Source organism: Dromaius novaehollandiae, chromosome Z (genome assembly GCF_036370855.1).
Source record: "Dromaius novaehollandiae isolate bDroNov1 chromosome Z, bDroNov1.hap1, whole genome shotgun sequence".
Classification (NCBI taxonomy): domain Eukaryota; kingdom Metazoa; phylum Chordata; class Aves; order Casuariiformes; family Dromaiidae; genus Dromaius; species Dromaius novaehollandiae.
This window is the reverse complement of record NC_088132.1, coordinates 68,732,836-68,854,731: the sequence shown is the minus strand read 5'-3', so window position 1 is coordinate 68,854,731 and position 121,896 is coordinate 68,732,836. Positions and strand designations below refer to the sequence as shown.

The window sequence follows — 121,896 nt, the reverse complement described above, 5'->3', positions numbered from 1 at the left end:
GCCCATGAAAATAGTCATGGACTGGGACAGTGCTAGGTGCTACGTATTCCTTGACTGCAAAGCTATTGCAATGTAAATAGATGGTCATGCAACTATAGATAGACTTACGTTTCAAAAACATACAAAAGTAAGAAATTCATCTAAATGGTCCAAAGCCTAAGCACTAAGTAGAAAAAAGTTACTGAAACTACCCTGTGAAATGAAAGAAGAAGCAACTATTCACAGTCTTGTTGTTGCAGAGTAGACTGAACAGTAGCCACTCTAAACCAGGGCTCAGTCATCTGCGTAAGGCACCACAGGAGCCACGGAATTGCAGTCCTAGGAGGGAAACGAGTCCAGCTCTAACCTCTCTCTGTTTTGCACTGTGTAGGTTCAGTCTCTTTGCTTTTGTCACTGCCGGAGCCATGAACAATAAAAAAGCACAATCCTGTTTCCAAATGTAAGAAGATAAGGTCTTCTGGCTAAGGTATCTGAAAACATATGCTAAAAGGACAAGAATGGAGCTTGTACAAAAGCTACAGTTTTGTCCTGCTGTCATACTTCTTGCAAGAAGGCATTTCCTCAGTGTTAACTGATTTTAATAAGGTATAGTTACTAACAGTGACTTTACTAAAGGCAGGCCCCCAACACATACACATATTCTTTGCTAGTTGTATTCGGCCTCTCTTGTGTTTATTTGCATGTTCTGTTTGTGAGTAAATTATAGCATATTCTTACCTTGGGAGTTATTATAGCTAATGATGTACTTACACAAATTTAAATTACTATCTAAGCTATTAAAACAGCTAGCTGCAAGATCAAGACATACGTCTGGAAAGATAAAATATTCTTCAGAGTTCCCATATGAATTCTTTACACACTCTGGGCCTATTAAAGGGCTTAACTTGGTTTTAATCCTTTCTTACAAAGGTAAAAGACCACTAACAATGTTGCATAAATCAGTCATCAAACTGAACAGCACCATGAGGATATCAGTCAAAAGTGATTAAATATGTACAGAAGTGATCAAAGAGTATGAATCACATTATCAAGGAGGTTCATAGTTACTAAACCTGAAAAATCCCAAAGAGAAGCTCTGCCTTAGCTAAACTGGCTCTGAGGTTGCTAACCTCTGGGGAATGGACATGGACATCCCTGATGTGGATGGAGGAACGTGACCCAAGATCTAGGCATCTTCTTCAAGAAGGCAGGCTATGCCAACAGGATGCAGCATTTTAGAGTCACTGCTGAGTGATGCTGTGACATGAAGTATTTGGTTTTCTGAAGACTGTGTGAAATTGTACCAACTAGATGTAGTGTTTGACCAATTTTCAGATAGGAGAGCTGCTTTCCCATGAGGGCTTCACCTGGGCTCTGCTAGGATAAATTAATGGGAATTTCCCCATCTATAGCATTTTGGTGGTGTTACTGGAATGGATCAGATCTGGAAAATAATAAAAGACAAAAGAGAAAATAAGAAGGCATGGCATGGGGGAAAGGAGAAACCAGGTGCTATGTGGCAGGATCACATGAAAAACAGGCTAAAACTTGCATTCAGATCCTTAGGCTGATTTTCACTGTGAAAGTTGATGCACAACTGCAGAAGTGCAGACTGAAGATTTGTGATCAGAATTTAAGCTTGGCAATGCCAGCTTGAATCTAGAGCAAGTCTTCTGATTGAAACTGGGGACTGAGCTCTGGTCTAGGGTAACGGACACCAGCTTTGGGTTGGGATCTCTGAAAAGTCTTGTTCAGAGGAATGAAACTGTGACACAGAAGATAGGCAAAAGAGGAATGTTCTTCCAGTAAGTGCTTCCCACAACTTTATGCCAGCCCCAGTCAGCCTAGCCAAGCCTTGATTTATGTTTTAAAAACATTGAGCAGCTTCAAGAGCAGAGTGTGTCCCTGGAGGGGATTAGATGGGGTCAAGATAAAAATTCCTCCGCAATATTTAGCCTTTTGGGGGAAGGAAAAGCATAATAGCAAGGTAGAGTAAGAAGAGACATACGGAAGCAGACAGACTGACTGACTCCTTCAGCTGCTGAATTGAGTGGAAGTGCATTTTCCCCAGTAATTGCTGGATATCTGAGTGTTTCATCTAACATGAAGGTAAGACAATTGCTTACTTAAATTGTACTGATGAAGTAATTACACCAAGTGCAATGAAATATTAATTTATAGAGAGAAATACTTGTCTGCAAATGTAATTGGGCAGTATTGCAAGAAAGAAGAAAACTGAAATCCAACAGCTTGCACAAAGAAGCTGAGGAATTAGACCTTATTAGCCTGCCCCCCGTCCTTTATTTGTTGTGTAAAGATTGTAGAAAGTTAGAACAGCTGCACAATCTAAAGGAAAAAGCAGAAAAGCAAAGCAATCTTTTGCTTCTCTTTTTCAGGTGCTGCGGATTTTTCTCTTGCTGGAGGTTTCAGGTTTCATTCCCATTTTTTCCAGGTGATTATTTCTTTAGAAAACTATATACTGAAGACTGAGCATGTATAGTTTAACAGACAACTTCTCCTGGTGCATGACATGGGGTGGGGCTTAAAGAGGTCTTTAGATATGTTTTCTGGGAGAGAGAAGACACTGGTCTGTGTTGGCACTGCCACCGCCATAAATAGCAAGAAGAGTGAGGAATTACGGTGTCCATTATCTCCGCCCACACTGAACAAGCCAGAAGAGTCAGCTGCTGTTCAGGAGGCATGCACGCAGCGGCAGCACGTGAGCCACTGTGTGTTGCACACCTGCGACACGCTGCAAAGCACAGCGTAGCTTGCCCCCAGCTAGCCCTGGTCCCCCGTTATAGCCTGAGTGCCTCCCATTTGCAAACTCACTGTATGAGCGCTGCTGTGGGATGGTCTCTTGCACACACCATGACATGCACCAACTCTGACATCTACCTATGGGCCTTCAGGATGGTGTGAATGTGCCTAGTTTTTTCTGTTGTTCAGTGACTGGGAAGCCCAACTAGGAACTGATCTCATTCTTTTCACACTTGAAAAGCAAATCCCAGTGGTTTCAGAGGGCATCTGATCATGCACTGTATTTTTATTGAAGGTTTGTTTTTTGCTCTTTCAGAAAGGTTTGCACTAATGCTCATGTATGGAGACCCCTGACAATTTTCCCCTTTTGTTTTTTTAATAATGCAAAAAATACTACTGGAGCAGCCCTTCCCATCCAGTCCATTGCCGCTGGAATTCTTTTGGCCCGTGGTCCGAGTGTGATGGCTGTACTAAAAAACAGGTATAGACAGACACACTTTTTCTGCAATCATGACTTCACAAGCATATTCCAGTAATTAAGGAGCCACTATATCTTTTAAACCCCAAATTGGATGATTTTGTGTCTACAGCAGTGTAGTGTTCAATATAAAAAGTCAGAAGAGCCTGTTCTGGGGTGAGGAAGAAATGAAGAAAAAGGATAAGCAGAAGCACTTGAAGTGCCTCTTCCTAGCAGAATAAGAGGGTTACTGGGCTCTAGAGAAGGGAAACCCTCCACTGTCCCCTCTCTATGTTCCTTTCAAAGCTATGATATTCATGTCATGGAACAATTAATGCAGTTTTTATTTTGGTAATAGTTCCAAAAAGCTCTGTCAAACTGTTGCATAAACTGAGACAATTCCTCGGCTGCCACTGATTGATTTGTACCACCTCCATTGATTTTTCATTAGAGGAGTAATGTGCCAAGAAGAGAAAGCTTTGTTGCAAAATATTATCCCCAATAAAAACAAGTTGATGATTTTTACAGCGCAACTCTATATTCATGTTGAAGTTACTTTTGCTTTTGACTTTCCATCTTGTTTCCATTGATGTTGCATGAATTAGGAAGAAATTAATCCAAATTAAAGATCTGAGCTGAGAATGCATTTGAATCTTTCTGGAAACAAAAAGTAGCTCACAATGTTAGTTGTTAACATTTTCCTTTAGGATATTGTTTATGATGTTGAAAGATTTTAGCAAATCCATATCAAGCATGATTGGTCCTATTAAAAATATAAAACAAAATAGAAATTTGTCAGCAACTTCCTCGTGGTTTCAGAGTAGACTTTTCAACAAAGCAGCCAAGTTCAGGGCTCAGGCTAATGATCGTGTAGATAGAGTAGCTGTCTTTCTATTAGATTGTGAGCTTGTTGCCCTGTTGTGGTAGTATGAAGTATGGTTGTCCTCAGAACAAAATCAGTGAATGTTTCATCTCCTTACAGGAGAAGAGTGGTAGCAGTATCTTGACAGGAGTAAAGCATTTGGATTTCTAAGGTTTCCTTTGATTTGCATTCAGATTCGGAGACGGACAGTAGCAGTTTATGGCCAGTTTGGGGGAAATCCCTGCTCTGGGGATGCCTTTGAAACAAGACAATGCACTCCCACACGGGGATGCCCAACAGAGGATGGCTGTGGTGATCGGTTCAGGTGTTTTTCAGGTATCATTAAGATGTTTTTCATCATTTTCTAGTACTTAAAATTAAGAAGACCTTGTGATTCTTGAAATTTAGTCAACGGGCAGTTGCTTCCCAGAACCCTTGACCTACAGATACATTTGATTCAACAGGAAGTTTTCTTTTATTCAGCCTTGGCTATGCATGTTCTTAATTTCATCTGGGGTATCGCAAAGCTTTGCAAATAATATGCTGCAGTTCTTCTGAAATTTATCACAGAGCAACAGGATAAACATGTTTTGGTGCTATCAGAAAGACAATCACAATCACACAGGATGTGGTCAAAGGATGAAAATTCAGGAGGAACAGGAAATAAATTTAGAAGTCAACTGGTTTATTAATGTATTATAAGCCTTGAATGGCTGTGGTTCCCTCAAGTGTAGATATGCACTATTTATTTATGTCTACATCTACTCTTGTTTCACAAGCCGTCCTGGGCACAGACTGTTCACCATGGGATTGAGTGAGCTAATTAATGTGGTAATAATTGTGCATTTTTGTTTTGATTTAGGTCAGTGTATTAGCAGATCTCTTGTGTGCAATGGAGATCAGGATTGTGAGGAAGATGGTGCTGATGAAGATCGATGTGAAGAGAAGAGGACCGTATGTGATAATGATAAAACACCTCCAAATTCAGAACTTACAGGAACAGGGTAATGTTCTGTGCAAAGCTCATTAGTACTGATGCTAAATAAATTTACACTTTCGTTATACTTATGACCACTGGCTGTGTAGATAACACTTCCTGAGCTTCTAGTCAACTGCCCATATGGAAAAGAATGATTTTAATCTCCAGATGTCAGCACATTCTTATCCAAAGAATAGGTCCTTAGCTACCTACCCTAAATGAAAATCAGTTTTAGTGAGAGTAGATCTAGGTTTTATGATAATCTGAAGATGCCCTTTAACATGCAGCTGAACTACAAAACATGGCTTATAATGCAAAGTTGCACCTAACAGAAGGCAGTGATATATAAGCACAGAGAACAGCAAATTAAAACCGCTTTTCCACCGTAGCTGTATGTAACTGTACTACACTGATGTCAGCAGTACCACACAGTCTTTGTGGGGAGCAGTCTCCCTTCAGCTATGTGTATCTGACTTCTGCAGGCTTGAAAGGCTGCAAATTGCAAAAAAACCCAAGAATCAGCATGAGTTTAATTTTTGCACTTTTTTTGTTTTTGCTGAGGTTTCCTTTTACCCCTTCACCAAAGCAAAGCAGGCAGCCACCCAGCTATTTGGTACAACTGTCTCCATCATGCCAGTGGCTCAGTGCAGCCAGAATGTGCCTGTGAATTTGGCCTTTTGATTTGAAGCACAGAATAAAGCTTTCTATCTTTCATTCCTGATGTTTAAATACATTTATCTAAATGTGATATGTAAACCAATAACATATAATCATCAGTAGGAAAAAAGTCTAAAAATGCATAGCAGCAATTCTGGCCCTTTTGTTTATTGTTGCATTTAGTACTGTGAATCCATATGAATTTCTGTTTATGCATCCGATCTGTAGCTTTGCAAAATACTCGGGTTTCTTCAGCATAGTCATATCATTTGGGATGTTTCATGTTTTTCTTCTCGTAGCTTTGATGCCACTACTGGTGAGACTAAGGGAAGAGTGATTCATACGAGAAGCTTTGGAGGACAATGCAGAAAGGTGTTTAGTGGCGATGGGAGAGAATACTACAGGCTGAGTGAAAGCGTTCTCGCTTATACGTTCCAAGTATGTGTCCATTAACCACAGCTTTATCTTTAGAGTCTTGATTAAAACAGGTATAATGATGCGAAACAGGTAAGGTCTCTTGACAAGTAGGTTTCCTTAAACATAGATAAATGAAGCCTGTACCCTCTCTCCAGTCTGTTAGTTCCACTTGCAGCTCTTCCACCATGAACTGAGAGAAGGATCCCAGGCCACCAAACACAGCTGTCTCCTGAACACCTATCAAACAAACAACAGTAGCAAAAAGCTTCAGTGCAGCAGCAGTGTTGAGGGCCATATGCCACCACATGCTAAAGCTGTTTCAGTTAATCTCCACAGAGTATGGCATTTTATTTATTATTTTAAGATACTAACTGGTCAGTGTGTTGCTATAAAGGAAGCGAAAAGAATCATCATTTCCTGGATGTCATTTCTACTTCTCTCACAGTAAGACTGAATGCCAAGCCATCTCCTTAGCATGAGTAGCAACCTGAATCACCCTAAGAAATTTTTTGTGCACATGGCTTTGGGGTGCTTCATGGAGACCTTCCAGAGAGATTTTATATATTTATTTCTTATTTCAAGTCATATGCCTAAGAGATTTGGTTCTTCTCCCCCTTATCAAAAGCATGCTAAACAATCCTTAATGCATCATATTACTTTACTTTATATACATATATATACATATGTATATATATACACACACAAATAATACTCCTGTCAGCCAACTGATTCTTCCAGTGTTCACTTCTTTTAGTGTTTATGCATCATCTCAGATGGATTCGGCCTGAAGAGACCATAACATTTTTTGAATCAGGAAGTATTTGCTCTGCTCCATGTTATTGTTTTTAACATCCTTCATAAAACTCTTTCTATAGAATTTTATCTTCCATCTTCTAGGTTAAAATTCAGAATGATTTTAGTTATGAGTTTTTCAACAGTAGCTGGTCTTATATGAAGCACGCAGAGAGGTATGAAAAATCAAACAGCGGACACAGCTTTTCACAGAATAAAAATCTGCAAAACAGTCAAAAGGTATGTATAAAGTGTCAGTATGGCTTAGTATTTTGCATAAAGGTTCTGGTTATTATTTTTTGATTGTACTTTCATAGTGAGACACAAATATTTATTTTATCCAGATATTTTTGGCACACAGTCCATAAAAGAAAAATCTCATTAAACCTTTACAAAGACATCACTGATCTGGCTTATCAGTTAGGCTGAGTTTGCTGCTATTGTTGCTTTTTCCATTTCACCTCTTTATTAGTAATTTATTTATTTGCTAGCTGATTTTCTCCTATTTGAGAAAGAAAAACATCAGCTTCTTCTCATAATTGATTAAATTTTTCTATTTTCTTCTAACAGTTTAATGCACTTTTTAGTAATACATGTGTCAGAAACTTGGAGCGAAAGAATTCTGTAAAATAAAATTAGTTTTAATCACAGAATTATTTCATTTCCCACTAGTAGGAAATGAAGAAAGATAGCCAGTATCTTATGCAGCCAGTAAGCCACAGTGCTTACGCCTTTGCCTTTGGCTTATTTAAAAACAAGGGTTAAATAAATAATTTGAGAATAATGGTCAATTAAGAGGTAAAACCTTTATCTTAGAGTAAATAAAAGCAAGTAACAAGTGCATATACTTGACGTTCCCCAAGCTGACAGAAGACAAGCTCGTGTTACCACACTAACAATGATGTATGTTGAGATTTATCATAACAAAGTTCGAAAGCAGCACTGAGAAGCTGAGGTGACCATTCTTGTGTAGGTATATAGATTTTTAAAATTCAGCAGCATCCTCAAAGTGGCTAGAGCACCTTAACAAAGAAAGGCTCCTCTACAGAAATCAGGTGCAAAGAAAACCTCCCTAGTTCCTCCTTGTACTGCAACATTGCCAGTGATGGAAACCACCATTAGTGATACAGTGATATTAGTAACTAGTGATATTTTCATTACTCATCTGTCCTTATGCTAGTTTTCTGGTACACAGGAAGAAAAGAAAGATGATGCAGCAATTACAAATGAAAGCCCAAAAGATACTTCATATCTGCAGAATATTTTTTTCATTTTCACTGAGTTGCTTAGATGCAACTAATAACAAGACAGAGCTGTTGGTCAGTAGCTAATATAAGATGTATGTCATCTGGCTAGTAGAGAAATGGCTGCATGACTGATTTCTTTTCCTCCCATCAGAGTCAGCAGCTGATGGTTATTGAGAACAGTGTGGAAGTTGCTCAGTTTATTAACAACCGCCCAGACTTTCTCACTCTTGCGGAGCCATTCTGGAAGGAACTTGCCAACCTCCCTGTTGTCTATGATTACAACACCTACCGAAGATTTATCGAACATTTTGGGACTCATTTCTTACACTCTGGATCTCTGGGAGGACATTACAAAGTTATTTTTAAAATGGATACTGACAAAATGAAAGCAGAAGGTAGAGTACTAGATCATTTGTTACAAGAAACAAAGTGAAAAAACAAAGACATATTTCTTTGCATGTTCTCCAAGGTAATATGTAAAATCAAATAAGAGAGTCTGGTAGTTATTTCAGGACCTCATCAGGCTGAACTTGAATTCTAATTCCAGTTTGAATGTCACATAACCTTAAAGTTTAAAAGTTACTTGGATGGAGGTTGAGTAAAACTGTGAAGAGCAGAATAAATCACAAGTGAAGCAAACATCAAAGTGACATGTGGTGGTACTCAGTGGTGAGCAGTGCTGTAGGATTAGGGATTGCTGAGAAAAGTGATGAAAGGAACAATAAACTTTTGCCAGATACAGCCTCTGTCTCAGCCTCCGTCTACAGGCTTTAGCATCAGGTGGGCCTCCCGCCAGAACCTGCTTTTCAGCTGCCTCCTAATTCAAGCAGAAAATGTGGTGGTTCTCTTTCTAAAGCACCTTTCAAGTCAATGGGAAACTGAGAGGTTAATTCAAAATACACACTAACTTCCAGTGTACGGTATTGTTAATGCATCTATTTTCTGCAGGTCTGAGCATAACAGACATGTACAAGTGTACCACGTCAGGCTGGAACGCATTCATTGTAAAGAAGAAGAAAACAGAATGCTCCAAACTGGATGAACTGCTACGAACTTCTTCAGGTAAATGTTCAATAGTAGCTTGCACAGCTACCATGTATCCAGCTTTCGTGTCTTCCTAAATAACTGTCAAAACGAGGAGCAGGTGTTGACAGCTTTCCTGCGCTCTATTTTAACACAGGGAACCCAGACACCAAGTGCCCAGTTTAAAAGGCTCCCCAAGACCCAAACAGTGCCAGTGCTTTCCCAATAACTAATACTCTTCCAGACACCTTACAGCCAGAGATGCCAACTCAGCTGGAAAACTGGATATTGCTTATGTGCTGTACGTGTGGGACCTCTTGATGCAAGTACGCATGATTGATCTGTCTGGGACTGTAGAACCCATTTTCATCACTGTATCCAGGGCCTCCTTGAACAGGGCCTTTATGGAGCTGTATGTTATAAGCAAGTTTGGGTGTTGATCTGTTTGTGCAGTTAGTTTGTGTGACAGAAAGGAATAAATGGCTCTACAGGTGCCCACCAACTTAGTTATTACAGCTTGTTTTGCAGATGTTGGAGAGTTTTCACTGTGTGCAACTCTTTGCATCTTCTCTACAATGCATTTTTATCCTAAGCCAATATTTTTCTCTTTTAGGAAATACTGCTGCAGGTTTTGACACGGTATTACTACTGAGGACAGAGTAATCTCATAATTGCATTCTGCACTGATGCATCCTTTCATTACTTGCTAGTATAGTTTTTGCATGTATTGTTTCTATTCTCATTTGTAAATATACCAATGCTCATATTTTCTGTATTTCTCATCCTGAACCTACAGGAAGTAGTGGCAATAAGATTAAAGGAGACCCTTATGTAGAAGGAGGAAGCCCAGGTGCTGTTGCTGGCCTTAGTTATCTAGAGCTGAATAATCCTGCTGGGAACAGTCAGAGATACTCCTTTTGGGCCAGATCAGTGACAGACTATCCCAGAGTAATTAAACAAAAGGTAAGGCTATTTTCCTGAAACAGAGATGAGCAGATGGGATTACCTCAAGGGGAGAAGTGATTAAATTATAGAGGGTGATTAATCAGGCTGTAGTCAGCAATCATTTTGCGTTCAGATCACTTTATAAAAATAAAAAGATTTCACAGGAAGAAAGTTCTAGGAAGTGACTGGCTATATCACAAATCTAACCTTTGACTGGTAGATACCTGCAAGTCTTACAAACTTCTGGTGATTTTAGTGGAGTTCTGCTTAAGAACAGAGGGTAAGCTGGAGAGAGGCTAGATTTTAAATAGCCCATGTTCTGAATTACATGTTGGCAAGTCTGTGTAGCTTCCACTCAGCTTGCTGACCTCTGTGTATATCTTTTATACCGCTCCCTTTTCTCTGTGTGAGGAAGTTTGACATAACTGGAGATTCTGGAAGCCAGACGCCTGAAAGTTGGCACAAGAGTAATCACCGCTACTTTGTCCAAGTCCCCTTTGGGAACTGCTTAAATGCTGAAGCATAGTGTAAAAGCAGCAGAATTCCATCAGGGAGTTTTCAGTTAAATGTGAGAACATAAGACATAAAATCTGCCATGGGAATGCAAAATATTTGTGCTTATTGCTGTCTTTAATCACTGCTTAATGAAATGACATAATAGCTTATTTAAATGTCTAGCTTTTTAGACCGGAAATAGCTTGGTGATGACAGGTTATTGTACATTGGTGGACTAAGGTGTTATGGTACACCTTAATCTCAGCTGTGATCTCTTATCTCAAATATGTTTAAATACAACTAAGTTGCCAATAACTTTAAGAAACTTTGTTAAATAGAGCTGACTTTGCAGAAAAAAGCTAACGTTAAAAGCTATATTAAGGATAGAACAGTTTATCAGCACATTTTGTCATATAAGATAATTTGTGATGTATGTTCCTGAACATGAGTCTTGAAAGATGCCCTAACTAGTTTGTTAGCTAACTAAAATCTTATGTTAGTTTTTAATGTAAATTCTTCTTCTGTGTGTAGCTAACACCACTGTATGAGCTGGTAAAGGAAGTGCCCTGTTCCTCCGTCAAAAAGCATTACTTAAAACAAGCCATTGAAGAATATATGGCTGAAAATGATCCCTGCAAGTGTCGTCCTTGCCAGAATGGTGGTGAGCCAGCTGTGGAAGGAACTCGGTGCGTGTGTTACTGCAAGCCTTACACCTTTGGAGCAGCTTGTGAACTGGGGACTCTCGTGCAAGATCAGCCAGGTCAGTACTTGTTTAAGCTTGTGAGAGTTTAAAAGTGGCACTCTCCTGTTTCCAGGGTCTGTTTATCCTGCTGCACAGACTGAATGAGCAGCTGATGTTGTCTCTGCTTAGCATGTACAAACAGTACTTTACAAAGAACTGTTTTTATAATTATTGTTAATTTTTTTATAATTATTGTTAAATACAGTGGACAATACTAACCACTCATAGTGCAGCCCTCCATAAATAAATATATAAACTAAAAGAAAAGGTGTTCTTTAGTTTCACAGGTGATTTTGTCCCTTTCCACCCACAAGCAGGGAAATTCATATACTAATGGGCCAGAGTCACTTTTGCCAAACTAGGGTGCATACACTCTCACAATTAAGTTCCGAGTGCCACTGACTTGCTGCACTTCACACATCAGTCAAAGAGCAAAGTCAGCCAAGTTCTGAACTGGGAAATTGCCATATATATACTCCTCAAGCCAGAAGAAATTGCAGATTCTCTTCAAATATGCAACTCACACATGACTGGTATCCCGCTGGGCACAAAATTAAGGAAAGGGGATTGACTGGTTGAACTGGGGATCAGCTCAACCCTTAGTACTAAGACTTATACTTGTCCAGAAGCCGAAGCCCCACTGAAATCAGACAGACAAACTTACAGGTGTCTTTGTGAGGCTGGGCAGGATGGGTAGGGGAACAGAGATCATTACAATGTGGAATTCTCTGTAAGGTCATAGTTTTTGAATTAGCTTGGAATAGTACTTGCCTTTTTTTAGGACAAAAAGCCTTAATGTGAAGTGGTTTCGAATGTTACGTAGGTGTCATTGATGGACACTGGAGCTGCTGGTCTTCCTGGAGTCCTTGTTCAGGGGGAAGGAAATCAAGGAGTCGAACCTGCAACAACCCCCCACCACAGGGTGGTGGAAAGGCATGCATAGGAGAACAGCGTGAAAGCAGACCCTGTGAAGATGAGGAGTTGCAACATTTTCGGTAAGCAGAAAAGAAACTTTTGGAGCACAAATACAGGAAGATTTAAAAATTTAATTCAAAAGAATGCACAGTTTTTTGTACTTAGGGAGAATGTCACTGACTGACCCTCCAGCTTTCATATTTAAGCTGAAACAAAATGAAACCCAGGAACTGAATCTGATATGAGATGAACTAGAAAATGGGATAAAAGTCAGTAAACTTGACACCATTCTATTTAGTACTCTCTTTTTCAAATATCCTGGTGGTGCCTGATTTAAATATAACTGTGATGTAAATCATGTAATGGTCTTGAAAATGAACTTCATTGAGAAGTATACCATTTTGGAAAGAAGAGTGGCTAAACAAATTCAAAATTAGTAGTACTTTGTTTGCTTTATAGCTTCATTGAACCACACTGCTTTGATGTGTCCGTAACTCCTACAGAATTCTGTTCACCTCCTCCTCTCTTGGAAAATGGATTTGTTCAAGTAAGTTATTTCTATTACTTTATTATCTTCTCTATCCCTACCTGCAATGTCACAACTGAAGTTAATATAGAGATTGACTTGAAACTGTATTTGTCTTGATAAGTTTAGTATTGATAAGTTCAGTATCAAAGCTACTGTATAGCAGCTTTCTCAGCATTGTCTCCTTGCTTAAGTTTACAAGTTAGCCAAGACTTTACACATTAAAACACACACACACACACACACACACACAAACAAAATGAAATCTTTGCTTTTCTGCACCATGGAACCTACAGAGATAAGAAATCTTGTCCTACACCCTATACACATAGTTAAAACATTTCTGTGCCACATGTATTACAAATTAAAGTACAGAAAGCCAAAGAGAAACAGAGCACAGAGAGTAAATTGTCCAAGGCCATTCATCAATTCCATAGCAAAATGATAAACAGATTTTAGGACTTTTGACTTTCCATCCTGTGACTAACCATTGCACTTTCTTGTTCCTTGGTGGTACTATGATGAAGCAAGTTATTTTGGTGACTGTATTACAAAGTTCAGTCTATTTAACAAGGGATACTAAATTTCTCAGGGTATGGATTATGCCTTCTCTGTGCTGAGGCTGTCTAGGGTCTTCCTGGTCAATAAAATAAATATGAGGATTAGTTAAAAATCCATGAGATATCTCTGCACAACTGAGCTTGAGGCATGATCCAAATTTTTTTCCTGTATTTTTTGTAATCAATGGATCTTTCCCATATTGATATACTTAGTTCACAAACTAAAGGTAGAATCCTGCAATTTGTGGAATATTCTCAGTTTTTTATAAGATCTCTCCTTAGAACAGAGGGGAATATAAAATGAGAAAAGATCTGTGTCTTCAAGGCCAGCTCTCCTAAGTGACCATATCACACTAAGAATGCATAAGGTTACAACATGCCATCCTAAGAATTAGCAAAGCAATATACTCTCCAGTACTCCCACTGGAAGGCTGTTCAAGAGCTTAATTCACTAACGTTTAATAACAGCTGTATTTGTAGTAGATTTCTATGCTGGCAGAAGAGCGCCATTCCATTTCTGGTATATAACACTGTCAGAGCTCTGTCACAAGGTGCACTCAACTCTAACCCTCATTTTGCTATGTAAAGTTAACTAGAATCCTCTGTATTCTACCAACTTTTCCTCAATATCTTTTCCATTTTGAGCACACTGGCTCTCTATAGACAGTGAGAATTGCCCACAATATTCCAGACACTCCCACTGGTTCCTTGTAGAATGACATTAATACTTCACACTGTTCTAAACTGCTGCATCCCAAGATCACACCCCAAGATCAAAAGGAGTTTGAAACTGCTGGTCATTCTTAGAATATATATTCAAAATTCCTCCTATTTCTTTTCTTTCAGAATGCTGAAAACTTATACGCTGTTGGGAAAAGCATTGTTTACACTTGCAGAGATGGATATTCTCTTGTTGGTGATCCTGTTGCTAAGTGTGGCAGTAATTTACAGTGGCAAGCTGGAGAGAGATATTGCCAGAGTATGTCTAACTGATTCTAATTATGAAATACTTCATTCCCAAATTCTAGTGAAACTTTTCTCCATGTCTGCTTTCTAAAAATAAGGAGGAAAGAAATACACTCCTGTATTTTCCCAGTTCCCTAGACAGAATCAGGTTTAAATTGACTTTCTTTTCTCTGCATCTAGATATTGTTATACTGAAATAGAAAAATATCCATAAACTCTGGTTGTAAAGAAGGCAGGAAGTGAAACAAAAGCCCAGCACATCTGGTCAAACCTGTATATTATATGTAGAAAGAGTTTTATTTTATTTAGAGCAAGGTTTGTATCCATTTGGGTTATAAGCCAGAATCACAAAGACTCATGATCAGTAAGTCCTATAATCTCTGTCAAAGGAGTAGCAATGTTCTTGTATTTATATTAGGACTGAGATTCTCTGTAGTTCTCCATAATCCTTCTAAACTGGCAGTAAATTGCAGCATATACCATTCTTATATATTATGTTATCCCTGATTAATGCTCCATAGGAAGAAGTGCACTCTTCAAGATCGTGGACAATACTCTGGGGTGTGGGAGGAATTACTTTCTGTGGGAACAACCTTTGTTGCACAATTCAGTCTTCTGGCTATGGCCAGGAACCATTGGGATAAGCCTACGTCGCTTTCTGGCCAAACTGAGTGAAAGGTCCAGTGGCAGCTCTGGGCAACCGCAGAGTTCTCAAATAACTGTCTCATCGTAGGAGCTTAACTCCCAGGATCAGTTTACAGCTTGGATGATCTCTCCCCTTCACTCTTTTCCTCTAACCCAGTTAGTAACCATTAGGGTATTTTCTCCCTCAAGTTTTATTTGTAGATCAGCTTGGAGTGCAATCAGTGAGACCTGGGAGTTTTCAGGTCTGTTGTTCAGCACCCTCCTTTCCTCCTTCCAACCAGAATTTATTGTCAATAAATGCTAGCCCACATTGTCTGAGTACCATCTCTTTGTGTATCAGTACACAGTCCTCGGGGTCCTGTATGTGTGACCTGTCCCTACTAGGATGTTAGTTATCAGCGCAAACCCTTAGCAGAAGCATAGGTTATAAGAACAGAGAATTTCTGTTCAAGTTAGGGCCAGATCTGCAGGCAATAGGAGGAGATATTGTCACTCTCTCCTTGGTATTGCACATACACTTGGCTGGAGTGATGAGTTAATATTCTTCACTAACATGATTGGCATATCTCTAGAGGAAAAAATGCTAATATTTCCATTCAGGTTTTTTAGGAATTTGAGAGAAGATAAAATATGTGACTGCTTTCTGCAATCCACTAATTCACCATGGCTATCTCAAATGCTTCATTCCTTAGAAACCGCTTGTCTCCTACCTGCCTTCAAAGGGGGGTTGCAAGGAGAGCCGTGGAAACCTTTATATGAGATCGGTGAGAGAGTGACCCTGTCCTGTCCGCATGGCATGCACTTAGAAGGGGCAGGCTCCATTCTGTGTGAGCCCAGTCTCAAGTGGTCTCCTGACATGACAACCATCCAGTGCAAGAGCCCAGGTAAGCCACTGCAGTCCTCTGAATGCAGTGCAAGCGTTTCTTTCCTGTACAGACTACGGCTGATAGAGATATAATATAGACAGAACTATAGCTAATATAGTGATAGAGAAGCTATGTCTATATCAACAACACAAAGTATAGAAGACATGAATGTATGCTTCACCATGGGCCAAGATAACTGACCAGCTTCTGCAAGCTGTTCAAACAAGATGCCTTAAGACATTTCTTTTGAGGTTTCCTTCCAGCTTGTTGCTTCCCATTCCCATATAGATATTAAGCATTATCACCAGCAATATTTTAAGAGATTGTCTAAGATATATGCTGCCTATTCTGCCTCCCAAATACACTCCACTTTCCACCCATGCTGTGTAACACCACCACCATGTGAACTGCACCATAGAGACATAACTTCTCTGGAAGTCATCTGGAGCCTACTCAGCGCACCAAGACCTCGTGTGGCAAAGAAAGGCTGGGGCTGGATGACTCCTTTTGCTCATTTGACAGTCACATAGCTAATGTGGAGTAAATCTGTGGGAACTGAAGGACAGGGGGATATGGATCTTGAAGCTCATGGTAACAGCTGCTAAAGCTCTGGGTTTTGATACTGGCAGGCACTGTCAGAGAGAAGCAGGCTATACCATAAAAAGCTTAGTCTCAGTTCATCTTTTCCAGCTGTGGAGGGCAGACAAGACTTTTTCTTGTGTATTCCTACAATGCTGGCTAGCGACGTACAAGTATCCAAAGAGCTCGCTACTTCAAGCCAGCCACGTCCTTACCCGACATCCCAGATGTTCTCATATCCCTCCTCAGAACCTTGCTTGGAGAAAACTAACAGCCACTGCTGTTCCCCAGGGAGAAGACCAGGCTTGTTTCCTGCATTTTGTGTCTATCTTCTCCTTATTATCAGCAAACTGCTGTGGCCCATAGTCACCCAGTCTCAGAAAAAAGGCAGGTGAAAATCAGGCTTGGATGTCAAAGATCAGCACCCTGTAAGATTACCAACCTCGGTCACCTGCAATTTCTGGCCACCATATCATATCCATGTGTACAGCAAGCATGAGGATTTCAGAAGGAATAATATACCTGTAAATAAAATAGCTCATAGTTGCTAACGTACAAAAGCACTAGTGCTACAGAACTACTGTTGCTAGTTGCCTCGCTCCTTAGGCTTAGCCTTAGTGACTGATTTTCCTCAGTTTTTGTTACATCATGTATTCAAACGCCAGTAATGACTAGAACTGGTCTTGAACGCTTCCATCTTTAGAAACAAATTGTGTCTTGCTGTATGGGAGTATTAGTACATTAGTACAACAGAAAGAACAACAGTTAAAAATTAGAAGGAATATGAGATAAAAATGGACAAAAATAATAAAAAATATATACATGCAGGGACACAATGGCACACATCTATTTGGCCTTACTGAAATAAGGTGGGATGAAAGTGTTTAGTCAGTAACTGTGTTGATAACAGGCAACTACAGAGGACAGGTACAACCAGCAGCCCCAGACCTGGAAACAACGTAGCAATTTTTGGTGGAAATGTCCCCTCTGCAGGCAGACAAGGCTATGCCTGGTGTTTGTATTGCAAAGCACTACAACTCTATGTTTTTCCTTCTCTGTCAATTTTTGCCTATCTGTTTTGCTTGGCAAGTCTTAATCCATGATGGAGATTTATTTTAAAAATGTCACAGTGTTCAGGGGTATTAAACTTTCAAGTTGAAGCAGAATACTACAGACACCTAATCTAACACACAAATCAGGATAAACCTTTCTCAAAAAATGTGGCTGTATGGATTTAACAAAGTCTTGCTATTACTTGTTACAGAAATCTCTGGAGGAATGTTTAGCAAAGGCCTATTTCATTTCAAAGCTTAGAATATAATGCAGCAGCCAAAGAGCAACACGGGCAATTGCGAAAGTTCCCCAAGAATCATCATTACTTTTATTTTTGAAGTTAGCTCATATTAAAGACTATGTGCTGGAACTTCTTGTTTTCATTACCATCAGTGAATATAGATATTAAGATTCGCTATTTCTACGTGGGGTTTTGGAGTCGCAGCTTTTCTAGTCACAGCAGTGAAGCTATTAACTCTGAAACCTAATGATAAAGCTGTTGCCAACATTTGCTAGCTATGATTCAGCACTGTTAAGTTTAGCAGAAACAGACAGCCACTGCAGAACTGGAATGAATATTTAGGCTTGAACACAGTATGTGTCTACTTCAATCTTACTCTTAGCCCATGGATAAATTACTGCTCAGTGACTCTGGAAAGTGTATTATATCTTTTTAATACTGCAGATTCCTTACATGAAGTAGTTACTTTTAATGAACTTGTAGAATGTGATTTATGTCACAGTTATATAATTCAGTGCCTTTTAAGCTCAACTGATAGGATGATTTCAGAGTAGCCCTTTAGCAGCCTTTGCTTTTCTGACCATTAATAGTGTTGTCTGTGTTCTTCTCCTTCAGCACCCCGTGTGGAACCAGAAGTGACAGAGCCTAAATGTCAGCCATGGGAGAAAGTGCAGCAGTCACAGTGTGTGTGCAAAATGCCCTATGAGTGTGGGTAAGTTCAGGCTGAATTTGGCAATGACTTTCTCACTTTATTCAAGACCAATTACATTTCTTAAGTCTTCAGTCCATGACAGATTAGAAAGCTTTACTCATATGAGAAGGAGGCATAGTGCTTTGTTTGCTTTGCAGCTCAATCAATGTCCTGCTCATCACTTACCTGCCTTGTCAGAGCTGTCAGTGGGTATTAGCAGTGATGGAATTTGGTTAGATGACAGAAGGTGAAGGGATAATTTCAGCTCCACTTGATCTGTGAAATAGATGAAAAAAGATAAAATGATATTTTGAAGATTTAGAAAATGGAGGAAGAATTAGAACAGAGACCCTTGGGACTTAGACCATCAAAGCAATAAGCTAGTGAAATAAAGCAGATTTCTTTTCCCTGCTGAGAAACTGGAGAGTTGTGAAAGGTACAATAATCTAATCTCCTATTTATGCAGCAGTCTGGAGAGACCAGTCCTCTGCAGACCACTCATGTCACCTTTTATGACCTCCTAACTTGCAGAACAGTTTATTGTTTCTTATTTACTTAGTGATCTAAGCCTACATGCTGTGATAAATAAAGCAGAATAAACATGGCATTGATGGCACCCACTCACTGAGTTCTTTGCTAACTTTTGAGGGAACAGACCGTAAATGAAAAGTAACAAGAAGAGACCCAAGACCACCTGGCACTGATGGCCAGACGTTCCAAAGAGCTCAGCAGCAGAACTTCTCAGTGGAATATGTACTACATGTATCAGACAGGTAGTTACAAGAGTGCCCTGCATAGTGACTGTGGTGCTAAGCCAAAATTAGCACACCTTGAACATCTGAAAATTAAAACTGGTGAGCTTAGTTCAGGTTTTGTAGTTCCATGGGGCATTTTCCTAGGATTTCAGACCATTGTCTTGCATCCATGCTTTGGGAAGATAAAGGCCAGGTTTGTAACAACCCCACTAATACTCTCCCTATCCTTAGACACCTAAATATTTTAAATAGTATAGACCTACTCTTTTTGTTTCAATACTCTACTCGTTAAAGTGAGGCAACAACCCCTCCTCTATTTCATGGATTCTTTGAGGTCAATTACATAGAAGATGATGAGGCTCCACAATGCTAGGGAAGCCTCTGTGCAGAGTCAGGATAGCTTTGGAAGTTAAATAAATTACATTCAATTATGCATTTAGACTTCAGTTATAATTAATCTGCTGCCTGCCTGTTTATATTTTTTTAATTATGTTCAAAATGGCAGGAAGATAGAGAACAGTCGTTGTTACCTGATGCCATCTTTTCACTCTGTCTTGAAATAACACTCTAATAATAGAAGGATAAATCATCACCTGTCTAAGCAGACTAATCTGCTAGCCTATTGAGGTTGTAGGACTGAAGGATGTAACCTGATCTCAGTCCTTCCTCTGAGAGTGGAAGTAACCTGGTTTGCTTTGCTGTGATGGTGACTCCCAACAGCAGCCACTGGTCAGAACAGTTCATAAGGAATGCAGAAATGCCATGGTTTCAGACCCATCATCGGTCTTTTCAATTTCCAAGAGACAAGCAACAGAGACTTCCAGGGACGGCACAAGAACCCCACAACAGGCTGGTGCAGGGTAATTTGTCCCTCATGACGTGGCACCTTAGACTATATCTATCCTAATAAATTACAGACAGGGAACATTCCTGGGCACTGGCACTGCTAAATTGCTAGAACATTTGCTAGCAGAGTTTTGGCAAGGGCTAACTCCTACATGATTTCCAGGCACAGTTCAGGAGTCATTACGGTCAAGGACTATAGGCAGTTTGATGTGGTCCCCCTGTTCTGAGGGCAAAGAGAGTTTAACAGTATGGATACCAGCTATTCCGTGGAAAATTGCCCTCGTGCAAGGAATGGTTCAGAGGACAGTTAGTCTTTAGCTGTTGGAGGCTAAGGTTTCATCTATATTAATACACTATCTCTACAATGAAGAATGAGATTTAATATCTTTTCAAAAGTACCCCCTTTCTGCTCCCCACATTTATTTATGTAGCATCTCTGTTTCTTAAGAGTTTTTGGCCTGTGTTATATTAAAATTTATGGTCTTGGATATAATCTTAAGAAGTTAAAATCATCTCCAGCTTGTTGAATTTCTCATTTTTTAGTTTCACTGAAAGTTGCCTGGCTCATATAGTAGGTGAAAGAGAGAAAAGATATTTGCTGACTTACATGTGCTATTTCATTTCTCATATTATGTGCTTTTGTAAAGGCTTGTTCTTAGTCAAGCCTTCTTTTTCAGGTAAAAGGTGCAGAATTTTTCAAATTCCTTCCACATAAGGACTCTTTGCCTTTAATTATTTGTATTCCACTGTTCTGATCCTCCTATCCCTGTAATATCCTTTCTCAGCAATGAGTGCAAGTTATTAATTTCTCTTATGAGTATAGAGTATCCATCCTTTTCCTCATGCATCTGAACATGCTTATTTCCATTGGCTTTCTGACCTGGGTCCAGCTGACCCAGTCTCAGCGAGCTTGAGGGACAGCATCGTAGCTAGAGATTGGCAACAGGAATGTGTACTCCCTACATTTCTTTCCCAGCAATAGCCTTCCCTGTGGTGAACTTTAGGCAGCTGATTAAAGCAGCCTCCCTCCCCTCTGCTGGGTGTTGCTGAAGTGGTGCAAAGCAAAGAGATTAGTGCATTTGTGCCTGGCCTAGTCTTTTCAGGTAAATTAAACTGCCTTGTATACAATTTTTTGTCCTTAAGACTCAGATGTTGAGATTTATTATTCTCAGGCAAAGAAAGCTTCTGAACCATAACATACTAAACAACTTAACTATAGATTAGATGCTTCCTTTGGATCACAGTTTGTTTTTCTGAATCTAAGCTGATATTTAAAAATAAAGTGTTTCTTACACTTCTGTTCGAAGAGATAGGTTTCACATTATAAATCAGTGCACTCCTATCTCATAGGCTGCACAGCCAAACAAGCAAACAATACAGACATATAGCCTTCCTTTATTAACTGCTTGGAGCTATGTAACTTTTGGGCTGTTCTCTTTTTAGGCCTCAGAGTAAGAGGGTTAAGTTCATTCTTTATGTTAACCGAAGAGCATTTAGAAAAATTCAGGCAACAAAAAGTTGCTAGGGATTTCATGGCTGGTAGTTTGACTAAGCGCAACAGTTAATGGACTGGTGAGCAAGTGAAGGTGTTAACATGTGTAGAAGTTATAATACAATTAATAATCCTTAAATGTACATTCAGTTGCAGGTAGGTGCAACAGTCAAAGTTTTCAGAATCAGCTGGTGAATTATGTGCCAAATTTGAGAGACCATAAAGGAACACTAAGCTACATATAGTTAAACTTTCTGTAAATCCGGCTCTTTTAAGAAGCTTCAAAATCATCTCTCAAATAATCATTCCCAGAGGTTGGAGCAGGCACTTTTCATCAGTGCCTTATTTATAGATTGTATCAAAAAACATTTCCTAATTTTCTCTCAAAAAAAAAAAATCTACCTCAACACTTCGTGAGTAGTCGAACAAGCCCGGTGTCAGTACTTTCTTACCAGAACTTCCCTCTTCAAATTCCTCTTCCCTACTCTCACAAGCCGCTTTCCCAGCAGCTGTAACCCTCCCCGTCAGGCAGCCTCGCTCGGCTCGTGAGGCCCCTTCGGCCACTCCTGGTCAGCCTCTCTGCTGCACCAAACACTAGTTTTTCCTGGGTTGACCCTAAAATCAACTCATTTTGGATGTTTCTACATAAGTACTTGTGAGCTCCTCTAACTGAGAAATAAGCCTTTGGAGCTGTATTCCAAAGCTCTTTGTACCTTGAGAGTGACTCTCCGCTGTCTTGTATCCTGCGTAGTAATTTCCCCGTGGGTGTAAAATGCTGCCAGGAGAGCATGTGAATGACCTACTCTGAGTAGGCAGTATTTTTATTCACTTCACACAGATGTCGCCAATTGCGTGAAGTAAAAGTAAAGAAGCTTGAGTTTTGAGATTAAAATCCAGAAATAATGGAAGGTCTTTTTTTCCCCCTCCTACATCTACAGCACGAAACAACGAATTACAATACCTTCCTAGAACTGTCCCTGAAGCAAATACCGTTCAAGGTTGTCCAGGAATCATTATTATTGCTTTTATAAGCTAATTTTTGTGGGTGTTAGCACAATATCTGAATTTCAAGAAATAAACAAGTAAATCCCCTGCATAAATAGAGCATTTTTTTGATAAAACTTCTGTGGAGATTTTGTATTTGTATTTCCAGAAATTTCTCTTGTCTCTGATGTTGGATCATAACTTTTTATTTGGTAAAAGCTGAAACTTTTAAAGGAGAGGAGGGAATAAAGATGTTAACTATAGTCTCGTCTCTTATAATTAATAATTGTGATATAATAATACATGTGCCAATGTGCCTATATCATTATATGTATGTAAAACCATATGTTTGTGTGTATGTACATATATGTATAATGTATAATATAGTATGTATAGGATGTATAATAGTATAGTATAGTAGAGAATAACTGAGGTCTGAACTCTTAACTGATGAAGTCTAGATCTCACTGCCACTGAGATCAATGGCAAAATATCCAATAATATCCTTGAGCTTCAAAGGGGACAGATTCTGGTTTTGTTGAGGTGTAGCATCCTGTGGAAAGGAAGAAGTCTGATTTATTCATAGGTCTAAGTCCCAAGTTCCCTTGCTGCACCTTCAGGATGAACCTCACTGAATGGGAAAAACTGAATGGGACCCTGAATGTTTTCCATTCCCTCAGCTCGTTTTAAGAGGTACCAAGAAAAAGTACATTTAAATAGCGCTATCCCTGCTTTTTTTTTTCAGTCCTTCCCTGGACATCTGTGCTACAGATCAAAGAACCAAGAGAAACACACTTTTAACTGTTTGCAAGATGCATGCATTGGAGTGCATGGGCAGAAAATATTCTCTTACTAATCTAGAAAACTGCAAAATACCTCAGGCAGCTGAAAAATCTTGTGGATCATGCCGTTCATGGGAAAACTGTGATGGTAAGAGATTCTTCACAATCACGAATAACAAAATGAAATCTTTATCCCTACTTACACATTAGCTGTAGTTCTGTCCTTACATAGCAACTCCTGATCCTCCCAGAAGCATCAGGCACATAGGAACTGCCAAGCTGGTTCAAACCATGGATCCAGTATTTGGTGTACGAAAGCTCCGGCCATGGAAAATAAAACCATTCAGGAGACTGTAGCAGAATAAACTGTCTATAGGAAAAGCTTATTCCCAGTCCCCATTAAGTGGGCTACTGTATTTGAGGTTTGTCTGGAAGTTTTGGGTGAAACACTTGCCCTATCCTTTTTTCATTATAACTACCTGTTTTAAATTTCTTGACACAGTAACTGTGGAAGGCTTCACTACCCATAGCAATATCAAATCCTTTCCTGAATCTTGCTGAGCATTTTCCCCAGTGGTATCTTATGGCAAGGAATTAAATGTCTTGTTCTATACTGTCTAGAAAAGGCACTTACTTTTGTTTGTACTTCATTGCATATCCCCAGTTTCTCACATTATGAGCAACGGTGAGCGAATATTCCCTCAGAGTAAATAGTCTCAGTCTTGTGCAATCTGTCTTCAATGGAAGCTTTTCTATTCCCTGATCTAATTTCCCTGAGTGTCCTCCAGTACATTGCATTTAATGGAGGGTGGCCAGAAATGGAAAGATACAGGAATAAATTAGGTTTTCAGAAGTGCTGCAGATAGAAGGTACAGTTATTAACATATTTTGAAAATAAATAAGATTACTTGATAGGAGTTTGTATATTTTGCCTAACAGATTGGAATATGCAAAAATAATAACAAAAAGTTGTCAAAATTGGTTGAAGCTTTGGCAGATACAAATGCTGGCAAAAGTTAAACATACAACACCAAAACAAGGGCACAGTTACAAAAAATAAAACTCAAATGGGAACCTTATTCTTATCTGATTATTTAGCTGTTGTCACTGATACACCTATGCCTATTTATTCATAGGAAAGGGTTATTTGATCTTAATGAAAATGCCCATATGTAAATAAAAAGACAAGTTTTAACTGTTTGCATGATCAGGGTGTGACCAGAATTTGTTACTTTCTAAGGACAAACTTCTCATCTTACATGTTATCTAGAGTCTGGAGCAACAGATGTGATAACTGGTGCTACCAGATTTGAAGCAGTAGCATCAGAGATGTATTCAAGACCTATATCTCAGGTATCTTCAGAAAGCTTTTCCCACAAAAGCAAACAACTTCTCAAATTTGGAGAAGCCCCTGTAGCTGCGTTGGATTCCGGTGACAGCGGAGCGCCACTTTGTTGCACTTCTAGTTTTTCCATTGAACCTGAGTATCAGTTAATGTTACTTCTGGTTAGGAAAAGTGCCCTCCACAAATCGCTCGATTACTCCTATAGTTTTGCTAGAAATATATTAGTCTGTTTTTCATTAAATGAGTGAATACCCTCCTTGTGAGTTTATCCCATCCTGAGTGTTTTTTCCTCTCTGTTTTCGCTTAGCTCAATCCAACAGCTGTGTTTGCCGTGAAGATGGGCAGTGCGAGGAGGGAGGCGTTCAGGTTTGTGCTGAAGTAAGCGGATCTGCTGTTCGTCAGACCATGACTGAATGCGAGATTGGGCTTCGCAAGTGCCGGGGGGAGACTGTCACCCTTGTCAGCATAAGGCCCTGTGACGTTCAGAGCAAATAAGATATGTTACGGTTCATTTTGCTTTTTGCCATGAGATATGTCAAAATGTGTCAACAGTTGGGCAGTAATATACTTCAAATCTTGCTCTATCACGTATAAGCTCTGCCATGAAGTCCACCCCCACTGATGAGGCTATGCTCATTGGCTCTGAATCAGGGCTCTTCATTAGGCAGAGCTACACTCACCACTACCACTCACAAAAGGGCTCTTAGCTAGACTCTAACTTAGCATTGGCAAGTTTACTTCGCATCTCCCTCAGAATTAAAAACCATTCCTGAACTGCAACCACCAAGCTAGTATTTATAGTGATATATTACAGTGTCTAACACTTGTAAATATATTTTTCATAAAACCACACAAACATACATATGCACTGATTAGATTTAGATTCCAGGAAAAGAATAAGCTTTACAAAATAAGACATATAATTCTTCTCTTTTTAATAGAGTAACTTCTTCCTACTTTGCCATATTCAGTTGAGCACAAAGTATGGACAACATTGAACCTGTCACCCTGCCAGAAGCCTTTAAAGGTCAAACAAGGTGCATTAATAGTAAAGTCAGCTTGAAATAATGAAAAGAATTCTTACACTCATGGCTTCTTGCACACAGAACCGCTTCATGAAAACCTGCCATTTTATATTGTTATCACCATCATCAAGAGCTAAATTTGTAAGCAAGGACAACTCAGTTGCATGTCATATGCATTTGTGTTTGGTCCAAGCACCAGTCTGCTTACAGACCATTGTACATGGAAGTCTTCAACCATAGCAAAACTTTCTAAAAGTGAGCTATTAGGGGGAGTGTGTCCTCACAGAAATGGAGAATCTCTGCATACTGACCCCTGGAGATACCTTTGGACAATCTCCTAAGATTGTTCCTAAACAAAAGGGGTCTCTTGTACCCCTTTCCTTACACAGCTAAGCATGATATTATCTAGTACAGCCAAACAGTGACATCTTGCTCACATACAATGCATCTTGCAAGTCAGTTCAGGTACTTGGTTTGGAAAGCTGATCTCCTCCTGACTATTCTCAGATGCCGCTAAGGACAACTGGCTGGATATCAAGTAAGAGGGTGGATGATAAAGCAAATACAGTACAATCAGCAAGAAACTTGTATATTTTTAAAGTAACAAATTTTCTTTCTTGTTATTAAGAAATGTCTACCAGATAAAATCTGTTTGTTGGTTTCCATGTTTGTACCTGTAGCTTCCTCACATAAACCCTACTGTCAGCATGGCAGGCTTTGTTTTCTGTGGCACTGACAATGAGAATTAAGCCAGAATTGAAATCAATCTGCTTTCCCTTGGCAGACTCCCTGCCCTGGAGGCAACTATGCTGGTGGGAGAGGTTGCCACTGCCACCTCACCCTTGGCTATTTGTCAGCACCCCGCACACCCACAGAAGCACCTGTGCTGGCAGATGGCAGGGAGGGTAGCAGACAGTAATGGCACGTGTCAAGCAGGTAGGGTATGTTGATATGGTTGAATCCTAGACAGAAGCTGAGAAATTACAAGAAGTCAAGGACCCTTCCTCTTGCCCCAAAGTGCTTTCGTGGTAACAGAGGAAAAGCTTTATACTCAATCAGCCAATACAAAGAGTAAATAGAGAATCAGGCAATGGAGATATGACATAGCAAAGTCATGTGCAACAGTGATATGAAATATTGGCTGATAAGGTTATAGCAATATAAATGAAAATAAAAGGAAGTATAAAAATAAGGAAAGGGGAGACTTAAAATAATGAGTAAAGGTGATTTCAGAGACCTCTAATATGGGAAGTAAGTGTTGAGGCACAATTCTCACCTAGCTCACAAAATTTTCAAAAAGGGCATCACTTGTTGCTCCCTAATATAAGATATCCTAGCCTACAGAGATAATTGCATATCGTTACACCATCTTAGCCAAAATAACTTAAAATTATGTTCATTCAACTTTGCTGCACCATTGTGCCTTGGGCTTGAGGGTTTCAGAAGAAAAGTTTGGCAAAAGAGGATTCCTGGGAATGCCAATGTCCACAGCTTTTTCATCCTTCACAATAAACCAGGATATTTGGCTTTTCTTTTGTGGAAATGTTTTGTTTTTGTCCATAAAACTTCGAACTTTTAAGCACATTTGCCCTGAACACATCCAATTCTTTCGTACCTGCTGCCAGCAAACATTACAGTAATAGAGTGACTATGACAAGCACTCCTTGAAAAAGGAATCTGAGTGTCAGATAAATTGAGTTGAAAAGCAATTATTCATTTACTGCCATTGTCCATACTAGAAAGCTAAGTGGTGCACTGATCATGATTATGTTCCTCCAGCCCAGATTTGGGCACAATGGTTCAGCTCAGCCTGAGCTTCAGATTCCAAATAGCAGAGCAGACTCCAAACAACATTTTAAAATATATAATAAAGAAAGAATAAAAAGGTCATTCTACTATGTCAAAGAAAGTCAAGAAAAATAATAAAAAACAACTCCACAGCTATATCATCAACAGGAATAGGAACAAAATTCAAATGAATTGTTTCAGGTATAATTTACACATGGGGGGGCTAGCACAGGAACTCTTTATCTGCCATTCTCACTAGATTTTGTATAAAATCAGGTGTAACAGCAAGCACCCAGAGCTTCTACATGAGCTCTGCCTTGGCTCCCTCAGCCCTTCCACAGCCTCTGCGGCACCCCTGCTTCTCTACCCTGCGAGACCACCTAGCTCTGACCCTGCATTCATATGCAAGGTTTAAAAGCCCACATACAGAGAGTATGATCAGGAAGTCCTGTAACCCAAATTATCCTAAAAGAAGCCTGCAGTCCTCTGCTGCCTGCAGTCCACGTGCTTTGGAGCCTTAAAGGAGGGGCTCTGGGGAACATGTGCAGTGAGCCTTTCTTCTGCCTCTTCAGACAGTGTCCCAGAGACAAACAGGAATCCTCTGCCTGCATTTTTACCCTTCCTTTCAGTGTCATCAGCCCACACAACAGTATTGACCCCCCTGGGACCCACTGTAGCACTAGAGGACACTACTCCACCAGGCAACAGCAGGTGATACTGAGCTGGCAGTGCACCCACCCCACCATGCCATGTCCACACGGGGCTTCTGCTGGCAGGGCTTCCTGTTCCCAGCACTCGCTGTAGCCCAGCTGTCCTTGTTCAGATTGAGTGAGATGATAGCCCGTATGACCTGTTTGGGTCCAAATTTTGCTTGCTTTTTGATCTCAGCTGCTTCAAGCTTTGGAGCAAGCTTTTGATCCTGAAGCTACTGAAACCAATGGAATAAACCCTAGAGACTTGAGAAAAACAGGACTGTGTCCCTACGCTTCATAGCTTAGACTTTCTTTAGCAAAGCCCAACACAGCCTCAGTCTTGCTCCTCCCAACAGCAGAAATTTCAAGCTTGAAAGCAAGTTAAGTTTCCTTGTGAGAAAGAGAAAGTTTAATCTGAGTGCCCACTGTTCCATTCTGTTAAACATATGAGATCCTGTGCCTGGCTAAGATAATAAATGAATCTAAGTTGTTGGGTTTAGGTTTTCATTCAGCTCAATTAATTTATTTGCCAGTTTTCCTTTAAGTTAGGGTTCCTGTATATCAAGGTAGCCACCAATGTAGCTTTCTCTGAAGGACTACTAAAAAGATAAACGTTTAAAATGTATGTTTGGTATTGTGAAGGAAGAAAATCATTTCACTGCAGAAGTAATTCTGCAAAAAGTGTTGCTGGCTTTCTCTAAGCAGAATATTCTTTTGGATATTGCAGCTCTGAATTTCACTCGGAGTTCAGCCTTCTATACTTAGGAACACTTGTATTAACCAGGACAAATTTTATGCTAGAAACATGCCATTCTCCCATACTGAGCACTCCCATACAAACACGCCTCTTCATTAACATGTGTTTAGTGTTAATTTCAAATGAGCGTGACAGCTATTAATACTTCATACCTCTACAGTGCTTTTCACCTAAGATCCCAAAGCACTTGCCAAATACCTGTCAATTAATCTTCAAAGTCTGAATCAACCCCCTGGATCCCAACACCCCCCAAACTTTGTAAAATCAGTGGGGTGAATGTTTGGGTTTAGTTCAGTTCTGAATCCTATTGCTATAGCTGGCCTTTTGCTCTGCTACAAACTGACCTAAGCCTTCAGATCAGAAATGTCATAAATCTGAAAGTATTCAAAAGAAAAATGTGGATGCTGGAGCTAATCTCCATTCAGGAAATCCAAGCGAAGCCATAACTAAACATAATGAGACACTTTCTGGTATTACCAATGTGCGGAAGCCTCGGTAATGGGACATGACAGCTGTTTAGCAGCTCACAGACACACAACAAAAACGTGGGGTGAGAAAGGAAGAATTTCATATTGATAGAAATAGTGTCAGGGTAATTCAGTGTTCAGAATTAGCTTAGCTGAGTTTGAATTAGGGCATTTTGCTCTAATAAACATAAAGTAGCATACCTTACCAGCATCATTACCCAATCAGCGGATCAGTTGCATATTAGGTTGCTCAGTCAAGATTTCTCTTTTCAGTTTCCAAGCGAACGTGTTATTTCTTGGTAATAGTAGTGCACCAAAGGCTGTATCCTAGATCAGGACCCTACTGTGTGGTGTGCTGCATGGATGCACAGTGAAAGACAGCCCCAGACAGTTTATAGTTTAAATAGAGAACATAAATAAAAAGTGACAGAAAAGGATGGCTTTTACCCTAATTTCACAAGTAACAGCCAAAGGACTGGAGGTTTATGATTTGCACAAAGTTAGAAATCAGCCTGTGCAATAGACAGGAGAACCCTTTTCTGAACTCAGCCCTCAGATATGAGGGTATCCTTATTCCTTTTTGACAAGATTATCCATAGATACAGGGACTTTTAAGTATATCAATGCAAACATTAACAGCGATGAATTCTGAACTAATAAATGAAAGGATTTACACTAGGCACCTGACTGCAAGGACCATGAGACCTTTATCCTCTATAGAACCTACCAGCACTTTTTGTTCTTGAGAAAACTGCAGTTTTTTGCAGCCTGCTGACAAACCAAAATAAGTGGAATAAAGAACAAATAAATTTATTTTGTTATTTGCTCTGAATTGTTTGTTTGGGAGTAGCATATTTGAAGGGCTGTTGAAAGTTTGCCCCTTGCTTACTCCCAGCTTACTTGCCTGCAGTTTATAGCCTTTTCCTCAGAGCAGCTGGCGTGATATGTGAGTTGACAATGATCCCGCTGGGTAGCAATAGTCTCCATACCCTGCTGGAGGCAAGATAAAATCATGTGAAATTTTTCTGATAAATAGCAGAGAAATAATGGTGACTCAGTGATTCATGTCTTCAAACATAGAGAAACAGAAAACTTCCACAGGACCTCAAGAAATCCTGCTTAAGAAACAATTATCTCAATATATCAGCAAATACAAATCTCCAAGCCCATAAAATAAATTAGTCTGAGATAAGACAGACGAAATATTAATGAAGGCTTCATTTCAAATATTTCATCTAATCCCTTGGATCTCACCGTTTATCTGACATAGCTAAGCCTTCTCAGGGCACCTTTGTCTCTGCTTTTTCTTTCTAATTACCCACTCCATCTTTCCCTTCCTCCTCCTCATCCCAGCCAGCTCCTTCCCCGCCATGCACCCTCTCTCTCCCACCCGCCGGCCCAGTGGAATTCCACACAGGTCTGCAGGCGGCTCTTTGTGCTCGACCCCTCAGTCCTTTCCCTGCTGAACTTCTGCCACATACTGTTTTCAGTCTTGTATTTGCCCGGATCAGAAAGTACTTCAGTTCTATCATCTTTCATGAAACTCCAAGGACATTTTACAGCATTTTAGAAGCAGACATTACAGCATCTTTTTTAAACCTGTCTAAAGCTGCTAGACAGAGAAAAGCATGATGGGTAGGTGGAAGTTTTATTTGAAGCAGTATGACTATTTAATGAAGGAGAATCAGGTTCATCTAGGATCAGTGGCCAGGAGGACAAGCTCTCCAATCACTCCTGTATCCCTATAGCATGCACATCTGCTGGTAGCACTTTGGCCCTTCGAGTTCAGAAAAACTGCTAATGGCTGTTTTCCATCCCTTCACCATACCACTGCTGCCTTAAACTAATAAATGACTGCAAGACATTCTCTTTTGGTGAGAAAGCAAAGTGAGATAATTTAGCATCAGAAGAAAAAAAAATAAAGAAGGGGGCTGTAGTTCCACAGACACAATCAGTTTTACAAAATTGCCTGGCAGAGATTGGCACGACCTTCTGTTTCACGTGGACTAAATGACCATATGCTGCTTCTGGGCAAGTGTTTGCCCTATCACCACATGCCAGGACATCGGGGAGGAATCGGATATAGTCTCATCAGAGCTTTGGGCAGTTGAACTGCTACACAACATATGTGGCTAGATAGTGCTGCCAAGAGACTCTAAATCCTGTTACACCTTTACACCAAGAGTGTAGCCAAAGTTAGGGGCCTTCCAAGGCCAGGAGAAGTCAGTGACAGAAGGCAGATGGATTCACAGTGTCAGCTTGCTATTTACAGACCAGGCTCACAAAGCCCTTTCCCCCAAAACAGAGCAGAAATAGAGAGCAGCAGGCTACTTAAGGGGCAGGCAACAGGAGCTGGGCTCTTTTAAACTACTAAGAGCCTCTTTCTTCTGCCTTGCTTTCACATTCCCCAGGCTATGAGGCCAGATCCAGTAAGCCCTGTAGTGCATAGATGTTCTAAGAGGAAACATCTTAATGCTCATGCAGTATAATAAATATTTGCTCCTGTTTCCAATGAAATGAGCTCCTCCAGGAATGTGTAAAGGGACCAAGTTTCATATATTGTGTGAAGAATATGAGGGAGAAAATAACAGCAAGCTGATAAAGTTTTGTAGATGACATTCAGCTACAGTAAAAAAACAAAACAAAACAAAACACAAGCTGTAAGAAGTTGCTGGGAGACAGAAACCTATTGGGAAATTGAGCGATGCTGCGGCAGATGAAATTTAACTCGTATTGAGGCAAGGTAAACTTGTTACCCATACTGATGAGCTGGACTCAGGATCGTCTGAGGCCAGTGGCTTAGAAGATATCATCACAAGCTGCTCAGTAAACATGATTGCCTGATGCAGAGCAGCAGGTGCAGAGACAGAGCGGAGGGCCTTTTAACAAAACAACAGTGCTGAGAAAAATTCCTCCCAGTTAAAACTATTTGAAAAACAGTACCTGCATGTGAACTGAAGTTCACAACCCCAACCTGATTTTCCAGGCATTTATTTCTCTGTGTAGATTCTCTGATTATTAAGAACAAGTCTACTCTGCATCCTTTCCCTCAGAGAAGACACAGAAAAGACCTCCCTCCTCTACCCGGCTGGCTATTTTCATAAAAGATATTGAAGAATCAAACCTGTGAGACCTCTAGCTTTCAATTACATGTGTTTAAAAACTGGCCAGCAGGTTCAAACACTATTGAAGAGACAACACAGGTATTCAGATGCCTGTCCAAATGGCACTGTGACAGGGCCCTTTCTGAAAATGGCAAAGCTGAAAGAGGAGGAAGGAAGCAAAGCTGGGAAGGCTACAACAAGACTGTTACAGAGCAGTTGTGGTCCTAGAGGCTGGTTAAGCATAAGAGGAGGAGGTGGGTTAGGATGAGGAAGGAGTTCAACAGGAAGATTCACAAGATTGTCTCTTGAACCTCAACTGGTGTAACACAGTGTATTTCCAGGCAGGACAGATAAGTAGCTAGCAGAAGCTTAGAAAAGAACAAAGCTCTTCTAATGTACCTTTTCCTAACCTGGGAACAGCAAATGAATGTCTGAAGAATGACAGCTGCTTTGTCTTCCTACACAGTAGATGGGAAGAGCTTCCGAATTCACTTCCAGATGGGAGTCTCCCTGCATGTAAAAAATCTGAGGCAAATGGGCCAAAGTGTCTGGAGACTTTTTTCAGATTTTCTCCAAAAATTGTCCTTTCTTTTTCCCTCCCATTCTGTTGATGTCTTCCTTAGATATTTGTGGTCAAGCAAGCTTCCACTAGCCCACCCCTTTGCTCATAGGGCTTAATTTGCTGTTGTCTTTGCAAGTTCATAACCTGATGAAACAAGCTTGCAATTTCCTTGGAGACAAATCTTTAAACCTGAGGATTTTGCCCATTGTTCTCCAACCCGGAAAGCTGTTGCACAGCTTCTTTCTTCATTCTTTCTCCAGCCCCAGTGGAAGCATAATGAATAACCTCCTGCTCTGGTCTTGTCACAACCTAAAGCCATTGCATTACCACATTCATAATGTTATTACAGATCAGCTCCATTTCCATCACACTGTGGCTCCACCGCATTGCGCACTATGATAAGCCATGACTCTAAGTAATAGCAGAGCCATTACCACATACGACAGGAGGTGCAGGGATAAAATCTGCAATTGATTTCTTTCTTTACTGCAAAAGACATAAGAGATTTCTCTGAACAGCAAAAGGAGGGTGCTGGCACCACAAGGACCCAGAATGCTCTTCTAGTCCAGCTCTGAGCCCCAGAGCACCTAACGTCTCCAATCTCTGCACGGCTCTCCTGTGTGTGCTCCTCAGGCAACCATTTTCATGTCTTGTGGTCAGGGTCCAGTGGGCAGAGTCCTGCCCCAAGACAGGCAGGAGAGAGCTATCAGCTTGCTCTGGCATTACTGCAAATGGATTTTTTGTTGTATTTAAACCTCTGAGAACAGTATTAAATGTGAATATACAGAATAAATTTCAGCAAGAGGGAAACTGTGACACATGGCTGCAAATATTGCTTTTGAACAGGGTGATAATTTAACCTGACTAGATCGCAAGCTTCTGGTAAAACAAAATCATATTTTTATGTTTTATTGTTGACAGCTATTACACTAATACTCTAAGTGATACTAGTTTTAGTTCTCTGAATAATTTCACAAAATGTGTGATACTAACTGACCTTGCTTATGTTATGGCCTCTATTGATAGAAAGACAACCAGTGTGCCTACTTCTGTAAACACAAGCAATATTCTTGAATTTTGAGAACTGTTACTCAGCTGATCAAATATTATATTGAGAAGGGATATACAAGCACTGTTAAGATGTAAGCAGGTTACAGTACTCTTTACTTGTGCAATTAGTCCAGGCATACGTAGTGGTTTTAGCAAAGCCTGCCTCAAATCCTCTACAAGTAGACTTCACAAGTGTAATTTTCTAAGACCAAGACACTAAGGCTGGAATTTCTTGACCACGAATGAGATAATTTTGATAATCTTCCTAAACTCAGGATCGCTGTTTTTATTTTAGCACATACCATTTCTTCCAGTGTACATTTACTGGATATTGTCTTTCTGCATGAAGCTCCCACCAAGATGCAATAAGGCTGGTTTCAATCCTTTGGACACTCGCTGAGCAAGAGGAAGAAGCATTGTGACTCTGAATGGAAATATCTGGGGGACTATCTACAGAATAGTAGGAGTTTAAAAATGGGGGGAAAAAAGAATAAACTGGATTCTGTGGCAGCTCATGAATAAAATACCTTTCTAAAATGGGCAAATCCCCCAAGGATAGCCTCAGGCTGTGTATATCTGCTCTCCCGGGCACAAGATAACCTGATCTGGGGACCATCTATAGCTGTGCTAGGGTAATACAGTGGCTGAGCTAATAAGCCCTGAGGGGATCAGGATGGATTAGCTTGAGCACAGGGCAGCGCTTTGGGACTGCAGCCAGCATTTAGGCAGAACAGGAGTAGCACAGAGCAGAGCCATGGCCAGCCGTGACAGCCACAACTGCATCTGGCAAAGGACTGATTCCTCATAGCTGTTATACTGCTGCAGAGACAGACATTTCTCAATAGCCACAAGTCTTGTTGATTTTAGAAATAGGGGACATATATCAAAAGGCTAAAAGATAAGCCAAAGCCCTGCCACTGAATTCTTACCCACAGGGACAAGACCAGTGAAGTCTTCAGCAAAGTCTGTCGTGCACACTCACATACGCAGGCTAGCTGAAACCTAAACAGCAGCTCCAATATCCACAGCTACATCAGTGATGAAAGCATACAGCAGCGCTGGCCAGTGTTAAAGCACTTTTAGACCCTCCAGTAAATGTGTGTTTTTGCACAAATGTGTGGACACACACGCACATGCCCACGCCATTAAGGAATGCAGCTGCTACCCAGCTTTTTCTTGGCAGAGCTCTGTGCATGGTGTCAGCCAAGAAAAATTTCACATTTACAGGAAAACCCACGGCTGTTCTCACCCTGTTACACAGTAAATCAGTGTTGCACAATGAATGTTGACACAATAATTCTCAGAGGAATTTCACAGACAAAACAACCATGTATTCAGGGCTGCTAACAAAATAAGCCTGGATTTTACATATATCTACTCAGAAATGATTCCCTAGCAAACTAAACCAAAAATATGAGTATCACAAATCATCTTATATCACCATATATTGTACTTTGCAGGTTTAACTTAGAGGATCTGAAAGAAAACAGAGTATTGCATGGAGTTTCAGCCAATATTTAAGAGAGATCTTAGTTGCTCAAAACTTGCCAACCCCACTAAGGTCCCAGATGACTGAAGCATTACTGTTAAGTTTCATTTATACTTCAAAACCTGGAACACTTCTCTGACCCTGAACACTGACCCTTTGGGCTGTTGTCTGTCCCCAGTGCATGCTAAAGAGTTTCAAAACAGATATGGGTGTGCAATAAAGTAAACTTGAGCTAGGAATCCCTGGGAAAGAGCAAATAACCAGTGTTTATAGCAGTAATCAAAACAGGCCAGGCCTCATCTTATGGCCCTAAGGGCAAAGGGGTATTGGGCAGTTCACATCCAGCCAGCTAACCCTCCCACCCCAAAACCCTCCAAAAAAGAGTGGCTTTCTTTGTCCTGCTGGAAACAGTCCTTGGCCCATGCTAACTGTTGAATTGCGCCCCAATGTTGCTTGGGGAAGGACTCGCTAGCACAGACCAAAAACTATGTTAATAAATCAACAGGAGAAAAAATCACGTGCCCTTTCCTCAAGCCCATCCCTATTGACAGATATTGTGAAGTTACAGACCAGCTGCCTTGCTGCACAGCATCTGAACGCCTTTCTGAAATATAGGTAAATGGGATTTACCCTTTCCTCAACCCACCTCATCAGTTTTAATCCCCGCAAGTGGTTTTTAACACCTGGGCCACAATCTGACCAGAGGCAGAGGTCTCCAAGCTGACATTTGATAGGTCCCACTTGCTTGTTAGGGGCCCCAAATCCCCAGCTGAGGCAGTTACCTACAATCACTTTTATGCAATAGCTTTCATATTTGATTTACCTGAAAAGTAAGATATAACCATGGGAAAATTAAGGGCCTCTTACCAGTTAGGCTATTTACATGATGCTCATAGGGGGATCCAGTGAGGGCACGCAAGGGGAGACCAGTGCTACTGTTTTAGCAGATTCTGGCCAGCAGGGACTGGCAGAGGGAGACAGCCCCTGGTAACCAGGTTTTTTTCTGCACAAGGGAAATACTAAAAGGCTGCACTTGCTTACACATTTCCCTGTCCTAACTAGCTCCTTGATTCTTTACCTTGCTGTCAGGACACTCTGCACAGGTCGGCAGCTCCCGGAGCCGGTGTCAGAGGCTCATGGGGCAGGGCCGGGCCTGGCCGCAGTGCCCGTCCCCCCACCCTGAGGGCGCTGGGGGCCCCCAGCCCCGGGCACCACCGCGGGGACAGGGTCGGGGGGCCCGTGGCTGGGCTGGAGCCAGCACCGCTGCCCAGGGTGGCAGGGACAGGGAGGCCTGGGGGTGCCCACAGGGCCAGATGCACAAGATGCCTCCTATGCTTATAAAGTAACTAACTGATTTGGTTTGTCACCTAAATACTCTGCTGGGTGAAGACTCTTCTGCCTTGAAAGCTTTAGGAGCAACAATTTCCAGAGAGAAAACAGCAATCTGAGCGTACCTGCCCTTGATAATTTCCTGGTTACTCTGAAGCCCGTTGGTGTCAGATTGAGGACTTCTTGACTCCCAGCATAGGGCACAAGGGGGATCGGGGCAGGGGGGCAATCAGGCTTCTTCTAAACAGCAACGTGTTAACACCATTTTTCTTCTGCTCTGTTCATTCTGTTACTGGAGGTCTTTGACCAGCTGGACCACAGCCCCCATGGGCAACATTCACCATAGCTCCCCAGCTGCTTTGTCCGGCAGCATGAAATGCACTAAAATAACCCCATCCACAGTTTGATGGTGGCTGACTGTATCAAATAAAGATATATTCATTGTATTCCACCCACGGATGATTAATGCTCTGCTCATATCAACTGTTTCTGATTCATAGGGCATGCGATGTTAAGGCAACACCAGCACCTCTTTTAGTGCTCAACAGCATTTTGGGAACCAGGCCTCTAACCTTGCGTTGTTACAGCTTATCACAGCTTTGGCTCTTCTGGGATCTAGCACAAAACACTTCCAAATATTCCTAAAAAGGACCAATATAGATAGCTCTAATCTAAAAGACAAACAATTCACTGCTGGAAAATAAACAAATAAGCATTAGGAGCATATACATGTGGGTGTGTGTGTATATACACACACACACACACATATATATATATATATCCATTTGTCTGTGTGTGTTTATATACACATGTATCCAGTTTTAAAAAGAGAATATGTAGGATTTATTTCACCCAGCTTTAAACATCTGTAGCATAACTAGTTATATCTGGCCTAGCCACCCCAAGCTCCCTTCATAGTCAACAGACAAAGACAGGCATCTTTAGGGCATGGCGCATCTGACCCAATTTAAAATATCTAACCAAAAAGGCAAAAATCACATCCCCAAGGGGCTTTTTCTCTCCTCCACTGATTAAAGGGTAAGCAAAGATGATTAGTTTGGACACAGACATATACTTTTAAGTGAATCTCACTCCTAAAACCCAAGAAAGCAAGATCAGCGTACCCAAACCCCTCCACATCACGAATCTTCGCACCGATCCCCAAGAGCCTTCCCAGTATGCACACGCAGAAGCCAAGAGCACTCTGGGAGCTGGTTGAAGGACCCCTTTATAGTCAAATTGACCCCTCTGACCAGAGGCTTGTTAAATCTAGTTACATTTTAGCTGATCAGAAGTGTCACTTTTACTGTCCTTATACACGTAACTCCATAAGCAGAGTTGTGTCAGCTCTGCTGCACATATTTGAAGCATCTGTTTCTGGAGCACAGCGACTAGCAGAGGCCTACCGCTCAGTGATGTCCTGGTGATCAGAAAATGTGATGGACCTCTTCCTCCAAATAAAACAAACTGAATCCACGAAACTGGAGCTATCATAAATGCCACTAACGAAGCTGCTACTCGAGATTCGTCCCTGAGTGCAAGCTCATGAGCACAACCAAAGCAGCAGTGAGCTCAGAAGGAATCTGACCAGTACAACTTCCTAATACGATCTCCAGTTTATCACTCACTGTGAAAGCAGCACCGATGAAAACATTGGTACTCCTAGCCACCCTACTATTCGCTTGCTGCATAAAGTGACTTTGCATGAACATGCATCTGGCATATGCATCTAATAGTCACAATATACTTTGCACTGAACTGTTAAGTTAAGAGATATTTACCTCCCACGTAACAGTTGAAATAAAAGCCAGGACTTAAACATTTAATACAAGATGTTCTCTTGTAGCTGGAACAAGAAAACAGCAACTGCAACAATTATGCAATGGTCTGTTGGTAAATATTTGGCTGTTACTTTTGAACCCTACCCTACCTTCCATCCAGTCAAGGGGACTCTGGATTTCCCCTTTATGAAGTAGCATAAAGATAAATATTTTAACAGACACTTTATCTATATTCGATTCTCTTCTATATTTGGTCAAATACTGCATTCTACTTTACAATTGCAATGACTATTTATACAGAAGCCCAGAACACTAGCAGCTAATTGTCCAGCAGTTGTATCATGTCTCAGCTGTCAGGTTGTGGCAAATGCGTTCTATGTACACTCCACACATTGTCATAACAGAGAAAAAGTTAGAAATGCTGGGATGCTGTACTGAACTGTTTGCATCAGTGAAAAGGCTCATTATATTCATTTTGAATAATGCCTCTTCTCTCTGACATTAAAAATAAACAGATGAGATTTTTCTGTGCGTTGGAGAAGCTGCCTTACTGAGAAAGCTGTCCTTTGAGAATCGGTACAGTCCTTGTGACCCTGGTTACCCTGACAGATTCAGTTCAGGTGTTCCTTCATCTCCTCCAATTATAATTTATGACCTTAGGCAATGATCCATCAAACCAGACATTACTTGGAGCTTACAATGGTAAAGGCAAGCAGGCATTTCCTGCCACCGATGAACAGGAAAACTATCATTACCTAATGGAAATTATCACAGTAGAAGAGGAGAGCTCATTCAAGAAAAAAATATATATGTGGGAAGAAACATTAAAAAGTCAAACTCTTTGAGGCAATGTTTGGAGACCCCTGTGATACAAGCACAGCAACAAATTCTAAATCATTGCAAGTATGGTCCTGACTCTACTGAAACCAACAGTAAAACATCCACTAATTTCAGCAAGTGGAAGATTTCATCTGGATTCAGTTTACTGGTGAACCACGATCATCCTTGTTAGTGAGCGGCAGATGATGTATTCCCTCTGCACCTTAATGCTCAACTGTAAAAATGGAGACTTCAGGAGTTACCCCCCCATCAGGAAAAGACAACAGCGCAAGTCTTAACGTGAATGCTCATAAAGCACACAACCTCTCTGAGAAAAGAGGCACTAGAGAAACAGGGGCAGCAAGTGAATTCTCAGCTGCCTTTTACTTATTACAAAATAACTTCATCTGGCAATATGTCATGGTGAAAAGTGCGGGAGAAAAAAAAATCCTCACATCACAACAAAAATTGCTAGACAGTAACACCAGATTCAGAGTCCCATAATGAAAAGCTAGTATTAAGGTTGGAAGGTCAGGAACACGAAATCTTAACCACTTGCTGAGGTCACAGAAGGCATACACAACCATTCTGAATGATTATTCCCCTTGGAAATGTGACCAGCAAGAAGGAATAAGGGTATTAAAAAACAGAAGCTGGGGATAATCAAATCTGCAACCCTCCCCCAGACAATCACCAGCCTATTAATACGAATCTTCAGTTGGAGGAAAGTAGCAGAGACTTACAAGGGCAAACTACTCAGTTGTTTATTTCAATCATTTTTACTATACATTTTAAGCAGGAAAACACAATGCTTTGGTCTGTTCAGCAGGAGAATTCATCGCTTTTTTTTCCTTAAGCTCCACCCAGTCAAGACTAGCTGTTCCCGATTTGGGGAGCTCAGCAACACCCCAAATGTAGGGGTCTGATACCTCCTTGGAGGTGAAATTACCATTCCACCTCCAGCCCCACAGCCTGCTCCCAAATGACTCTGCTCAGCCCCTGGCCAGGTGTGATGGTTATACATAGCACAGGTTATTCACAGACAGACAGCTGTCATGATTTTTTTTTCCCCTAATCGTCATTGTTCTGTTGACTCGTAGCATAAGAAAGTGACCTTTAGATTTCTTCACCTTCTTGGGAGGCAAGTTTCTAATCCTCAAGTTTTGTAAATCCTGCGCCTACGACTCAAAACTGTCAAACAAACCCAGAACGCAAACAGTTCCCCCCTTCAGTTACTCTGATTAAAAGTCTCATGGTTTTGAAGGCCTCCCTCATGATGACGATGTATTTGCAGTTGGCAGTACTGCGTACCGCTCCCTGAGTTTGTACCGCGAGTGCCCATGCAGCTAGCTGCCTTCATGACCACGTGCCAAATCTTTCTACCTGGCTGCTACACTGGGAGCACAGCCAGAGAGGCGAAAAGGGTGCAGAGCAGTCAGAAGTGAAGGGACGGAGCAGCAAATGACTGAGGAAAGAAAAAGTTTCATCCAGCATCTGGGGAAACCAGAGGCAGAGCTCCCCTTCCTCTCCCCCCTCCTCCCTCTGCACGTGCACAGAGTTGCTGGCAGTGGGAGCAATCCCCAAACCCCACCCACCAGCTCATTTTCAGACAAAAAAAGAAGCCCATTCCCACCCTCCTCCCAGAAATCCGGTAAGTTAGCTCGGGTTTTTTTCCCCATCCTTTGTTTTTGATCCATTTGTGCTTTCACTGAGTTTTCCTCAGGGTCAGTCAGCCCGTGCACAGTGGGGAGATCAGAGTGGCAGCCACACGAGCTGCTGGGTTACCCCAGGCAGCTCCCTGGACTCAGCACCTCCGTTTTCACACCAGCACACTTCATGGCTGCTAGCGTGCAATGGCTGACTGTCCTCCTCCTCCCGGTCAACCCCATTTGGATGCAGTGAAGCTGGCTGTCTTCTTTGGGGCACTGGTAAGGCAGCAGGCAGGAGCACCGGGTCTGCGTCTCTGAAAGAACGTGTTGGAGTTTTAGCTGCAAACGCCATGAATAAACACATGCATTTTATAATTTCACAACATTTCAAAATCAACAGGGAAAAATGCCGTTGCAGGTTCATGATACATTAGTTAAGAGAGCCTAGCGTGCACGCAGAGGTCTCTGGGTATTAGAAATAGAGACAAAAGAAGCTTTAAATATCCGTTTTTGCAGCACTAGCCCATACAAGAGCAGAAATGAAATTTCTAACTATTTTCATCCACTGGCTTTCCCCGACCTTTACTCTAAACAAAAAGTTACTAACTTGACTTTTTGTTCCCAATTATCCTTACACACAATGTTGCTGTGAAATGGAGTCTTAAGGTTAGTACTGTATCAGGTTCTATTTCATTAAACCTCCTTTTGTGAATGCTAAGCTACCTGCTGCTGGCCTTGGTAAAGCTCAATACTGCCTGTTATTTCATTACCCATTTCTGGTCTAATCAGATTCTGACTTTTTAGATTCCTTCCCAGAAATTTCCTAGGCAGGAAACTGAGTTTCTGCCTTCCCTTTCTTAAAACACATGAAAGTGTGTTTTTCCATCAGCTTTACTGCAGTACCATGTGAAAGCAGCTTATTCTGCCCCTGTGTTAATATCAACCACTCATTCTCAGGAATACCAAAACCTCCATTTGCTAAATGTTTATGCTTGTGGGAAAAAGGACTTTTGTGAAGGTGAGGAGGAAAGTTCAATTCAAACCTCCTGAGTACCACAATGAAATCTTATTTAACTCTTGCTTGCGCTCTCCTTTTGGCTTGCTGAACAGCACTCTTGTAAGCCTTTCAGAGAAGAACACCAAACAGCCGGCATGGGATCCAACTTCAAGCCACCTCCGCAGTGGGAACGCACCTAGGCTGCTTTAGGGCTCTGGAGTAAATAAGCCCAAGGCCTTTCTAAACTATAATCACCTTCCCAAGGCTCCTGCATACTGCATTGCCTGAGGTGCAGACTTCGTCCTGCCCTCTTCTTCAGCCCCACGCAGGAGCAATACCTCATGTGATAGCTTTACAGGCATCTACTTCAAACCCTACACTGCACAAATCATCCTGAATCTGCAAAATCAAGTTTTACAATGGCTGCACATCATGAGTGCCTTTTGATTTGTCACAAATAGACAAGTATGATAAGGATCGTATTTGTCTCTGAAAGCAAGTAGAGGATTGAGTACGGCTGCCACTCAGCCCTTTCCTGGCAAGCATGTGACGGGAGCCAGCACCTCATACATTTACAGGAAAACCCACTGCTCTTATCAGCCATTTACACAGTAAATAGCCAAGTTGCACAACAGTGTTTATAATATAATCCTCTTAGGGATTTCACCAAACAGCTTAGTTCATTAAAACTCTTAATGAACACAGTTTTCACATATGGGTATTTGCAAAATTTACCATTAAAATCCCATTAAGCTTGATGGCCCCTGTCTTGCTTTTTAAGTAGTACCATGATTTAATTTCATAATTTAATTATATGCTATTGAGGGTGTAGGCCAGATTAACTCCTGGAGTACAAAACTAGTGGCTATAGTATCCTCACAAGAAATGGGACATAACATTGTGGAGTAGGTTTCTGTGGTTGAAGATTTAAATATTAATTCTCCTAAAATCACAAGTTCCCTTAATCTTCAAGTTCCTTTTGTGCCTTGACTACTAATGAGTGGCAGCTCTATGCCACTTCTGCCTAAGGCAGAAGGCACATATGCGAGTGCAACACACGGTAGGAGGGACAAAGGACTGACCACACTTCCATGCTCTTCTCAACACAAATTGCTCAGAGGATACAGACCACAATGTCTGTAAATCCCATTCTTAGAGCAATGACGCAGCCAGCATGTTTTATTTTCAGTGCCTAAACCCTGGATAAATCACAGCATTCAGAAGTCATACCTGCACAATCTTCCCAGTCATAGCAGGTGTCGTAGCCACACGGCACTTTCTTCAGGCTGTTTGTAGAGAGCTTTGCCCTTTCAATAGCCCAGTCTTGGTTGGCATCACTACGGCAAGGGCCAGCATGCAAGAAATGAAATGACTGCTCTTGGAGGCAATTTTCAGCTAAGTACTCACAGCTGGGCTTCGTCATGGTCTGTTCTGAAGCAACGTGTAGCACACAGATGTCTTCTGAGTAGTGGCTGCCCCAGGAAAAAAAGGAAAATTATTTTAGCAGACCATGGAACAAGTCCATGTTTCTAAACACTCTGCTGGTGTAGGATGAAGAGCAACAGCAAAACCATGGCCAGACTGGATATATATCCTAAGAACTGAGATGGTCTCAGCTACTGAACCATCTGGACCTTGGGAAGCCTCTGACAGCTCAGCATGGTCCCTGTGAGATAAGGAAGTTTTATTCCCATCCAGCAGATGAGAAGTGAAGGGCATGCCTACAAAACAAAATGGAAGGAGAGCTCCATGCATGCTGTTACCTCCAGAAAGCATAGTAAACTAGCACAGGCCCTGGGGGTGGTTTAGCTGAGTTAATGCAGCACTGTTGCCATGAATGTAAGTTTGCCTCTGAGGCATAACTAGTTTGGGACCAATGGCAGGCAGACACGGCTATGCTGCTGAGAGTTCCTTTCTGTATTACTCCTGGTTCCCAAGTGGATTCGTTCTCTGCGTGTGCAGGCATTTCCAGACAGTATCACACTGTGGAGCTTGATCATTTTGCAGAGAGAGTGAGCAATACCAGTTCACCTAGGTTAGGCTTCTAAGGGTGAAGTTTATATCCTTAGTTATCAAAACCCCTCTAGTTAACATAGGATTCAACCTATGTATTTGTGACAAGGTCTGTCACCCTCTGAACATATTCTCTCTCTACTCAAGGGCTCTTGTGGGAGCATAGATACCTGGTTAATCGGGGGCTGACATGAGCGAGATGAAGCCTATGCCAAGGGACTGTTCGTGGTCACACGAGAGCCCTGTGGTGGGATGTGCATTGCTCTCAGCTCTACAACAGTCCAGCCAGTATTTGGTCTGTGTTCATCTTTCCCATCCCAAGCACCAGGACAGCACTCTGACTTGCACGACACCTCCACCCTTGCCAGCTATTTACTAAAAATCCTCCAGGAACAGAGGAACACTATTTGCTGGAAGGCTCAAAGGCCAGGTCATGTTCCATGAAGAGACGGTACGTCCAAGTCTTGTGTACTTTTATTTGCTCTGGAGACTGAAACATACACATGTATTTTCTGCAGCATATTCACCTGAAAAAGGGTAGTTTCAAACACATGGAGTAGAGCAGAAGTGGTGACAGAGAAAACTGAGAAACTGGAGGAAAAAGGGGGGAAAAGGAAGAGTAGGCATCTCCAGCAGCAGATGGAGATGTAGATTAGAGAGATGTGATGTGCTGTTTGGTTAATGTCATTTTTCATCATTCATAGGCTATAAATGGGGCTGTAATTTTGATATAATAGCATAGCTGGCTAGTATCTGAACATACGCCAATAATCCTGAAGTTTTTGTCACTTCTGTTACTCTTCCTGTTTTGTGTTCACAATGGACTAACAATCTACCACCAGAGAAACTATGACTTTTCTTTTTTCTAGTGAAAGTACTTAACTTACCCACAGTCTTCTTCTGGAGACATACAAACACACTGAGATCCAACCTGTTTTTGTCCTGGATTGCAAATACCTCTAATCTTAGTTTGCTCATCTGAAACAAAAAAGTCAGAGTTGCTGGAATGAGTAACAAATGGAACATAATTACCTTAGTCTTCTGCTGTAAAACTAAAACCTAAAATGGATTCATTTCAATTTATCCCAGTTTTCTGTCTTCAAAAGCCCCATGGCTGGGATTCCACAAGGATGTATCAGTCTCTACAGAAGTCACTGGAAAAGCCTGTACAAGCTGAAGTTTCAACCATATGCATTCTCCTACTTTGCTTTCATAAAGCCTTGTTAATACAGCTCTTAAAAAAAAAAAATCTATTTCACAACTTCATAGTCAGCATATTGTACAGTACAGCTTGCCCCAAAATTATGAACTTAATGCAGAAGTTTGTGGCTGAATTTATATGGCACTGTGGTAGGCATAAAGTAAAACCAAAATTAATGATCAGTTGCTCTATGTCTTAAAAATCAGTCATCTGCCTCCCAGTCCTACCTAGCTAAAGTAAACACAGCATGACTGTGTTGTGGATCCCAGCAGCAGAGAAACAATACTACACCTGCAGGAATACTAACCTTTTTCACATGTAATAGATCTCGAAATAGATGGTATCCAGGACAGGTCTTTCCCACAAGTATACTTTGTTTGACCAGTGACTACAGACCCAGCTTGGCAGCTTAACTTGATAGTTTCACCAATATTGTACTGTTGTTTAAATGGGGAAATCATGACACTGTAAGAGGTTGGTGGCCTGAGGCATACTGAAGCTGCAATAAAGAAGAAAAAAAATAAGATTCTTGTTGTTTTCATGGTGCAGGAACATTTACAGCAAGTCGTAATGCTGCAGCTGAAGAGCCATATAGTCACAATAATGCTGAACACTTCTGACTGACATTTAAAACCAATAAATATTTATCGTAATTAAGTCTAGAAATTTTCAATGCACTGTCATGTCAATACATTCTGTAAAATATTTTTCTATCAATAACTAAATAATTACTTGTTTCTAATGTATGCTAGTATGACTAATTTAATTTTACAATATGTTAAAAATAATAAGACTGGCATTCACAGCATATTTTTAAGTTGTTTTTGTAAATGAAGCTATTAACAAGACAAAGTGAATGGCAATAGAAAGCTCATAAACATGTTCAAGAAAATATTCATTTTATCATGAATTTCAAGTTAATTAAACTACACTGAGTTCTAGCAAACTATTGGAGTCTTTCCTGTTGGTAACCCAGGTCAGTTCTGCTCCTTAATTTTGATTTGGACTATAACTATATCAGGGTATTAATCTATTGTGTAGATTTTGAGAGCAATCTGGAGGGGTTAGAGATGCATCTTCCATTTAATATAAAAAGTGGGAGTCAAGTTCCTCCCAGAATGCTTTCTTCAGGGTAACTATCATCAACTTAAAGATGATATAGATAAGTCTGGAAACAAAAGATGAATCCTTCTGTTGAAGATACTGAAAACTAAACTGGAGAAGGACCTGGTGAAATCCATCTCAGAGTTTTCTAAAGCGCTGAGCGTTGCAATATCCTTACAGAATATGTAATAGCTACATTCCTGAAAGAGGAAACTGAACTGAAAGAAGAAAAATCTGGTCACTCAGTAGGTTTTTGTCATCTCTAATGTGAATGCATGAGATGCCCTCTTAAAATAGTGTCTTTTCAGGTACCACTACAGATTCTTTTATTAAAGCCTATATTTTGTTCTATTTTGTTATTTTTATTCCTCTTTCATTTTGTCATTGAGCCAAACTACTCTTCTGTTTCTTACGTTCACATTCAATGTGTTGCTGTGTCCAGGTTTGATCTGGCAGACACCTAAGGAACTGATAGCCACTGAGGACATGACCAGTCATGCAGGCAATTTCAGCTTCCTCTCCCACAGCATACTCGTTCTTCTCATTCTACAGAAAAAAATTAAATCTGTGGTAATTGTAAATCACATTCAGAATGGTTTTAAAAAAGAAAATGAATGAAGGTAGTGAAAAAATAAAATTTCTATTAACCAAGTGAAAAATTTAATACAACATTATCTTAGATTCAGAGATCCATTATTACTGAAGACTAACATGAAACATGGGTTTCTAATTATCTAGAAAAACATTTCCACTTTACAGATGAAAGCACTCTTTTGCAAGTGGTGTTATACTTCCAATATTCAGGTGAAATCAGAAGAAGCAAATATTTGTGAATGTGACCTATTTCTGTATACCTAGCAAAGAGGTTGTAAAAGTTTCCATCTCTGCAACTCTCCCACACTCTTTCCTTCCATGTCACTCACCCATTTTTCATGCTCACCCTGATAAAGCCATTTTCTGGTGGGTCTGGCCTGAAGCATCCAGACTTAGGTTCACCAATCAAGATCTCACCCTCTCTCCTTGCTTCATCATCATTTATACAAGGAGCCCCTCTGAAAAGTAAGAATTTTCTGTTAAGGATGTATATTAAATAGTGGTGTCACCAAACTTAGACAATGGTAGAAGTTCAGAAGCTTCACACAGTAATGATGAGAATTTTTTACCCACTCCAAAAAGTAGCTAAAAACACCCAAAACCAAAACAAAAAAACACCCTTAATTCTATTAAATAAGGGATGATGGAAAAGGTCGAAAGTAGCAAGTGTTGATAGGAGGGAGATTGTTAAGAAAGCTAGTAAAGTGATGGATACAGAGCCACAATTTTTATTGACATAACTTATGAAGAATTTTCTTATCAAGTTAGGAAAAAAAAGAGGTGAAGAAGAACTGCAGATGGAGGGACTGTCTAAGGGGTGACAGTGTCTAAGTACTTTGACAGGTACTGAGGGTCCACACGATTTGGTTGGGTTTTAGGGAGCATAGTCAAAACCCTACTCTTGCTGTCAGGCAATGGTTAAAGAAGGCCGATTTCTGTGAATGTGGAGCTGTACAGCCTGTGGCATCTAATCAAGAAAGAAGAATGACAGGAGACACAGAGTCCATTGTTTTTCAGACACTCCCAAAATGAATCTATTTGAGTCATTATAGCAGAGATGATGAAAATTCTGCCTCACCAGATTTTGCTCTGAGTTCTGACAGAAAAACTGAACCTGTACAAAGATGTGCTCTTGAAGACGCAAAAAACTGAGCCCAGTTTTGGGTTGGAGTTATGATTTCAAGCTGGAACCGTAAGACATTCATACATCACATCTATCCAAAGTACGAACATGAAAAGCTGAGTCGTTTCAGTGGAATTCTCTCTGAGGCTTTGAATTCAAACCCAAATGTCAAAGAGAAGAGGACATGATATTAAATCCTGTAGCTCAAAAAAAGGGAATTGTAAAATCCCATGAAGTGGGCGAGTTTTCTAAGGCTTCAGACAAGAAGCTATGCAAAGTAGAGTAAAACCTATGTAGACATATGTCAGAAGAGAATTCATTATGTATTTTCTAGGAATAAACAACAAATAAACCCAAACGCAAACTAAATTGCAAAGATTTTCAGAAATTTCCTTCTCTCATCCGCCACAACAGAAGTTCAGACAGGAGAGTTGGCTCTGCTATTTCTCCTTGATAGTCACCAAGCCTCTCTGGAGGGCTCTTTAATTCTACCCCACAACCATGGAGATCTTTACATCTACTATTTTCATACCTGTCCATGAATACAGACACATAACAGTCCTCCTCCTCTTCCTGTTCACCCTCACAGGGCTTCCCTCCATTCACTGGGGCAGGATTATTACACTTTCGGGTCCTTTTTCTCTTGAAGGAAGCATCACATGAACTCCATTCAGACCAGCAACCCCAGCGGCCATCTACAGCAACTGAAAGAAATAAAAAACTCATCTTTTAATAAATCTGCACCATTCATTGTATTTCTCTTGATCCATATACAAGAGGAATGGTGGGAAATTAATAACAGTTTGCAGAGGATTTACAATTGTAACTGTTAAGGGAGTAGATTGTATCCAGAGTGTGCAGTTTTCCAAAGAGATGGTCAGCCAAATTCAAACTGCTTTAGGAGAGCCTGAATATACCTTCCTTTCCGATTTCAGCTGCAAGTCACATTCAAACCCAGAAGCAGTCTATTTTCTACTTCTATTGCAGGAATAGATGTTCTCAGTTTTCATGATGCTGTCAGCCATTTTTGATAACTCATAAAACACTGCACTATCAAATTAAATTTTGGTCTCTAACAGTAAGTCTAAAACCCAAATCTACTTCCCATGCAAACTAAACTAAAACACCACTGTCTTTCTTACCCCTGAAGTATTTTGTCTATGTTACCATGAATCATTATATAAGAATTTTTAACTTGCACAATATTTCTTCTCTGCACGCAATACACTTTTTGCATTCATCTATTCATTTTTATATCTTCAGTTGTTTCTTTTGAAATATTTCTTTATCAGTCAGATAATGTGGCCTTTATTTGCCTGAAACGTTTTCACTTCCTTCCCCTTCTGATCTGCTGTTTTCCATATGTATGGTAGTGCTGCTGAAATTTTTAATTTCGTTAAAAAACTGCAGTTGCAATTGTATGCAAGTGTTCTTTAAATTCTTCAGAACACTCATTACATGTCCCCTCTCTTTAAGACATACTAAACTGAGTTTTCCTTCCACCTCCTAATCGACAGTTTTTATATCCATTAGCCATTTTGTCTTGCCATAATAGTCCATAGTGAAAAACCAAGACATGGGTTTCTTTCCATTTTGAACTCAGTTATCTTCGATCTCAGCTTCATCCTCATTGATTTCTTTCTATCTTTTCTGGCTAAGGAATTTTTTACCATGTCTTATAATTTATTTTACAAGTCAAGACTATTCAGTTTGATTTCTTTTTAATTCTGCCTTTATCCTTATGCTTTCTGACCATCACCTTTGTATAAGAAGTGCCATGTGTTTACTAAGGGTAGGCCAGGCATATCTTTGATCAACAAAATTGCTAGGGGGGTATGCAGTAAAAGATATGACATCGATATAACATATCATGAGTGTTTTGGAGAAGCATGATAAGAACATAAAAATGCCATATTAAGTTAGATGAAGAGTATATCTGTTCGGACATTGAGGGTGACCATCAGGATACCTAGGGAGGATTATAAGAACAGATAGGGCATGCTGCAATGCTTCCCTAGAGAGCCTTACAAAACTGCAAGACACTGGGGCCAGGGACTTCCTGGACCCAAAGTAGTGACCTTGCTTTTAATAGCCCTTGTTAGACTTCTCTGTTGACATGTCCATTTGGCCTTTGAGACCACACACACCTTTAATGCGCACAATATTCTGTAGCAAGGAATCCCACAACGTAACAACACTTCCTGCTGAAAACCATGTCTCCTCCTTTGTTTTGGACTTGCCACCTTCCAGCTTTGTATTCTTACATTGCAAGATGCTGAAAAATAAGTCCCTATGCGCAAGTCATCATTTTAGACAGCTTCATCATGTCTTACCTCAGTTACTTGTTTTTAAGTTAGAAGAGTTGTAGTTTAAACATAGTGCAGTAAAACTAGTTTTGTTATGTGAAAGAAGATTAGGATTAGTAAAAATAATATAATGAGGAAGGTGTTCATTAAAGGAAAGATTAAAACTGACTGTGCTGAAAGGGATTTATTGGGATGTGGGTGGGTTATTAATCAGCATTGCAGGGATTAAGAAAAAAGTGGATAAATTCACCTGGTAATATATATGAAAAATGAGAAAGTGTTATATTGCCCAAGTCCAAAGCAGATAAATCCCTTTCACTATATTAAACCAAGACTATCGCTACTCCTAGAGCTCCGTAGGGTTGTGACCCACTCTGCCTGCACCCCCCAAGCTGGTTGGGGGCCAGCCCTTCCCACCTGGCTGATGCTGCCTGGCCAGCAAAGACTTCCAAAGACTTAGAGGGAAAATGCACACACTAATGCTTATCCTAATATCTGGCTAAATCCCAGTTATCTACTGTGTGTGTTATCCTATAAATAACAGCTTCTGAGCTGCGCATATCCTGCTTGCAGAATGAGCACCGTGAAAGGTGTATGAACAGAGTGGCCCAAAAGGGGCAGTGATGGGCTGTGTTTTAGGACTAACCCTTTATTTAACATTTTCAGAAAAAGTCGCAGCTCCAGAAATAAGAGCTTGGTATCAAAGTCTTCCAATGACTCAGAGTTTGGAAAATTGGGATACCACCATTAAATATCTAATGAAACAGAGACCTGATGTAATAGAAATGGGTTGAAACACAACAGTTCAAAATGCAGGACTAAGCACCACTACATTGAGAATAATATTTTTTGATACATATTGGAAACTTATGATTTGGAAATAACATTGTGGAGAAAGGGTCAGGTATTAGTTAATTACAGGAAACACTAGTATAGGGTCATAATCACTCTGTTTTCCTTTTTAATCAAATTTCAGACTTCTGTTCTAGAGAAAAACATAGAGAATTTAATCGTCAAATGATCCAGAAAAGCAACACTTATCAGCTTTTCCACGGCATCGGAATTTGTGACCACAGCCCACTACACATTCAACATCAGAAGAACCATATCTGCGTCGTGACAGCGTTACCCCAAATACCTGATTTGTAATCCGGCGTTCGCATCTCGCAGTTGTTCCCGTAGGTGCCGGCCTGGCACAGGCAGAGGCACTCCGTCCCGGAAAGCACGGGCCTGCCGTTGTTGGGGCACGGGGCACACTGGCAGGGGTCGAACCTGCCCGCGTACTCTCTAAGGGCTCTCCTGAGGTTGCGACGCCTGGTCGCTGCGCACGGCACGTTCTTCACCAGATCCACGATGGGTGACACCTGAAAGATAACCACCCAGTAAAGAATTACTGGGACGTAGCAGTGTCCTGCTGGGGATATCTGTGAGACAACAGTTGTTAGGTCAATTTTAAAGGCACCAGCACATACACATCAAGCTATATCATAAATGAGTCAGGAATATTGCCATATAGAAAGTTATATATGCTTGAAAGGCACCTGACACCTCTGTATATCTAGATTATCCCATTTATATTATTTCTATTTGCTCTGCTTAGGGCTCAGGAAGCCAGTGGCAAAACTCGCCGAGGGGATATTACATCTAAAAATCCAGGACACCGTGCAGGGGATGCTTATACCCAGTCACTGCGTGCGTGAAGACACCCCCACACTGCCTTCAATGCGTCAGCAGCTACAAGGGGAGGGAGATCACAGCACACTGCTTTTGGGCAGGTTTTGCAGTTTTCCCTGAGCTCTCTGCTGCGGTTGCTGAGCCGCTGCAGTGCCAGCCAGGGGCCGGGCAGTTCAGGGCACTCACATCAGCACCGGCACGTGCTGCATTAAATAAACGGGAGTAATGCTATGGGACTGCCATTTCATTTCAGTTTAGTTATGTACCAAACCTTGTAAAGTAGGCCTGATGAGGGAGAGTGCTCAGGAAAAAAAACATGTTCTTGTTTACTGTGCAATGCTTTTCTGCGAAGTAACTAGCCCCTGCCCATACCTGAGCTCCAGTTGAATTGCTGCCATAGTATTTCACTCATATCCCTCCCTCTTGATGCAAACCTGGTGTGGCTTTATAAGCTGAGACACATAAAATGTAGTTCTAATAAATATTTTGCATGTTGTTTTATATTGTGCTTGCATATTTGTAATTCATATTGTCACATTCAGCACGATCCTGATTTAAAAGACGGAAAACATCCAAAGAGCTCTCTAGAGAACAGCTAATTGTCGAGTGCTCTACTAGCTCAATATTTTTTGCTCTTCTCTTACCTCGAAGTCAACCACCACAGGATTGTCCTTTGTTGATTCCAGCCAGTTTGTGAAGACAGTGTGTTCTGGAAAAGCCCCCTTTTTCTCCCAGGCAAGAGCTGCAGCATATTCTGACCTTCCACCTTTTACCAAAGACACCGATCGTTCAGCTGATTGCAGAATGGAACCTGAAAGATTTCATTGAAGAATTGTCAAACAGATAAAGGCCTCCACAGACAGTGAATATAACAACAGAATTATTATTAAAAAAAGAGAGAGAGAGAGACAGAGAGAGAATTTAAAAGAATATATTAAGCTTAATTTTATGAAAGTAGCCTCTGAAGAATGAAGCCTAAACCAAAAAAAAAAAAAAAAATCCCCGCTGTTATATTTAGCAGTCTGTCACAGTCTTCCAAAGAAAAGTGCATAATAGCCTCAGAGATATTCAGATCTACACAACAGACTTATGGAAGATGCAAGGCATACAACAGGCTCCACTAGAAGAAGGATGCTCTGCAAGACAGGAGCTTTAGTCCCTACATTAAACATCTGAGTGACTGGAACTGATCATAAAATGAGGGTGAAACATATAGCACAGGTGATCAAATCCCTGTTTTTTTGATGCAGAATACATGACTCCTGCCATTCTTGGAGAAAATTACCCTCCTGCAGCTACTGCAGCTCCTGAGCAGCGTTCTTGCTGCACCTGGGTTTCTGCTTGGCCCATGAAGAAGGGAGGAGAAGGGCAGGGCCGTGTTATCGCTGCCAGACTCTCACTAGCCCCGAGCTGTCCTCAGCGAGGATGCGGACTCTGTCACTGTTGGGTGCTGCAGACTGCACCCACTTCCCACTTTAACCATGGGCTGCCCCAGAGCTGAGGCCAAGGGAGGCGTTTGTCAGATCCATGACTGCCAGGAAGACACAGCACCACTGCGGATCCCCTCAGACTGTGGGATCTCCCTCAGACACTCAATCCTCTAACGATGGCACTCCAGAGCAGAGAAAAAGCACTCCCAGATCGTATTTCTTTTGCAAGTGATAAGATGTTTCTGACACTTGCTTCAGAGAGAAATACTGGCTCCCCTGAAATTGGGGGGAGCTGCACCTTTCCTACAGCAGAACTAGGATTTTACCCTGGGCACCTAGCTGAGGGAATCCCTCATAGTAAATGACAGAGCGTGGGCCTCATTCTCGTCACGGTCACCTTCGTGTTTCACAGTCATTCTGTTTGTAGTGCATCTGGTACTGACTTTCTTTCTCTTCCTGAAAAAGACACGCTTAGTGGTTTCTGTTCGGACACACTCTGTTGATTCATCCACTGTCAGACCTAGAAATACCACAAAGCAACAGCTGAATCACTATAAACTTGTTATGTGATGGTACCATGCCCTCAGGCTCCCCACATCGACACAAGACACTGCAGATCTCGCTGCACCCTGGTTTCTTTCTGACCTCTGCACCGAGTTTAAGCTCCTCACCCTCCACTCCCCACTGCCAGCCCCTCCTTTTATTCCTCATCTTCTGGTCCCATTGGCTCTACCCATGTCCAGCTTCTCCCAGATTCCTCCTCCTGTTCCTGTTGGGGTGGGTATTCTTCCCATGCCATTTCTCCAGTGGTGTCTAACACCCCCTCTTGCCACCAGCACCCCATGGAACAGCCCTTGTCCTTCAGTCTAGTCACACTTGTCTGGGACACGAAGGTGCAGAGGTCAGCAGGGGTGGCAATAGCAAACTGCCATTCCTTGCAGCAAGGGGCTTGGAAAGAGGCTGCTCCTCCCAGAGCAGTAAAGATAGATTTTAGTACATCAGCTTTTTAAAAATCTATGTATATGTATACATAGATTTTATATTTACATACTAATATATTTATATACTAATGCTGTATGTATATATATACACACTATATATATATGTGTATATAAAAATATGTTTAGATGTTTATATCAGTTTTTATGTCACACAGTCATTCCCTCAGCAGTGCCACCAGCTGGTCTAAGAGGAGACTTCACTGCTGCAGGCTTCCACTTCCTCAGGTACAAACGGCATTAGACAGTCATGCTTACCAGCCCCTCTCATACCCTTACGAGTTACAATGGTAGCATTAAGAATCACTGCTTTTAACCTCAGATTTCCACTTCTGTGGTATTCGTTTTTCATTTTGACAATCTGGCTGCCGTGGGATTAGTCTCAGAATCATTTCTAACCATACCAACAGCTTTAACGACTGTAGCCCAGAAGATACCACTTAAACCTCTTATCAGGCTTCAGTTCTACTGTGGCCTATGTTTGACTGGAATATCTTTTCCAGGTGGCACTTGGTCTTGATCTGAAGATATTAAGAAGCGTCTCTGAACATTTCCCACTGGAGCACGTTAGCTCTCCATCCTTGGCACTTCCCCTACTCTCCCAGCTCCATCCTGCCGTCCTGACCAGTTGCTCCTTCCAGCTCTGCTGAGCCCCAGCCAGCCTGCACACCAAAATCCCAGGGCTATGCTACCCTCCCTGGACAGCAGGGCACAGACGACAGGTCTGGATCTACTTGTTCACCTGTGCCACTTCCCCCATCCCTCCACCAAGGCTGTAACACATCTCACAGGGACTTAACACCAGGACCATAATCATCCAGTACTCTAATGTTGACCAAGTAAGGATACTCTTGGACTTTTGAAAAGAAAACAGTCTGGAACAAAAAATTCCTCTTGCTCTAGCTTTAGGCAGTGTGGGTAATTCCTCTGTCTAAGTTTAAAGGATTTTTTTAATGTTAATTTGGAGAACTTACTGGGTGGTGTAAGGCCTGAAAATAGACAGTGATTTTGTCTTAACAAAACCATAGGAAAAGGTGGTAAGTGAATCATGACTTCTTGCTAAAGGTTACATACCTGAGTTTTTCAGCTCCTCCGAGCTGTACTGGTAAAGAATGTCATAGGAACCACCCATCCTCCCGGAGGTGTAATAATGAGTGCCAAAGTCATCAAATATTCTGCTGTATAAAGCATAGTTGTACTCCAGGGGCAGGTGATTAAGTGCTTTTAGAAAGACATCTGAGAGTTGCAGATTTGACTCTTTCATTGTGAAGTTTGCAACAGAAATAACTTTATGGACTCTAATAAAGTTGGAATTCTGGAAATAAAAAAAAAAGAGGGAGTGAGCACTTTCATAGGTACTTAATTGCAGAAAGTAGAGGGGCTGAGAGTATGAGCTGAGCCATATTGCAAGGACTGGTTAACCCTGTGTATCACACTGCTTTAACCATGAGTAAACTGGCACAAACTAGCCCTTGAGTTTACAAGAGCCCTGTTAGTTTGTATAGGATAATACTCCATTACTTTGTGGGAGTATATAGGATTCCAACAAAAATTAAGACTCCATAAGCACCAAAGAGAAAGCAAAATAATTTCTGCCATGAGAAATATAGCAGCAATAAGACAAAAGCCAGGAGGAAAGGGTTCAGCATATAAGCATAGTCATCAGCAGGCTGTTTACAACTAATCCTATGAGTTTGGATACTAGCTCACTGTCATAAGTCTCACAACTTATTTATCAGTGTGCTAAAACTAAAATTGCAGGGGAAAGGATCTCATTCAGTTTACATGTCAGGCTTTTAACAGGCAGGGTTTCAGGAAGGACGTGAAGAAAAAAAAAAGCAAAGTAGTTAGGTTCAGAAACCGGAAACATCTCTTACATTTAGAAAAATCTCATATTTTTGAGACAGCTGGCTCTACTCTGCTTGTATCTTCTAAGCCAAGTGGGCTCAGAGACAAGAATGTACCTAGATAGGAGTTTCCCTCTAAGGACAAATTTTAACCCGGGTCACCTGATTACTAAGTCATTGGCTATTTACAGCACATTTCTGGGATTTCATGACAACTGTGCTCAAAACAAACACACATCCAAGAAAGCTTCCCGATGAAAGTTTCGTGGAAATGAACATTTCCCTTAGTAGTTTTGGGTTTAAGCAAACAAGAAGCTACCATTCTACCAAAAATAATTTACCAGTTCTACAAAAGAACAACTTAATTTGTGTATAAGTATCTCCACAGGAATCAAATTAAATAGGTTTTCAATGGCTGGAAGTTTACTATAGTTGACTTCAGACCAGAAATAATGGACTGTTTAAGTCAAGTTACTTAACCAGCAGGACAAGTTAGCAAGCCTTGGAGGCCTCTGTCACAGAAATCCTTAAAATTAAGACTGACACTTTTGTGAAAGATGAATTCCAATCATACTACAGCTCCTGGGTTTCCAGTAGGCCTTAGTTTTGGTCAGTCCTATGGCCTCTGCTATGCAGAAATGCAGACTAAATAACTGATCCTTTACTGCCATTAAACTAAAAATACATGAATCTTATATTCCTCAGTATCATCTGCATTAAAGGGGCAGAATCTTATGGGAAAAAAGGCTCTCTGTTCTCAGAAACTTTTCTCTGGATGTGTTATTTCTGAAATTATCTTTGTGATCAACCACATCTTGGCACCTGTATGACTCCAATATCACAAGGTGAAAGTTGGTTAGTAAATCAGAAGAAGTTCATGTGGTTTAATTCCCAATACACACAGATCTATAACACATTCTTGAGAGAACTTCATTTATTTTGGGAGTTGTGTTTGCCACTGTTCCTCCCACAGCACTCTATGTTCTTACCCATAACTGAGACTGGGAAAGGACCGATTTATCTGATTTAAAAATCTCAAATCTATGTCAAACCTAAACTTTTGTAAGTGGAATAATCCTATGATTTCCATACTAAAACAGAGAAGTATGTCACGTGTCACAAGCAGGAACATGCTGGGGTATCAGGAGAGGAACTTCTTTATGGGTAATTCTAGTGATTTTGTAAAATACAAACCAGGTAATTTGGGGGTGGGAGGTTGTTTTGTTTTGTTTTTTTCTTCATGACGTGATCAGCAGTACCAAGAGCTCTGTTCTCTGAAATGAGCAGATGAAAACTGAAAGGAAGAAATTGGAGGTGACATTTAATTACCTTTTCATATGAGGCTTTAATGGCTTTCTTGAAGGAGGAAGTTGATGTGACTTGTGTCCGTTTCTTTTTTGAGAATAAAAATGGGATCCCAGAAGTTCTTTTGCCGCTGTGAGTGGATGAACTGCTTCTAGCATCACTATCACTCAGAGGAGTTAAATCATTGTAGAAATCCGATGCTACGTCATCCTCTTCATCTATTACCTGGAGATTCAATAAATGAAAGTGTGTTTGCCCAAATAATAAACTGAAACAGACCAACCTTTTAAGCAATGACTTCTTGAATTTTTCCTGGGAGAAACTTGCCTGAATATTTGAGACATGGCAGTAAGCTAAGAAGTCATTCTTAACACAAAAGATGAGTTTGTGAAACAGGTTAATAGGTGAGATGAATATGAGAAGTAGACTTACTAACATGCAGTTATATAAGAGAAAAAAAAGAATAAGTGTGTATTCTTTCTAAAATTTTGCCACCTGAAGATTAGGAGTAATTTTTCAATACACTTTTCAAAGACCTTTCGTCTACATCACAACTACCTTTGTTAGCTGCACTAGGAGAGAGTCCCAGTCCCACAGCTTCTATATTGTGCAAGGCATAGAGCATGGCATTTTCTGTCCTTTCTTCCCAATTCCCCTGCTAAAGGAATGAACAGATTGATCCAGACTGGAGTCTTAGACCATACTTGCAGCGTGGGTACCCATACTGCACGATGGACTAGGGACAGGTAGAGAAAAACAGGGAGTAAGCCAGCCTGATATCCTTGGTAAGCCTCAGTGGTGCTGTCGGGCACAGCACGAGCACCCAAACAAATTTAGCATCAACTCAGAAGTGATTGAACTCGGGTAAATTCGCCCTGAAGAAATACCAGAGATGACGACTTTGTATGTTAAAAGATAGAGATGAACTCCTAGAAGTATCTGAGACAAACTTTTCTGCAGACTAACATCAAGAAATTAAATCACATAGCTTTGGAGAAACTTGGGCAAACTTAAGTTTGTTTCTTCCATTAAATATTCCTGAGCATGGTAATTTTTGAATCTCATTGACCAAACCTACAGGTTACAAACAAATCAAGTACAGTTTCCAGAGAACACATTAATGTGCCCTTTGCTCAGCTGCCCCTTTTAAATTCATGCTAAAAAATGCTTGCAGCGCTGGTGGCAAAAATCAACAGCGCAGATTTCATCTGTTACCTGAGCCTTTTTTGTGTTCTGCGTCTCTTCTCTACCAATGCCCTATTTGCTGCAGTGAGGGCCTGCCAGCGTGTGTGCAGCCAGATGCTGCATCCTAGCCATAGCATTCAAATTATTTTCTGAAGTCACCATCTAAATCAGTGATTCTCAGATTTTTGGGAAAGATAGAAGTGAGGATCTTTTAATCCTTGGCCTGTCCTGCAAGACTCCTTGCCAGACCATGTATTTCTCCTCCTCCCTCCCACACTCTGCCTCTGCCTGCTCTCCTCACCGATGACTGGAGGGGCTGGGGCAGGAAACAGGAGGGACCGAGAGGGCTCAGGAAGTTGTTTCTCAAGCTGGTGGATGACTAGAAGAGAGCTGGGAGAGCTGTTGGTGCTAGGAGGATACAACAGCGATGCTGAAATGAACTTTGGAAGTGAATGAGGCTCTAGCTGGATTACTTTGGGGACAGGAGCAGGACCTTGGCACTAGGTCACAGAGACACTGCCACAGCCACAAGGCATCAGGGGAGAAGCCCAGATCAACTGTCTTGTGTAGCGTATTTGCAGTGAGTAAACGTGAACTGGAAAGAGATGAGTGGAGTCACCAAGCCCAGCTCAGTTTATCCCATTTCCACATATTACCTGAAACATGTTGGGGCCTCACCAGGTTGAAAAGTGCTGTCCTAAACGCACATCACTGCTTAAGACTTGTGCACATAACTTGGACTGATTATGACAAGGGGTTTTCAGCTAAAAGTCAGTGCTTGAGAGTACCTGAAAGCTGACAGCCTCCAAATTTGCAGGAACACGATATAGTATCCTCGTCTCATTGCGCTTCACTGTTGTGCATTGTCCTCCATTGAATGAGTTGCCAAGAACTTCCCCTCGACTCTCTCCTGCCAGGATGTGAAATCTAACAGAAAAGTAACATCCAGAGTTTAAAAAATTCCCAGAAAGATATATAAACTTGGATCATTTAAGTGGTATATAGCAGCATTGAGGATACTGTAAGTTTGAACCAACAAAGGATATGAGCATTAAGGTAAAGTTACTGCTTTGAAAAAATCTTCTCTACAAGAACTCCTAATTCATGCTAAGTTTGCCTAAGAAAATAACATACCCAAGCTGTATTACCAAACCTGTTTCCTACTTTCCATCACTGCCCTCTAGACAATCACACACAAAGTAAGCATAAGATTCTCTAGTCAATCATTCTTATTTAAGCAGAGACAACTAAAAATGGCCTGGGAAAATGAGTGGCTCTCCATTCATATCATGGATGATGTTTCCAGAGTACACTGAAGTCATTCAAAAATACAAGACCACTTGGAGCTGGCATCCCATGTTTAGGTGTTAAACTGCTTAAATTAGCAGTCTGAAAGAGATGGTGGTTGGTATTAAGATGTGAAAAAATTCACAGATCATGCATAATCAGACATCTTTAGAGGAACATCCTCCAAGCTTCTGAAATGTTTTGGCATAACTGAACCAGCAATTGCTGATATGTGATATACTGGGTGCTGTGAGGGCAGTCAAGGTCCTCCAGACAGCAGTGCTCTCTGACAGCTCTTTCTGTTGTAGCAAGTACAGCTAGCAGTACAGAAGGGAGCCTAAGCCTGGAAGATGGAGCGGGCAAGTTCTAGCCTGATTAATGGCATTCTTATTATCTCTTGTTAATTCTAATTTGAGAGGTTATCCAGTTTAATGGAATACTTTCACATGTTAATATGGAGATTATCTTATTTATGCAAGTTAGTGAGATAAAATTTCATCATATCAATGAAAAATGCAAACAAAGCTGACGTACCCACTACCTATTAAATGCACACTTGGGATGCTCTCATACTTTCTGTTACACACTGTTTTTTTCTTCCCACAATTTCTTTCATCTGAGTTGTCCCCACAGTCATTTTCTCCATTGCATTCCAGTTTTTTTGCAATACAACGACCTGCAAGGAAACAGCATCAAGAAGCTTTATGTAAAAGCTTATTATGTCTGAATGCAAAAAAAAAAAAAAAAAGAAAAAAAAAGGCAGTCTCTTCCCCTAGTAAAGGTGTGAATTTGTCCAAGGAATTAACAGCAAGGCAAAATCCTGCCTTGATTGTTCTAGTAGGAAACAGTTGTTTCAACTCTACTTATTTGCCTTGCTTGGAAGCCATAATGACTTAATTTAAGGTTGAGCAAACAGGTATGTGGATAAGGTTATTTTGTATTTAATCAGGTATATTTAAATAGAAGCAAACAAGAAATTTCCACAAGAGGGCTTACAAATTTAATAAAAACAGTGCAAGTTTGGACTCTGACAGATTGAAACTCAAGTCCAGTAAACTTTCTCCTTGCCTCTTTCCCTCAAGTTTGTACATGAGATATACAAGATCCCGATCACCTGAGCCTCAATAAACAAACAATATCTTTAATCTTTTGATTATCTAATAATTTATTAACTATGTAATGAAGACTCTCATTACCACTTTCACACTGGAATTTATTCTTGCAATCAACTTCCACTATGTTGCAGAGTTTAGTTGGGAAGCATGGGCGGGAATCCACCAGCAGCTCAGTACAGGCCTGACCCCCAAACTGTGATGGGCGAAGGAGTGACCGGACACGAAACTGAGAGGAAGAAGAGATGGAAACAGGGTTCTTTATGTATATTTAGAGCCACATGCCTCTGTGCTGCTGAAGATTTGTTGGAGCCATAGCCCTGAAGGAAGTCATCAGATATTCTTGACCTTAGGTCCTGTCATGCCCTCATCCCAGGTGAAGCAGGCAGGGAACTAAAATCCAAGACAAATCACTTCAGATATTTTTCACCCTACTTCAAGGGCTTACCAGTGAAATCTGTCTTCACACAACTGAATTCTCCTTCTTCAAGAAAGATTTTTCCCCACATAACAGTTTCCTTGCAGACTTCCTTCACTGTAGATGGACCCCAAGTCAAACAATGAAGGAGGACTCTACTAAAACCAGTGCAACTGGGTAACTATTAAGTGTGAGTGCTGGGTAATTATTAAAAGTGGGTGCAGAGGAGCAACACAAGACCATCTGTGAACTTTTGGACTCAACATTTCCTTGTACTCCATTTGAGCTCCTTAACACAGTTAATACATTCTTTGTGCTAAGCTTCAACCTGCTCATCTCCTCCCATTCATTAGGGGCTTGCTTATAGTGATGTTCACATTTGCCTTGGAAGTCACATCCTCTGTTCTCATGGCTGTTAGTATTTATAAGGATCACAAGCAACAGTTTTGAGGGAAAATGGACTGCAGTCTACAAGAGCACTTTTTTGCTTGAAACAAACACGCTGCATCAATATTTAAAGTCAATAAGAATGGAACAATGTTTTATATACAGACGCCTAGGCAAAAAACCCGGTACTTGAACAAGAGGCTACAAAGAATTCAGTTTAGTTGAGAGCAATGTCCCCTTTCAGCTCTTACAGTTTATTTGCCATCTCCTGCTGTCTTTCTCTGCTCTGCTCTCATCATGCTCTCCATCCCAGTTGTAGGACAAGACCCCACAGGGCAGTTAGCATATCTCACACCTAGTTCTAACAGCTTCTTCACAGATTTCTACACCATGCTGGTCTCATCCTGCACAGGCAGAATCACAAATAAGTCTATCGTAAGTCTAAAGATATGCTACCTAGCATGTAGTCAGGCATGGATTTCTGAAGCTGTGTGGGACCTTCAGAGGGAGAGCTGTAGGCTGTGTCTGCACAGACAGTGGAAGATGATCTCATGATCAGGCTCAAGCTGAGACCCACCAGCCATGTAACCACTATAAACAACCTGCACTCCACTAACCTGCAATCTCATATCTACCAGGTCTTGATTTTGTTAGGTCAAACCGACTTGCACCTGCTCTTTCACCTCTCCCCTCTCTGCCAGAGAAGGTATCCAGGTGGTAAAGGCCTTGCACACTGGAAGTAGCCGATCAGTTCCCATCAGTCCCACAACTAACTCCTAACTCTACTGTCAGTCAATAGACACAGGCCCAAGAGGAGAAAACATCACCCAGACACTGGATCCCAGAAGGATTTTCTTCCACAAATATTAAGCACATCCACTTCACTTTTGCGTAAGCCGTGAAGGGTAGGGAAACGGTGTTCTGGATTTCTTCACAGCAGTCTCAAACTGATCCTGAGTATCAGTGTAAAATGTAGCCTGAGCACTCCTATCCAGTGCCGATTAGCATTTGCCATTAACTCTTTTCAATGGATAATTTGATCCTATTACTTTTCTTGTCTTTAGGATCTATAAAAACACTGTGGATTAGTCATAAAGATCCTGCGACTTTCTCCTACTTAAACAGACATCCAAACTCTATGGTTTAATTTATCCTCTATGTGGAAAACTCATTTATAATAATGACAGTGGCACTTTTCAAGTAAGTTCTCATAAATGGCTTTACGCTACTAAATTGCTCCTTTCTGTTTTGATCTCCTTATTTTAACTTGTTCCCTCCAGCTCCTACTGTTATGATAATTTATAACCAATTTCCCTTGTTAACTTAAACTGTCATTTTGCAGATCAATTTCCATAAAATTGAATGTCTGAAATGAAGGTAACTCTTTAGTATCATTTGTTACATCCATATAAGAAATTTTCAACCTACTTGTTTTTTAACACATGGGTCACATTCTGACCAAGGGCCAAAGTCTCCGAGCTGACAGTTGATAGGACACACTTGCTGATTACATGCACGAGATTCCTGCTTTGTGCATAGCTGGTCACAGAAGTTTTGCATATAATATTCATCCATTCTTATTTGCCTAAAAAATTTAATTGAAAAAGTTACACTAGAAAGGGAGCATAGACAGACTGTAGATAGATGTCCTCTAACTGTGGGTGAAGGCTAAAGATAATGACTTGAACCCAATCAAAAAACCCTTAGAGTAATAACAGGAAGCTGTGAAATGTTGATTGAAAGAAAAATCCAAGCATATCCAAAGTTTACAGAGCAAGAAACTTGATTTTGATCCATCTCACTTCGAATGGCCCAAAGGATGGCTATGGAAAGAGAGCCAAGATGGAAAGAGGGGAATTCTGGTCAATATAGAATATGCCACTGAATTGCATCTAGTTTCGTGATGCTGAACATTCAGTTGAGTTTAACTGTCATTGAAAACTAGTCCTACAGGGAGGAGCTTTCTGTGGGCTTGCCGTGCCATAGCTTACACCTCCCACGGCATTGCTCTGCATTGGGCAGACTTCCTCGAAGGGGGCTTTGAGCCCCAGCCCCACCCCGTCACCATTTGCTCACATGGACTGGCTGCTCAAGTGCATGCGGCTGGCAAGGGCAATTTAGGATGAGGTTGTTCTGTCCTCACTATGTGCATTGGCAGAAGCAGGTTCATTTGGAGGCACTGCAATGCGTAACCTCAAAATTTTTTAAACCTTACCATTAAAAAAAGAAACTATTCACCCACGGAACACTTGGATATGGCAATTTGTCTTTTTCAGTGTGTTACGGAAGCAATTGCTTCAGAGACAGCCGCTCCTCCCCAAAAGCGGTATTTTCTCAGAAGACAGTTAGAAACATCAAAATAAAAATAGAGAGGTAATTTGGCCCTACCTGTGCCTTGTCTGTGTTCCATAATTGCAGGTTTGTGAACAGCTGGACCACGATCCCCAGGGATAATGTTCACAGTAGCACCCCTGGCTGCTCTCAATCGCCAGGCCCAGCAGGATGAAGTGTACTAAAATAGTCTTGTCTATACTGAAGGTGTTCATCTACAGCAAATGGACAGGTAACACAAAAGCACACGAACTGGAGCACTCACAGTTGTGCCCATGTTACAGTAATACACCTGTTTTGATTTTGAAAGTCTATAAAGCTGATTCACAATACAAAGTCACTAACCAATGTACCTGGAAAGTGGCAATAATGCATGAGGTGCATCAACAATTTAGTTGATACTTTAAGGACCAGTCATAGAAATCACAATGGCTGTTTTTGCCACTTATTTGTCCAGAGTACTGGTCATGATCGCATGTTATTCCCATTTAAGAAATGGCTTATAAAGCCTTTTGAATATGTGACAAAGATTTGCTATTGCCCGTATCTTTCTAAAGGCATTTCTAAATATATTTTCTAGGAATGGGAGTAAAAGCATGAGCCAGTTGCTTCTAAACAACATACCAAAATAACCACAGAAACTCAAGACTGGCCAGGCCCAATCTATTACACCTGAGTGCTTTTTACACAATAATTCATCAATGAACAAGCTTCTCTAAGAGGGATTTTTAAGTATAATCAACACCAAAAGACTGGTAAAACTAAATGCAGAGAAATCAACTACCTTACCAATGAACCAAGAAGAGAACAGGTATTAGATCTTTTCCCTTACCTGGAGTTCCTGGCGCCAACGATGCCGACTTAGAAAACAGATTCTATAGAATTCTCTGTTAGTTTAATTCCTTCATGGAACATAGACAGAAATTCTCATCTGTCAGGAGATCTCCAACCAATGAGTGTCTGAAGTGTATTAATAGCCTTAAAAATGTTAAGTGCACAATAGAGATGATTTGGACCTTCTAAAGAGAAAAAAACCACACTTACTCTTGATGCCTGTATGCCTTGAAACCAACAAAAAAAAAGCTGCCTTATCAGCTTACTGTAAGACTGTTGATTACAAGGGCAACTTTGCGGACTGGTGTGACCTCAGTGCAGTCTGCAGCTGCCTCTTAAAAGTCTGGGAGGTTTTGTTTGATTTGGTTATCCGTTAATGAAAGGCAGACCTGGTCTGATGACAGAAACGTTGAGAAGCACCACTGAAGAGACCTTCAGCCACAGACCTTTTCTAGTGAATTGTCTTGGAATGTCTCTCCATATAAATGTAGATTTGGAAATAAGGAAATATGCCATTCGTGCAACATGAGCAGACAGAAGAAAATACCTGCACTACTGCAGGTGTCCTTGCACTGCCCAGTGGAGCTGTAGAATCACGCTGCTCTCAGTGTGAAGGCAGAAGAGTGAGACTCCATTAAGCTGGCACACGTTCATAATTCACTACTGTTCGTAAAGACCACTAGGAAACAGCACAGGAGACAGAGCTAAGGCCAGGGTAAAATACTTATTATGTACCCTCTCTTAGGAGAGAAAGTGGGGAACTGAGAGAAAGCAAAAACGCAAATATGTTTCATGTTGTTTAAAGCTCTTGCTTTTCACCTCACTAACATCACCTCTGGGCCTGTTGTGGTTCTGGGGAAGCTCAGCCTCAAGTGGCATTTGGCCTGTAGATGAGAGCTGCAGAGTGCCTCTGCCCTGCAATGGAGACACCACCCCAAGGCAGAGGTGAAGGGATAAAAGTTAAAATGGAAAGCGTGAGAATGTGCCCACGCAAAATAGACACAGCAATGAAAAGCACAGAGGAAGTCATTTCCCCTAGAAATAAGCACAGTCTCATACAGAACCCAAAACACCCCAAACACCATTCTCCCACCCAGTGCATCCCACCCAGAGGGCAATGCTGCATCAGACCCCCCTTCACTCCAGCAGACTGACAGGAACGTGTCAAGATGTCAGAGCCCTCAAAACATACTTCCCAGTTTGTTGGAACTGAAGGTCACATACCTCCCTCCTTGAAAAGAAAAACAACTCAGAGCTTCCTGAAGCACAGCTTTATTTTCTTGTTGCCCTTGCAGCCTTTTTCATTCTGAGCCTAGCCAAAGAAGTGTTGTTACACAACTTGAGGACACAATTAGCAAACCCATGTTCTGCCAGTTCCTTATTACACTGTATACATTTGTCATAAGAAATCAAAATAATTGTCACTCTGGCTCCACGGTTGCTGCTGGATGGGATTTGTAAAGTTGCATGGAAAATACTGGCTTCTGCCTTTCAGAGAGCATGTCCTAGCTCTCAGTGCTTCCTGTTCATTACTGACAGCCCTATGGCACAGGGGTGACCCGCAGCTTCTCCCAAGCTTGTTGAAACAAACCCAAGCCATGAGTTGCAGGTCAGTGTTTCCTGCAGTAAAATGCTGATGGCTAAACTCTTCCAGCTGAGAAACTGCTTTTACACTTTCTTAATAGGAAAATGAGGTGCCATTCAAAAAGCTCATAAGTTTTAAAATAATTACAAAGAAAGGGGACTTTGCAGTCTACAAGCAGTCCGTGTGATTCATTATCGCAGAACAAGCTATTAGACAACCACCATGGTTAGCATTAATAAAAGCATTAGATGGTGACTGATACTAGTAGACTTCAAACCAAAATCAGGGCTTTAAGAAAGCATGGGTTGCATGCTACAGCCTTAAATGTGGGTTTACACGAGCTTCAGTTCAATCGGTTGCCTGAAGCTGGTGGGCCACAGCAGCAAAGAGCACAGCTTGGGCTAACTTTCCAGCAAAGCTATACTCCACTGTCGGCATGCCCCAGGAGGCTGCCAGCTCATCTGCAAGTAGACAAGCTGATCAGAGGAATGAAGGGTCTGGACCAGGACCACACTTGTAGTTGAAGCCATCGGTGAAAAGAGCTTCTCCCAAGCATCACAGCTCACCTCATGCCATTAGAGGACTGTTCTCAACAACATATTTCTCAGTTCCTTGTAAGCTCTGTCTAAAGGATGTGCTTGAAGCAATCTCACCCTTTTCTGCCCTGGCTAGAGATCAGCACTCACAAATTCAGATGATCCTTAAAGTATGATGTGTTAAGGCATCCAAATGGCAAGCAATACCCTAATGTTAACAATTCACTTCCCATTCACTTTCTGCCCTTGCAGTCAGGCACTCACAAGGTATCTTCATGGCTTCTTAAAAGTATAAGAAATTAAATACATATAAAATCTGTTTAGAGAAACATACGCTTAGAAATACAGCCAGCAACAAGGTAGGTGGTGGTTCATGCAAACAAAGCAGCCTTCTGGAACTGAGTTTCACACGGAAAAGCATTAGCATTAAAAGATGCTCCTCCTTTGGACTGCAGTCCTGCCTGCTTTTACACACACATGACGCTGTGCCTTACTAAGCCTCTGGTCTGGAGCACTGGTCCTGCATTCCCAAGAGGCCAAAGCACTATCACCGGATTCAAATTGGGAGCAACCCAGAGATGCCTGTGTGTAGAAGCACATCATTTTACAGCATTTTTTAGAAGTCAGGAGTGGGAACATCACATGTCCATGGCCTCAGTTTAATTATTTCTATAAGAATCATCTCTCCAGCAAAACAAACATAACAATCCTTCATCTCTGTTGCAGTGGTTTTATAAAAGATCATTTGTCAAAGAAAGGGGAAATGTTATCTCACAGGGTGCCAAGAAGTCCAGTGAGTATTTTGCCTGAGCTCATCGTGTTTCTGGCTGAGTTTCACAAGATCATGCCTGAATCTCACTTCATCTGTTTCAGATATCTAATTCGTCTACTGAGAAAAGACATGTTATCCCCCCATGTCAACTTCTAATCCTCACTGAGCGCAGCCTAAGTTCTTGCCTCAGGGCTATGCTCAAGAGAAAAACCTTAAAACTGTGAAGTCAAAAGAGCAGAAGGAAGGGAGCAAACTCCAAAATGTCTTTTGGGAGGTAGCAAGACTCAAGTCAGATTCAGCTTCAACTTAAATTACATCCCCTCATGCCCTTCAAATCTTCTAGGCTCCGAGATACTGAGAACTGATAGGAAGATTCGTTCTGTCCTATAATTTTCACAATCTTTTCTTATTTAGTTGACAGTTACCACATATGTCCAATTCTTTGGATGATGAACAGCAACAGTTTATTGAACAACTGCCCAGACATTTCACACAGATCATGCACACCTGGCTTGAGCTGTCTGCTTTCACATTCACTGTAGAGAAAGTCTGGAGTTTTAAGAGCATAAACTGACACCATTCACTAGACATTTTTTCCTCAAAATCTTCCTGAAAATAGACAAAAGAAATCTCTTATCCCTACATGGCAGGTTAAAATTTAATATCGGTCTGGACTGGGGGGAAAACAGGCTTCAATAATTCAGGGAGCTTTTTCTCCTCTTTAAATTTTTATCACCCTATGTGCCCCCAATGAGAAGAGATATTGAAACAAACAAACTGAAAAATGAAGGCACCTGTAAGCACGAAGGGCCATCAGAGTGTCTTCAATATTGAACTGTTTTGACATATCCTATGGCAATAAAAAAAAGTGAACCATAAAATGTTTCCTTCATCCATCACAGGGTGCCCCGATGACAAGCGTGACATTATCCTCCAGCATCAAGGCAGTTGGCCTTGCCTGCAGTGGGACCAGTCACTTATGCTTTCTTCACTTGAAAACCCGCACTGCTTCCTGCTTCCTAGTCCCTGGTTCTACTGCTGCTCTTAGAGAGGTCTCAGGTTTAAGAGCAGATGCAGAGGGGGTGGGAGGAGGTGCTATACCAGCACAGAGTGCTGCAAACCACAGCATTTGCAGGAGACAGCTTCTGCTCAAGGATCCTAACATTGGATTCAGATTTTATACTGCAGGATTTAGGAGCACTAAATTCTAACTGCCGTCTTGGGCTACTTTGTAGAGGGTTGAACAGTCAGGCCTTCTCTCTCCTATTTTATGAGTTTGCTGCTCCTTGTTCTTAATTAAGAAGCCATAAGTATTTGATGCATCTGTTAGTAATCGCTGGAATAATATCCCCACAGATTTGTGATTGCACATCTTTATTTAACCTGTGAAATTCACCTGCAAGTCAGTAAATTCTTTGTTCGAAAGATCAATCCCTGTGTCTCCACAAACAGAACAGTTTCACACCAGATAGTTCTGTGTCTCTGGGTTTTGATCTTGAAACAAAATAATAACTACCCTTTCTGCACACACCAGCTGGAAGGAGAAGTGTTCCCATAAGAAAGCTCCCACCTCTCGGGGCTGGGGTACCAGGCAGCGCTCGGGTCTCCGCTGGGATCAGAGAGGTGGCACTGCCAGAGCAAATGGCACCAGACAAGTGCTCACGTAACTGGCCTTCAGCCTCTCCTTGTTATTGAATAAGTTCTGCCAAGCTCCAGCTGTTTCTTGGGGCTACCATGAGCCCTGCTAAAAGCAGAAGTGCTTTCACAATTCTGGTGCCTGCTGTCTCTGGCTTAGAAAGGTGTTAAATACATGCTACAAGTTAGAGACTTGCCTTTCCACTTCCCTGAAGTTAGGAGGGGCTCACTGGGCCACGGGAGTGGGACAAACATTTACACAACCTCTTAAAAAGGAGCTGAAAAGAAGCTGTGGTGCTTGACCTATGAAGCAATCTTCACTTCAGTAGGGAAACAATGACTCCTGACCCTCCACGGAGGTGCAAGCAAGGCGAGAGGAGTGCTTCGACCTGGGATTCCAGCAGGGAAGCTGGGGCAACTGGCAAAGAGGCTGCTCAGTGGTTGCAAAGCAAAACTGGTCACCTCCTCAGAAGATACTGTATGCTTTCAGGCAGCTTTGCTCAGGTCAATACACAATTTGAGGGGTTTAGCTTCAAGGAGAAGATTCATCAGTTGCACGATCAGCCAAGGGTGGAGAGACAAGGAAAAAGATTTTCCAGCTCTTCCCTCATTTTCATGCTTTCAGACCACTATTTTATCATTTCCTCATTCCACAAATGAACTAGAATTTATATTACAATCTTTCACCTTTAGAAGCATAATTTGATTTTATTCCCACTAATGCTCAGGGACTGCTCTGCAAACTGAAGCATAAACACAGGATCACTTGAATACAACTACAGCACAGCAAGAGTCCCCGAGAGCAGCAAAAGCACCCCCTCTGCCAGAGGCCAAAATGCTTAGAAATAGATTCTATATTCCACACAACAGAAGAGCAAGAGCCTAGGGAATCTAAAATTCCAGCTTTTCTGAATTTGTAGGACATTCAACCAGCAAAGGAGAGGACAAGGAACCAACCAGAAATATTATGTACTTGCAATCATTCAGTACACAGCTGCCTCACCTCCTTTCCATGGACGGATGTAAAGTCTTCCACCGCTTGCATAACTCAGTGCTTGCCAGACCTTTCTTTCACCAAGGAAGAAGGATCCACCATCTGGATGAAGAGGGTCTGAGCCCATCTCAGGAAAAAGTTGCACATCCTACACTGTGTGAGATGAAAGCACTCAGGACCCCTCTAGCACAGCAGCAAAGAACCTACTCTAGGGAGGACTGCAGGACCTATGCAAAAGGAAGCAGGCAAGAAAGCACCTAATGCTAATGCTAGTTAGTGATGAGGGTACACAGCTGGAAGGACTATGGATGAGCTGGGGCTCAAGACCCACTTCTTGCATCAGAGTAGCACTGGATTTCTCCCAAAACTCTTAGATGAACTGGACTTTACCTTGTAACATTTCCCAGAATAAACAAAACCTACCACTAAGCAGTGGTCAAGCAAGCGATTTATTTACTTGTTTTCCTGGTTAACACTTCATAGGTACTAATAAGATGGCAGAATTATCAGTAGCCAGCAAAACACACTCTGATCATTACTTTCATAAGAGAACAATTGAAATGTTTGTCAAAATTTTAATGGAAGCTGTATCTGCATTTGCTTCTCCTACAAGAAGTGACAGTACTTTTGGACTTCTAGCAAACAGTAGGATAAACATAGTTGTGAAGCACAGTACTTTTGTGTAGCATAGTTTAGTGGATATTTCAGACAAAAGACAAAGGAAAATACCTGTTATTTCACATAACGAATACCCCTGCAGCTATATCAATGCTTGGTGCAGATGGAGGTACTGTGAGTAGCTGTCAGCACACCTAAAGTTCAGGAGACAGCAGCCTGTGTCACAGCTGATCAGCCTTTCCCCAGTATTTACCAGGGCAGCCTCTGCACGGCCACAGGAGACCATGAGGAAAAGCCTTGGACTGAAGCAGAGACCTCCTGTCTCAGCAAAGACTGACACAGTATTCCCACAGCAGCTTCATGTCTCCCCAGTGTCCCTTCTAACCAGATAAAATCCTGTTCAAGCAAAGTGCCTCTCTGTGCAGGCTTTCGTATGGGATTGGGGTTCTCCGGGTGAACACACTTCCGTACAGGGGTCACAGGCTGTGTTCACACCATGTAGGACCAACGGTGCCCGTAGCTGGCAATGGCAATTGCAGGAGGAAAGGAAGGAGCTGAATATTTTCTTCCTGTTTATTATCTGACCCCAGTAGAATAATGCTACCTTGTGCCTAATTGGGGATGCTTGATTTAATTAACTTCTATAAAGTATTTAAAATGAAAGAAGTTGGAGAAAAGCTTTTTTATGACTAATCTGTCAGTAGCAGAAAAATAGGCAAACTGGAAATAACACTGTGTGCTTAGATATAATTAAACTTACCATCAGTATGCTTAGATCTAATTAAAAACCTTTTTTTTTTCTTATTCTTTCAGTTATTCTTTCAGGCATCACAACGCAGAATTTGTGAATAAACTTACATTCCAGCAGATTATTCCCCACTGAAGCCAATGTTTGCAGTCTGATTTATAACTCTGTTCCCCCACCTCTTCTTTACTACCGATATACCAGTGCTTCTCTAACCTTTAAGTGCTGTGTTCACATGGCACAAGCTCCTTTAAAATAAAAAATGTCTGTAAATACTAAATCAGTGTTGGCAAAACATTTCTCGCTATAGCATCCCCCTGCCTTGACCCCAAATAATGAATTCTGGAAGAATTGGTACAGCTGGGCTGTTTGATTGAAAGCTTTTGGATGGGACTTAAAAGCTCTGTGAAAACTGTCCTGTTTAACAAAAACAGCTAAGTCTCCTTCAAGTACTTTCTCATCCTCATCCTCATCTGTAATTAAAGACCACCAGTAACTTCAAAGAAATGATGAAGCTTCCATTTGTCTTTAGAAACTCAGCAGATCTTCTCTTGTGTGCTGCAAAGTTGTGGTTATACCCTCCTGTACTAATTTGTGCTGACTATTTGAGGTTTTCCCTGTAGTACGGACTATATTCTTAGCTGATTCGAACACATCTAACACCTGCCCATTGATATTTGGCAGTATCAGTTTAAAAGTGTCAAATCTATTCCAGCTACCAATGTGGATTATTTTATTTATCATTTCATAGGCATTTTGCTTTGCATTAGCAACAAAGAATTTTGCCAAGTAGGAGTATAGGCCTGGAAGACATTTCCTTGGTCCTGCTGCTAGAAGTACCTAAATTATGGTTAATTTATCAGGTTTAATATTATAACCTAGTGTGTTTATTCCTGCTCCTAGTGGAACACGGCTCTAAAACTCACTGTGTTGATAGCTATAAAAGCTATTTTACCTTTATTTCTGGCCAGCTTAGTTCCACTTGTTATGCCAATATTAAACTTTTGCTTAAATTGTTGTTTTTAATTTCTGGGGTATTTCAAAGTGACAAGAAATGGCACAGTTCCCCCTGTTTTGGACAAGCTAAGCCCTTTCACTTGCCTTTCCATTGCCCCTCATACTAAACTTCACAGCCCTTCCTCCCTTTTTTTTTCCTAAATAGAAGCAATCAGAACTTGGCCAGATGTGTCATCGGTACCTTGTATGCCTTCTAATTTCTATGTGAAATTCCTTGCCAGATAGATAAAGCATAGGTCTTTGCCATTTCTACCTGGCACTGCTAACTGACCCATTCTGCAGTGAAGTGACATACCTGCTTCTCTTTCAAGCTCAGGAGCCCCCGACTGAGGCAGACACACATGCCTGTAGCCCAAAGCTCATGATCCTGGAGGAGCTCCCTACTGGGTTCCCACTCTGCTTGGGGAGAAGCTCTGGACAGATTTGCACGTTGGAAATCAGAGGCACAAACCTGAATTTTTTGCAGACATCTTGCTGTTGGGTAGCCTTCATTTTTAAAAGTTTATTCCTTTTGGGAGAAACAAGCACCTCATTAGCCTTCCATCATCTCTGAAACAGGAGAAAGAGGAGGATTTGTGGGTGCTGTCACTGACACAGGAGGAGCAGAGAAACCCACAGAGATTCTGATAAGAAAAAGTAAAGTAAGAGCAGGACCAGAAAAAGTCTGGGCTTTCACAGGATCCCTAACAGGGCCTGTATGAGATGTGTGGGTTGCAGGAACAAATGCACATGCCTCTCCCCGTCAAGCAGGAGACACTCTTCAGGGACCCGGGGCACGGGTCTCTCGGCAGCTGCTCCTGCCTGTAGATCCCTCAGGGCCCTGGGGCCGGGGCGCCTGGTGGGCACGCGGCGCTTGTCCCACGGGGTGTGAGCAGCCTGACAGCGCAGACAGAGCCCACACTGCTGGTACCCAGCCAGGCAAAGCCGGCCCCCGGAGCATTTACCCTGGTTGGCATCGAGAGGCTGGACTCCCTCCTGAGGGTGTCTTGGCAGTTCGCACCTTTGGGTCTCTGTGTGATGAGCTGCCAACTGTTGACGGCCGAAAGGGAGTGGGGAGCTGGGTAGGAGCTAAACCCCACCAGGCACCGCGCACCGAGCGCCCGCCCCGGCACAAGGAGCTGCGGCGATGTTAACCCGCCGAGACTTACCTTAGCGCCCAGCTGAAGAAAACAGCGCTTCCCAGCACATCGCTCTGGGCCAGGGAGATGAAGTGGCATTTGAACAGTTGCCTTTCTTGCTCCATGAAAGATAAAACAACCTGCCAGCTGGCATAAATGGCAACCTATAGGCAGCAAAATATCCCCCATCCCTTTAACTGCTTTCCTCCAGCAGTGTTTTCACAGAAGCTGTCAGGAAACATCTTCCATCACTAAACTTCCTTCTGCCTGGTGCAGAAAGGCTCAGGGGCAGCTGCTACCACGGTAGACTGGGAGGATGCCTGAGGTTAGTCTGTGCCCCCTCAGCCACTAGCTTTTCTTTCTTCCTCTCCGCTGTTCCCTCTATCCTCCAGTACAATTAGTTCACACTGAAAGAACACAATTGTTTAGAAAAAAATCCTTGCAGAATATGTGAAATATGGTGGCACTTGCCTTCAGATGTGGTGCACTGCAATGAGACTGCTGACTTAAAACAGGGTCTTCAGAGACTGACCAGCATTTCACAATTCATGATGTTGACATGGGGTTTACATATGCTTTCCTTGAAAATACTCTAAAAATGCAGAATGCATTTGAAATCCAGACAGATTGTTTGCATGCCAAGTTTTGATTTAATTTCAGTTGAGGTCCTGCATAACTAAGATTCAGTAATAAAACTTTTTGGTTTGAGGCTTATGTCGCGGCCCGAAAGGAGTCGTTCAGGACGACCTCCCTCCCCTTGGGGCCAAACGACCAAGTTCGTGATGCCCTTGGACTGAATTAAGGTGAAACGACACCAGCCAACCGGTTTTAAGATTTATTAACACAAAGATAAGGCATGTGGTCAAATAGGATAATTCAATGGCGAATACTGCAACTAGCTAGACAAAACAGATCTTACCAACATTCAACAAAAGAGAGGGGGAAAGAGAGAGAGAGAGAGAGAGAGAGAGAGAGAAAGATATCACCACCCGTGGATCCAGCGGCGTCCTGCTGGTCCTCTTCCTTTGGGAGTCTCGGCAGTGGGGGGGCTCCCGTCTGGTGGTAGGTGGGTCCTCTTCACCCTGGGTGTAAGTTTTGGTGGTGCGCGTGCAGTAATTACAACTCGAGTTGGGTCCGACCCTAGGTTAGCTCGGAATGACACACGTGCAGTGGTTACAGCTCGAGCTGGGTACCTCCAAAGAGGGACCCTGAACAAAGAGATCCCTGGGCAATTATAGCTTTTTCAAATTAAGTTTCCCACCCCCCCACGTGGTAGTTCAGACCAATAGTAATTTTTGAGTCTGGGGTCTCCTGCTCCTTATTGGATCTCATCGTTGTTCCTAGGCAGGCTGTTTCTTTTCTCCCTTATCTTTTCTGTTGCAGTTTCTGCCGACAGGTGTGTCTTCCATCCTATAGGTGTGTCTTCCTTCCTCGGGTCCCACCATCATCTCTCAAGGTCTTGACAAAGAGGTGGTAACTCCAGCAATTAGCACTGTTTCAGCAGTGCACAGGAATGCAAATTGCTGGTAACTCCCTTATCGTTCCCGCCTGCACCAGCTCTGGGGCCCTTTCTCACCAAACTAGGGAGTGCGGCCTAAGGCTTCAGCAAATTTAGCCACTCATGCCAAGCAAGTTTTATAGAAGTTGTGCTAAAAACGGATCCCAAAGTCTCTGCCCGACTGTGGTCTCGTTCAGTGCAGGCTCGGTGTGTCCCGGGTGGTCGCAGGGAGACCATCTCGGGGGTCGCAGCAGCCCAGTCCTGTTTCCGCCAGGGACAGATGGCTTGTTCGGGGTTATGGCCTGCCCGCACCCCATGCACCAAGAAATGTTTAAGGCAAAAAATTCATTCATCTGTCCGCCACAGCTTACGAGAAAGGTAACAGCTCCTGTCAGTACAGAGCAGCAGTATCAAAAAGTCTAAATGTGATATCATTACACTGGCAGAGATCTTTGTGTGCTTTTTCAACGATTAATACAATAGAAATATGTTTCCATGCTTACTCTGTCATAACTTGAGCTTTACTTTCAGTGAGGCAAAAGGAGGAAAAGCAACTGCTGCTCCTCCAATTCCAAATTACATCAGTTTGGACAGGAAACGTGGAGTCCTTAAGAAGAAGCCATTTTGCTGTGAAAGGCTGCAAAAGGTAGGATAGTAGAGAGAGGATACGAGAGGATACTGCTGAAATTATATTAAACTATATTATATATTAGTTAGTCATTATATGGTTAATTGAAAGTGATTCTTATGAATCTTCCTCTGATAAATCTTTCACTAATTCTGCTAAGCATTCCTAAGTAGAATTGTTATCTGATATCACATTTCATGTATTCTTTTTGAGATAATCTGTCTTTTCTGGGACAGACTCTGAGCTGTTGCATCCATATCAGTTCAGAGCAGAAGTTCTGGAATTATTAGAGTTTTAAGATCACGCAATGTCTACAGAGGGTCAGTACAACATGGAAACTTGCTGCCACGTTGCCCACGCCAGGGCAGCAGAAACACTGACCTGCTGAGAGGTAGCTTTTTATTCTAGCCCTGTCTGAACAACAAGAAAATTGCAATCTAAACAGCCACATTAGCTTTGCAGCACAAGTATGTCTGCCTAATGTCTGCCTTGGAGTTAGCTAGATAATTTGCTAAATCATTGTATGTTCCAGAATAGAGCAATGGTTTCTGGAAAACCTAGTGTTCATTTTTAGATAAATGAAGTAATTGCAGCAGAAAACAAAATCTGTCCTATAAGGTTGAGAAATGCTACCTAAACTGGCTTAAAGAAGACTGTGCTCCCAGACGTATGTACCTCACTTTGCTCAGGCATAAGGCAGCTCCAAACTAGGCCAGCATAACCTACAAACCACTGGGAGAGATGAGTTTGTTGCAATGGATGAGTTTTTAAGCCAGAAGGGGTCTTATTAACCTTTTGCATAACAGAGACTAATGAACCCCAGCCAATACTATTGCACTAGGTTTGCGTTTCTCTAAAAGCTATATACGTATTTTATTTGTTTATATATATATATTATATAAATACATACATACACATATTTAAAAGATACCAAATCTTGATTTACAGTTTCTACCAGCTTCTCCTTTTTCCCTTTGTTTGGCTATATAGACATAAATCCCACTGTGTGCTGTGGAAACCCATTGGCTTTAGGGGTTTTACGCTGGAGGAGATGCACGATATAGATTTATCAGTGCAAATGCGGTCAACATCAGCAGGGGTTTGCACATTATCTGAGGGTCAGAGCGATTCCCACATCACAGCTGGCAGTGCCACAGTGCCAAAGCGCTGGATGAGGGCAGAGGAGACTTTTTTGGTTTAACTGCTGCTGCTCAAGCACAGTAGGGTTGCACTTCTGCTGCACATGCTCTCTCTGCACTAGGGAGAAGTGATGCTTGGCTGGCGTACAGTGATTTTACAGACAGGAGAACTCTTGTAGCCGTAGGTTTTCTTCCACTCTCAGCCACTTCTGTCTGGTAAAGCTCAGCCCAAGGGAGAGTTTGGGTTTTATCAAAAGTCCTTTTGGCCTGTCCTTTGTCACTGGCCTGGGGACATTTATAGGGAGGGAGCCACTGACCACAGCATGTGAGCAATGCCCTGCTGGCAACCTCATAGGTCTTTGCAGAAAATGGATCCAAGGGGATGGTTTTTAAGAACAGAAATACTCTCCGTGCCTCTGTGTGCGTGCCTGTCTGCCTGACCGTGTTGGTGCCTCACTTTCTGCCTGATATAGAATGAGAAAAGAAATGGGAGTCTCAAATTTCATCTTCTTTAGAAAAGTTTATGTATTAAGTTAATACTAAGGAGAGAAATAAACCAAAGCTTGGAAAGAAAAAGGCTTTTCTTTGCTGGTGTGTACCTTTTTCACGTCATAAAGGCATGCACTACATAAACCTTCAGTCCTCCAAGCACTGATAGGAATGAATGACTTTATGCCCCAAAGCAGATTCTCTGAGGGATTTAAATCTCTAGAAATGATTAAATATGACGTTGTCTAATCATTAGCAAAATTCTTGTAGTATTACCGTAGGCAAGCTTCACCACTAGGGAGCACCAACGGACAGAGTATTTTAGAGATTTCCTGTGTTGACGTTAAAACGCAAGTACAAAAGAACAGTATTGAAGCCATTTGACACTGACACAATAAACATTTAAAGTTGTAATTTTTAAAAATTGCTACTGAGAAAGTAGGTGAGCCAGGAGTAGTAGGGCAAGAGATCTTAATTTATTTGATCACTAGTCAAGATCTGTAAGTTGATACCAATCAAGAGCTGTGCTGAATCATCTCTGCAACTGGTGGCTATTCTTTTTTCCAGTTTCCATAGGATTGGTATCTTTATCGCAATCAAAAAAGACAAATACCAGGCACTGAAGGAGTCTTTCTCCACTGGCTATGAACCATCTAGGTCAAATCTGAAGTACATTACAGAGCTGAGAGAACAAACATCTTGTTTTTTTCTGTGGCAGATCAGGATTAGAGGTTCCTGACAGTGTTTAAAACTGTGTCAGAGTCAAACAGAGAAAATTCAGAGCTATAGGTCAAATCCCAGTGTATACAGCCAAATTGACTGTCCAGAGATAGTAGCTAACACTTCACCCAATACACCTTCATTCACCTTCCTCTTGCCAGCAGCATGGCTATATATCCTCTTTACCCTCTCTTTCTATCTGAATTGGACATGGAACATCAGCTTTGTTATCATATCTATGCACAATGGGTTGACATTAAGGACATCGTCAGACTCAGCTGTGAAACTTTTCAGGCATTCTGGTTTTAGCTGTGTATATCCCCATCAGCCTGGCCTCACAAGGGCTTTCGGGAGCCTAAAGGCATTGAGATGAATGCCAGGCTCAGGTGGATACAACCTCAACTCCTAAATGGCTTTGTGATTACACACCAAAGTGTATAATAAACTTATCATTAATGTAAGATTTCACATCTCATCTTCAGCTTTTAATCATAGAAAATGGAATTAGCCTTGATTATTCAGTAGCTCAGGACCCACTCAAGTTACAGCTCTTCCCATTCATTATTTTCCCTGCCAGCCAGGACATGACAGCTGAAATGTGCCATCCTTTGGAAAGCAGCTTCTTGCATGCCTCACTCTGGTTCCCGCAGTGTAGAGGAGCTGATTGCAGAGCAGTTCACCACTACAGGGGCTTCCAGGGCCTTTCTTCTGCAGCTGAATCCACGATTGCAAGTAAATTCTCCAAGCTAACATAAACATGCAGCAGCCGTCAAAAGACAGAAGTTGTAAGCATCTACAGAACTGATTAAGTGGATGATGGTATATTGAGCAGTCTTCTGCTGGCACGAAGATTAGCACTTGCTCGCTTGCAATTCTAATGGGCACCAGGGCAACAGGCAGTCCCACTGCTGCTCTTGGCACACCATCCCTGTGAGCGTCCTCCACGTACAGCACTGTGTGCAAGCTGGGAGAAAACACTAGTGATCTTGCAGTGGGAATGGCAGGTAAACACTGCTAGATATAGAGGCTGCCTTAAGGTATACAGACCTTGAAGAGAATAACAGTAAGGTTCAGCTTGGCCTTCTCTGTAAATTATAAGCAGAATTCACAGTTGCCAATTTATGCAAACCCTTTTGGTTATTATATGGAAACTAAACAGCCTTCATCCAGCTCAGCATGGTAGCCCAGTTCCAGCTGGATTAAGATTCCCCCACAATGGCAGGCTATTTCACATCTTGTTCTTCCCAATTGTCCTATTACTGCAATAAATGTGCTCTTCACATGAAGAAAAGGGATAATGGAATTTAATAGGAAAGGTCCTGTTCACTTGTGCATTGCAATGACAATGAAGGAGACATGTGCAGAGGGATTGCTTTTGCATTGCAGCACTGCTAGGCTGGGCAGACACATCAGTCCCCTCGCTGGGCACTCCTCAGCTCACCGTGCCACCATGTGTTTGGGGGCAACGGGAAAGGGAGCAAGAAGTGAGGCAGCTGAGACAAGTTAAACTGAGACCAAGCAGGAGCATATGTGAAGTAGGCTTGTACCTCTGCAAAGCTAGACAGGAGGACTCATACAGAGGGCTAAAATCTTGAGAGTTGCTGACCATTGTATATGGGTCGAAAAATGTAGCACATAAATAATACTCACTGCAGATAGAAGCTGCTTCAACAAATGAGAGTGAAAAGCAAGTGTGTGCAAGGGCAAGCTTACCTCTGCTCATTTAGACTCATGTCCTGAAATATCCATGTATGTACTAGCAGACCAGCCTGCAGTGAAGCTGAGCATCAGCTACCAGCATCCAAAAACAGTCAGCCTACTCCAAAGAAAGGCTTGAACGAATTCTCCTGGACCTTTCTGAGGTCACGGACTCCCTTTCCCTGCCCTTTCCCTTTTCCCTTTTTGGGCTCAGCTCTCCCTGCAGAAGCGCGTGGCCTGTTCAGGCCACCCCATGCCCCGGCCCCAGCAGCAGGAGCTGCCCTGGAGGCAGGCGGGCACTCAGGGACATCCCTGGTGAGGGGACACCAGCTCCAGTGGGACAGAGTGATGTTTGCATGAGTGCTCTTCACCCTTTCTGCTACAGAAGCCCCAGCACTGCTGAACTTGCAATTCTGGAAAGACATGAGAGAGCATCAGGCAGCCTTAACTTTGTGCTAATGAACTTGGTCATGACTGTATCACTATAAAATGGTTTTAACACCATTCAGCTCAGCTGAATTATTTTTGATTCATGCTGGTATAAGTGGGAAATTCTGAACTTAAATGTGTTTGCCGTGATTGACAGGCTCATGGGGTTATCTTAAGATATCCTACTATCTACCTAAGACACCTGTTAAAAACAAGTTTTCAGTTTGCAGTAGTCAATTCTTTAGAGGTTTAATGAGTTTAACGATCATCCCAGTAAGCCTGTGCCCATTTTACAAAAATAAACCCAGAGGACAGACAGTCAATTAAGGCAGGTTTTTGCCCCTTAAGCTGGTCCCACTGTAGACAAAAGATGATTTATTTTGTACCTGTTCTATAGATAAATAGGAGACTTGAGGTGCTCCTATAATTACTAATGTTCCCTCTTCTGGAAGCAGTGGCTATTTTCATGCCACAGCCCAATAAAGGAAATGCAAGAGGCATCTGTGCTTTGTTTATAGCTCCATTAGCCTTTCTTGAACTGTAAATTACTTGGCAGCAGCTGAGAAAGAAGGGAAAGGCAAGGCTGAATGCCAGAGGAAAAGTCTGAACTTCGCAGCCAATTCAAGTCTTTCAGATTTCACTACCTAAAGCCATAGTTCTTTGAATGGTTAGTCCTTATAATTATAAAACTCATTAGTGGAAGTCAACACATTTAGTACATGTTTAATTGTAGCAGAGTGTATGGTAAAATATTAGAAGTGCTTTATAAGATTTTAGTTATGACCATTTTCCGTGGCAGTCTTTACCAACCAGTACACCTTGTCCCTTTCTTATTCTTCATCAATTAGTAAACAAAAGAGGCAAGAGAAAAATGGTTTTAGAGCCTGTCAGGAACACTTGAAATTTTCTGAGGGTAAGGGGAGCTAAGAACAATAAATTCATGCACTTTCCTCCCACTTCCAGCCACCTGGTTTATGCACAATGACAGCATTAGGAAGAAAACATAAAGGAGGTAGCCTGCAAGGCGCAGTGGCAAGAAACACAGTGCCATAATGGCATCTGGAACATTATAAGTAGCATAGATGTGAGTAATTGCATTAATTCCCTTTAATTACAATCTGTGACCTGAAACAGGCTGCTTCCAAGAAACATGACACACCAGCAATCAAGACAGATTTAGAAAGTAACTTGAACAAGTGTATGGTTAGATCTTTATAATTACATCCACAGGTGGAATGACAGACGTGTATGAGGATTTGTGTCCTTGTTCTACAAGTCACCCACAATTGAAGTAGCAGGACAGGTAGCAGCTCCTTCATCACACAAGGAATCCTATAAAAAGCATTCCCAGAGGAAGGGTGAGTATGGAAACAATACTTTGCTCTCCTTCTGCCGACTGACTAAACATCATCTCCATCTTCTGCAATTAATGTCTTCACTTTTATGGAAAAGCTTTAGAGACTGCAGGTTACACCATAGCTTCTGCTGGGTCACAGGAAGGCAGGCAGAACCATTGTCACCGTGGGCATGATAAGCATGGTACCCTGGGAGGTGTTCGAACCTAAGAATACACCTAAATGCCCAAAATAGCATCCACACAGCCCTGCCAGGAGCTGACTCCGGATTTCTCTAACTGTGCTGCCCAGGTGAACACACACCACCATGAAAGGCAGGCAGACTCCTGAGATGGCTCCACTGATGGAGCTGAGATGACTATTTCTTTGTCATCCCCCTCCATTCCCACTCCACAGTGAGATGGAGGTTGCGGTGTTGCTGTACCATTTGTACACAGCTCACCTGCAATTATGGGAACTGTCCTCTTCTCCATGACTCAGAATGTTTTATTCATGATCCATTTGCAGTAAGACAAAGCACAGGGGACTCTGATGGTGCTGAAGCTCTTTTGCATGCTGATGGCTAGGTTCTTAGCTGTTGTTCTCTAATTCTTGTGCCTTGCACCAACATTTGTGTCTGAAGGAGAGCTGCATGCCAAACTTCCTGCATGTGCATTTACCTGTGCGTAATCTGCAGGCAGAGCACAGTTGGCTATGCAAATCATATGTGTGCCTTTGCATCCAAAGATAACTGCATGTGCATGACTCCTTGAACACCTGTATGAAGATGTAAGAAAAATTATATACTATATAATATGGCTCAGACAGTCATTCTACTAGAAACCCTCCTTCTCACCCTTGCCACTGCACTCTCTCATACTGTGTGGTGAGACTCTCAGGATGACCCAGCTCCCAGCTCTGCTATATCTGACAGCTTTAATCTCCTGCGCTTCACCATAAAACCTTGCATATGCAGGAGAATAAAGAAGAATCTCCATTATGAGCCTACATGGTCTCATGCTGTTGTATCCTTCATAGCAGATGTGGATGGAAACGCACACAGTTAGACTGATGAAGAGGAAAGCTGACGCCATGCTTGTTCCCTGCCCCTTGTTCATATCCATACAGTCGCACGCTATCCCTTCCCCTGGCCAAGGTGTTGATAGCTCCTCAGTGACTTAATGCTGCATCACCAAAAAGAGACAACATCTTGTCCTTCCCCACCAGCCACCGGTGCCAGGAAGAGTAGGGTCACTGATATTTTTCAGACATACAGACACTTTGACAGTGAAAGCTATAAAATTCAATGATTTAAACAGACAGATAAAAACACCCATTTCTGAGGAGTTTATGAACCTCGGCCTCCCTACCAATAATCCTATATTAACACATCTTGAGGCATTCAAGAGGTAGATCCAACAGGTCACACTGATTGTATGATTGTAAGTCCATCTACCACACAACCCTCTACATTTTTTTGGTGTTGTTATAAAAGTACCCTAGAAAGCACAAGTGAATACTTATCTGTCAAGGAACCCAATGGCCACAGGTAATGACCAACAAGACAAACAGCTGACATCTCTACCAGGGCCCACATAGTTCTTCTAATCTCCTTATTTGCAGGCAGATGGAGAGCAGAAGAACTTATAATTCCCTAAGACACCATTTACAAGTAATTGAGGCCTTGTTTTTTCTATAGACTTTAAAGATAATTAAGTCCCTCTGGAAACCAATAGAGAGTCTCTAACTCCCTCAACTGTCCTTTAAAATCCCAGGCTAAGGTCTTACTCCTGTTCCCATTGCAGTCATTAAATTAATTAAATTCAGAATAGGGCAGCAGAGGGAAATGTAGTCCAGACAACTAAACACAAGGTTAGGAACTAGAAATTACAACAGTCATGTCTGCTTCTGATTCTTTTCTATGGATTTCACCAAGTCACTTACTTTTCTGACTTTTTTCCTCATCTATTTTTAGGTTCTGTGGTTTATTCACCTATTTTTAAAAAGAGGTGTTCACCTCCAAATCCGCTACCTGATCTTTAAATTGTTAATTTTCTTGGATAGAGACATCACTGACAATCATCAGCTCTGCTTCTCATCACACATTGCAGCATAGTCAAGCATAGCCTTTTAAAAGCAGTCTGGATTCTCATCTCTGCTCCTTGCCAGCTACATGTAGTCGCACTGTAGACAGAAAATAGTGTTTTACAGAAGGGAAGAATATACCAGAAGGGTTTATGTTCTGTACTTGTGAACCACAAGGATGCAGTATGTGAGGAGACTGCTGACAGAGGAAATCGTTTAAGATATATGCCCATGTTGCCCTCTGGGATTTAACCCCATAGAAAGGAGGTGTCATAACTAACACACTGCGCTTGGGCTTCTGGTGCATGAACATTGCTAACTATGGGCATTTTGAGGCTTGCTTTCTTATCCACAGCTTCTCCACTAAATCTTCCTATTCCCACATGCTTGGGCACATGTAACCCTAGCTCTCAGATTCTGCATACTTTCCAGGTACATAACCCACCTGGGAACAAGGGGAACAACGCGGCCCAATGCATGCCGCTGGCCATCCTTGATGCTGGTGCAAGGGAAGTTATGATGAAAAGGCAAATGGGTATTCTGGAAAGTGAATTCATGCTGAGACAGAGTCCAAAGCCCTCCCTGCCACGTGTGGCCAGCTCTGGTGAAAGGTGGGAGCCCAGGGAATGGCACCCCAGGAGCATCTCGTTGTCTCTGGAGAGAGGGAGAAAAGCAAGGCCAAGGTCACTGGCTCAGAAGAGATATCTACACTATAAGCTGTAAAGCCAGGCTAGGTAAATCCTAAGCCAGATGTCTACAAGATGTCAAGCCCACTGTGCATTATGCATAATACTTTCTTAACGCCACCTTTGCCCTGTAAAGATACTCACAATGAGAGGTTTTCCAACACTGCCAATGGCAGCCTTATGAAGCTGACTGTACTGATGTAATTCAGCCCAAGGGAACTTGTAGAAGCAAATTAAGCAGCATATTTCAGACATTTGCCTTCTTTTTTTTCCCTCCTCACCCCAGTCAAGAAGGTCATGCAAAATGACTTTCATTTCATTAAAGGCAATTTAAGTCATTAACGTCTGGCTGACACTATAGTGTTGACTTTGTTCTGCAGAGGTGAGAAAATGGCTAGTGACCTGAATTTTCTAAGCTGTGTAGAAACAGCATGGTCCAATTACAATGCCACAGCCACGGATAGCTCCATCTCTAGATATAATCAGGCCATTCCTTCAGACAAAAAATTAGAAAAAGGTCAAACTTCAAAGCAAGGTCATAGACAGAACATGGTGAAGAACAGCAAAGGACTCTTCATTTTGAAATGCTGGTGATATTTTTGTGATAATAGTGGCTGGGGCTTTTTTTTTCCCTTAACATTAAGAGCAAATCAAGTGAGAGGCTTCTCTTAGAGGAAACGTCAGAGAAAACAGCAAGTATAACAAAAGGTGAGTATGCAAAGAAGGGACTGGTACAGTGATAAGAGCTGAAAGTTTGGAGAAGAGGATGACAGCAAAGAGGATCATGTTTTGTGTGACCAGACTCATGAAGGAGTTTTAATTGGTTTTCAAAGAGATACCTATACATTCAGGGTTTCGATGTCACCACATGAACTCAGCTTTATTTTTCTTAAGAGTGAGTGAAGTGAGATTCATCTTCACTGAAAGGATTTTGGTGTTCTTGTTTTGATGACTGTAAAGCTCCCTTGGAAGAATTAGAATGGCTGGGGAAAAGTAGGATCAGTTCTCTAAAAAAAATTAATTATCCAGAATGTGTGCTATCTAATTAGACATGATCCAGCTGGTGCCTTGTGGCAGCTGAGTGCACAGACTTCTCATTTCTAGAACCCTCACAATCAGATTAAAAGGAAAGATGGTGTGATCCAGGGGCAGGTTTTTCGGGCTATTATATTAAATAAAACAAAACTACCAAAACCATTTGGGATGGATTTGTAGGACACATATTCAGCTACAGCTGAGGGAGAGAAGAACAACACTATAACTGGGATCTTCTCCCAAGAGAGACCATGACTATTATTTAATATAAATATTGCCTAGCATATATGTGTATACACGTGTATTATAGCTAAGTGTACTGCTTTCTGCCTGACACAAGGCAAGAATGCCAAAGAGGTGCTACTAAAATATTGATTTAATGTTTTAAATATTACTTGAAGCCTAATTGCACTGTTCTCTTGAGAATTCACAAACATAAGCAACATCTGATCTTTTTCAAGTCCTCAGGGATAACCGTGAAAACTGGATCTTTATTAAGTAAGTCACAGCAGAACCTTGTTATCTGCATTCAGCAAAGCGATTTGCAGCCAGCACCATCACCCTTTACATAAGGAGAAGCATACACAGCCATTTAACGCCTTAGTATTCACTGCTACTTACCAGGACTAATTTACCCTGAGATTGTGTGGATCAGTGTTGCAGTAAGAATTACTGTGTCTTATAATTCATAACTACAGAACTTTTAGATCACAGCACTGCAGAATCAAGCAGCAGAGATTGAAAAAGCAAGTCATGCCATCCTTAAGAGTGGCAGGCACTGGAGCCAATATAATGAACACTTGCCAAGCAAAAGAATTACGGATTTCTGGACAAAACAAGCACATCTTGTATTACATATGTTTGGCTCCTTAATGCAGGATTTTATAGATTACTAAGACTGATGGCTGTAAAGCATTCTTCATGATTTAAATTTTAAGTTATTAAAAGTATCATCACACAAGTGCATTTGAATATTTGGCTGATTACTCTAAGGTGTATTTTCCCAGCAGCTTCACAATTGCCCATATTGCAAATTCATTGTTTGGTTTCCAACAGCCTGTCTTCTACTGCTTTGGTCCTTGAGCAACACTGTGAAAAAAAATTATCACAGATGGATGCAACCTAAATCCTCTAAACCCTGTTGAACTTCTGTGTGTTTAGATTTCACTAGCACATTTCCAGGGGCAGGGGAACAGTCCTGAAAGTGCTCATTTTTTTCCCCTTTCCCTCCACTCCCTAAGCAAAACAAAAACAACAAACAAAAAAAAATTTCCATGCTAGACTTCTGGGTTTGAAAACAGAAAGACCAACAGAGGACCCTAGGGATAGGCTTAGTTCATACTTAGTCACTGCAGAATTCCTGTAAAAGCCACAATATAAGTGCAATATTCTTAGTCTCTAAGTACTGACTTGTAGGTCAGCTTGACTGGCAATATTTTGAACCCTCTATCATTCCCAGATGGTTGTATTCAGTGTTTTGATTAAACATACACCTGCTGATATCAAGACGAGAACCAGGCAATAAGCTGGAATATATGCTGCTTTAGCAATTGTAATGGGAACACTTGGATTTCTAGCAACCAAGAACCCAGCCCTAAAAGGCTAAGATTTATCCAAGCCCCATCTCTGAGCTGTGAAGAGGGAGCTTGTTTCAGAGGGTCAGATCTTGCTCCTGAATTTTCTGAAAATTTTAGTTTTTGGATTTTTTTTTTTCTGCAGTGCACAAATACACTCAGAAATGCTGGCGAATTGCAGAGTTCATCACCTTCAAAGCAACAAAACTAGTGTAACTTGCAGATGCCGTTTTAGAGAAAGTACTCTGACATCTGGACACACAGCTGCAACATAAAGGCACCTGTATATGTTATGGAGCCTTGCTTATAACCCACCATTCCCGGGACTGTAAGGGAGATGTTACCCCCGCAGAACAGCCAGCTGTGGCTCAGAGTGGAAAACAATTTGAAATACAGGAAACGAATGGAAGTACTGTTTCTAGCTCTCCAAGAAAATGCAGCTAGTAGCATTCCAAATGACAGAGCTTAGATGTGAAAGCAAAACTCCCAGCCATTCAGCTGAAGAAAATGCCATTGTTTAGGAACAGCGTGAAGGTATAGACACTGACAGTCATATTGTAGTTTAAAAGAGAAACCTTCACAACACCTCGCTGGCGCGGGAGGGATTTCTCTCCCCAGCAGATGTACCTGCTCACCTGCAGGCAGTCCCTCCCCTTCACGAGGGCCGGGGGCTGCAGCACAGTCCCAGCGCCGCATCCCCACCACTGTCCCCAGCTTCTCCCAAAGTCAACAGAAGGACTCCAGTTCCTGAGGCTTAACATTTTTGCCAAGTGAATGTGAAACACTGGCAAGTTAGAATGTCAGTGTTTTAGCCTGGCTTTGCCGAAGTACAGATGTCAGACAAGCACCAAGGTAGCGGCGCAAACATGCTCAAAGCAAGGAAGACAAAGCAAAACGTGGGTACGTCCTAGCATCAGAGACCTGGTGAAAGGCAAGCACAGGGTAAGCCCACATTAAAAGATGTCACCTAACCTCCACACAGACAACTACACAGATGCAAATACATACTTATAACACAGTAGGGAGAATCGGTGTCTTTTTTTCCCCTCAGAAAGGATTTGTTTGGAAGGTCAATGTGTTCTAAGCTGCCCGCCATACAGGCTTTGTACAGCAGTCTGAGAAGAGACGCATGAAGAACAACAGTAGACAAACATGTTTTGTCTTCTGCTTTACTCTTCTGAAGCTACCCATCCCCTGTATAAAAACAGAGACAGAAAGGTCTCAGAACCATTTTGTTCCCTTCCCCCTTGTCTGATTTTTAGGGGAAGATGGACTTGAATTGAGATATTCTATTTTCCACAAGCCTGTTGGCATTTAAATACTTCATGCAACATGAAAGAGCTCTGAGAAGAGAGAATAAAAGAGGCCCACACCAGCTGGTCCACAGAGCCCAGACCTCTCACCACCGCGAGCTGGTGCTCTCCTCTGTACATTTTAAGAAATAACTGGAGGTACCTCATATTGCTGGTTTGCAAAGACTGCTCAAAATATATGCCTAACACAACAGAGATTAGTAGGGCTTGGGGTTGATCAAACCTGTACTTTTCAGGAAATAAATTATTCAAAAAGAAAAAGAACAGAGAAAAACAGGCAAACTTCTAAGATATAAAAAACAGGACAATTCTTCTTTGAATAAGATCACCTCTCACCCCACACAAGCGCATACTTTTATGCCAATGCTCATGCACATGCACACATGACATTTACAGGGCAGAATCACTCTTTTTTTTCCTGGAGCAGAAAAAGATATAGATTTACTGATGAATCTTTGTAAACATACTTTGGCCCAGGTCCTTTAAATCACCTTTCAAAGAGTTGCCTAAATTCTTGTAACTCATCTCGTAAATGCTCAATGCATCAAAATAGAGATCAGATCATTACTGTTACAGTATTTACCTCATGCAGCGTTTCAGTCTGCTTGCTTTGAAATAAAAGAGAGCTTGTGAAGACCTGCAGATAGATCATATCTGTATTTATTAACAAACTATTTCTGAGCATGCACAGGTTCCTGCTCAGGCACAAGACAGTTACCACAAATATTCTGCTCCAATAAGGTTCACCTAAACTATTTCTATCCATCCCCCTGATTCAATTGACACAGCAAAGGTTGCAATAGGAGCTGCAAGATGTTTGCATTAAACAACACTGATTATCAGATTTTTGTCCTGTTTTTCCATTGTGCCCAAGAAAAAGAAGGGGAGGGGAAAAAAAAAGTTCCTTACAGTACCAGCAGGTTTCTACAGGAGATGGTTTGGTAGAAGTAGATGCTAGCACTCCAGCCTCAGTTTCCATTACCTACAGCTCTGTCTGGCTCCCCCGCGCTGGTCGGCTTGGCTGTACGCTCGTGCTTGCCGGCCCAGCCTTCAGCGATGCCTTGCCAGCAGCACAGCCCAACCATCGTGAAGCCCAGGAAGTGCCTGGCCCATGATGCACATTGCATGCAGCTCAGGCCGGGTCTGACAAATGTACGTGATGCCCACATTAGCATGTGTCTTCGAAATAGGAAAATCCCCACTTGACTTCAATGAGGTTTGAATTAAATTGCAACTGGTTGTTGAGGAGGACTTTAGCAGGCCCCAAATTTTGTGTCTCTTCGAACTTCAGTTAATGGCCAAAACCCAACCACCTACCCAACCTCAAACTCTGCCCAAGCACCCCCTTCCCTCCTGCCTCCCCAGAAAGCATTAACCAACTCTAGGGTTTGGTTCGATATGAAAAGAGAGAAATTTCACTCAAACTTCCTATTCCCCTGCACAATACTATGCAAGTAAAAGTTAGCACAAAATTGTCAGCATAATTCTAAGTTATTTATTTAATCTTCCTAGAAGGTTAAGAGCTTCTTCTGAATGTCTGACAAATAGGGCAATTTTTTTTAAAGAAGCAGGAGGTTCACTGAGCAATTAATTTAGTACCATATATACAAGTTCCCACATCAGTGCCTCAGTAACTTTGTCATTTAAATTGAGCTGTGTTTTTTACTTTAAGAGTTGTATTTATTTAATCCAAAGTCTAATTGCAGCTGCACAAAGAAAGCAGCAGAGAGAGAACATCAGAGGAAAATCTCTTCAGAGCTCTATCATGTTAAACATTATGATTACAGGCAAATTAACACACTTTACGCATATTTGTTAACTGCAGCCTTTGCACAACTGACACTTTCAAAGTACGGAAGAAGTAGCTCTAAAAGTTGAAAAGCAGCTTCATCATAAATTGTTAATTTACATTTCTCTTTGTCAAATCCTTTCAGCAATCTCTAATTTAGGGCTCAGACATTATCAAAAAGAAAGCAGGGGGAAGATGACAAACATTTGAGAGCAGAAATAGCCGTATTTACTCCCTTAACCAACAAACAGACTCCTCTTACGTGGCTCCAGGAAGGGTGGGGTTTGCATTTGCTTTCAGCAGCTCCTATTTCTGGTTTTAAATGGCCAATTTGTCATCATCAGGCTAAATTGCAGCCAAATTGTATAAATCCAGAACCATTTATTTGAACCCTAAGAAAGCTGAGATCCTATTTGATGTGTTTTCTCCTAGGCAGGGTGGTAGGTAGCTGAGGGCACAAGCTCTCAATAAATAATTGCAGAAAAAAAAAAAAAAACCCTAAATTTCTGATACTCTTTTAAGTAACCTGTAATGGCTGGATGGTATATGTTCTCATTCTGCAGTAAATGCAAGGAGGCTTAGCCCTCACTAAAAAAGCAAATGCACCTCTAGCACCAGCTGTACATTTGTGATTTAAAAGCCCCCATTAATTTTTACTAACTTTGAGATACCTTATCTTTGCCTTGCTGTATTTCAAAACGAGGACGTAGCTAATTGCTCAAACCCTTCCCTCACTTTCCACTTTGATTTTGCTCTGTGTTCAAACCATGCAGTCAGTGCTTATGGTGATGCTATCAGATTTTGTAAATGGCTGTTTAGTAGGTCCCCCTCCCCTCCCTATTACATGCAAACTGATTATGCATGCATACAAAAATGTTGAAACAAGTTTAGCTTGTACATTTAACTGTTCTAGTACAGAGCATACAGATTACCTGATTTTCTTGCAGAGTATGATGTCTGTACAAACAGATGTACACAGTGATAATCCGAGTGTTACAGAAATGCTCTTGATCTGACCATCTAGTTCTAGTAATACAGTAATTCAAGCAGAAGAAAACCTGGTCTCTAAAACATCTGATTAATTGGGGCACTGTTATTTTGTGTGAGTCCATGAATTGTGATTATGATTACATATTTGTATAACTATGTAGTTAATCATACACAAAACATTCAATGAGGTAGCCTGCTTTTCATTTGGAAAAAGCTATTTTGGCCTTGATTTCATTGGACACGGACCTTTTTGATACCAAGCCCTGTAACAAGCCAGCACTACAGCTAGTAAAGTAGTGCTGGTTCTACATTCTGCTGTAAATTATATGCACAAATTTTTAACCTACAAAATACAATTACACAAATACATGTTGGGTGAATGGCCATGGACAGCTTTATGAAAATCCATACATCAAATAGATGAATGAAGGCATAACAACATCTTTTCCTCAAAGATCATCCTGTCTAGCTGAGGGATCTGCAAGGATTAAATATGGAAATAGATGAACCTAAATTATGCTGTGATTCTGTGATAACAGATCAGTGCGGTCTTCAAGGGTGAGCGACGCAGCAATTTATTTTGCATCAATATAACATGAATGAACTTTTTTCCTACTTATCACTATCCAAGTGTTATTGAATCTTGATCTGTGTGAAAGATTCCTCTAATTTTACCAGTCAAAAGTAATAGCTTTTCTTTCTGTTATGAAACTACAGCTCCTTAGCACCCTCCCAGCTCTCAACAATTTGCAGCTTAGGGACTTCCTGAGATGAATCTCATTTCTGTGTATTTAGTAACCTTCAATAAATTTCTTTCTCATGAACCTGTCTAGTCTCCCTTTGGACTCAAGTAAAGTTTCAGCACCTAAAGCATCCCGTGGCAAGGAGCTCCACAGTGTAACTACACGAGCCTGTGAAAAAACAGCCCCTTTTGCTTGTTATGGACGTGCTTCCAGCAAGATTCAGCTGATGCTTCCTAGTCCTTGTGGACCACCAGTTGTGGTCCACCCTTTCCATGCCGCTTCTGATTTTATAGATCTCTATCATATCTCCTTGTATTAGCCTCTTTTCCAGTTTGAAGAGTCCTGACTTAGTCATTCCTTAACTAGAGGTTATCCATGCCTTTGATCATCCTTGCTGCCCTTCTCTGAGTCTTTTTCAGCTCTGTCACATCCTCCTTAAGACTGGGTAACCAAACTGCATTCAGTATTCAAGATGCAGGCACTGCTCAGATTTACACAATGCATAATGATGTGCTCTGGTTTCTATTCTGTTTCTTTCCTCATTATCCCTAATTTGATTCACTTTTTTGACCACTAAAGAGAATGAATTTTATTGCTCCATTATTTACAGGGCAAAGATAAAAATAATCTGTTTGTTTCAGTGATGATGCTAACAGTCATCTAAGATTGAAAGGTAGGCAGACAACAAACCCATGAATCTCAATAGTCTGGAGAACAGGCTATAGACGTGCAGTGTTCACTGCTAATTGCATTGCAGCAAATATTTATTTTCAGCTAAAATATAAAACCAGACACTTATTCTTGAAAGAAGTCAATGTCAATGGAATTATTAAAATGTATTGACCAGTTTGGGAGCTTGCAATGACTCTATAGAAGCTGCAGTTGTTGAGCATGTAAAAATGCATCCAGTATGCTTTATTTATGACAACTATTCACACTTTCTGTTTTTGAATGCTGTAATTGGAGGAAGAACAGAGGTGAATTTTATGGAGCAGCAAATATTTTAGGTATTAACAAACAGCAGAGAAAGATTTTGCTCAGATTTTGGGTGGTGCGAAATTTTTAATGAATGTGAGCAAATCTTCCAATTACTGCCGGAGAATAAACGGCAATTTGCTATCGAAGAAGCAAAATCTGACCAGACTATGGCCAGATTGACTAACACAGTGCTAGAAAAAGGTCTAAGTACGAAATCTGACACTAGTAGTCTCGCTTGTAGTGATGAGGCCCCTCCAGGGCCTCCCCTACCCTGCCGCAGCTAGCGTTCCAGGCACATCGACCCTCTCACTTTGCAGGTTTAATTAGTTAATTCCAATCAGTGAAAGCCTTAGCAAGGGATCTTGTTCTCTGGTTATTTTTACTGACTTCTAACAGTTCAAGACAGACTCTTGGCAGCGTCTGTCTGCCTCTCTCAGTCTAGCTGTGGATAGTTGGTTTGCTTTATGCACTGTTCAGGAAACCCTCATTCAGCCCTGCATCGTCTTGACTGTTAATGATTGGCCATCATCCTGAAAACTTGCCACAAGAGTCAATTTTTTAATTAAAAAAACAGAACAAAACACAAAAAGCTGGACTTAGAAGCAAGGATAAGTATTATGTTTGGGGACAGATATCCCTCTGCAAAGAGATATGACAATGGTTGCCCGTATCACTAGTATCACAGACTTTCTAATGGGCCCACATTTGAAAACAACAATTTTCAAACAGACCATATCAAAAGCAGCAAGCTAAATTTCTAACCTGATCTGAGCCAGGCAGATGGCTCTGCGCTAGCCTTTCACACCACAGTATTAGCTCTTCATGATGTTTGATCATTTTCTTTCCTTGCTTTATGATTTCTTTCATAGAGAAAATCTGTGACCTACAATTTCTGATCTTCTTGAAAAAGAAATTTCTCAACCAAAGTTTGGAAACTCTCGAATGAAGCCACACTGTACTTATTTACAAAGCAGATGGTGTATCTTTTGGAGGTCTTTCACCTGCATTTAGACTTAACTTTCTAAAAGTTCTTGTACTTCTTCCTGAAAATGTTAATTTAATAACTAGAACAGCAATTGGAATTAAAAGTTTAGATTATTTCTAGACCATAATGCAAAGACAGGTGTTCACAAATTCTGTTTAGTATGAGAACGGGCTTCTTTCTTTTTGAATTTGTTTGTAGTTTCTTTAATGAATTTGTGTCTTCATCTACATTTAATAACTGAAGGAGGGCTGAGCAGGCAGCAGGAGGTGGCTGGAACCTGAGTTTAGGGAGCAAAGAAGCTTATTTCAGTCCACGTCTTCTACAAGAAAACAGGAAGCTTTTTGACTTAAGAAAGATGTTACCCAAAACCCACAACAACAATCTTGAAAGTTGTATTCACCTACCACCTAGCTCTACAAGTATTTCTGATCTGTATTGCCTCATTGGCTAGAGTTGCCTTCTTGTCTATGTTCAGAAGCCCTCCAGCCCTGACTGACTAGTCTGATCAGCCTTTACCTCTGGGATTACACTGATTTCTCTTTATTTTTGCTACATTCATCTAATGTCTGTGATCTGCAGAGTCACAGGCTCCCAGCACTTTTGCAGCAACAGACTTCTCTTCTGAGCTTTGATCCACAGCATCAGAATAGGAGCAGGGAGGCAGCAGCTCCTGAGCAGCAGCTAACCTTTAAAAGGTTAAAAAATTGCTGCATAACATGCATTCCTGGGAACATGCAGAGTTGCAGTTCTAAGCATCGGGGGGGGGGGGGGGGGGACAATTGTCTTGGTGATGCCTGAAAAACATACTTTTCCTTCTCTATGGATCTGCTGCTTTGTGGTGTACCAATACACAAGAAAAGAAATTCCTGCTTTCTGTTGCACGTGTGTTAGAGATAATGCCCCGGAAGCCTGAATTTGCACCCAGGCAGGTAGAGATTAGAGGCTAAGGAATATGCAGTTCTTCCAGATATCATCAGACAACGTAATACACTATCCTCCTAGCTTTGAACACATGCCAATAGATTGGTTTCATTTCTTGTCCTGAGTTAGTGGTAAAGCAAAGCCATAGGACTTAGAAAATCGACTAATAATAGTCTTTTGTATTCCAGAATAAGATCTTTTCTGGCTGTTTCATACATGTTGTACTGAAAATACTTAAAATACACACCAGCATACCAGAGCTCATGCTCTCTAATTGTTGCTTGCAAATTGTACAAGTCTTATTTTAAGCTGTATAGGAGTTAGGAAACGTGATGGTGCGTGATGGTGCTTGGCTGCTCGCAGAATGGGAAGTGATTTGGTCAGAACAATGGCTTTGCTAATGAGTATGACGCTTCCTTGACTGCGTAAGCAGCCTCGGAACAAGAAAACAGAATACATTTGCATAGCTCGGCTGGTGTTTGCAAGCAAGGACTGTATGCATTGTGTAAATCAAGTGCAGGAGTTTTTTTAAAGCTTTCTTCCTTTAAATCTGAACTATGTCTGTAGGGGAGCAACAGCTCTCCTGAAGCGCTGCAAGCTTATATCTGCCTGTAGCTCATTCCATCTTAATATTTACACAGTTTCACCTCTTGTTCTGACTCAAACCTATTTGTTTGAAGGTGAACCAGGTGCTAACATACATGTTTCAGGACATATTGGTTGGAGTGAATCTGTGTCATTAACTGGGCAGCATATTTACATCTGTATCTCCCAACTACACAAAACCTGGAACATTTTCTATTGCATTTTGTCAAGAAGCAAACACAACTCCCCTTGCAAGTGCGCCTTCTGAAGCAATCCCCCACTTTGGTGAATGAAGAACCTCTTGTTCTTAGGTTTTCCCACCTTCTGGCTCTCCCACAAAATATTTCTCTTTTTATAGCACAGCCCCCTCGCAACAAGTCCTGTTCAGAGCCATCCTGGGAAATTCATTCCTACATTTGTCTCCCTTCAAGTTGGTTACCTTCTTTCACAGTTTTTGCCACCCGCCACTACTCTCCTCTTCATCAGCACAAGAGTCAAATTCTCCTTCTCTCCTAAGAGCTGACAGCAAGATGCAGACTTTAAGCCAGGTGCCCTAACTTCCAAGCAAGTTTGCTAGCTATTAATGATCATATGAAAATTGGGTGTCAGTTCCACCATTTTAAATGAGAAATGGAAGCTCTGAGCAGCATTAAGATTTTACCCCATTTAAGAAAAACAACTCCCTTGCACAGAGTATTGGACACCAATTTCATTAACCCAGAACAATTTCTAAAAAACAAAGGGATACCTTTAAAAGGGTTTTTCTACAAGCAAAATCTATGAAAGTATTGAATTGATCCTAATCTAAATTAAAGCTTACATTTAATATTTAGTACTGTAAAATAATTTCCACTTGGTTGACTTCAAAACATGGACAAATAAAACCACTGAAATAGGTGGTGTCCCCAGATAAGTACCTGGGAATAGAGTTTCCTGAAGTGACTGCCTCTTTTGGCACATGGGATCTTGGCAGTAGAAATCAATAATTTTCCTTCTCTTCAGTGTATTTTTCCTTCTCTTCAGTGTATTTCTATAATTAGTTTATTCAAAGCTAAAATATTAACCTAAAACACAGGAACACTTCCCGTTTCTGCCAATCTATGAACAAAGAGTACATGTAAGTTTTTGAGGCCTTTTGGTCTTAAAAATCTTAGAGAACTTGCTAAATTATAAACAAATCCTACTCAAATCATTAACTCTAGACAAAACTTCCCTCATGTAATAAATAACTTTCCATAGCTTTCAGCATTGATATTATAATTTCTTTGGGATCCAACATTAGCTCAGTTTTAATTATAAGACTTTTTATTAGCAAAATTAGTGATTTTATGTGCATTAATTTACTCTAATCACCTTCAGGAGACAGCCTGAAAAAAAAATGAATAAGAAATTAAACATTTCATAAATAAGAAATGGTATCTACTGTTTCCTTACAAATAAAGGTAAAATAACAAATTGCATGAATGTATGTTAAAAGGGAAACTGGTTTACGTATATGTATAGTTTAGCCTCCTATTTAGCAAAGACATACCAAACCTAATGTGAGGACTGCACTTACTTGCAGGGTCTTAATGGTTATCCATAAGGATCAACCTGTCTTTGAGAAAAAAAATGTATAAAGTATGAAGGCAAAGACTAAAATTCATTATTGAAATCAATGTTTTGTACTTGAAAATGTAAAGCTGATTAAGACCAGTTATTTAAGTCATTTTTATTTCAATCATTCTACTTACAGTTGCAAATATTTTTTCCTCTCAAATTTCCCAGTTGCTGGGGGAAAAAATTAACAATGCCAGAAACTGCAGCTGGGGCACTAAGAAACAAGAAATTAAGCCAAAAATGTGGAAGTCATATTTATCTCTTTCACTGTGCCTATGCCCACAAATGCTTGCTTCCATAAACACTGTTTAAAATTGCTCTTCCAGGAGAATAATTGCATTTTAATTGAACTCTCTTATCATGTTAAAAGATATAAGGGTAAAAAAAGTTCTCCTTTTTTCCCAGATTCAGTGGCCTAATACACAATCACTTTCTGGAATTCAAACCACTTACTGATTATCTTTTTCCTGTAGTACTACACATGCTTTCTCAGTTTTTAAACGCAATATTATCTCAGCTTGCTGTCTTCTCATGTATCATCAGATTGGTATGTTAACCAGGAGATGGACATCCTACGCTTGGAGTAAAGTAGCTATTACAACAGCAGGACAAAGCTGGCCTTCTGACTCTTTTACTAAAGAAATTAAACATAGAAGAAAACAAAAAAACAAGGTGAGTCACTTTTGTAATGAGGAGTATTCATTCCAAGTACTGGGCTAACCATACTCTCCCATTAATAAGACAGTACCTGTGGGGTAGGAAGTGGAGGGCAGCAATTTAAGCAGCATGCAGCTGCCACGTGGGCAAAGATAATTCATGGGTTTCTGCAGGGAGGCACTGACAGAGAAGCTTCCTTGGCATTGCTCATCTTTCATGGCATCTTCTTCTCCAGCCCCAGCAGCCTGGGCCTGGCTCCTTGATTTCAAAATGGGCCAAGTGACAGGTCCTGGAGCCCTTGGGAGCAGAGCACTTCAGCTGCCTTTGGCTATGACTCAAGAGAGGTAACAACAGAGGTTTGTCCTGAAAGACACGTCATATTTTTGGCCATGCCAGAAATAAGATCTACGTCACTTGGAAACATGCACCTGAAATCCCAAGCTCTTGCCCTGCAGCAAGGATTTAGCTTCCAACTTCTCACACTTCACCTTAGCAGAAAGCCCCGAAGCCCAGCCCCTCACTCTGTGGCCCTGGGCGCAGGTGAGCTGGGCTGGCCTATGTCCACCTGCGGAGAGCAGGTCCCAGAGCCCTACCAGAGTCACCAGAGAGATGATGGAGAGAAGTCACCTGCTGGCCAGCACAGCCTGGAGCCAAGCTTGAGGCAGCGGCTGCTTAGCTCCACCTGGTGAGGTGAGTATGTGGTGGTGGCAGGTATCTCCACCGTGCTAGCACGAGCTGCCACCAGCAATGAGACAGGGCCCAGGGGAGCAGGAGGAAAGAAGAGCACTTCTGAGGTCTAGTCCCTGCTTACCACCTCCCTCCTTGCTACGAGGTGCTGCTAAAGGCAAGAGTCAGCAGCATGGGCTTTGGCAGGCTCACGCAGTTGGAGGTTTAGTACTTCAGGCAACCTGGGGCTGCAGAGTCCTGCCAGGTGGAGGAGGCACCTGAGAGCCCGCTGCGTCTTGGGCAGCAGGAACGCAATGGTGGCATTCTGCAGCATTCAAGGACCCCACAGTAACGACGTGGAAGCAGTACTGCCTCCACAACGCCCTCATGGGGACAGTCCACGTAGACCTCTAACATAACAGCGCAGCCTGAGTTTAATGTCTGACTGCAGCCCATTTTGCAAAACTATTTTTAAGAAGCTTCCCACATGTAATGTCTTGAATGCAACAACGAAGCCATAAAACAGGAATACAGGTACCAGAGCTTTATTAGATGTTTCACTGGATACAAAGAAACTGGATTTTATATTACTTTTTTTTATACATTAAATACACATTCTTGTCATAAAAATTCACATTTGTTATACAGAACTGTAGGCATTTTTTACACAACATTTATTAAAGTACCATTGAATAGATCCTAAAAAGAGAAGGTGCAGCTCTGTGAACCTTTGTGGGCACAACACACAGGGAGCTCTATGTCCTCAGTGTTACATAATCATCCTTCCCACAGAAATGGAGTAAAGTCATTCAAATGCATTAATGCTCATTTGGAATAATAAGGCTTCTATACAGAGAACCTGAACAGTGTCAGGAGGCAGTGCGGCAATAACATCATAATCATCACCTTGCGTGATTCTAAAACTACTCATGACTGAGGCAGTCAAAAGCTTAACATCTGTCCTGACAAGCCCAGCTATTTCTTCTTTTAAGTTCCATTTTTAAGCATGCATTCTTACTTTCAATGATAATAATTACACACAAAACCCAGGATTCTGCTTTAAGGATTCCAGCTTCATAGCCAAATTGATTTGCCAGTTTCAAGCATTTCAGCTACTCTAGAAATCTTTGCAGATCAAATTGACTTTGTTGGGACCCCGAACAGAGGGAAGAGACTGTAACATGTCATCTCACTGCAGAAAAGTAGCCTAAGTGCATCTCCTTTCTCCTTGGAAAATATTTACTGGCTTATCATGCAATCTGTTTCTAATTTGGAGTGAGAATGTTTGCAGCTGAATCAGCCAAGGTGAGGCCTAAGCGGTCACGTGTACATAACTTGGGGTGTGGAGGTAAACCATCCTAGGACGTCAGATACGAGAGCCCGCCCCCATCTCTTAGCTCTGTATTCAACATTGTCTTATGCAGAAGTTATAGATTTCGATGGTGTGCTGAAGATGACAAACTAGCAATATTTTGAGCACAGCGTTGCTCACACCTTGCAGTAAAGGGATGAGTAGGCAGAAGCACAGACTGAGATAAGGAGCAATGAGTAGAGCCAAAGGAGAACAGTGGGCAAATGTTTTACTTTAACTAGACAAAGACAACTGAAGAGGGTCTGAAATCAGACCTCTTTGTTTTCCCTGAATGGCTGCTCGCATGGGCCTGACTGAAGCCAACTTCACACCAAACACACCTTCGGGCAGGCATGCTCTAACCAACCTTGTCCAACTGGGCAGGCACGAGGTAGACTCTTCCCGTGTTCGGTATGTCTTTCATAATTACCCTTGTCATCAAGCAGACGCATCTCGGAAACCATGAAGGGAGAGCTAGACCTGGCTGTGGGAATACAGAAGGGTCATATCTCTGGGCAATGCAGAGCACTAGGTCCTACCAGCCTCTGGAAAATTATTATTACTACAATTTTTTTAAATAAAGCTGCTATGTCTCCTTAAAGCAGAATGCTGTGCACGGGCAGGCCAGGCCAGGCCACTAAACCTCAGCCACATCTGATTTTTACCTAAGAAAAGAACCTGGATTGGAACAGAGTTCAGAGCTTTTCCTGTGAATTCCCAGCTACATTCCAGCACAGGACATGAGCAGTATTGCATAGCATCCAGGCGCTTCTACAAAGCCAGGGTACCATGCCCTCAGTGTCGCAATTATATCTCAACAGAGGAATTTTAGGCCTTTCATTACATGAGCACAGTTCCCACTGGCATCAACAGGGGCTGTGTGTATACAGAACTGATCTCACCTGTATCACACAGAAAACCAGGTCTTTATCACCACGTACAGTGAGCTCCAATTAAGTTCAAGTTTAACTTCTTAATGCCAAAGGCAGCTGTACGAACAATCTTCAGCAACGTTTGAAATCTGAATTTATAATTATGGGATTTAAACAAGATTATGTGAATGCATTAAGGCAGGTTACATAACTGCCCTTTTCCTTTAGGATTAATTATTATTTCCTCATACACTGTAGACAATCCATACTCCCACACATACACACGCACACACACACATACCTACAAAACAGCAGCACAGTAAAAACTAAATAGATCACTGAACTCCAACAGACTTGTAATCAATACATTGCACATACTATACAGCATATTTTAACCTCATCATTGGGTAAACATATACAATTCAGAACAACATTGACTGTACGTAACACAGAAGCTACCACTGAGATATGGCAAATACATCATATACACTATTAGCTTTTGCTTCACTGAAAAGGAATTCGGAAGTTTAAAATGGTGTTAACTGACCTCCTGAAATCACCAAATAGCCTATTCAGTTGCTAATGCCTAGTGCTCCATATACTATATTCAGAATAAACTGCACTGAAGCTATGTTTTCAGGGCGCTCCACTTTTCTGATGTTTCTCAGTTAACTTCCAAACTTTTTACTTTCCTTTGCAACACAGCATATACTTACTACACAGTGACTATCTGCTCCCTCTCATCCCAGCGTAAATCTTCAGTAACTGCTTTGAAGTTAGTGGAAATGGTCTAGATTTCTATCAGTATGACAGAAAGACTGAGCCAGCACACAGGATCACACATTCCCTCTCACACACATATGCATTTATATACACATGTTTATACTTTAAAAGAATGGCTTGGAATGGCAGAACCTACAAAACTACCAGTGTAACCAAGGGCAAATAAACATAAGTAACTCACTGATTTTAAAATCAGGCTCCTTTGGCCTAATTCTGATCTTATACCTTCTCATATAAGGTGGGAATCAGACTCCTGGAGCCAGCTGCTATTTTGGTTCAAATCAGTGTAAGCTGGATCAGCATCAAACATTATGGAAGAGATTCTCAGCTTGCATAAATTGAAATATGGAGCCATATAATTTAGACCAGCTGAGACTCTGCTCTACTGCCTTTCAGCTTATGTTGTGCAACGCAGTTGTAATTTTTCAGGTAGGACTGAAAGAAAGCATCAAGTAATCACATGAAAATGTCTAGAAACTCAAAAGAAAATACTACTTCATGTGTACACAATGAACATCATGAGGGGGGAAATGAACACAGGAAGAGAAAAAATACTAAGAGAATAACATTACAGTATGAGTAAACAGATGGTTATGAAGACCAATAGTGTAGATGGGTATTTTTCCTCTGATGAACTGATTATAGTCATCTAATTTCTCATACAGGATTCCTCAAAATACATGTGTAGAAACCTCCCCAAAGGAATCAGGTCGGATAGCTAATCTGAACCAATCCTGATGATCAATCCTGCAAGCACATTTCTGGTTGAAATCAATGAGAGTATTAGCTGCATAGGGATGACAAACCGGGGCTCTAGAATGGCCCAGTTGTGCTGCATAGTCCTTTCTGGCTTGCTCTTTTCTGGCAAGATTTCCCAGATTATATCAGCTAGAAGTGTACCCCTATTAGGACAGTTCAATTACAGTTTTGGTGCCTCAGAGAGGAAACTGCCAGAAAAGTGTAGATAATACCCCCTCACATTTTTTTGTTTGAGTAATTAAGGCAAGTTTGTTTACCTGTCCCCTACAATAAATGGCTGTGCTCTCCAACAGAAAGGAGGTTGACAGCTAAATAAAAACATAATTTTTCTAACCATTTTTTTTAAACATTTTGCTAAGATTGTTTTCCCCATTAATGGAGAAACTATATGATTTGTCTATTATCCTTCTTCGTAGAGGATTTTTTTTTTTGCTTTTATTTTCCAGCACCTAAATGACAATTAGAACATAACTGATGCTAAGCAAACATTCCATAACAATGCCAATAAGCTCAAGATACGATATAGCATTTTATATATATATATATATATATATATATATATATATATATACAGGCACACACATGCACATACTTTTTCTTAAATACAGCAAAACATTTGCTTTGAGCACACCTTTGTGTAAGTGAAAAGCTTGCTGTGTTTGGCGTGTGCTTGAGCAAGGGGTTCCAGGAGGAACTCAGTGTTGTTGCTCTCAGATTCAGCAGAATTTCAATCAGAATCCAAAAAAAGGAAAACATTTTTCCCCACACATATTCAGTAATATTCAGACTATTTTGCCATATTATAGGGAGCTTAAATGTTTTGACTACATTTAAGTAACTGAAGAATGACAGGAAAATCTGGAAGCAAACAAATCCAGCTAAGAAGAAGAATGAAAAGACCTTTTCATGTCACATCTCTAATAAATAAGCAAACATTTTCATGTCTCTATATGGGACACCCCATACAGAAGAAAAGGTACTGCTTCAGGAACTGTGCAAAATACACAAGTTTCCAATTTGCACAAAGAAAATATACGCTCTTGTTTCATTTTGCGTGTCCATTACATGAATTTTGCTTGGAGAGTATGTGGCAACTGAAAAAAAAGTGCATCATCTCCCTCCAGCCCCCTCCCCGCCAACACACACACATTTTGCTGAATTGTGGGTGAAAACCCCAAGTCCTAGGCCTTTTTCAATGCAAAGATGGGGTGTGACTCTTGATGAATTTTGGGGTCACTTTGAGACAAGTTTTTAATGCTGTAAAAAAACCTAACTGACTTGGATCACAGATTTCACTGAGGATGAATCTTATGGTCCTAATCTCTACACAAAAAACTGCTACTGAAGGAGGCATCACAACTTCGTAACACCTGCGCTGTTTTCTTTAACCAAATTTATAATACTCTTGTCTAGAAACCAGAATACCATTAAGCAAGTGTGCATGGATGTCGTTGTATCACATACATACATTTAAATGTGTCTTTATAGTTTACTCACATACATACACACACACACTATTTCCAAGGCACCCTCTCTGTGCAAAATAGCAGCAAGCGTTCATTTTATTCCACTTCTTCATAAACTAATAAAAAAAGCCACAAAAACAAAAAAGAAAAACCCACCTCTTTGATGAGACCATTTTTGTTTTTCTGTGATCTGATGATCTTTGAGATGGTAGTCCTTATCATCCGACGGAAAATAGCAAGGGATCATAAGATGCCATTCTCTCTTCTCACTCAAGCAAGAGTTCTAGCAGTATCAATGGAAACTTGACCCTAGTCTTATCCTATAAAGCCCTGCAATATTTCAGGGAGGATTTTCCTTGTAAGACCTTACGGAATCTATCATTTCCCATAAATGAAATGTTTGGCTTTCAGAAGTTGTGTGCATACACATTGATATATCAAAGACATATGACCGCATTGTATCCAGTTGGGCATCATACAGTGGCAATGCTCTCGTTTTACAACTCACTACATTTTCCATATATTTGAGTTTTACATGTTTCATTAAGAGTAGGGTGATCAGAGATTCTGCCACCAGAACAGTGCCATGCAGTATACTTCCAACCTTTTGTTAAGCTCTATTATTTCTCAGGAACAATGTAAGGACTATAGTTTAATGTTATTAGCTAGATATTGAAATACTCCACTCTTTAGTACAGCAATTTTTCACTGATGAAATTGGCACTGATTTTTTTCTTTGTAATCAGCAAAGAAGTTTTGTGTTCATAGCTGCCTTAAAGAGAAGCTTAGGCTGCACTTTTTTTTTTGAAGTGTAGTTTTAATCCTGCAGAATGCACATTTCCACTATGAGACCTAATCCTGCCCACCCTACAGTGCACACAGTATACTGATCCGAAGCCCAAGTCATTCAAAACAAAGGAAAATTTCCTATTAAATTCACTGGACTTTGGATCAGACATACAAGATTAATCCTGAGAGAGAGTGGTGCTCCAAGCCGGCCTGACTTCAATCCTGCTAAAACCATGGAAAATACACGATGGCAGCATTTAGTACAGAGTTCGGCTAGCAGTACATAACTGCTGACTTTACACAGGGCAGAGACATTGGAAAACCCCACTGTGAGAAGGAAAAGCAAGCAGGATTCAGTCTGCGCTCTGTGCAAGCTACATAATACATCATGTTTACTCTCCACTGATTATGCATATGTTGGAGGTATTACTTTATATTTATTTCACAAAGGTATTTAAACCTGTTGCTCATTGATAAATACGATCAGTTACATCATCTGACAGATGAAGTGTAGCAACTCAAAATTTTAGGGCCACATATACTGTCCTTAATCTCCCAGTGTAATGCTCACACCTATGGGAATCCTGCTGTGGGCAGAGAGGGCAGTATACATCTCACTGCTCTGAATGCAGCAGATTTCTTGGCACTGTTCATAACCGCAGAAGACATACGAATCACATTTGGTACCTCATGGAAAACATGTAAGTGGCCTTCTTTTATCAAACACTGTAAACATGTTTAGTTTTGCTCTTTACCTGAAACACAAATGTAAAAAATGATCATAATTGATTAAAACATTTCCCCTTTGCCCACCCACTAAAGCCCTAAACACCTCAGTGTTATAGGAAGATCAGTGTTTTACAAGATAATTCTTTAAAATGCAATCATTGTTTTTTAATTCTAAATAATGCAACAACAAACATATTATAATACTATCAAGTAGTGTCATCTTCACCTTCATCCAGGGCATAGTTGAGGTTTATGACTGTGCTGATAAAGTCACCAAGTTCTACAAAATCTGCAGTGATAATATTTACACCACTTTCTCCTGGTTTCTGAGTTCGGACCCACTGCATCATTGCAGGAAGAGCTCTAAGGAGAAAACAGAAACAATAATTACTCTTAAAGCACTGAGGCAAATGCCTCAAGGTCAGATTTACCAACAGTGACCTTAATCGCTCTTACTTGATTTCTAAGGGAACCCAGTGTGGAAGGACACAGGTTACTGCTCAGGCCTTTTGAAAATTCTACTCTTCCCAATTTTCATTCTCTATGGAAAGGATATGTTGACTGCATTTCAGCTTCTCAGTAGAAAAGAATAAAAACAAAGGTCATACAATCTCACAGTGATTACTGACCTTGTTTTGGGGCAATGGACCAGAAACCTTTTCGGTATCATCCAGCCATATAATTTCATGGGAATTGTTTAAGGAAAAAGAAATCACAGTGAACTCAAGCCATTTCTAAAGTGTGTTTGACACATTCTAAGAAAGCCCGAAAAAACATTTTTGGGGACACTGGAACAACTATGATTTCCATAGTGTAAGGTACAGCATATGCTGAATATAATTTCTTTCCTAGCATCAATATCTCAGCCTTGAATTATGTTTCTTCATAAAACACTGATTAGTAATTGAAATAAAAAGCAGCACAGTCATGTTGACTCTTTTCTAAAACAGCATATTTTCATCATATCAGACTTTTAGCACTGGGATATTGGCATGTAAAAGGTGTCTGCCTGTTTTGGTTTGTGAATATAAAGAAATCTTTCTGATACCATGAAAATAGAAAACAATGATCTAGAATCATCCATGCAAGAAAAATGTATGGGAAAATAGAGGGTTCTCTAGTTCGGCTGCAGGAAGTCACGAAATAAGATACAATGTTTGGAAGATAGAAGTTAACAGAGTTCAAACAAAGTAAGGTACATATTTTTCAAAGAAAGGGTAATTGACCATTGGAACAAATTCCCAGAGACTGTGATAAATTCTGCAGCATTTGGAGTCTTTAAATCAAGCCTCACTGTCGTTTTAAAAATACACTCGCATTCAACCAGAAGCTGTTGAGCTAAATGCAAGAATCTATGGACTGGAGAGTGCAGCAGTCCGTTTTTTTTACTTCAGGCATTGATTCAACATGACTGAAGCACACACACGTATGCACACCAGCTCATAAAACTGAGCTTAAGTACCCTGCCGCATGAGGACCCAACCAATGGCTTGAGATTAAAGCGTATGTAACCCTGAAGAGCTGCATTCAGCAGAACTAGAGTAGGCAGGGCACAGGCATTAAATCTTTTGCAACACCTGGGCTGTTTGAAAGGATTTGAGAGCAATCAGGACTAGGACAGATCTTGGCAAAACTGTGGGGACCACCAAATGGGTGAAAGACAGCTCAGAGCAGCTGAAAACTCCACTGCACCTTCACATACAAAAGATATTGCTGAACCGTGGAGAAAGACATGAGGGTGAACTTCGAGGATGGCAGTATGTTTCCTTTGTCTTTAATACCTTATTTAAACACAAAGAGTTTCAGGTTTAAGGATGAACTGACTGACTGTAGACAGGTGCAGATTCTTCCTTCCCTTTTTCTGCATAAGTTGATACCCTTGATATTTTACTCCCCCTTGAGGCATAATCATCTTTGGTGTCCTTTATTTGTTCTGAATCTGATTCTGATGTAATTCTGTCTTCGGACCATAGAGTTTGCTCTCTATACATTTAACCCTATGCATTAAAATACTGTTTTCTTTTTCCTACTGTGTTCTTGTTAATCCAGTCTTTAAGAGGGATAGTCATGTGTCCTTTGTACTAACTCTGTTTTAAACTCAGTGTGCCCTGCCGTGGAACTATCTCCAAATAGTCTTGGTTGTTAAACTGGGATATTTACATTTGATTAATATTTCAAACAGCACTCAGTTGCAGGACCCTTTGCCCTTATGCAAAATGTTAGATAAAGTCACAGAGATGTTTTGTTCAAGAGACTAGAGAGCATTCAAAGATAACTCGCAAGTGAATAAGATTATCCAACAAAAAGCTTTTTTGCATAGCAAAGCCAAAGAGCACAGCTCTGTAAAAATAAGTACAGGAACAAAAGATTCCACTGGCCTGAAGGAGCCGGTCTAGGCTATGCAACTCTGCTTACAACAGAAATTCACAAAAACCCACCACACACAGCTTCCTCCCACAGTGCCATCTTGAAAGTGAGTCTATATCTGTGATTTTAAGACACCACAGATTGCTCAGTTTCAGTACAAAATCTCTCTCACACACCAACAGCAATTATTAGAATAAGACTACTTTAACGTTCCCCAGAGTGTATTTGTGATAACAACACAAACCTTGTTCACCCTTCCTTGTAATTTCCAGTCTCCGCATGCCCCAAACCAGCAATTGTTCTCATTAAGGGTTTCAGTCAGAAGAACACAGACCATGCTGTGTGACAGCCACCTACATGACTCTGTGCTCATAGAAACCCAGTAGATACCATGGTCTTAATGAATATTCTTGTGATCTTGATAAACATGATTTTGTGCACGAGCGTATGCAAGCCTCTCAGTCTGTAAATCCAGACAAACTGAGGATCCTGACAGCACCACTGTATCTGTGCTAGGCAGGTCTGGGCTCTCCTGTGGGGGCTGTTGATGTCCACATTTAACGGCCTCCATGAGGGTTTGGCACCAAGGGTTCTCATGCCAACACCAGGAGGGCTGAAAGTCCTTTCGGCACAGGCCACACTTGTAGACAGTCAAGGTTAGTGATCTCTACTTTTATGCAAAAATAATTCTGCAAATTACAGTGGTGTAGTACACAACTGCATTGTGCTAATATAACTAGTCCTCATAATAAAAGAGCATTACACTGGTGATAATAACAGTGATGCCACTTTGGGAACTGCATATAGGACAGGCTCTAGCTCTCCTTATGGCACTTTCTAGCCCTCCCATTCCCCAGCTGACTTTGCTGTAAAATGACGTGGTGAAAGCATGACGAGTTAATCAGGAATCCCACTTGCCTCAGAGATGTGTTGGGAGACTTCAGTACTGTGAATAAATGTTCTGAAGTGCATACAAGATGAAAAGTACCATGTTAGCTTGAGTGTCACAAATTAATAGGCAGGCAGCTGAAAATTCTTACATATGCAGAATCCTGTGAGCCCTTTAAAATTATTGATGTCTGTTCTATCCCACAGCTGCAGAACCCAGTCCTTGTAACGCAACTGCGTGCCAGGATTGAAGTGTTCACAAAGAATACATTTCTAACTCTTAAGGGTTGTGCAAATCACCTTAAAACTTTGAAACAAGTATGGAGCACAGTGCTGCTTGCCTTAGCCTATAGCCACTTCTAAGGGAAGATATGTTGACAGCGAAGTCTAAGTGAGGAGAAAGACAGAAGTCTCCCTCTCTCATCTCATTAATTTACACATCTAGTCTGACTAACATTTTCGCATTCCTGTAACTTCATTGCCCTCAGAGGAGATTGGCCAGATTTTACACGATGCCAGACCAGTACAGGTTTCTTTGCCAAGGTACAGCACTGACCTGCAAATAAGGATCTGTATTTGAGTCATTTTTGCTCTTGCCTGGCACTAGAGAAGGGCTAGCAGTTGGAGCAATACAAAGAAGAAAGTCACAATCTCAGAGGCTTTAGCAGTGGAGGAAGGTTACTCTGTGGGGAAGAGGAGAATGGCACGTTACCTGGCACTCACTGTGGACTATGCTCATTAATTTTAGAGAAACATTTTTCTATTCTCACCTCTGTACCATGGCTGCCTCCTGGTCATTAGCTTCTCTCGTTAAGGAGGAGCATATCATCTATTCATGCTCAGAGTTCCCGGGGAACGACAAGGTAACCGTCTGCGGCTCCTCTCACCTCCACGAGGTTGAGAGCAAGGGAACAAGAGAGACATGAACGGGCTCGATGAGGAAGGGCTGGGTGAGACGGGCAGTAATGCAGCACCGACTTATCTCCACAGCTTCTCAGCTCCACGGAGCAGATCGGTCTCCATCCCCCACACTGCTCAGCAGTCCTGTCCAGAAGCACTCAGATAAGCTCAGCAGTGGATGCAAAATGGGGAGACTGGAGTACTGGATGGTAAGGACATGTCTGTGCTGGACAATGCAGAGATGTTTAACGTGGCTATTTTTCTTCTGAGACCAAAGCTTTTATCTCTAACTGGCACATCACTAGGCCAGTCAGACATATCGATCATTTGGGCATGGCTTAGGTATCAAGATGACTTGCATCATGCAGTGCAAACATGCCCTACATCACCATTCGCAGCTTTTTTTGTTGTTGTTGAAGAGCCATGTACTTTCTCACAGTGTTGCCACAGTGATTTTTATTTACAACCAAGTAAAATCTAGGCTCAGCTTTGACAGTTACTTTATTACCTCTGTTTTCCCTGTTCTGCTTGTATGAACAGAAATGTGTGCAGATCTTTTTTTCAGCTTTACACTTCTTTCAGTAACCATTTTCTGATGTGTTTAAGAATGAAAAGAAACACTGCCCTAAACTACAAGACATGCACAGCCCTTTTCAAAGCTACTGGATATTCCAGATCTCTCTTTTATTTTTAATCTATCAAAGATCTTAAGTGGACTCCCATGCTATTGAATTTTGTTTAAAAAATAACAACACATTCAATTAGCTTCAGTTGATGGAGCAAAACTGAGAGCTCCCATTCTGAGCTTTCAGAAAGAAAATATGACCTAACTAATTGCATTAAAATTTGCTTTAAAAATGTGCTCTTAGGCTATTTTAGTTCAGAATTAGGGTTTTTTTTTTAATGTCTGAGTCATCAAAGCCTGACAAGGTGACAGAACATTAACGGCAGCAGCATGCTAAGATAGGACCTCCCATGGCGAAACAGCCATTCCTCTCTGCAGAGCTTTCAAGGGAGGAGGAGGAGGAAAAGCAGTGTTATAAATACAAAAGAAAAGAGCTGTTCACTGTTTAATGAAAGTTTGATCACTAAATGGCAGACAAGAGGTTTTCTTTCAGAGCATATGGAGCCACTACAACCTAATCCAGAAAGAGAAATCAGTCTTATTTACAGAGTGCAAAGCAGTCTAGCATTACGTGCCCATTACCACCAACGCACGAGAGAACTGAAGCTAGCCCAGTCGTTTCGGGCAAGAGTGGCATGTGGCATTTTTTCCCTATCCAGTAAAGCACACTCCCCTCCTTCCCCCAGCCTTCCTCGAAGGAGCGATACCACTCAAGAAGAACAGCACTCCTTCGAAGGAGGATGTACTCACACGAGCGGCAGTGCAGACTCCTGTGAGCTCCTGGATTTGAATCCCTACAACTTTTTTCTGCCCATCCAATTTTACCCACGTTCACACAAACTCTGATTAATTCTGGATCCATAATTCAGCACATGCTGACTTCGGCTTTTCAAGGTTGCTGAGAATTCACTCCAGGGGGAGCAGTGGATGTCTTGTGTGCCACTGCATCATAAACATCACTACTCAAAGGAACCTTGACAAGTCATTCAGGTCCACCCAGCCACTCCTGAGGCAGGATCGACTACACAAAGATCAACTGTACAAACTATTCCCGGCAAATGTTCAATTTAGTCAGCTCTTACAAACCTCCAGTGACAGAGATTTCATAATCTTCCCCTGTGTATTGAGAATCTCCCTTCATAAGTATTCTTATCCCTTCTCATTAGTTTCAACCGGAGTACCCAAAAATAGATGCCACTAGAATTAATGGCATTGAGGTATGCTATTCACGAGTGTTCATCAAGTCCTCACCCTGCTGCTACTAAAGATTTACTATCAACTAGTAAATAAGCTTTCCTGCAAAACATGAAGCTTAGATACCATCCCACAGTGTATCACTCTGCCATAATTTTCTTTTGTGGCAAAACTAGTTTAAAAGAGTTTCCCTTCTTTTACAGGCCAGCCATTTATTTCTGTCCCCATATCACCATTTACTGTCCTCTCGGTTGTGCTGATACACCTGTGGAGACCAGATAAAAAGCAGCACATGGAAATGTTCTGGATTAAAGGAAACAAATCAACCTTTTTACTCTTCCCCTGTCCCAAACAGCCCCAGTTCATTGAAGAGATTTGATTTACAACAGGACATCACAAATGGTTGAACTGGCACAGCCAGGGAACAAATGAACTGAAGCACAGAGATTTACATGACCCAGGCATGGAAGGGCTGGGAGGGAAGTCCTTAAATAACTTCCTTATCACTCAGATCCTCTCTAGGCAGCAATAGTGTGGTCATAAAATTGGCACTAAAAAGGCCAGACTGACTAGAACCAGAGAATTTGGGCAATGCTGGGTGAAATTAGTGAATTTTATTATTCATAGTTAGCCCCAAAAGGACAGTGGTGGGAACACATTTTTCAGGACCCTGAATGGACAGGTTTCACTACCCATGAGTCGTCATGGTGCAAGAACTACCTATATTAACATCCAACAGCCCTGAATTTATTCTTCCGAAAAGCTTATCTATAATTCAGCTATCTCCAATTGCTGTATAAAGTTTGGAAACACATCAAATGACACAGACGACAATTCTGGGGCCAGATGAATATTTTAATGTAATTGATCACAGCGCTGTACTCTGTAGAGTCACAAGGCACAAGATGTCTTTGCCTTTCTGTTGAGCTGTTGTTGGCTTTCTGGGTTTCATTTTAAAAGGCAGGCAGAAAGGAGCTTGAAAGCAGCCTTTTGTGCCCTCTCTTCAAAGAACATTTCAGCTGAATTTATTGAACCTGGACCTCTATGCTTGTACAAAAATGTAATGGGATATTTAATAGCAACAAATGGACACAGAAGGTTAGTGATTAATGTTCACCATCCTATATTTATTTATAATTCTGTTTTTGAGCCATTGCACCTACAGCATTAACAAACAGTATTAGAAATGCAGAGAGCTGGTAAAGGAGACCCTGTATCATACGAGAACTCACTAATGAGACAACACTAGTATTTTGGCTGCTCTCTTGGTCAGCATAGTGGGGAATCAACGTGGGAAAACCCAGAGCTATGAAAGCTTGAACTGCTACGACACAAACTGGGGCTTTTAGCTTTTATGCCAGGACTGAAGAAGGCCTTGTAATATATACACTTACGCTGGTATGGACAAACACCCAACAGTCCATGTATTAGCAGGAAAACTACTGACTGCCGGATGATGTTTGTTTCCTAAGCATGTTTTTTTTTAGTAATCCAGCACATTAAGCCAGACAAACTCATTAGCTGTTCTTCTAATTTATTATCTCTGTGGCGATCACTTGAAGGAAAATCATCTACCACAGGAGTGGTGTAAGTCTTAAGTTATGAAAACCAGGGACAGAGAATCATAATTACTTCCTAATTAACCTTCCAGCTGAGAGATCTTAAATTGTTCAGATGTCACTCTCTTCAACATTTCATGGCTGAAAGAGAGATAAGGCGGGACACTCATTTACTTGGGTGTCTGCGCATGGTGTTGTTTATGTGCTGGAGACAGTTGGTTCTGAACCAACGTCCAAATAGAATTACTGAAGAAATGTTAAGAATTTCACAGAAATGGCAATAAGAATGGATTATGGAAATAAGAATTGGAATTTGTTGCACTGCCTGTTAAATGAAGAAAACTTCTGTATTATGTAAGAAAACCTCTGTCAGCAATCAAGGGAACAGCTATGGGTATGGGGGGGTTCCCCCCTTATCTTCTATTAAAAAAAGTTGTGATTTATTTAACTCATTATACTTAATTTACTATACTGAAACCATTCAAATAAGGTGTTAGAGTTCACCACAAGGTGGGAACTGCTTTCTCACATGTGTATAATGTTTCATTGAACATTCTTCCTGCTTCATATCCCCAAATTTTTCACTGACGTTAGTTTTCAGTCCCCACGCTCTCTATCATGTCCTGGTCTGAGTTGTCAAGCATTTTTTTGGCCAAGTTAGTATCTTTTTCTTTTGAGTTACATGGTTCCTTTTGCATAGAGTTAAACACTCCTGTTGTTACAGAGAATTATCTCTTGTTCGCATTAGGCAAGCATTTCTATTTTACTGCGGCACCCACCTACAGAACTGATGTAGCTAAACAGAAATCTTGCCAGCTGATTCTAAGCTCCACAAATACATAACCCTAGCAATGCTGCTTAATGAAATGCCCCTTTCCACTCTTCCAAGCTGCAAGAAATAAAACTCTGATAAACCTTATTTGCACTGTTAAGAATTAGGAATCACTTCATTATTGAATCTTGCATGAGTAAACATCGCACAAAAAGCAAACCTGCACTGTCAGCAATGGCAAATCCCCTCTCCCCGCATATTTATTTATCTCTGAGCTTTTTGACACACCATTTCTTCAGTCCAAAGATCTTGCCCAAGCCTGCAGCTGAGAAAGCTGTACTTAGCGACAGCAGTCATCCTGTACGAACTAAAGGCAAATGACTCCTAGGGCAGGAGGCTCTGAACAGCTACATGTCTTCCAAAAAACCCCTAAAGAGTAAAATGCATCTTTGTCAGCAGGGGGGAATAAATTCTCACCACCTGTGACTACCAGGTAACCATGCAAATTATGATAAAGCCATCTGTACTGTTAACACATGACTATATACATTAAAAATTCTGCCACTGCTTTCCTTGTCTTTATCATACCTCTCAAGGAGTAAATCACAACAGTTCCTCTCCTACCTTCTGAAGGAACAAGGCTTAAATTGTTTTATGCTGTATTAATGCTCTTCTGAACACTGTGGAGGTAAAAGCCCAGACAGCCAGCAGGCTCAGGGTTCATGCTGCCTTGCTTTCTGACAACTCCAGCTGCTCACAACATGCTGCGAACATGTCCCGAAAGTGTTGTTACCTGCGTTCCCCGAGCCAGTCCCCAGCTCCCAGGGCAGCTTCCCACCTCGATGCAGCCCAGGCACCACCTCCCTTCGCTTCGGAGACCTGACAAGCGCCAGAGGGGACAGAGCTGCAGGCAGCGATCAGCTCCCTGCTTGCAAGGTGCTTCGTGTATGACACACCATCTTCTTCCTCTCCAAAACCCAGAGCATAAGTGTTCTCCTTTTGCTAACAGACGGCAATACACCAGTGTGCCTTTGCAATTTCTGTGGTAGAATATTTAGTGGAAAATTGAGAACAAGAATAAAACTGCCATGGTTAACCAGAGAGGTGGGGGAAAAAAAAAAAGAAATCAAATGCTGGCTTGAGACCTAACGAAGCTATGATGAGCTAATTCCAGAATCAGACTCCGCCGCTGTCCCGAGGAACCAGGCGAGGCTCAGGGATACAGCGGAGGTGCCTGACATTACCACCCAGACTGCAATCAGAAGCGAGACACCAGTGCAGGGTAGCATGACAGTAAAAGACGTGAGCATTGCATCAAATGATCACAGGCTGACACTGACCTCAAGAGGATGATCTGACAGGGCACTTGCATGACTGAAGAAAATCTTTTTCCATTTAAAACCTTCCTATTAAAGAAATGTCTTACTGAAAAGCAAGTATGTGTTTCAGAAACTGCTGTCTTGAAAAATCCTATCTTCTGGGTCTCCAGCCCCACTCTGACAGGATAAAAAATAATTCCTCCCTCCTCCCCTCACCAGCCTGAGAAACAGTAAGGAAATGGAGTGACTGCATTTTGTACTAAGCTCAAAAGTTTTCTCAACAGTTTTCCAAGATGTCATCTGGGGCTAACTCACGCATTTTTTTATGGGCCTCATGATAGATGACCGTTTTATTGAAACCCCACTTCCTGGAATTACATTATGTAAGAATCCCACATTTTTACAAAGGAAAATAAAACAGTGAAGTTATGGAAACAAGCCAGGAAAGATGAAATTAAGTAGAAAAAAAAAATCAGGAAGATAACAAAAGCCTCCAAACTAATTATTCTTAATTTTTTTTTCATTTCTACCCAAAATTTCAATTTTTTATCTTGACAATAGTGTTCTTATTAATCATTTGATATCTTTAATATTATAACAAAAATAGAGGAAATACAGTTAGATGTCATTTTGGCTTCAGAGTGCTTCTTTAAGCTTAAACATAACAGACAACACCACAGAACAGTATAAAAGCATATTAGAGTTGGTGCAGCTGCGCTCAATATTCACATTCAAGGAAACAAGCAATCAGATATAAAAATGGCTTAGTTCTCTTTTCTGAAATGAGAGAAGAAAAAGTGTACATATAAGCCCATATATATAAACAGCACTGACTTTACTGTGAAATAGAAGAATAAATTCTTATAATAGTTTTGGCCATCTACCTAGCAAGTCCAGCACAGTATTCTGCAGTTTTGATGACAAGGAGGAGCTTAATGAAGACACTTAATGCAGACACCTCCCCACGGCTCCATGAGCAGCAGCCCTAGACGTAATTGGACCCTGCTGTGCTCTGTAAGGGAAAGGACCCCAGGACTTGCTGTCGCACCAGTCTCGTCTCCTTACACAAAACTTCTGCTCCTCGATGTGACATGAGCCACCGTCAGGCTAAGGTTTTATCTCCTGTTAGCCTGCTCTCCCCACACCGCATCCACACACCCAAACCTTTCACCAAAATTTGTTAGTGATATAAAATTGGGGCTAGCTAGCTGGGGTGGTGATACCAGTTGGGGTTCAAAGTTTGATAGAGGGAAAGGCCTGTATGATATGCAGTGGGGATACAGGTTACATAGCTGGTTCGCTGAACAGCCTCTGCTGTCTTCCCACCGTGTGCCCAGGAGACGGAAAACAGATGGCCTCATTCTGCAAGGGCATGAAGGACCGCAGCAGCTGCTTTCTGCAAGCCTAGTGACACAAGCGGGAGCACAGACCACATATGAAAATACAACTTCTTTCTTAGGGATTTACACCAAGAATAAGGGTTGATTGCTCAGTTTAATCTGCAGTGAAGTTATAGCCAGTACTAGACTACTCTTTTTAGCCATGCAGGTAAAAAGGAGTCGAGGTTTTCTCCATCAGACTAAGGCGAGGGCTTCATTTTCTCCCAGGGCTGCCCCATGCACGGCCCGGGACCTCTCCGAGAGCTCTCCTGCTGAGGAGTTCTTCTGGGGACTCCAGGTGCCGAGCTGCCCAGTTACTCCCAGTTCCCCGTTCTGCCCATTGCTGGCAAGACAGGCTTTGCCCCTCTTTATGTAACTCAAATTCTGGAGCATGAAAAATTTGAATGATGCAAGAAGAGAGATATTAAAAGGCAATGAATACAAAAAAGGTTATGGATGAAAGATATTACTGAAATTGGATGTGGAGAACATTGAAGTAGGGTTTAGTGCAGAAGAGGAAGAGATTTTTTACCAATATTTACCCCTGCCCAGAATCTTGGAACACTTCTCAGGAACTGGAAGGAAGAACGAAAGGTATGTACTATTATCAGGGAAAGTAGAACAGCTAGGTGGAAGGCAGAGTTTACTTAAGAAATTTCTGGCTGCCAGCAGTATCACTCCGCTGTATGACCTGTAACAGAATTTTACACATGGCTGCACAGTTTCCCCCGAAACAGATACTACAATAAATCTAAATGACTTAATTAAATAGATGAAATATGTATTTTTCCAGTCTAATAGGGTAGCATGCAAAATTAATGTTTTCTTCTTCCTGCAGATGCTTCAAAATTAAACTAAGTCTCACCTATATGCAAATCCTTTGCTACTGAATACAAAGCAAAGCAATTTCCATTTCCTTTCAAACAAAAGTACTCTAAGTGGTTTTAATTTTTCGTTACGTCAAGGGCAGTTATAGTTAGAGTCTGCAGTGGCAGAAAGCAGACAACCAGTCCAAGTACACAGAACTGCATACAGCTGTTTATCACAGTACCTTGCTCGATAATTTCACAATATACTATTTAGAGACACACATACTACAGAAGAATTCACACTGAATTTAGAGTTGAAAAACCCACCCCTCAGCAAGAAAAATAACTCAAAACCAGACTCAAACCCTTCCAACTCAGCTGTCTTTCCAGAGAAAATCATGGTAAAGAGATGGGTCTTGCAACATTTCCAGGAAGTTAATGCATTCAGATTTTTTAGAGAATGTGGAAATACGCTTCAGTTGTGGAACATCAGTAAGCAGCTCATGACACAGCAATCCACCTAGCAAGGTTGGAATGCAAAACTATAACAAAAATCATTGCCTTTAAAATAAAAGGTACAGGCAAATAGTCATTTTTCATCATTTCTGCTATCTGGACAGCAATAAGAAGCAGAGAATAAAACAAGAGCTTTGGGCTGCACATCCACGTAATAGAAATTGGGAATAACTACAGCTTTGATTTGAACAATGCCATGAACAAAAAAATATGAGGAAGTGAGATAATGGGGGCCAAAATGATACAGGAATATACACAGTTTTTCAGTTAATTAAAAAAACTAAATGTCTAGTTAATGTTCAATTAGCCAATTAAATAGTCTTTTCTGACTTTTCACTTTAAATTTAAATTGTTTTAAATGAGGTGTCATTTTAAAAGAACGTTATTTTGAAATTGTCAAAACACTTCAATATTTCTAAAACATTAATTTAGAAAATATCAAAATGAAATGTTTTCCTACATATTTGCCTAAAATATAATTACTCACCAAGTTTGACCCCATTTCACAAGTAGTAGCAGTGCTTCTCACAAAACTGTTTTTCCAGCAAATTTCTGTTTATCATCAAAATTCCTCCCTCCTGTACATTCCTTTTCACCTGAGATGTCGCCTCTTTTACTTTCTGCTGTTGTTTCCTTTGACTGGATTAGCAACCACCTTCTGGTGCGGACTGAACTTCCTCTACCTCATTCTCCACCAAGCCTTTATATCCAAAGTTTGTTTTACCAGTGAACTTGCAAGTTCTGTATCAAATAGACAAACAGCACTGAAGACCCTTATTACATTGCTGACATTGCCACCTAAGGTGTTTTTCTAGACCACGCTGAAAAACCTTACATGCACAACAAGCAAAAGAAGAACTGGCCATCAGTCTCTTGGCTGGGTCTTGGTTACAGGCTCTCGCTGCCATGCTTGCTCACTCAGATCAATTTACACTACTCCACAGCTCTCTGGCACAGAGCTGAGGAGGGTCAGCAATGGCAATTCTTCTTCTGGGGACACTTGTAAATGGCATGCGGCAGCCTCAGCCCAGCAGCGGTCCCTCCAAATAGCAGGAAGCAAGAGGCCAGAGCAAAGGGCAGCCCAGCACCACCCCAGCACCCTGGACCGCAGCCTGCACAGGTCTAGATTCCCTGACCACTGAATAGCTCCTCCACAACTGCTTAATCTTATAATAGATGGAGATTTAGCTGCTTATTATCCTTTAAATTTCCTGGCTTCTAGCTCTGGGCTCACACAGCGAAACCAGCTTTGTTAAACAGCTGGATCCCAGAGGCAGAATCCTCCTAAATAGTGTCCTGGGCATTACTGCAAACCACTGTGAAGCATTTACCAGGGGTAGCTTACCCTCAGCTATTCTTCATTCCTTCTGCTTGTTTTCCTCACAACCCAACATTAACCACCCCAAAGCATTCACACAGTAAACACTGCAATAATTATGCCAAATACAGTATCCAGGAAATATTAGAGAATAGCCACTGCTCTTTCATCATGAGAAACGTTTGTTCTGGGTACAGCTGGAGGGACACGTGCTGATCAGGCTGTCTTTCTGCCAAGGCAGCCGTGCTGGTCAGAAGTTAGTGAGATTCGTCCCACTAACAGAGACACATCTGGCTCTGCCTTCCCAACAACCACCCAGACTATGAACGAAAACCGCAAGTGTGTCCTTCTCCTAATAACCAGGAGATGGCTTCTAACATGTCTGAAGGGCACAGGCTGCTCCTAGGCCAGTAAGAAGGAGGAAAGTTGCGCCTTGCTGTCCAGTACCTCCATCTCCAGTGACAGAGCAAGTTGTATGGCAAGGAGAGCGTGCAGCTGTCTTTTGAAAAGCAGGTTAGCAGCCAGCCACTCTTCCCTAGAAACACAGGCCTGGGAGGAATCTGCTAATTAATTTTATCTATTCCTCTTTCAAAAGCTGATAAAGCTCATCTTCAAAGCAGTCAGCTTTCTTGCTCCTGCTTTTCCTACTGTAAGACTGTTGTAAAACTTCACTGCTGTGATGGCAGGAAGCTCTCCTCTCACTCACCTCCAGCCTAAATTTATCCAGTCAGTTTATAACTCTTGCTCTTGTGAGAACACTGGCCTTTAGCCTAAACTGTTTTTTTCCCTCCTCAGTATTTATTCCCCTTTGATATTTATAGACAGTAACCACGTAGCCTCTCAGGCTTCATCATACTAGGATAAACGAGACAAGCTCTCTTGATGACTTGAGTAATTCATTCCCTGATTACCCTAGTAGTCCTTCTCCGCATCAGTTCCAATTTTCATCTACTTTCTAGAACAAGGATGATCAGAATTGTACATGATATCCAAAAAGATATCCTACCAGCACCTTGGGCAATGCTTACAGAACTCTTTTGTGCATGCTGGCAATGCCTTGGTACATATCGAGACGATACCTGTCCTTTTCCCAGATGTGTTCCACTGGGGATTCAGCTTTAGCCAGCCACTGGTGATACTCTACCATCTATTTTGTCTGGCTTCTCCAGCTGATGAGATCCCACCTCGCCTACTATTGACAAGACTAGTTTCTTAAAGGAATGCTACTATTAGCTTCTCTTCAATCTGGTACTTCCAATCCTTCTCCACTCCATTGCTGATTCCCAAATTCCATTTTGGCTGGTAATTTCCTGTTTAACACTTTACCAGCTACATTACTGAAATCCAGATGAGACCAATTTTCCTGTAAAATTTCCATAAAATTACTTATAAGAACAAATCAAGATAGCTTGACACAATCCACCTTCGGCAAAACCTCATCAACGTTTATCTGACTTTCCATTAACCTCTGTATCGTTAATTATCACCTCCTTCCAAATATGCTCTACAGTCTTGCCTTCTCCTGACAGCTCGTGCGGGCTCAGACCATTCATCTGCCCTTTTCACGTAAGGCTGTTACATTTACTATCCTCCACTCTAAACCAGCTTCACGATTGTTTTCATAGGTCTGCCTTAAAAGACACACAATGCATGTCCTAAAGCCCCTAAAGCACCATTCCTAAAGCACCTAAAGCTTTAGGAATTCGAGGAGGGTGATTATACAGATCGTTCTCCTCTCTGGCTGAATGTATTCATTTCTTACAGTTTTTATAAAACATCTACTCTACTGATATCTGGAGTCCCAAAGAAGGCTCCAAGAGGAATCCTGACAAATCAAACATTGGTATCTCAGGCTGCAGTATGGCTCTTTCACACATCTTTCCAGGCCTCTGGCCTTGAGGGAGTAGGAATTTATCCAGTTGTATAGAGGTCATTCTCTAAAATTTTGGGTAAAGCTGGAAAAGGATGATTCAGCAAAGGAAGCTTGCTAATAAAGTCAAATTTTATTCTTCATATTAAAGGTTGGTTGATAAAGAATATTTACACATAGTTTTTCTTACCTGCTGCATGAAAAACTTACTTCCAAGCTCCACACAGAATAAACTAAACAGAGCTTAATATGAAGATAACCAGGATTAATACAGTTATTTTAGCAACTTCACATGGTGCTATTAAGGTAATGGTGCTATAGGTTATTTACTGTATTGTCCTATGGAATCCACTGAAAGGACTGAAAATGGCTTATGTCACTCTGGTAGATATTTTTGCTGACCTTTGAGCCATCCTTTTTAAGATTCATTACTGGCAGATTTTGTAATCAAATGCTAACAGTCATCTTTTCTTCAATTCAGCCATTGCCAACAATACTGTAGTATCTGGATGATGATGGGATCAATGTAACATGACTGAGAGCAAAAATCAGATCTCTCGTAAAGCTAAGTCATCTCCACCAGACTCTTCTATATTGCATGTCCCAAATTACTGACTCTAGATTACATCTACCATTATGCTGTCTGCCTGGGTTTCAAATCATTTTAAATTTTAAACAGGGCATTCAGACCATTTCACTCTCAGCCACACAAATAAGGTTGAACTTTTGCACAAACCCTTCCCCCCTCAGAAAAAAAACAGGCTCTGACTTATTTTTTCTTGGAAAAGGTCCTGGAAATGTGCCACACTAT

General features: G+C 41.3%; 3 protein-coding genes across 5 annotated transcripts in view; 1 reads left to right on the top strand and 2 right to left on the bottom strand.

The window, feature by feature from the left end:
• The first annotated feature begins 1,695 nt into the window (after window positions 1–1,695).
• LOC112983583 (complement component C7) lies at window positions 1,696–26,334 on the top strand. Its single transcript, XM_026100797.2, has 18 exons — window positions 1,696–2,088; window positions 2,376–2,431; window positions 3,145–3,220; window positions 4,253–4,394; window positions 4,921–5,062; window positions 5,994–6,132; window positions 7,009–7,143; window positions 8,302–8,545; window positions 9,099–9,212; window positions 9,970–10,136; window positions 11,145–11,373; window positions 12,179–12,350; window positions 12,730–12,817; window positions 14,203–14,335; window positions 15,660–15,851; window positions 18,322–18,418; window positions 23,220–23,404; window positions 24,909–26,334. The coding sequence occupies exons 1-18, from the start codon at window positions 2,083–2,085 to the stop codon at window positions 25,094–25,096; spliced, it is 2,505 nt and encodes an 834-aa protein (XP_025956582.2). The 5' UTR covers window positions 1,696–2,082; the 3' UTR covers window positions 25,097–26,334.
• Window positions 26,335–40,261: 13,927 nt separating this feature from the next.
• On the bottom strand, window positions 40,262–65,575 carry LOC135324838 (complement component C6-like). Of its 2 annotated transcripts, XM_064501820.1 has the most exons (19): window positions 65,526–65,575; window positions 65,258–65,444; window positions 64,483–64,640; window positions 63,523–63,679; window positions 61,374–61,518; window positions 60,712–60,853; window positions 59,679–59,817; window positions 57,730–57,930; window positions 55,628–55,868; window positions 53,953–54,075; window positions 52,770–52,936; window positions 51,590–51,815; window positions 48,678–48,849; window positions 47,369–47,480; window positions 46,842–46,974; window positions 45,632–45,823; window positions 45,011–45,101; window positions 43,341–43,582; window positions 40,262–41,427 (listed from the first exon to the last, which is right to left on the bottom strand). In XM_064501820.1, exons 3-19 carry the CDS (start codon window positions 64,638–64,640, stop codon window positions 41,246–41,248), a joined length of 2,823 nt encoding a protein of 940 aa, XP_064357890.1. In that variant the 5' UTR covers window positions 65,258–65,444; window positions 65,526–65,575; the 3' UTR covers window positions 40,262–41,245. The 2 variants fall into 2 exon arrangements, with proteins under 2 accessions (XP_064357890.1, XP_064357889.1); XM_064501819.1 differs by lacking the exon at window positions 65,526–65,575 and having other exon boundaries at window positions 65,258–65,501.
• A 39,699-nt stretch (window positions 65,576–105,274) lies between these two features.
• Window positions 105,275–121,896, bottom strand: part of LOC135324839 (PI-PLC X domain-containing protein 3) — a 75,525-nt gene continuing 58,903 nt past the window's right edge. The window contains exons 3-4 of one of the 2 annotated variants that reach the window (XM_064501823.1): window positions 105,796–105,932; window positions 105,275–105,595 (exon numbers count right to left, since the gene is read on the bottom strand). In XM_064501823.1, coding sequence (XP_064357893.1) covers window positions 105,579–105,595; window positions 105,796–105,932 — 154 coding nt within the window. In that variant the 3' untranslated portion in view covers window positions 105,275–105,578. The other variant, XM_064501821.1, reaches the window with a different exon arrangement.

Bases quoted from the DNA above. Each gene is read 5' to 3' on its own strand.
- LOC112983583 (XM_026100797.2), top strand. The intron at 4,395-4,920 runs GTATCATTAAGA...GTTTTGATTTAG, and splicing joins TCGGTTCAGGTGTTTTTCAG to GTCAGTGTATTAGCAGATCT. The intron at 8,546-9,098 runs GTAGAGTACTAG...TATTTTCTGCAG, and splicing joins TGACAAAATGAAAGCAGAAG to GTCTGAGCATAACAGACATG.
- LOC135324838 (XM_064501820.1), bottom strand. From the start codon at position 64,640: ATGAACACCTTCAGTATAGACAAGACTATTTTAGTACACTTCATCCTG. The intron at 55,869-57,729 runs GTAATTAAATGT...TTTTATTTCCAG, and splicing joins TTAAAGCCTCATATGAAAAG to AATTCCAACTTTATTAGAGT. The intron at 52,937-53,952 runs GTGACCGTGACG...GAAATCTTTCAG, and splicing joins AATGACTGTGAAACACGAAG to GTTCCATTCTGCAATCAGCT.